The sequence below is a fragment of the Channa argus genome, chromosome 2 (genome assembly GCF_033026475.1).
Source record: "Channa argus isolate prfri chromosome 2, Channa argus male v1.0, whole genome shotgun sequence".
NCBI classification, from domain to species: Eukaryota; Metazoa; Chordata; class Actinopteri; order Anabantiformes; family Channidae; genus Channa; species Channa argus.
Genome location: NC_090198.1, coordinates 25,325,368 through 25,469,546, shown reverse-complemented (window position 1 = coordinate 25,469,546; position 144,179 = coordinate 25,325,368). Strand labels below are relative to the sequence as shown.

At 40.6% G+C, this 144,179-nt stretch overlaps 1 protein-coding gene across 3 annotated transcripts; it reads left to right on the top strand.

Moving 5' to 3' along the window:
• Positions 1-47,686: 47,686 nt before the first annotated feature.
• Positions 47,687-129,107, top strand: mafa (MAF bZIP transcription factor a). Of its 3 annotated transcripts, XM_067487154.1 has the most exons (4): positions 47,687-49,087; positions 56,022-56,127; positions 57,092-57,158; positions 119,205-129,107. In XM_067487154.1, exons 1-2 carry the CDS (start codon positions 48,117-48,119, stop codon positions 56,026-56,028), a joined length of 978 nt encoding a protein of 325 aa, XP_067343255.1. In that variant the 5' UTR covers positions 47,687-48,116; the 3' UTR covers positions 56,029-56,127; positions 57,092-57,158; positions 119,205-129,107. The 3 variants fall into 3 exon arrangements, with proteins under 3 accessions (XP_067343255.1, XP_067343238.1, XP_067343248.1); XM_067487137.1 differs by lacking the exon at positions 56,022-56,127; XM_067487147.1 differs by lacking the exons at positions 56,022-56,127; positions 119,205-129,107 and adding an exon at positions 59,138-59,446.
• The last annotated feature ends 15,072 nt before the right edge of the window (positions 129,108-144,179 follow it).

Below are 144,179 nucleotides of genomic sequence, written 5' to 3'. Positions count from 1 at the left end.
TCCATACAGAAAACAAGTAAGAAATACCAGTGCGACAGTCAGGGAACTATGGGTCTATGGTTCAGTGTTGACAGGAGCAATATCCATCAGGCAGAGCTGAAGCTGCCCTGCTGTCATTTTGTGATTGGATTAGAGCTGGTCTGGCATGGCTGCCAAGTGCAAGAGAACCCCAGGTGCTTCCTGTTGCCTGTCCCCAGAGGCTTTTCACAGTTTACTTGAGTTCAAAATTACCTCAAGCGATTGTTGAAGGAAAACCTATACACCTAAGAAAGTGGATGTGGTAAAATAAAAATAAAAAATTCCCCTGTGAAAATTTCCTGATGTGAACATGTTCACATGTGGATGACTCTAGAAAATAAATTGAAAAGAATATAAAACAAAATAATCTGTTAGGCACAAAGACATCAGGATTAAGTACTAAATAAACATGGTTAGGAGTTAAAATGTCATGCTTCTGCTTCAGTTCACATATCCATCATGTAACATACGTCACAGGATTCATGTCATGTGACTTCCTGCAAAAAGCAACAAACAGTTGTTTCAGACTGGATTTAATGTCTGGTCTCCTGTCCTCTGCGTTGACAAACTTTGTATGTGTACGTTTGCTACAGCTACAGCTTTCCCTGCTTGTACAAACAACCTACCTGGTGATATTTTACAGGAGGTTTTGGTGCTGGACAGTGTTGGTGAACAGTAAAGCCTTCAGGGCTTTGTTTAGAAGATTCTGGCCTTGGTGCTACCCATGGTTTTTCCCTGCTTGCAGCACCACACAGCCATAGCAGGCTAATATACATCCACACAGGAATATTGCCAGATTAATAACATTCCAATTATTATGTAAGTGATATTGATTGTCTACTCAAGAAATGAATGTTTTCCAGCTCAAGTGAATGTAAATTGGAGATGAGGTTGGCTACTCTTTTTTTTTTTTTTTCAATCTACTTCCTACCATGCAACGAATGGATGCAGACTAAAATGTTTTCATATTGTAATAACCATATTCACCAAAATCAATAGCTCAGGAGAGGAGGCAATAATGCAGGCTAACTGAAGGAAATGAAATCAGACACAACAAGAGAGGACAGAAGAAATAAATAAGGTGATTTGTATTGAAGATTAGGCTTTTCATTAAGCACGGGACCAGTGCATGTTGGCCTGCAACATTCAATTTTGGAGGAGTGTTTTTTTTTTTTATTTCTCCAACACTAAATTAAATATTTGGTATCAGCGCTATTTCATGATTTCTATTGTGCTCAACTAAATAAACGAGTCATTAAGTATTAACAGTAGCTGTGTGTTTTACATCTACCAAAAGCTTTACACTGTGTAGATTAAAGTGTGCATGCATTGACATGTTTTCTCTTCCACATAAAGCTTTTCCTCAAGTTTCACCCTTTACTTAAATTTCTATACTCTGTTCATCACCATTATTGCCCCCTTTTCAGATCTTAATTAAAGCACACTAACCCAACCCGCTTTCCACCCCAGTTCTGAGCCCCCTGTGCAGTAGGATTATGGGATTACACCAGTAGGGTCCATGCCTGTGAAAGCCCTCTGTAGCAACCAGTGCACAAGTAGGAGCCCCATAGCACAAAAGAATTCTAGGTGGAATTCTTCAGCAGGACTAACGGAGCCATGGCCTTTGTAAGCAGCACAGCAGGTCTCTACCGGCATCCGAAGGCATGTTTCCATACTGGCCCAATGGAGAGAACTACAGCAAGTGAGAATAAAAATGATTATGCATGTATTCAGTGAATTGGAATTCCATTATATCGGAATGCTGAAATTGCCCCTGAAGAGGTGTGGCTGTGGGAAGGTGGGGGTTGGAGTTGCCGCTTTACCCCCTTAAGTGTGGCAGAATTAATAAGACTATTACTTCAACAATTACTGCTCTGTGCAGCACCAAGGATACATTTCTGTGGAAATTCAATGCAACTAATTAAAACTGTTGCCATCGCTCTGGCGTGAGAGTGATTGTCTCAGAAGATACATTCCCCACCGAATTACAAAGGCAATTTTATGAGTTGGAAAACTGAGAGCAATTATTTTAACAACCATAAAGCATTTTCTATCGAGCAGCAGACCTGGCTGATCTAATATTAGTGCTCGTTCTATAAGCAGAAAAATGAAGAGTGAAGCTAACACAGAGAGAAAATGAGGCTCAGTCCTCTGAAGGCTGTAAAGCAGGGAGGTGTCGAACCCCTGCTGCTGCTCTCTGTGTGGTCACAGACTGTCTGGCCATGGCCAATGTGGCAACCATTTTTACAGGGTTCAGACACTCACCCAAAAAGACAGACAGAAACACAAGTACACAGTATATCATGTAAAGTATGTGGTTTTATTTAGACTGCATGATGAGTCTTTGCTTCAACAGAAACTAAAGATACATTTGTATATTTTGCATGAGAAACTTATTTTTGCAAAGATTATATTTTGACCAGCCTTCTTGGGAGCAGATGAACACTAGTGTCCTCAGACTTTATGACACGGGCCTCATCATATTCAAATGTGAACTCTGTGCATGAAATGTGAGACCGGGGGGGATTTGAATTTGACCTCAAAACCACATATCATACAAGCAAAAAAAAAAAAAAAAAAAAAAAAAGAGAGAGAGACAAAAGTTTTTAAGTTCAAGTTCTAATTTCCACCAGATTTCTTGTTTTGGGTTGGTTGTTCAGTAAGCCACCCTTAACCTTTCCACACACAGCTTCATGTTTCATGATGTGACAGTAACTTGCTTACTAAACTTAACTGTGAGTATAGCTTTTCATCAGAAAGACTGGTAAACATTGCGTGTTTAAACTGGTGGTATCTGACATGATCGACTTTGTGGAGGCAAAATATAATACTTACATGATTCATATCCAAAACACAAAACAATGTCAGATTTTATCTGAGTCTGTTTTCATTTTATGAAATCTAATAAGTCTATGTTGGATATGCAAAGGTTAAAGACACAGGCTTGATTTCTAAATGATTATATACCCTATGTATGTGTGTGCATTGAATCTGGGCTTGTGTGTGTGTTTTCATGTGTCTCTCTACATCTGTAATTGCCCAGGCATTAACAACCAACCTAATAAATCCCTGCTGCAATTAAATATGTTTTGACACGAGGAATCTCCCCAAACTTATCATTACTGATGTGCAAATTACGCATATACTTCTGACATGCGCCCCCAATTAGTCACGTTTGTACTCTTAATTAAGCAGCATTAATGTTGTGTGTACGTAGAGATGATCCACACACACACACACAGAAACTGGCAGCACCACAGGATGAAATTAAATGAAAGGGAGAAGACAGAGGGTGTACTGGAATGTGCACGTTGGGTCTGCTATATTGTACAGTAGGCCACGCTCCAATACACACACACACAAAGACATGATTAGAAATACACTACATAATATAGATGTATGTATGTTGTAATCTCTGTATATGGATGACATTCTGTGAGAATAAATATACAGTGCAAGTCGGGGTCCTTTTGGTGTCCCCTGAGCGTGATCAAGCTAAATGATTTCTTCTTGTATTTCATCTTAGCACCTGTCAGCTGAATAAATATAGTATATTCCTCTATGTTCACATGCTCTGATCCACAATCTGCTGTGACCCACAGCACTGTGTCTTGACCCGATCACTCCAACAAACAAAGTGTGACTTTTCACACATGGACTAAGCAGTGTACTGCTCCTCCTTTCCAAAACACATGAGCGATTCCTCTACAAATCCAGTCTACACACATTCATCAGGCCTCCCACCTAGTCCACCGGTGTCCCTTCATCCTCCATTATATTTCCAATTAGAGTGGATTTTCAGGACTTAACATCATATTTCCCGTTAAAAACCACTGTTTACACTGTCAGTGTCTCTATGGACATTGCTGGGTATTTTTAAAGCCTAGGAAACCTGGACCATTAGTGGCAAGGAAATGTACTGTCACATTTACAGTAATGGAGCATCTTAACAGTATTTCCTACAAAAGGTGGTGTGACAGTGTTAGTGAAAACCTGTTGAAATGACAAAAGGCACAATTTCGCTTCCAAAAGATGTTTAAACCAGTATATTATCTTGTCCTGTATATTTTTGGAGCAACTTTAAAATTTAAATCCCCCTTCAAATGCTGTACAAAATATAACTAGTTAAAAAAAGGCAGATATTATATTTTTTTTATGATGTCAATTTAAATATTAAGTGATGTAGCAGATCACCCTATGTATCAACATCAGATTGAGAGAGAAAATAATTTTCAATGATATCCATGTACCTTAGTGTTCATGGAAAAGATATATGTAACAAGCTGTTTATTCGACTCTGTCCTCAGTCTCCTGCACATCTGGCCCTTAAATTACAGCTGCTGAAAACGAGGAGAAATTTACATCTTGACAGGGTTTCAGACTGGGCACGGAGCCCAGTCCCCCAGCCTCACACAGCCTTGGAGCCCTGAACACACATGGGGGCCATTATTTGTAAAGTAGCTGCGGCGGCACCAGGGAATGATTTGAAGGGAGCGTGTGTGTGTGTGTTTGTGTGTGTATGTGTGTATTGGAACATGCAGTTCGAGTATGTTTACTCTCTGTTATCACATCCACACGTCTCCAGTAAGTGGTGGGGAGAGAGCGTGCCGTGTCGAGGAGGAGATATGGGGAGATTATTGTGTTGTTTAAACCCCGAACTCTCCCACCCACTTCTCTCTCCTTGAAAATGGATTATCTTTTTAAGTATTGTAAAGTGCTTGAGTTAAATGTTCTCATACACACACACACACACACTTATCTCACTTGTCATTTGGCAGTGAAACCCTACCACATGTGTTTATTATAGCGGCAGATAAAGCACAACTTAGCAAGTCTGCTTGTATAGTAGAGATCTGAAGGCTAATAAATGATAGAGAGCATTTAAAAATAGAACATTAAATAACACATTAACCTAAGGAATCACAATGGAAAACATGTGAAAACAAAGCCTCAAACTCATAAAACATGAAACAAAAAACTAAAACCCCTAAATATAGAAGAGCTAAAGAAAGGGAGAGCGGTGATAGAGTAATAAAGGAAAGGGGATAATATCTCTGGCGTGTAGCCCCACAGTAAAGCCACTGGTTGGTCATGGCTCTGGGCTGTAGACGGACCGTCTCCTCACAGTGCTGGGTGAATTAGGCTGTGGTTCTTCAGCGAACCTCAGCCAGCCTCAGCAATGTGCTAAACCCAGACGTGACTTATGGCTACCCACCAGAGATTTGGCCTCTGGACCAAGGACTTACACCACAGAGCGGAAAGGCAAAAGAAGTTTCATCACAAGCGCCGCAAAAAGTAAGTGGGACAACACGTATCATACATTATGCACTGCTATGGTGAGCTTCATATAATTGTGCTGCCCTCTCTATTCTCCAGACTGAACAAAGTTGAGCATTGCCAAAAGGTGCAGTTCTGACCAGTGGCTGCCCAGCTGTGTTCAGTACAAAGCCACAGGACAGAGATGTTCTCCTGAGGTCTCTGATGACCACAGCTCAGAGGGATACTCCCAAGTAGGACAGCTACAGTATGAGTGCCAGTGGCTGGAACTGGTTTGAGAACACGATCTTCTTTTAATATTATGCTTGCAGATCCAAACTTTCCCCCCCAAAAAGGATTCAGTTCCACCAAATCCTTGAAAGGGAAATGATGTGTATTTCTAGGAAGAGTGAAGAATGCTCCAAGGCCATCTCAGCAAACATGCTAGTGTGCCACAGTAAGAGAATGCGAGAGGTCTTTATATTGTATAATATACATTAGTACAGTACAGTGGAAAAAAAAAAGTTCCTGTCACAAAACCATAATAAAGTCATTGCATAATAAGTAAAACCACAATGTCAGTGCTGTCTTCAGCCTATGTTACACACACTCCAGAGTGTGACTTTATTGTTCTCTCCTTGTTAAAATGTGTTCTGATAGTTTAATACACACCTCTGACTGTAAGTTGATACAGCACTCTTACTATTTTCTCAGTGCCACTCATATCACAGAGGGTAATGCTGGGTTAATCAGAGTCTGTTTGAGCATCGTGCTTTCCTGCTTGCCATAGAATCTGGTTGCATGCTTCAGCTAGTAGACGCCATGCCCTGTTATCATGCTTTAGTTTTCCCCAAGACAGAAAGTGATGACTCATGTATTGGTCCAGGCCTACACGAGTGTTCAACATTAATGTGTACTATATTTTAGCAAATTAAAACAATTGTATGATTGGGAATTAAGCCATTCTTAATAAGTGTAATCTTAGGAGGTTCACTATATCTCCAGAGGCAATTTGTTAGACCTCGTGCTTGACATAAAAATTATTCACCATCTCTGACGAGATTTACAGTTTAATTTGCAGCACGCAGACATTTATTGATCTGGAAAAGCTTATTAGCAATCTCCTCCACATATTCTCAACAACATGTATCTGTCATCTCTCACATAAGCAGCAGGTTCCTTTGAGAAATCTATGGCTTTGTCAGTTACACTGCAGGAAGTTAAAGAATGCCCTGCTGCAACACACGACTGTTTATTCTGTAGAATACACATAATGACACTGATGCTCAGGGTGCTGCATTTTGTGGAAAGCATACTCTCTAGCTCATTTATTGTGGTTTTTGTTTCAAAAGTGAGATTCACCTGCCATGGATAAAAAAACAGCAACCACTAACGTCAGACTGAGCAAGTTGCAAGAACTCAATAAAAATAACCAAAACACTCACTTTTCATTCTGCTCATTCAGCTAATTGTTAAAACTGCCACTTGTCAAAATGCCATTAAGACCTGCAACCTCTTGTCATGTAAGTAAAACTATGTCATGCAAGTGGACTTGAAGACAGTGGCGATCCTACACTCTGGGGTGGCTTTTTAGTTTCTCGTAACCACAAAGGGGCATTTGTTTGATTACTCTGATGATTACATCTAAAGCTTTATGCACGAAAGATACAAGTAGCTAACGAACAGTACCCAGCTGTCATAAGTCCCTTTTCCAACACACAGAACCAGCTCAACTTGACTCCATTTTGCTTTTTTTGCTCTTCAGGCAAAACTTCTGCCTGATACTTTTTTGGTATGACCTTCTTCAAGGCTTCAAACAAGCTGTAGTGGAGCTAACAAGTGACATGCAAACAAACTACCACCATGTCCACCAATTAAATATTTCAAAAATTTCACTAAGTGACCTATTTTCCACCATTGTTGGATCTTGCTTTCTTTAGCCTTTTCAGAAAAAATAAAGTGTGATGAAACAGCCACATAACGAGAGTTAAGGTCACTATTGTTTTGATATTGTCCTTTTTCCAGCGTGTTGCATTGACAGTGACATTTGGCACTATGCTTACCGTGGAAAGTGAAGTAGGGTGACTAGAGTAGAGTTGGCCCCCAGTTGAGGGGACGGCAATGGCAGGACACTGTATAGTCCCTGTATGCCATATTTAACGGGGCATATTATTGTAATTATGAGGGACCCTCTTTTCCAGATTTTTTTTTGAGGGGGGGCGGTACATATTTGATTGAAGGAGCTGTTCAAAATGCTGCTAATTGATATGGATGACTGGTTTGTGTGACTGAATTTCTAGGGTTCTTGTCACTCCCTTAGTTAAAGGTATGAAAAGCACAAATGAGTAGAACAATGTGAGAAGAATGGGAAAAATGGGCATGCTACTGTAAAAACAAAGGTTTTAAATGTACCCAGTACAGTGCAGTAAATACATACACTGTATGAACCGAGACTAGACCTCATGAGTGCATCTGTGCAGAACCCATATACCTTCCAGTCCTTAAGTTGATTAAAGTCAGATTTTCATAAATCACACTTAGGGAATCCCACCTCTGACTAGGCTGATTCAGCATCCACAGCTTAACCCAATACCTGGAAAACGTGATACCATTGGCTCAAAGCTGTCACAGACTTATACTTCCTTCCTGTTTGGATTTCCAAACATCCATTTATCTCTGATCACATATACAGCTTGGCTCTAACACTTTTATTGGCTGTCATCAGTCTTGCTTAAAGCAACCATGCATTAGGGATGGGAATGCTGGGGGGAAATTGCCCTAGTTTGATAATGAGGCCTGCAAGAGGTAGGCTGATGGTAGTGGGTGGGCTTAGCAGAAGAGATGCAGTAATTAAACTGTACAGGTGATTCATTCAGTGAAAAGCCAGCGCACGAGAATGTGACAACATAGCAGTGGAAATGAAGCTTAATTACAAACCTTGGCTGCAGCTGAAATGGATTGTTCCTACTGGGGTGTCTGTCTTAGCAGGGGCCTTGCTGTGAGGATGAGTTTGTCTGCCTGAGTCTTTACTGCCTTTATTTGATGTGTGGATGCTTGTGTAAATACAAAATAGACTCAATAGCCACTTCATTAGGTACACTTTTACAAACTCATGCAATGCAATGCAGGTTCCAGTACAGATACAATGGTTTTAATGTTTGGTCACCCTCATTCTTTTTAAATGGATGACAACCAAAGAAATGTTGGAGCCAATCACGTGCACAAATATGATCCAAACACAGACTAAGAGCAGGTTTTACCATATATTACGGTGGTCCCAAAAAACATACTCCAGCTGTTGAAACAATAAACTGGCTGCATAGTTAACTGTGTTCACAACCTGTGAAGGAAAGAGCTGGTCACCGGAACTACAACTAACTGAAGCACAACTTTAATATCGCTACGCTGGTAAGGAACTCTCAAAGGACTCTCAAGTTTCAAAGATTGTGACTCCATTTCACTTGTGCAAATGCTGAAATTTCATATGCATCTCAGGTTGATCTTAAAGTGCATTTCTTGGATGATCTGCAGCCCTATGCTAAGTTATGAGTCCGTGGTAGCCAGCTCTATCTTCTATGCTGTGGTTTGCTAGTGCAGCAACATGAAGGTGGCAGACAGTAACAAACCAATAGGGAGGGCTGGTTCTGTTCTGGGGGAGAAGCTGTACCCTCTGCATGTTGTGGCTGAGAGGAGAATCCCTCCCACCCACTCCACCGTGTGCTGGCTGCACATTGGAGCACTTTCAGCCAGAGACTGATCACAGTAAAGTGCTCCACAGACAACTCAGGAGATCATTTCTCCCAGTGGCCAATAAACTGTTCAACCCATTCCCCTTCTGTAAGAAGCCGTCTTGGATTGCTAAAATTTGAAGCTTTTTCTTTCCAGCAGCTGTAACATGGCAACACAATTTCCCTATGGGATCAATATAACTGTGTGAATCTTGAGTCTTGAAACAAGCCCTGTACCTGCTGATCCTCATTTCTTACAGTGTAGTCACGTTTTGGAAGGAAAAATTCAGGGGCAGTGTGGAAAACCTTTAGCAACTTACTTCAATGTATAAACACCAATCAACTTTGTAATAAGACCACCTTGAAGAAATTTCAGAACTTTTCCTTTAATGTCGAAATGTTAGAAATTCTGCCCTAAAGAACCATCAGTGTGCTCCTGGACACTTTTGATGAATACCTGGATGCATGATCCGACAAACAGAAGAACTAAGTGGTCTCGTCTGTCAATTATCGTGTGAATAACGATGTCTTCCAGTGTGCAGCAATTTAAAAAACATATTTATACTCGTTCTCTGCCAAAAAAAGTGTAATATAGGAGGAAAGGGAGAAGAAGGAGAATACCAGCTCTAAAATGCAGGGGATAACTCAAACACAGAGTCTCATATGAAGTAACGGATTTACTGAGTTTAATCCCTTATCAAACAGACTATACAATGAAGCCAGGGCCTAATCTAAGGGAATTCAGAGTCCATTTCCCATGTTTGGGCAGTGGGGATCCACGGGGTGTCGTAGCCTATCACTGCTATAACCTTGAGTGGGAATCCAGCTATTCCTACCACAATAATTGCTCTTATTACCAAGAAATAAATCTGGTATATACTTATTTCATGCTCAGCTGAAGACTTCTCTCACATGAACTGGTTGAATTAGTTTGTTCTTTAGCCTGACATCAACTGAACACAAAATGTGCAGTTCTTTGAACAGCAGGCTGGAGAATAATATTGGATTTCAAACTTCTGTACCATGTAAGCTTTTCCAGATCTTCACGTCCATACAGCCATAACCAAAGCCCTCTGAAAGTGATACATTTCTTTACATTGGTTTGCTTTTGCAGGGTTTCAGCAGGAGCCCTACAGATTTTTAATCATTTATTACTAAGAGAGGGAAGCGTATGGAAGAAAAAAGAATCCTAAACATAAAATAACTTTATAGCCACAACATGGCACATTGAAAAGTGCTCAGATAAATTCTGGACAACAAGGTAAGGACGGGCAACTTGTTTCAGAGAGAACTCTCGTTTCCTTTTTATCTGTGAATAATTAATTCCACAGGGTGAAAAAATTTAGCTATTCATGACCTTGATAGTGGGCACATTAAAGAGGGGAACGTTTGCTAAACGTGAAATTATATGCGACTAGAAAGCCGTAGCTACATCACCGGAGTCACCCCAGAGTAAACAAATGAGTTCAGCAAGCAGAGGAGGGATTACCATATCTCCACTTAACTTATTTTATCCTGTGAGAATCATCAATATTAAAGGGTACGGAGAGGGAGAAAACTGCTGAGGTGGGCTTTTAGCAGCAGGGTGAACCACTGTGTTTAAGGAGAGAGATAAATGAGAGATCTCCCTGGAATCTACAAAGAGAGTAAACATAGTCTTTTTATCTTTTCTTTTCACCATATGGGTCTCCTGGTTGAAACGGTTTAACACATTTTAATGTCACAACCACTCTTCCTCCCATCCACTCTTGCTGTCGTGCTGCTTGTTACAGTTAACTTGTGTGGCCTCTTGCGGTTTACTGGGCAAAAATGGCCACGCAAATATTGACTAGACAGTTGTTGTTTATTTTTTTGTAAATTAATTTAATAATGACTGCATTCTGCAGCACATCGCAGTTTTGACACCTATTGAGAGTAATTCTAAGTGAGGAGTGACCTGTGTTTGTGTGCCTTTGGGCTAAAAGCCAGTGAATATGCTGTGTTTGCCTGTCATGTCAGTGTGGTGTATACCATATGGAGGTAGATAAAGCCTCGGGCTGTCAGAATCAGCATGGTGTCTTTGTCAGGTAAATGACCCTGCAGTGCAAGCAGCAGACTGCTGACCTATTGACTTTGTTTCCTTCACCTGTCAGTCAAAAACGTGACATTAGGTAGTCTCAAACAAACAACTTAAAAAGAACACAACAGTTTTTACACATTACATGATGCCATCCCACTGTCTTCTCCGTATGCCACTATACTAGAGTCCTGTACACGTGTATGCCCTCAGGCTCCTGGACACATGCCAGTCAGGGCGGATACAGCCCAGAAAGGGGCCTCCTGCTACTTGCCAAAAACCCAGCCCAGTCTCCAGCTGATATTAGTTATCGATATTTTAATGGTTGTCATTAAAACTTTAAGAGTCTGTGATTAGACCCAAAAACAAAGGAGATCCTTCATGAGGGTAGGTCACGTGGCATTATAAAAGATGCCTTTAAAAGGCTTTATTTAATGATATAAAGTTCACCCTGGTGTGTGAAACTGTGGGGTCGGAAATCTATAAGGAAGGAGCTTCTGTGCTGTGGTCTTCTGCCAGCTGTTATGGTCTCAAGCCACAAGAATTACAGTGTGGGTGAGCACCGTTTACTGCACAGTTGTAACCCAGAGAACTTCCATGGGGAGCTTAGTGTTTTATGCTGTGGACATGATTGTCAAATCCCACATTGATAATGACTAGATTCCTCTACATCTATGACTTTAAATTTCAACCTCATTTTTTCTGTATATAGTATAGTTTTTCTGATCTCACCATTAGGTAAGTTATGTATGATAGCATCATGGAGTGTGAATAGACTGCTGTAAAGTTGCCTGGAGCAGGGAGGGGCTGCTTTAGTAGCACTGTAAAATTATGCTGCAGCGCAAAGCAAACTACTATTTTCCCTTGCTAATTTAAATGTGACAAATAAAGTCCTTTTACAGTTTGTCTCTTGTACAAAAATGCCACTGTGTCGTGTGTCTGTGAATTTGCATACACGCATGTAGAGAGTGTGTGTGAAAGCACAGACACTGACGTCTAATCTCGCCAGAAGCTCCACTTCCTGTAGTTGCAGTCATTTAGTTGCCTCGGTGGTACTCTGTCCAAATGCAACATGTTTAACTAAAGCATGGATGGACTTTATGCATTTCCCCATAATTGCATCAGCTAAACTAAATGTGCATCTGCTGAAACACACACAATAACTACAGACTGTAAGAAAACAACCTATTTTTTTTCTCCCTTGGTCACCATGATATTGGGAAGAGGAAAGGAGATATGCTGTTATGGACAAGAGGAAAAAGCACTGACGTAACAGCAGCCACACACATCTTTAAGGTGCTCATAATTTATAAAAATTAATACAATGTTTATGCAAATTTGATTTTATATCATTCAGTCTTATACATGACATAGCTACGGTTAATTGTGATTCTGCTTATCGTTTTCCCGTTCCGATGCCAAAATGGTTAAAACAAATTGAAAATGGACTTATGATTAGATAAAAACATTCTATTCTTTTATTGTTGTCCCTGTTCTTCATTCTGGTGCATATCTGCTGCCCCTCGTTACCCTGACCATAGGGGGCAGTAGCGACCAAATCTGCACCAAAACAAGGAAAGAAGAAACTACATTTCAAAAACACATTTGGATCTGATAAGGCTTTCACGCTCAATACACTGCCAGTGGTTCAGGATAGATGCACGGTGGCAAGATAGTGACATAGAAAATAGTGACAAGAATGTATTTACCTTTTCTGTATTTAATTTTTTATTTTTTCTTCTCTTTGCCCCTCTGCATACCTCCTCCTTCTATTCTGTCCCTCTCCCTTTACTTTATACCTTATTATAGAGAGACTTGAACCCACATACACAACTTTCACGCTGTTGTGCAAAGTTGTCATGCAGACAGGTCCTGCAGGCACACAGCTGTGCGCATCCTTGCAGTTATGTAGCATTTGTTTGGAACCAATGGGCAGAACTAAAGTTCAGTTTTGGTTATGGGAACATAACCAAACTCGGGACAGGGCTTTTTTTATTCTGTACTAATTTGGAGCCGAGACATAGCTGGACATTTTTGTGCCACCACATGAAAATCTTAAGGCATTTCTCTGTGTCTATATATTTTACATTTGGCAACACTCCCAATTCTGACAAATTGTTTTTAATCATATCTCTGCTTGACAAAAAGATAAGTAATTCTATGTATATGTCTGTGACTGTGTGTGGTTGCCCATGGGGGCTTGTGTGTTGTATTGTTTCTCAGACTGTGTAGGGTGAGGTTGGTATGGACACATTAGAGAAGAAGGTCTTTTCTGGCATTATTTCTATGTCCTCTGACCATTGTCATGACAGAGAAGCCACAATGATGAGGAATTTTAGCATTGTGGTTACAGTAACAAGAGTTGGCCACAAACAACGGCCCTCGGTCTCCATTCCCCCTCATCTAACTCTCCTCATTGTTTTTCCTATTATGTGTTTTCTTACTCATTTAATATTTTCTCTTTCCACTGTCTCTTTTCTTTCAATGTCTCCTTCCTCTGAAACACCCACTGAAGCCCTTGAGGCTCTGGGTAGTCTGAATGTTATCATCAGACGCCATGTGAGGTTGAGGTGAAAGATGAGCTTTACACAAAACAACTATGACAAAGCTGTCTGTTATTATAGCTTAAAAACAATGGCCTCTCACAAGCCTCTGCAGTTACACTGACATTATATTCTACAGTAAATAGATGTAGAACTATATGTTTCTTCATTTCTTCTTTTATAAGCAGGTCAGCTCCCCCTAGATAACCTCAGAGTAAGTACTGATTCTATCACAGTGAAAGAAACATATTAGAAAGTAGGTTAAAATAAGGTTTGTGCTATAAATGTGTTTGTGTATTCACATATGTTTATGTGTCTTGGGACCAAAGCATCAACTTATTTATGTGGTGTGCACACACACGCACACACACACTAACACACACACATGCATCCTTTCATCGATGTGAGGACACTCGTTGACACATGCCTTCCCTAACACCTCACCCTAATTTTAACAACTACCCCCTACCCAAAACTACACACATACAGAGCAAACATATACAGTACATACAGCCTGCATTTGAGACTGAGGCACCATCCTGAGAAGCATGTGTGAAGAGATCATTCTTTGGTGGTTACTATGAATCACCTGTATATCTTTTGTTCTATTAGGGTAAAACGTTGTTCGAATCCTTCAGATCAGATGGAGATGGGGCAGGTTTGAGGGGGCACTTCTTTAATAACCTATGGCAGAGGCACTGAACAACTGTGTCGACGTTTTTTAAAGTCATAACAACTCTAACTCACCAAGAGAAATGCAGGGGAGCCTCAAAACGCAGGGCTCAATAACATAAATTCAACACAGTGTGTCATCAACTTCAGGTTCTCTAAAGTTGATATCAGTGAGTTGATAGAATAAATATTAAATAATACCACAAAATTATTTATATATGGTTAATATCAATACTGAAGATCGTTTACAACGTGTGATTATCTTGGTTCAGTTAATTAATATTAAATGTAATTTAATTCATATTTACTAAAATGTAATGTAATGGCTTTTTGCTGTGGAAGGTTTTGTCCTGGCCAGTCTACAATTTACACAAAGGGGTTTATTCCAACGTGTCATCATCATGCTGTAAATGAAGATGTAGGTATTAGAATCTTTATTCCTTTATGACTGGATGGAAAAATTAAGTCGTATTGTAATTAAAGGTTCTAATTTTTCATAAAATGTTAGTGCCCGAAATTTTGGTTAGTGCTTTTATGGCTTCTTGTCTCATGCCCAGTGGATCATGAAGTGAGACACTGATCTGGCTTTAGGAGAGCAACTTGCTCCATCCTTTAACTTTCCCCTTTACGTTCCCTGTAGTTATTAATGGCTTTGCAAGTCTTTCTGTGTCCTATTTCTTTATCTTCTACATTTCATACAACCCTCACTTCTATGCTTCCTTCGATTAACTGTACGGCTCCCTGTGTGCTGCTGCCATTCCTAAAAGAGGGAGGTTCTACCATGAATAGTCAGCCTTGGAGGTTGGCTCTTTGGCCCGGCACCACGTCCCATTTGGCCCAGCTATGGTGGAAAAGCCGAGTGGCGACCACATAATGACCAGTGTCTGAGGGCCTAGCTAATTTTTCATGTTCAAACAGGCATCTGACTCCAAGGCCCAGACAAGGGCTAATGTAAGGTTTGTCTGTGCCCTCCAAGGCTCATAAAGCATGGCAACCCAAATCTCTGACATTTTTACACAATCTAGACCAAGAACTACATGCCTTGCTTTAGTTGTGGCAGTTGCAGAATTACCGAATTGCATAAAAATGTCAGATTTTTTTTCCAAACAATTTCCCAATAGATACATGTAGTAAAAGGTTAAGAGCTCAAAAGTACATTCCAGTACATTCTCTTTACTTAGTGACAAATACTAGATGCAGATCATTTAAGAGGGCATGGTAAGCTCTGCCATCCCACTGCGCTTGTGTGGGTTCTCTCGGGGTGCCCCTGTTTTCACCCACAATCCAAAGACTGCAAATAAAATAATGGTTCAGTTCAAGTGAAGAGTTGACCTATGGCATCAATAAACAACCAATCTATGTATGATGTTATCTGCCTTTATCAACTGACACAATTAAATAGTCTGAACCTTTTAGTTCACAAATAGGCACCTGTTGCTCCTATAGTTCTGCTGGCCTGTCCTTTGAATTCTTCACTCTCCTTCTAGACTGCAAACTCCACCGTTGGATAAAAAAAAGACGCAAACTGCATGTAAATCATAATCTTAACAGGCAGAAAGATAAACATCCTAAATGTACACGCAGCCTCGTGAATGTATTATGGAAAGGACAGGGGAATATGACTTTGGAAAGCAGTGCAGATTGTTAAACACATAGCTGGCTACACTAGGTGTGAATGACTTCAGACTTTAAATAGGTTAACAGGAAGAGAGCAGCTAACACAACTGTGCTGCACTGTCTAGATACACTAATTATTTGTAGGTATAAAAAGAAAAAGGGCACACAGATGAGCTGGAGTAAGAAAAATAGACCACCTCTATGGTGCCCCACATAATCCATTATTTAGATGAAGATGATATTCTGTGTGTCTGTGTGTGTGCATGTGCATGTGCATGTGTGTATTGTGTGGCTTCTTCGGAAGTTCAACTGTCTACATTCATTTCCTGTGTGTATTTGTGTGAGACTGTCCCTTTACATCCAAATGCATGCAGTGTTGTGAAAATACCGAGAGGTGTAACATAAATCCACAATGAAGAATTTCCTCTATAATTAAACCATATTCAGTAATAAACCACGTATATCCTGTTTTTCTGTTATTTACTGGCATCTTAATAATTATGAGTTATCACTTTGCACTATTTATAATGTTGTCTTGTGCAGCCTGCAAACATACCTGATCACCTAAGTGAAGTTTAGAAAATATACTGCTGGTAAAATAAGGACACTCACAAAACAATGTGGACAGATTATATGAGAAATGCTCAGATTTTAGTTTTGCAAGAAATCAATCATTACTTGACAGAATTTGGTTTGCCAAAGAAATTGAACACAGATTTTCTGTTTATCTGTGACTGTTCTTGTATTTCCTGCTGTGCAGGTGTAAATTAGCTGATATGGTTGTGTTACAGTAAGGAAGGAGATGAATACACTTGACCTCATGCTGACATTGATAAAGTCTTTGCTGGCAATTCTGCTTTAGCGTACCCATGCTGTACTTTCCCCAACAAAACCAGTACAATATCTTTTCACGGTTCCCATCAGAAAGAAACAAAGGCATGGAGGAGTGGTTTGCAGATATAATGTACCTATAAGCCACAGGTGAAATTTCATCATATTAACACTTTTTACAAGCAATCGTGACTTTTTTTTAAAGCATATCGAGTACAAAAAGCAAAACACTGCATCAGGAGGATTGTTGAGTAATACAATAAAACACTCTTACTCGAAATGTGCCTTTCTGTGGCTTTCCTGTGTGAGGAACACAGATGATTTCTTAGCTGCTGAATAAACCCGGAGTTTTTCTTGAGGTGTTCTAATGAAAGCCTGCTGTTACTGCAATACAGGATGTAGAACTTTGACATCTTCACCAATAAGTTACATGTAACCTCAGTGAAAGTACCTTGTGGCCTTGTGGAATGTCTGTTGGTAAGTGAATGAATAGCAGAGTCGGTTTATAAAAAAATGCCTAAAACTTCTTAAGTTTTGTATTCCTCCTCATTAAAAAAGTTTGAAGTGACTTTTGAATAGTGTATGTCTCCTGAGACTCTGGAAACCATGTAAAAAAAGTTGTCATGTTAATGAATTTGTTGTTCTGTTAGGCAGCAATAAAGTGAAGGACTTTACAGTGGGAAAGAAACGGTAGTAAAAATTGACCAGTAGATCACTTACAACCCACTGGGAGGGGAGAGCAGTGCTGGCTATAGGGGCAGGTGTTTTATGATGTGTGTGTGTGTTTGTGCATGTGTGTGTGTGTGTGCGCGCACATGGAGAATTAAAAAAATGTATTACTGGTGTATTTATTGACAATATACTGGAAATTCAGATGACTATAATACATGTATCTGTACTAAAGAGTGTTTGGGTTTGTTATTGGCTTGCTGGGATGGAATAGCCCAGTGATGGACTTGTGTTACGCCAGTGGCTGGAAATCTAATGCAAATATGACGCAAAAGAGGGTAACCTAAAGAGCAGGATGGAAAAAGGCAGCATAGCTGTGCCACATCTGGGTTTGTGGCCACACTGTAACTGCCAAAGCTGAGACAAACCCAGTAATTCACCCAATTTTGAGTCTGTTAATTATGGTATCTATAACAGATAGCTGTAGCATACACAAGCAAACTAAAGAAATCCAAACACTGTTGCCCAGATGCACATGTGTATAACTTTTTAATGTTTTTTTTTTTTTTTGCACATTACAGGGCACTTAATGAGTATAAAAGGACAGATATGACAAAAGCAGGAAATAACCCTTAAGATAAAAATGATTAGGCCTGTGCCTCCTGATAGTCACCACCACTGTAACTTTTGTGCCTGAAAATAACATCGGAGCTACATTAAGCACTTCTCATTTCTTTGAGAAAAAAACAAAAATAACCACAAAATTAAACAAAAATATCTAGCTGAATTTTATTTTATTTTTTTCAAAAATCTCTACAAAATGTGTGGAAGGTGAAGCCGTATGTTTGGAACTCCTTCGTTTAGAAACTATTTTGTTAGAGAACTCACTAATGGAGGGTAACCTACATCCCTATGCATCTACATCTTTCACCTGGTAGCATCCCATTCTTTAGTGCCTCAAACTTGCAGAAGTTTAGTTCAGACTTCCGAGAAGCGCACACTAAAAAACCTCAAACATTAAAAGTCAGACATTGGTTTATTTTTGCGCGAGTGTGTATTTTTGAGTACGAGAGGAGGAAGAGCTGTCAGTGGCCTGTCTCATCTGTAGACGAGCCTTCCATTCGTCAGGGCCTAAGTAGTTTTCCAACAGTACATTGATCTTGAGTGGCTGGTATCGATTTCCTGTGGTATCGCACTGAGAGGGGTCGTTACCACATGGCCCCTGCCGTGGGGTGTGATCAGGAACAGATTCTTGAAATCCCGACGCGATGGTGATGGATTGCCAGCCTCTGAAGACCATCAATCCTCGACTACCGTAACCAGGGTGACACCTGCACTGAATTTATCATCATACAACCCACAACCCACGTGGCAAACACTGGGATGCAATGTTACATTGTGAAGCTGTTATTCATGTGTACTATATCTGACCTTAACTAAGAGCCTTAGCAGAGTGCATTATGCCCCTCAAGTCAATCCGGTTGCTATCTATGGGGAACATGTGATTAGAGCAAGGATAAAATTTAGATTGCCTATATGACAAGATGATTTATGAGCTGGGAAGAGTATGTCCAGTTATAGCTGCTGAGCTACATATAAAATGCATCTAGACTATAGATGCTTACATACAGATGGTGTCTTTGTCTGTGTGACATTGCGAGGAGAAGAAACTGGGGACAAACTGCGGAAGAGGAAACAAACATACCCTTACATGACCTGAACTAACTCTAACCTGGGTATTTACAGTGCTAGCATTTTTTGAGAAACTAGGAAAAAAATACTTCTTAATTTAACATGGCATCAGTGATAAAAAATATGAAAGAGCAAGTATTTCCTCAGCTTAAACAAGAGAAGTATCCTGTGCAATAATTATTTGTTTTCTTTCATGTGTAGTTTATTGTTTTTTGCTCTAGCCTCTCTCTTGGTTGCCCCTATTCTTGCTCCTCTTTTCACCACTTTGTTTTTAGCATCATATTTGTGTCACATTTTTTCAGTGTCCCTCATCTTCTCTCTGGGCCAAAAGCATGGCTATTACCAGTCCTGTCTCAGACAGAGCAATCTCTGGTGCCATCCAGACCACAGCCTGGAGCCTCAACTGCAGGCCCCATGTGGATGAAGAGTGGCTTACAAGCTTTACCCACCAGGAGAACACTCCCTGAGCACAATGCTCCTTTTCACTGAGTTTCTTAATAGGCGTCACACAAACTTACCATGAGACTGAGCCAGAGGTTTAAGGGCACACATACACACAAATAGAAAGCATGAGCATGGACACATACAAACACAGCTCACATCACGCATGTCCAAGATCTCACATATATATCTCCCCCTAATTTGACCAGAAGAGATAAACCCAGTCCGTCAACTGAAAGCAAAAAGCAATGCAAGAATCCAAAACTTGTCAATATGCAGATGCTTACATCCTTACACTAAGACCTGGATTAGGTTGCATCAAAGGATAAAGTCTGTAATCAATTCTTTTTCCACAAAAAGAAAAACTTTAAATTCCTCTTACCGTCTGAAAAAAAAAAAACAGAAATAAATGAAATCTTGTTTTACAAACATGTTATTTATCATGTGAATGGTTTGTAATATGAGCACATGCAGTAATTTCTAAAGTGAGTATGCACCACCCCATATTAAGCTCTTCATCAGTTCACCACAAACATTTGTCATCAGCTGTTGGTAAAATGCATGTTGCTGAGATAACTGTACAGACCAAATGTCTTTTCATATGTTAATTTCCACACAGGTCTTTAAAAAGACACTTTGAAATGTTCTGCTTTGATCCACTCTGGCCCCGTCTCCACAGTTTGAGTGAGAAGTGAAGACAATACTAATCTATCCACACACAGAGGATGGCCCGACCATGCTCCGCAGCACCACGCTTTGATAAAGAATGGCTTTGAATGATTCCTTAAACTATTGATTGGCTTGGAGATGACAACAGAAAAGAAAAAAAAAAGGGATTTTACTACTTAGAATGCTTTAAAGCAGAGGTTTAAGAGCATGATTATCTAAAAGGTTTGCCCCCTTGCTACCTCAAAGATAAATTGTCATTTGAATACAGCAGTGAGAGCGATGCTCAAAGAAAAATGTGAATTGTTTGTGAGTCCTAAAACTATAAAAACATGAATACATTTGAGAAAGCACAACACTAATGATAAAGGATAGTACTTCAAAATAGACCTACAGTATACTTGCATCAGTTTGCATATTTTCCTACATATTTGTGGTTTCAGCGTGGTACAGTAAATACATAAATAAAGGCACAGGGTTGAAGGGGTTGCAGCGGTTCTTCCTGTTTCCACTTGTGGTGTCCTTGTTCGTGGTCTGCTTCTGGCTGCACTGGCTGTTGTAGGAACAGCCTCTTCCTACCAGTTATTCACTCTGCGCTCCACATACAGTAATTCAGCCTGGGAGGTACGGATCACTCCCCAGTAAATTAGGGGAAAAACATTACTCATTTCCTCTAGTCTTCCACGGTTTGTCTTTCTCTCCTTCAGTTTTGATATAGAAGAGTTGGGGTCTAACATGTTAAATTTAAAATGTACAAACATACAGCTGGTCCTGATCCATTTTCTTATCAAAAAAAAAAAATTAAAAAAATCCCAATAATATCACCAAGACTGGCAATCTTCAGCACTCTATACCCCTTTGTTTGCATCTCTGTGCTTGGGCTCTCGCTTCCTCCGTCTTACTCACTCTCCTCTCAGTCTCTGACAACAGTGTAATTTGAAGTGCTTTTCCCAGGGGCCTAATCGTTTACTTCCTGCTCGCGGAATATGCGACTATGGATTAGTTATCAGATCCTAATTGGGGTGCCATCTCTCTCACCCTCCAATGTTCAAACCCATGATGGAAATGCCCTTGTAAATAGTTTTCGCAATTTGCCTCGCCGTGCATACCGACACTTTCCAACTTATGTTACTCTATTTTGAGAGCAGGAAGAACAAAGGTATAGTGAATAGATGAACACATTAACATCCTAATTGAAAGAGCAGAGGGGGATATTTGCTCTGGTGCACCATCTGTTTATTAGATCCATGTAAGTGCAGGATCTCCCAGTTTCTCTCTGTGCATTATGTGCATAAGGAATGACCTAGATGTCTTCAAGCCCCAGGAAGCCCGAACAGCTTTCTACACTTCTCTGCTTCCCTCAGCTCTCAGCTCGGCCTGGCCTCCCTGGAACACTGTGGGCAGCTCCGACCACAGCTCCCACTGTGCTGGAGCTCGGTGCCAGGCATGGCTGGAATGGGAATAGACAGTTAATGGGCACTTGGAGAATGGTGAAAACATTTTCTTCTGGAGATGCAGTGGTTTGAGTATTTCTCACTGGTATACATCTTAGCCAGCACCCTGTCATTCTCTGATTCGTTTTTGCCTACTATGCCTAGGTTACATTTTCAGCTCAATCACCCACTTTGTCTTCATTTCATTTTAATAGCCGATAGCTTGTCATGTCCCACGGTAAGTCGCATACTCATCACCTATTCCCACAATTGACTGCATGCAACTACTACTACTGTCACATTGTAGGTTGGCGTTTTTGGCAATATTCGGTTTCCTTAAACCCACCTGTGCCCTTATTAACTCCTCTAGTTTTCCCAGCTCTAGCTACTCCTTCCACTGGCCAGGCTAAGTTGCCACACACCAAAGCCATTTATGACTTATAGCTGTCTGAGTTCGGAGTGGAGCCTCAGCTCCATGACCAGCAGCAGTGTCTGGTGATGAGTGCTGGCTGGGTCCCAAGCCTCATGTCCAGTCCAGACATATGAGAATGCCGTTTGAGTCTGGTGTCACTTCAGGATAAGATGGAGTCAGCGGCAGATTTTCCAAAGCTTTCCCTCTGCTTTTATATCGCTCTGTCACTGCATTGCTATGTTTCCCCATTCAAAGAACACCTCATATAACTGTGGACACCAGCTTCTATTTACAGTAAATTTTATTGAGTTTATTTAATACATTAAAAAAAGTGTTTTCCTACTTTCTGTTGTGCTTTTTCTTGAAATAAATTGACATACTTGAGACAGATGGAGCAGACAAATTAAATTATCCCTTAAAGAATAGTGAAGTTTTATTAAAAATGTTAAGAATCTATACACATGACAAGAGAGCTATAATTTAGCTGTGTAAAATAATTAGTGGATACATTATAAAATATACTACATCATTGTGAGAAAGTAAAAATCCATGTCAAGTCACATACTTTATGTTTGATGCTTCAAAAGGACCCAGCATTTTAGCAGGATGCATATTTTCTGTTGAGTCTGGTTGGTGAGTATTGCAGCAAACCTTAAAGCCAAACCAAAATGAGAGGTTCAGTGTAAATGACAGCAAGAGCCCAGGTACACAAACACTACAACAGGGGATGCAGTAAAAAAAAATGCCAGGGGGCTTTAGCTTTTATCTTTATTTGTTTGCTCTTTGCGCTCTTCAGCTTTGGACAAATAAAAATGTTTAGATTGGACCTGCATACTTTTGTCAAAAACTGTCTGACTGCAGGAACAAATGAGTGATTCGACAAAACACATTTCTCTTTTCCCCTCATAGTTTTTGACATGTGTTACACAACAGGGAGGTCCACCTCTGTGGTCAAGAATGTAATCCCCCAGACTGTCAGTACATTTTGTCTAGAAGCAGCTTCCATATATTTAAAAGTGACAGATTTAGACAAGATTTATACTGAGAAAGAACACAATTTCAAATAGTGCCTTCATTGGGTCCAGATTCTGCTTTGAAAACTATGTTAGCCACAACTGCATATACATATCTGTCCTAATATAAGACATAAATGCACATTTTTACAGAGAACTACCTTTTATGAGATCAGTTTCCTTTAATGTCTTTTGATTTTTAAATTCACATTGTTTCTTTTCACTGCAGCCAGTACTACCTGGCTGGACAAGTGACACTGCGAGAGGGAGTAGTCACAGTAGTCAAACAGCGCTGGAAACTCTACTCATGCAACTTCCTGACAGCATTACCCAGCAACACAACCTTTATAATTATTTCCTTGAATTAACATATTTCCTTAGAAATATTTCATTTCTGTTTTTGGAAATGACAACGTGACACAAGACTAGAGCAGCTACTGACTCATATTATTTTAGATCAGCCGACCAAAGAACAACAACGGAACTCAAAGAGGATTTTTTCCCTTTCTTTCCTTTCTTTTTTTACTACAAAGATAACGCTAACAACTTAGCTCCAATATTAGGACATGTCTGTCTTCCCAAACGATTACACTTTTTCCTAGCACCCATATGCAAATTCACTTCCTTGTTTTACATTATATACCAACTGTACCCAAGCAAGCAAATATACAGGAACATAGTGTGTCAAAATGAGCTAATAACTCATGACTTCTCTGACCTTGTACGCTGGGTGTTTTCTGCCACAGTACACAATGTGCCACAGAGGACCGTTGAAGTGTACAGTAGGTGCCTATGCTCCGAGAGTGAAGGATATGTGTGCCTGTGGGATGGAAATCTGCAATGGGAGGCAGAAGTGTCCAAATGTGACCCCCTCAGCAGAACCATCCACCTCTAAAGGGTATATAATTGACTGGCTGGTGCTCCCCTGTCTTTCTCTATCCTCCCCCAGTCCCTGTGGATAGCTACCAGATGGATTGTGTGAACTTGCCCCTAATCAAGACCCATTCAACACTAATGAGAATACACTTAATGACCAAATAATGTGTGCGTGTGTGTCTGCATTCGTAGGTCAGTGTGTCAGTAAGGCAGGGAATGCATTAAGCTTGAGATGGTCAAGAAGACTGAAAAAATATTGCTTTCTCTCTTTCGGGTTCAGTTTGACAACAAAAACCTTTGAACAGTAATATACAAAGTCATTTTCCAAAATAACTGGGGCACTGTGTAAAAAGAATACTACTATCATTTGAAACTGTTGATAAATGTTGAAACTAAGAGGTTTGGTATCTGTTTGAAAAATATGGGGAACAGGGGCAAAAAAAATGGAAAAGTTATGTAATGCTAAGAAAAAACCTTGTGAAACATTTCGCAACCAGTGAAGCTTGTTGGCAACAGATCAGTATCATGTTTGGGTGTAAAAGGGGCATCCCAGAGAAGCTTAGTCAGAAGTGATGGGATAAGTTTCATCATCGAGAAACAGACTCAACAACAAATTAATGTAGAACTGAATCATTTAAAGATTTTATCTTATGTGGTTTATAATATGATTAAAAGATTCTGAGCAACCAAACAAACATCTGTAAACAAGCGATAAGGCTGTAAATGATTGTAATACAAAAAAAAAACATCCTGTTGCAGCAAAAATCAGGAGCAGGTATTAAAACCATTGAACAAAGTTTCTTGCCGCATCCAAAAATGTTAACTGAAAGTGTACTACTGTATGCAAAGAAACAACCATATATAAAAAAAGCCCACAGAACATTCCCAACTTCTTGCAGTAATCATGACGGAATATACTGTAACCATGTGCCTGCACAGTGAGGTGGGTTGCATATTTAGAGAGGTGGGGCCTTTTTTTCTGATGCTGTACAGGTTAAATCTGCATGCCCTAGAGCAGGGGTCAGCAACCTTTTTGAAACTGAGAGCTACTTCTTGGGTACCGATTAATGTGAAAGGCTACCAGTTTAATACGCACTTTTGAAATAACAAATTTGCTCAATTTACCGTTAATTATATGTTATTATTAATAGTTAATTAAATTAATGATATTCATCTATGTGAAGACACTGATCTTATTAATGATTTCTCACAATAACTATCAAATGTTATTTACAAAAGAATAGCAACAAAAAAATTAGATGCAGCTCATTGGTAAGTGGCGCTACGGTGAGCTATGCCCACGGGCACCATGTTGGTGACCCCTGCCCTAGAGACAGAGGAAATTAGGTCGTTAAAGCAGATTTCTGGCATATTTAGTGGGAACAATCGTTGGATGCCCAATTTGAAAAAACAAAACAGGTGTTTTGTTGTATTGAAGTTCTAGCTCAAAATAAGTATATATAATTTTAAATTCTAAAGATTTTTTTTGTTTCAACTTCAGAAATAATGTCTTTCTATTATCAAAAACAGTTTTATTTTTATTTTACACAGCATCTTAACATTTCTGGATATTTGGTTTGTATTTGCAATCAATAATTTGAGGAAATTAAACAAAGCTTACAAGCACTAAACTAATATGTTCTTGTCAAATCAATAATGGAGATGTTGGGACCAGGTGCTTCCAAAATGCAAGAGCTGATGAAGTAACCCTGACATTATGTTTTCTGGCCATAGTCCACCAGGCTTCACAGAAAAGCATATGTCAGAAAAATTCTGACATATTTTGACGTTTAAAAGACAAATAATGAAAACCAAACTGTGTGTGAGGCAGAGAGGGGACAGTGGGATACAGGATACCACTCTGTGATCTAAAGAGATCCTATGCGGATAAGATAAAGATTGTGGAGATCAGTTTAAAATTGGAAACATGGAAGTTGGTCTTTGACCAGAACTTAAATAGACCCCCAGGAATCTCTTTCTCCTACTCTTTCGTATGCTTGGTGTCCCCATGAGAGCAGAGAACCAGACACCATTAAAAAAGCCCTGGACGGCCATTTGTCAGTCTCTCATACACTTTTAAGAGCGCAGCATAGTGCCTTAAATGGGCTCTTTCCCACCTGATTGCATGTCATCTCTGCAGAAGATTAGACAGCAGGCAGCAGGATCTTTGGTGGAGCTCCTTTCCGCCACAAGAGAGACCCCTGAAAGGAATCATCCATCACTGCTTCTGTAAAGCCCTATCGCATAGGGATGGGTGGCTAATGACTGCTTTGTTAAGGCTGTGGATGGGGCACTGGGGTATGTCTAACCCTTCTTTTTGGGTACAGACTGAGATTTGAGGGCTGAGAGATTGGCGACAAACGTAAAGTATTTTGAAACAGAGAGGCCAAGAGGAATATTTTTGGATGAAGTGTGTGTGAACTAGTAAGATCCTTAAGTTTTAGCGGCTGTTACTTTCTTGTTCAGCAGCTCACTGCAGGGTTAAGCGAAGAGCTGCTTCGGCTGGATTATATTCTCTTCCTCCACACTGAGCGAGGCCAGGGAGGGGGAAGGGGAACAGGAGATTTATGTCCTTCTGTGACACACGCTGCTCTGGGTCTCATGTTAATGGAAAATGAGATGTTTAAGAGTCTGGCAGAGAAATACAGCTCTCTTTAAATCCTATGCTTGTCAGCCAGTGTAACAGCATTATAACTATAGTCCAGCATGATAATGCTATTAATGACAGTAATATGTCACATTTTCAGCAGACTTTCATGCTTCTTTTACTCTGCATCCCAGTGCAGTCTTCAGCTGCTTCCAATACAGCTTACATGACACTGCATGAATGGTAATGTCAGGCCAAAGGCTCCATTTACATGAAAGAATTCGATATGGCTGAAGAAGCCCAAGGAGTGAAAGAAAAAGTGTTTCTCTGACTGTGAAGTGATTACTATCCGGACAGCAAGTTCATTCACAATGGACACCCAGCTAATCAACATGTCTTCCCACTCTTCCCCTATACACTGAAAGGTCTGTCAGTGAAATGGGCTCACAATGCCTTTACCTAACGTCTGTGGGAAAATGACTTGGGTCATGGTCATGTAATCTTTTCCAAACAAGAGGGGACAAGTCCATACTTTCCAGCCATCACAGTTCGCCTTTGTCCGGCCAATCTGACATTCCCATAATGCCCACATGATTCAGATGCCTTCTTCTTCCTTGTTTCTTCAATTCTGTGTCTGTTTACTCTCTAAAGGGCTCTCTCTGCCCTCTGTTCTCAGCCCTGCTGCCCACGGTTCTGTAGGAGAGGAATGGACACTGTAGTAGCTGTTGGACTTCCCAGTGACACTGAGGCCTATGGTACAGTATATCCACAATGTCCATGTGTCCCTTCGTCAGTCGCTGGAGCTGAAAACCACAGTTGAGATTTGCCTCCACACCAGTAGCAACATTTATAAAAACACGAACACATTACTGAACCATAAAAGATGAGTTTTCTGAAACGGGCTCACATCAACACTACAAACTGACAATCTCCTGGCTAGAGATGGTTATCACCGCTGGACACACCCTGTTCAACACTTCAACCCCAACAACAATAGGGGAGAGATAAAAAAACGGTGCTGTGTAAACCGCAGCAGCTTCTCTTCCTCCTGAGCACAAAAGCCATGGCCACCGCTTCCTGTGTCAAGAGACTGAAGCAGGCTGTCATCCAGGAAAAGATGAGTATTCTTTTAGTTAATCCTAGTTCTGTGGTCTTGGTTGGATAAACGTGGACATGTAAAAGAGCACCATGGGACTGTCATGAAAAGAGCTGAAGCCGAGAGCAGTGGAAATGACAACATGAATTAATTTGGATTTATAGATTTACAGTTTCAACGTTTTGTATAGTATTGCTGATTTCATGCACAATTCTTTGAGCTTTTTTGAGTTACTTGATCCATGAAGTGGAATACTGCTCTTCAGATGCTACTAAGTGATTCTGCAACATTATAGTCTACAGATTATGCTGTTTGTACTTCACACACGGCCAACCTATTAAGTCTCATCAAACATAACAGGCCATATCATGTCTTCTCTGCCTGGCACTCCTTACAGATACACACTGCCTTGTCTCACTGGTCTGGACCGGGTCCAAAATCCTCCAGCAAAACCTACATTTGTGTAACACGATCTGAACCTTGAGACGCACGCCTGCCACAACAAATTGGCCTCATGTAGTGAGAGAGAAAAGAGGGGAAGTAGGGGAAGGGCTGCAAAGCTAGTGAAAATGTAAGCTAGCAGAGGGAGGTAATCTTAGAGGCTCCATGGCCTGAAGGGGCCATGCCTCCTACTGCTCGGCATTTGGCTCTGGCCCAAATCGGGAGGACAAACATCATGTCTTCTCCAATTAGACACACTTCTGAGTAGGCAGAAGATGGTTCTTCACAAGCAGGTTTTCTTTGCTAAACTTCGATTCTGAATTAGTTCTTACCCTAGTGCACCAATAGGGAAATGTATAGGGAAGTAGAGATTTGGAGACAAGCACACATACTACCTTAACAACTGCATCTGTGAATGTAACTATATGTAAGGTAATGTGGCATTATTAGAAGAGCAGCGTTTATGATTGTTAATGTTCCAAGCTTTGAACACAATTTCAAAAAGGAAAATATGTTCTGCTAAGTCATGAATTTTCAAACTGTCTGAAAATCAAGTGTCCTCTCACAGTTGCCTTTTTTGTGCAATATTTCTGTCCTCCCTCTTTTTCTCTCTTCCTGTTTCTGCCCTGCAGCGTGTAGGTGTGAGATGAATGCATCCCAGTGGTGTGTAGCACAGCTGGTTGCAAATTTAATGCATATCCTTGTAAATCAGAACTTCCTTGTCTAATGTCCATTTCACATTCACTGCCCCTGTATGATGTTTTTTTTTATTTTTTTTATTTGAACGTGTGAATTATAGCTGCATGTAGAACTATTTACCTTTGCCTCTATATTTTATGTTTACTTTCTTTAGACTTTTTATTGAACTTTTTATTGATTTTATTTTACAGGTATGTAGTGTTAAATAGGATGCATGAAGGAGAAACATTGTTTTGGTAGAAATTAATTTGGTCAAACTGCCTAAATATGTCAAATTAGGCAGTATCTCAATATATATATTGAGAAAAGTGAGCGCCCATTAATCTGATTATACATTTACCCATCTTTACTGAAAGGTAAAGCAATAAAACATTTTAGATGAGCAAATCATCGGAAAATATGCAACAGACAATGCACAGTTACAGCTCTGCAGCATGTGTCCAAATCAAATCTTTGCACTAACGCGGAATGTGTTCTTTACTAGCACTAGTAGGTTGGGAGGGTGTAGAAGACGACTTTCAGACAGTGATTCAACTAAGTAGTAGATAGAACATCATGAGGGTTGTTGTTTGAACTGTGAAAACAGGGGCCCCTGTTAGTGGGTGGAAAGAAAACTGTAACAAAAACCCCTATCCTCCGACCGACGTGCACTGTTGAGTGGAGCTATAGACAAAATAGTTTAAGATGAAAGACTGCATCTCCTTAGTTGCAAAACATATATACGATTGAACAGCATCAATCCAAGATTTTTGTTTTCCTAATTTTGAATTGTACTTTTAAGTTCAACACTTGACTTAGGGAGGACTGTGATGGAGTGACCTGAAAACTGTTGGTGGAACAGGAGTCACTGGACACCCCACCTTTGTGCCTACTTTCACAATGCATAGCCACAGAAAACCTGACCTACTTTCATGAGTGTTGTCAGTAATGGGCAGGTCCATTTGATGTACGTTTTTATTTTTATTTTTTACATTTATGTCAGTGAAAACACTCCCCCCCCCTCCTTTCTGGGTGCAATGCTAACTTCGTAGTAACTAACTGTTGTAGTTAATAACCAAGATCACGTTTCTATCATCTCCAGACAATCATATCACCTCTATTTCTTATATGCAATTAGCACAAAGCCCCTATTGTCTTCTACAGTTCCAGCTACCAGCTGCAGAAAGTAAGGAAACATCAGCTTGTGGATGCAGTAGTTACTATAAAATTAACCCTTCCATTTCCCACTGGAAATATCATTTTTATTACCCCTATTCACTGAAGCATTATTAGATGTATCTCAGCCCTTAGTGCCTCCAGAACACACAGGGTTAACACAGAGATTTCCTGTCTTGGCAGCAATCCCAGACAAGGACATGCCTCTGCACGTAGAGGTGCAGACTGCAAAACATCTGTGTAGGAGAGTTGTGACACACTATAAACACACACACACACACACACACACACACACACACACACACACACACTTGCAGTACTCAATTTGCAAAATCTTTCTGGCTTGCCTTTTCTCATATTTCAAGATGCTAAGATAACAGCTTTCATGTGACCAATTTATATCAAATCTGAAGCAAAAACACTCCTTTCATACTGCAAACTGTCAAGTCATGTGAAAATCAAAACTGGAGAAGCTACTCTATATGTTAAGAAATGAGAAAATAAGATGCTGTAACACTATCTTTATTAGATGGGGGAGTGAAGAGGCCAAGTAAAATACCTGTTTGGATTTCAGTTTCTTCAAATAATTATTTTATAAGTGCTTGTCTAAAAAAATCCACTGTTACAGAAGAACCTTGTTTTCTGTCTTTTTTTCAGGATCAAAAGTTAGCAGCAGGGGTGTCAAACTAGGATATTAAAATGTGTGAAAAATGTAAAAGCTTTTAATATTTATGGTTCACGAAAACATAAAAGATAAAACTTTCCTAATTACTTTAGTAAAAAGACTTTTAAAAAGACTTTTAAGCGTAAGAAAGTGTCTGAGAGGGTGTGAATAATGACATTTATAGTTGATGCTAAGTCAACTAGAAGGTAGAACATCACTGAGGTTTTTCTTTGCACAGTAAAGAACAGCGGCTTTTCAGCCCCTCTATTAAATTACCTTAATAGTTTTCATAAAAAGTATCTTGTAAAGAACTCCTAGTGTACCAATATGTGACCCAATATAAAATAACTCAAATATCATCTCTCCGGGGTTTAGCTCCAACATTTTGCCTATTGCTTTGCACCTTCCTGCTGCAAGGAGCATTTTTTTTAGCATTTTTGTTTATATGTCTATAATCAGAGTTTGACTCGGTTACTGTAACGTGCAAGTGGGTCGGAAAAGGGACGATATGTTTAAGGAGATTCAGTTTGTCCAGAATACAAAAAGGACATTAAGTTATATTTAAAATAACAAAGAATATACATATAGCGTAGTATTTACTTAGTATATAGGCTACCCATATTTTGCCACTCCCTCACTTTGTCTCTTCATTGTTTAACACTTGTAGAAATAGAAAAAACATGCATGTAGGGGGTTTCTGTTGTTCCAGTGCTCAAGCATGTCATACCCTATTCCACCAACCTAACGAACCAACTTAATCATCACTGTACCATGTGGTCTTTCCTCTACTGGATTTGTGTTTTTCACATCTTATTAGTATAAAAAACACATTTCTGTAACCCGTTGGCATTTTTCTGCCGCCCAACACTGTTCCCAGGAGTCTGTACTACTCTGTCTCTTAGCAATGCTTAGTTCAATTCTGAAGTGAGTTACGGTAATGACTTTGTTAAAAGTGGCATGATTCAACTCGAGCACTGGCAATTTGACTGGTAAACGCTTAAGGTTATATGGTTTATAAAAAAATAAATTAAAAAAAAAACAAAAACAATTGAATACTGAAGTTCCAGTAATCCACTAATTTAAACAGCAGATTGATTTCTATAACCCTCCTCTCTCTCTCCCTCTCTCGTCCACCTTCCAAATGTGAATGATGTGTTGCATGGTGTATAACAGGGACCTTTTGTGTATTTAAGGTCTGCTATGCCAGACGTGTGGTATGCCACACTGGAGGTGCGGTGCCCTGAAGCAGTCAAGCAAATGAAAATCGCTTAAAATCAACAGAGAGAAACAGCTGTTGTGCATACGCCTTGCTGGAGTAAAACTAAGAAAACTGCGAGTGGGTGATTGCCTGGATTGCACCACAGTAAATTTGAGAACATCAAGATGAACGACTTGTTTGAATTGCATACCTTTTTGGTGCACCCTATCTATAAATCTATTATATCTCCAAAGACCCCCTTCCCCTGCTAAAGGCTGTTGGATTCAATTAGTGCCCGCAAGCAAAACAGTGCAGGAGGAATTACTACCCTGACCATGCTACTCAACTTGCTCATCTCCTGCTACAGGTGTGTAGTCTGATCTGGTTGTCTGAGGGGAGTCACTTCTGTCTTTGTTCTCTTCCCCATTATTTTCTTCCTCTTCCAGGAAAGGTACGCCTTAACTTGCCAGTAAAAATGTCGCACCCGCATCCGTCGACCTAGCTCATGTCACTCACTAAAGTGAGGTTATAGGTTCTCTCAGATATACAGAAATTTTCCTGAAAGTCTTTATGTCAAATCAGCAACGCCAAAGCAGATAAGCACATAAGCGTAACCACATGAATGAGTTTTTTTTAAATTGTTATAAAAAAATTAATTAAACAAGGGCTGTTGCAGGTGTGTGAGATGGTTTAGGTTTCTTTGGAAATGCATCTTTTTATATTTGTTCTTTGCAACGCCCTGCAGCACTTCAAGCCGAGGTCCATTGTCTTGCTCATGGGCACTTGGGAAGAATGAAGCCTGCACTTGCACAGGCATCTATAGGTTTTTCTGTGACCTCTGTCCACAAATGGCTATTTTATATACTTCAGCACAGGAAACACTATAGTGTCATAACGCTTCATATAGGCGAAAGATAACAATGGGGTTCCCCGACATCACACAGGATGTTATATATTACATGCAGCGTCACATCCTGCCTTCCTCTCACCACTCTACCACATCACATTGAGGAAAACACATACTTATAGACACACACACACACACACACACACACACACACACACACGCTAAGCCATCAGCTATGCACACACTTGAGTGCATTCCCACACTCAGGGCTGTTGAGTAGCTTCCTGTGGTGTTTCAGTTTTGTCTCTGCTACTGTACTTCACCTACTTTCTAGGCATTTTTCTTTGCTCTGTGTTTGCAGCTTAACCTCTTTCTGATCTTCTACAATATAATGTGAATAAAACTACCCATGAGCTCCAGTCTTTATCTACAGAAGCATAAAAAGATGATTTCTGTTCAGCATTAAAACGATTCTTCAAAAGGACATTACACATTTTACTGAGAAACACTAATCCAGAGAGAGTGGGACAGATCGCCCTTGCTCTGTCTGTACATCTGACTCGACGCCCAGTGTACAAAAAAATGACAGAAGTAAAGCACACAGCAGTGATCAGTGGGATAAGCGCTCAGACCTTCTACACACCCCTCTTCACTCTAATTGATGAGTGTAATTTGATGGTACTCGTAACAGAGTTAGAAAGCTATTAGCGTCATGGCCCATCTGCACAAAGAGTGCAGGGAACCCACCTGTGGGTCACTTTTTAATTTGGTGAAGTGCTTAGTGTTTAGTGCAGGACTCTGCTTTTGATATACTCAGTAGATGGTAAATCCTGTTAGTGCTAACTCCACAAACTACCCCACCGACCAATATCAATCTAATCCGCTGGTTAGGAGCTCATCAGGCCGAACAACAAATTATTGAGGTGTCATCTGGCCTAGGATTAAAATCCAGACTCTTTCGCATAAAATGAGAGGAGAAAAAGTGTAGATAAAAGGGAGTGGAGGGAATGGGAGGGAAGAGGGATGAGGCAATGATGGGGGAGGGTGTTTAATTAAAGCGACTGATCCATGCTGTTTGTTGAAGGACTAATTGTCTTTCCCCCTGAGGAGGCTGTTTCCTCAAGGAGTCTCCAAATTGCACTCCAGACGGTAAATCCTTGTTGGTGGTGAAAACTACTGCACTAACTGGAAAGAAAAGAATAATTCAAGGAAATAAGTTTATTTCAAAACAGAATCAACAAACAAGGAGATTTTCTTTGTTCCTTTGGTTATTTGGAGATATTCGGCCTCCTGTGTCTGCGTTTGTTCTAATTAGGCCAGTGCTGTTGATCTTGTCAGATACTATGTTGTCCCTCTATTTCCATGGGGAGTGTGTTTAACATGTAGTCCCCAGGCCGGGTACTTGACCCAGGATGACCTTTGATCTCTCATTAATCCAGCCTGGACTTCCTTTAGTATAGTCATGCTTCATTGGAACAAAATTCTGAATTTACCACCAAGTTTAACGCTGCTCTTAAGCAAAACTCCCCACAACACAGAATGTACACTACATGTTGGTGTGTTGAAGCATTATTCACAAATTTCTCATTATATATTATTGATAACACTTTATTTGGATGATTTAAAAAGCCAATGCATCGTAATATTTTTTTCAGTATCAACTATATATTGTGTGTGTGTGTGTGTGTGTGTGTGTGTGTGTGCGTGTGTGCGTGTGTGCGTGTATCTCTCTCTCTCTCTCTCTCCTGGCCAAGAGTGGCTATGATGTTGTATGTCTATGGCTGTATGTCTAATACCTCAAAGGTCCAAAGCGTTCAGCTCTGACTAAGTGCTGCCTAATGATTATCTCATTGCATCTTGTCTCAGATAGTGGTGATTTTATTTAAATTCTAATTCTCACGTCTTTTTGGGTGTTTATTAATGGGTCGATATATGTTGAACCTGTGAAGACTTCAAGCCCCGACAATGAGGCTGGTGCCGCAGGATTCCCTTCAGCATGCGTAACTCCTCTCATAGCTAATTCTGATTGACACAGGGTGATTTAGCATCAGCCTTGAGTAATTTAACTCATCATCCACAGGCTTAGTAATGAAGACAAATTGTGGGAAATTAAAAGTAATTATGAGTAATGAGAAGGGAAAAGATTCCTTTGACTAAGGAAACTCAGCCATGTCAACAGCTTTTATCAGAAGCAAATATGTTTTATTTTAGGGTCTGCTGGCCAGGTGTACACTTTACATTCACACCATTATGTTTACATGTACAAATGAAGAACACTTATTTTTCCAAATCAAAACAAACAGACAATAAAAGAATCAGTATCACATTGTGTGAATGAACTTTGGTTGTTTGCCTAATTAGAGCCCCTCTCACACCTGCACTGGAATTCTGACATTGTCCTGACTTTTTTAGGAAGGCCCCCTTGTGCAATGTATGTCCCTGCTCTGTCCCGAATCGTTGGGAAGATTAAAGGTGAGCTAGTGGCCGTTTTGATGACGTTTCTATCACTCTGACTGCTGTTGTTGTCGAGTGATTCAACCTTTTTATATTAGATGCACTGCTCAGATGTGCTATAAATAAATATCAAATCGTGCCTTCTGTCCACACTGATCTTACACAGAAATCGAGCTGATTTACACATGTTAGGACTTCTCTTCTCACTCAGGCGATCTCCCACTGCAAGCTACATGTCTGAAAGGCCACTCCGGACAATGCCTGAGGCTGAATTCTTCTAACATTGTCCAGAGTTCATGTGTGAAAGGGGCTTATGTCTGTCCTGTCATTTTTTGACTTGTTTTGTAATATAAAAAAAAAAGCAATTCTTGAACAATTCACAGATAACTTCAAGATACATTAATGAAGAAATAGAAACAGTTTATACTGTATGGATGTTTTACCATAATCAGGGTTAAACTTTCTGTATGTCCAGTAGGTTCATGAAACGTAATGTGCTTAGACCACAGGCTATGACTGGTGCACAGCAAACTGTCACTAGGCAGTTTAAACCAATCAGATTTCCTCAAAACTCCACCTACTTAGACAAAGTTCAACCTCTGTCCCCCTGTTAACCAAACAAAAGAGGGGGGAACTGAAAAGAGCTGAGAGATCTCACAGCACAGGACAATGACACAGTACTGATTGGACATGTGTGAATGTGCGCTACTACAGAATGGACACGCCTGCATTAGTTCTGTGTCGATGATGTCTTAGTAACAACCAGGTTCTCAGGCCTAATTTCTAACAATTGTAAGATAGCAGCAAAACATTATGCTTCAATTATATAAGTGTGACCTGTTGAAAGTCCAAAGAATTTTTCAAATGTTTAATAATATAATATCTATTGAATAAAAACCTACTTCTTTAACTGCATAATGTTGGTGAAATCAACACTCCACCGAACACTAGTAATAGTCTCTAATGGATCTGTTTTCCTTACGTTTTGTAGCTGTGGTTTGTCTCTGAGTTTGTGTGGACATGTGAGTCTACCTGGCACCCTTGCAATATTTCCAGCCTGGACTAATGCCTTTAACAGCCAGCTGCAGCCTGAATGGGGTGCAACAGGAAACACATAGCTGTCATCAAAACACACTCTCCTGGAAAGGGGTCTTGCTCATAAAAAAGGGGGTTTAATTTATACAGTGATTATGTTTTCATGATCTCAGAAAAGGTTAGCAATTCACTGACACAGATTTATAGTTTTCATTTCATATTTTTTGTGTAACAGGGAGAAAGGTAAAAACACCCGGCGTTAAATATTCAACTTTGTAAGAAAGTGAGCAGTGCTGCGTCTTTGCTTTAACTCTGCATGGAGTGGGAGCAGCAGCCACAGATGGTGAACAAATGTTCTTTTGAGGGAGCGTTGCACAAGACTCGGTTCTTGCTCAGCCCAGCAGTGAGCTAGCTGAGCTGCAGATGGGTTGAAAAGCAGGCACCAAGAAACATGCTTATTGCAAACATGAATGTTTCCGTCAATCTGTGATGCAATGCAACTTGAAGAGTGGGAAATGTGTTTGCTTTATAGCATTTTTCACTTTGTTTGTGGATGAGCATTTGCCAAATCTTTTTGCTAATTGATCTGTATTGATCATAGTAGCTTACACAGGGCCTAGTTAATGGTGAAGTAATCACTCATTATTTCAACATCACAACCTTAACCTTAGATGTAGGAGCTACTGTTACATGAATAATAATGATAACAATATAAATAACTTGGAATTAATCTACACCTATGTAAATTAATACCGGTGTAAATAGTGGCTCTAAGAATCAGGAGTTAACAACACTTTATCTAGTCAACCTTCACTGTATCTACAGGGAACATCTCTTTAAACTTCAATAGGTCTAATGCCATTTCCATTACAGTACATCTGGGATATTTCAGCATTGGCTGAATTACAAAGCAGATTTTGCTCACAAAAGTGCTGTGCAGGCCATTAACACATAATTACATAGTGTGAATAATAGCCATGTGTCTGAAGTACAAGCATTCGGAGAGTACTGACTTTTTTAGCTTTATGCGTTTTGAAGAAACTGACTCAACGAATATGTCTGATATGCAAAAACGTATTGTTTTGAAAATCTGCTGGGTCTCCCATACATTACATCCCCTCATGCAGTTATATCAAGTACTTCCTAATGACAAATAGAACCTCTGACGAGTGATATTATGGCCAGACAGATGTGCCTCATTTACGTCAGGACTTACAAAACCAAAAGCAAACAAAACCAATCATTCAAAGTGATGAAACTATAGGCAACTGATCAATAAGAAACTCTGTAAACACAAAGAAATTTGAACTCCAATCAATTGCAATGGAGTCTTTCCACAGCAGACACACTGCCAGGACCTGGCCCTTTCATTAATATGAGAGTATGCAAAGCCTGACAATCCACTTAAGAACCTGAAGTTAACATTAATAAAACGATTGGACCGGGAGCAGAGGGGGAGAGTGGACAGAGGAATGAAGAGGGTCCAAAGACGGTGGCCCTTGTGTGCAAACACTGATGCCCATTGTGTCTCACAGTAGGTGTTTGGGTCTGGATTGGTGGGCTTGGTTCTATAATTGCTGTTTGGAATGTCAGCCTGGTTAGAGGATGTGCTTCGACTACTGGGTGTCATTGTCCGTGTGCACTCCAACGCCAGAACTTTGGAGTCACAAACCACAATTTAGATTATGAGCTTTTATTAGCTAATTTAGTCCCTATGGCTTCATGGGAAGTGCATCCAGCACAGAGAATCATTTCACTCACTGACTGATTTGAACCTCCAAGCATCATGTGATGTCTGTCTTGAGAATTAGACAGACTTGAGAATTCTTATGGATGCATAGTATACTTGTGTCCAAATATCAGCTCATTTACCCTTACGTGCACATGTATCTATGGGAAAGTTTGGGGCAAGGGTCATGATATGGATACATGCTTGATTTGTCTCATAGCCTCATAAATTTCCTTTTTACAGCTACAACAGAGTTACAGGCACAAAATGTCCGAGATTATGTGTATGTAAAATACACTGTGTGGAGAGTACGGCTGGTTAAATGTCTTTCAGCCTTCTAGAAAATATCACTGACTGGCCTCAGAGTTATATGAATGATTTGTTCATTCCTTTACTGAGCTAAATATATGAGTTGGCTAGTAATATATATAAAAATAAAATGCAAAGAAAAAAATGAATTGAACAGTATAGCTAATATTTCTGTGACAGTGTAAGTTTCCTTCGTTCATCAATGTTATTCTGCTCTCTTGTATTTGTAGTAAAAAAACAAACTCTGATATATTTCTTGAACCTTATATTTTACCTCCCAGAAACTGTCTCAGATACAAGGCCCAGAAACATTAGTGTGCAGCGTGGAGGAAATTAGAATGCAGCAGAGTCAGCAAAATAGCCCCCACAAATATAGAAGGCATAGACTACAATTAAGAACGCATTAGCCATTAATGTAAGTTATTAGCGTGAAGTGTGTGTGATTCAGCACCACAGGCCCCACTTTACATATGGATTGTTCGAGAGACCCTGGACAAACGGAGCGTTTCACCCTCACATGGTTCATCGTGCTGTGTTCGATGGAACCAACATTCCACTGGGATAAATGCAAGAACTTTCATGTGGCTGAAATCACATCCTCCTATTATGTTGGCATAGACCTTTAAATAAACCCTTTAATCTTTAACTACCTTTTCCTTTCTTCTTTGAGAAAAGTGTGCTTGTAACAAGGCAAAACAATTTCCCTCTGGGATTAATAAAGTTCTCTGAATCTTGAATAATATAACACATTTGCCTCATTTTATTTGAAACACAAGCAGACAGCACTTTCATAATTAGCATCAAACAAAAAGTTGTTGTAGGCTGGATTTGCACACACACACACACACACACACACACACACACACACACACACACACACACACACACACACACACACACAGTTTATTAAGTAGTGTCTCTATTTGCTTGAAAAATGTATGTTAGAATTGGCAGACATTAAAAAGTAGATCATTTCGAGTGCAGTGTTGTCTAGAGTGAGTTGGTGAGTGCTGTAGAGCTTGTGATTCCATGCAATCACCATCAGATTTATATAATGACAGGCTTTTTTCACTCTTTAGGACTTTGGCACCTTTACATGCAAGTCCCTCCAGGAACTTGCTAAAGACAGTTAACTTAAGCAATCAAGCAATCCACCCCTTGGTCTTCTGGAATTTAAAACATCATAAAAATCACAACATGCGTCACAATATTATGGAAAAACTGTTGTGAAACCAGGCACTTTGGGCCGCAACAATCACAAAAACATCCACCGAGTCCTGGAGAGACTGACATACACATTGTGTTTATGCACAGCTACGTTGTCTCCAGAGGTCCCGAGAGCCTGATCACCATGTGTTATAATGAAACTGTATCAGTGCAGATGCAGATGCACATGTTGTGCAGTGACAGTTTCGCTCTCTATCTGCTTCTGTCCCACTCGCTCACTCCCTCCCTCTTTGTCCCTGTCAGACAAGCTTGGAGACTCATTGTTCTGCAGGAAATACTCTCACCATACAGACTGCAGGCTTGTATACTTTAGATTTAACCTTATAATAGCGTCACCAGTGTTCAACCAGCTTCCGTTTGCTTTATGTTGAAGCCTGGTTACAAATACAAAATAGACGGACAACTAGTTAGGCTACCTCGGAAAGGTTCAACAGAGACACAAGCTGAGGAAGCAACAGAGCCTGTATGTTCATTTCGACAGCCTCGAGCCTCTCGAGCTTACGAGAAGCTAAAAGTTAAATTTGTTTGGCATCTACTGCCTTGAGGACTTCGGGCTTTCAGACACTGACAAGGCCGGAGGGAGAGCAGCTGCTGTTACCGCCACTTGTAAAGACAGACACAATTGTCTTTTTTATACACATGTGGAGGCACTCACAAACACATGCAAACATGCACACTTAGAAAGCGGGAGGAGACCAGGATTCCTTGCAATGGACGTTGCAGGTGTGAGGATGTTGCGATGTGGGAATTTCCAAAGGCCATGACAAATGCTGCCTGTAATGGCACGGCCAGTGATATAGCATCAGCTTAACAATATGTGCCAGGAAGGAAGCGGCTTTTAGTGGCCAAGCAGCACACCTGTCCTGTAAATATTGTCTCACCTCTGCCACGTTTATATGTGACTGTACCACGCTCAATCATCTGTAAACTAGCATCTCTGTTAAAACAGCTATTTAAATGTTTAAATTATTGAGGATTATTCTGTACTTTCAATTATTTTTATATGATAACCAACAACAATAGTTGGTGAGAATTATTAAAATGCTCTTTAGAAATAAACAAAATAATACTGAACTCTTTGATGATTATTCGACCTGCTATTTTTAAGATTTGTGTTTTATTTTATTTTTTATACTTTTAAGGACAATTTAGCAGTAATGGATTTATTTATCCAGTAAATGCTTCTCTGATCTTTTTTTATCTGTCCTGTGGGTTAAAAATGGGCCTGACTTTTAGGCTCTGTGCTCAGCATCTCCCCCGTCTCTCTCATTTCATTAGGAATCACTCAGCACTTGAGAGAAACATTAAATTACGCTCCAATGGTAATTAAATGTTCCTCAAATGAGTTCATTTAAATCATCTTCATTTGGGCTTCAGTCGGGTTTTTAATGCCGAGTGCTCAATGCAGGGCTCAAATGAACATTAAGCGCCTCACTTTCGCCGACTGTTTGAAGGGCCATGCTTACAATCTTGGGCAGATGACATTTTAACCAGCTTAGTCGTGTAACAATTGAGGAGATCTTGTTATTAGGAAAAGATCCAGACTGCAGGATTCAAACTCACAAAGGCCCCTAGTAATACTGGTAATTACATTGGTACTGTAGCACAGTGAAGCAGGTGATGCACATTTCCAGGATACGAGTGTGATTAAAATGACTCCATAACTGTGCAATTTGAATGCAGTGATTTGTCACTTTGCATTAGAGCAAATGTGACATTACCTGAGATTAGTTAGCTCACCGTGCTGGACTATGTCTGATTTGGCATGGGTTAATAAGAAGGATCTGAGAGGGGACAAAACTCATCTACTCACGTTTTATTGTCACAGAATTGTAAGACAATAAAAAAAACTTAAATGTCATTAAAAATCCAACAGTTATAAAAGTCAGAAATACAAAAGCAGAGTTTTACATTTCCAGGATATCATGGGAAAGTTTAAAATACATTGTGTTGCCTCCCTCTCATCAAATAGGGTCTTTCTTTTACTAATCAGACAGCGGACCATAAATGCTAAATGTTTAGTTTTATAGTGGCTAATGCACCACTTCAAAGGCCGTAAAAGGTTTTCTTGTGATGTTAACTTCTGAGTGAAACATAAGTAAAGTGTATTCACAGAAAATAAACTTTTAATTGCTGCTATTGTGTGTTAAAAGGTCCACCTACTACCACAATGGCCCAACCCTGTACAGTCCAACATAATAAATGTAATAATTATGTGTTGGTGAAATAACTGTAAATCATTTAATGACCCTACAAGGCGAGAGTTATTTTTAAAAGGGGATTCATCAATATTCTCCAGGGGTACATGAAGAAAGGTCAGAAAATCTCTCATTAGACTATGAGCATGCGCATGTGTATCCCTCTATGTGCATTTGAGTAAAAATGCATGCATTTGGGAATGGGTTTGTGTTATTGTGTCTGCTTGTTTGTATGTATTTATATGTGTGTGCGTCTGTGTGTGTAGGTGGGTGGGGGTATGTTTACTGTAATGGGCAGATATCCAAGATCAGAAGAGCATGAGAGGTATAGGACTCATGACAGATAGTGTTGGGTAACCCCTTGAAATTGGGTCTTATCAAACTGTGGTTTGGTGTATAGGCAGATGACCATTGATCCTGTTTGTCTTCACTAAGTCAATGGCCTGTATTGGCATATTTGACAAACACTGTGTTGAACACTATGTAAAGATGGTTTTGTTAGGTTCAGTGCAATGACAATGTAACGGATGATGAGTGAATGGGAAAAAAACAAAGATAAGGTGATGTGCACGAGTTAAAAAAAAACAACAAAAACACAACAACAGGCCAATGTACAGGTACAGAGGAGCAGCAATGTTTGTTTAGCCAGTGTCAGGGAGAACTGCTGGTTGCCATATTTAGTAGTATGTGTGCTGGATTCCATTACTGCAACACATATTTTGCTCCTTTCCATATATAAAAGACCAGGATCTTACTGCTACAACCTTAAATTCAAACTATGATGCAAGAGACTTTTCATGTTTTCTATTACAACAACTCGCAAGGACTATGTCACTTTCTCAGAATTGCCTAAATGTGTTGACATACCAAGTATCCTTAGTGTGGTACAGTTATTCAGTATTTATTTTAAGATTAAGTCTTATAAAAACACACACACACACACAGACAATATGCAAAGACTGGCACGTCCTGACACCAAGGTACATAGACAAACTAAAAAAAAGAAAGCTATTCAACAGTTAATATATGATTAAATTGATATACACATTAACCTTACACATGACAGTTAACCAATACATTATGTTCATGTGAATGTAATTATGGCTAATATACAAGCCACTCTGCCAACTCTTGCGCAATATTGACCAGTCTTCTTCGATTACTCTACATGTGGTGAACCGGCTAGCCTAGACTTATGAGCCACACAGTATTAATTAGCAACCATGTTATTTCACTTGACAAATATTCACTTGGAAGCGGAATAATATGACAGATTTTACCTCAGCTCTTCGTCACCCAGGGTCATGTGACACTGAGACAGTCTACAAAACATGTGCGACTCTGCTGTTCACAGCAGTGGAACACATGCACTGGTTTACTGCTGGCCCCGCGCCATCAAGCCACAAAACTGATATAAGCTTGGGGTCATACGCCAGAGCTCTCCAGTCACACACATCCAAGTAGCTGTAGGCTACCACATACTTTCCACCAGTGTCAGAGAGGCCATCCAAAATCCACCTCAGACTACACATCTGCTCTTCTCCTGACCTTGTTTTGTCTGCGCTCTCCTCTGCTGTACCCTCCTCAGCCTCACCCTCCTTCTGACTAATGGATTAAGGTAATTATGACATGGCTGTGCCCACATTCTGTTAGTGGGGTGAAAATTGATATTCCAGCTTTGTTGTTCTCACTAAACTGTTGATGGAATTGCACTGCCCCAGAGCAATAATAGCTCTTCGCGTTAGTAGAGATCCAGAGTACGGGTCGTGTTTCTGATTTCTTCACTCTAAAGTTAAAAGCTGTGCTCCCAACAAAGTGTTTTTGTCATATGAAGTGTTGCATGACCCCATTCTTTAATAATGTTACCTGTATGTTTGCAGGTGCTATCAGCTTTCAGGTGTTTACCAGTGCAGACATGGATACAAGAATAGGCTCAGGTTAAGGCCAGTTTACAGAAGTGCTGGAATGCAAAGAGGTTGGTTCGATGGCCTTATCCAAGCGCCATAACCACCACACACACACAGACAACAAACAACTCGCTGACCTCTGCTCTACTCACATCTGCCGCTCCCCAGAATCAGAGGAGTTCAGTCTGATACCAACACTATAATCTAAATGACACTATGTTATTGCTGAGCTTAGCTTTAATGATTGAAGTTGTTTTCAATGCATTTTCTCTAACGATTACTGCAAAGTATCAAGACAAACAGTGAGTACGTGGAATCATTTGTTAAAATTACATCCTAAACTGTAATTGCTGACCCCTGGATTAGTTGATTTAACCAGGATCGAGTGTAATAAAGCCGATTTAAAAGTTCAGTGATGATTGTTTTTCTAAAAGCTCTTTGGCTGTTTTGCTGTTCTTCCACAGTCCTTCTGTGATATCAGTGTCTAAGCACAGGATCATATGGGGGCTTTAAACTCTGTATGAGTAGCGGGACAATAATTAGTGAAACAACATTATCTGAACAAAGGGATTTCGGAGGAGAGTGAGGTTGATTGCAATATTTGTGCAAATCTAATGCCGCACACTACAGTATACGTTGTGAGGTTTTCCTTTCAAAGTCTGTAGAGTTGCTGAGTAATGCAAAGCGTGCATAAGAAAAAGTCAATCAGAAAGCAACGAAACACTTTCAGTTTCACAGTAAGACAGCACCGGACTCTCGCAAATGTTTAAACAGTGCACGAGTTTGTCAGGGACAACTCGGCCCAAATCACTTTAAATTCTTATACCTACAGACTGACCATACTTCATTCTAAAACAAAACCAAAAGTCATGTTTTGCATCACACAGCAGAAAAAATGTACACGGTGCATTCAATACTCCCTGAGGGGTTTGTGGCCAATTTTGAATAGGATTTTAATTACAATAAGATGTACCAAGGTAACTCTTGAGGATGCTATTAAAGATCCCAGGCAACAGTTGCTGTTTGTACAATCTCAGAAGGATAAACTTGCAACTCCCATAGATGGGTGATAGGTGTCTTGGTGGCCTCCCTCACTAGTCCCCTTCTTCCACGTTCACTCAGTTTTTGAGGATGGCTCTGCTTAAGGCAGATTTACACATGTGTCGCATTCCGTCTATTAGTTACCTCAACAAGATTTTCTTTTATCCGTCCCCAAACTTGTACTTTTCAATAATTCCTAGACTGAGTTGCACGGAGTGTTGTTTAGTGTCATGGTGTGGTTGTGGCCAGGATAGGATTTACCAGCAACTGGACATTTCCACAGAGGTATTTTTAAACTATAATTATTGGAACACATTCACTGCACTCAGGTGATTTCCATTTAACTAGCTTTGTGACCTTTGGAACCAACTCGCTGCACCAGTGGTGATTTAGATGAATTATGTAGGGGTCAATACTTATGCATTCACTTATTTTCAGTTTTACACTTTTAATTAATTTCCGTTTCCACGTTGTTAGAAAAAAGGCATTTTTGTATGTTTTTGAAAAGAAAATCAACCATAACTCAACGCTATACTAGAACAAAAGGTGAGAACTTCCACTGGGGTGATTACTTCTTATAGGCACTGTACCTGTATCACACTGTCAAACACTTGTGATGACTTTGTTTAGTAATTTTGAACTCTGAAACCTAATCCATACTTGATAGAGTGCTGTGACAAAGACACAGTTTTGTGCGTTTGTTACAGTTTCAAAATCATCCAGTTTCATCCATTACTAAAATTGATAAAAACAGGATTTACTCTTTTAATGATTTGTTAATGTTTCACATTACATTGCTCTTCCACCTCATCACACAGACGTCATCCATCCTCCCTTGGTTTGATAGGTTCTCTCCGCATTGGGCTGATCTCTCTACATGTAGATCTCCCTTTGCTCTGCATCATCAATAACTTCAAAGGCACAAAAGCAGCTAAATTAGGTCCGCCACTTTCTTCTGTCATGACTAATGAGCTCTCCCTTCATTTGTGTATTAGTCTCGCTCTGCTGTGGCTATACCCCAGGGAACAGGCCACTGCTGTGCCTTCCCATGAACAGGTAAGCCCAAATAGATGACAAGGCAACAGAATGGAAATAGAAACAATAGGGTTCTATTTGAGTTTGTTTGAGCCACACACACTGTGTTGTATTTATTTCAAAGCATTTACCTCTTTTCTAGAGCATTCAGGAACTGCCAGTGATACTTGTGTGTCGCATAAGCTTCAGAGCAGACTACTAACCATCTCCTCAAGTAACAGTAGCAGGAAAAATATTTAATATTATAATCTGTATTCCTCACAGTTATGGTATTATACACAGTTCGCTTACTATAGCAGCTGTGACTTCACACAGATGCACAAAACAGACAGGTAGAAAAGGGGAGTATTTCCACTAAGTTTAAAACAAAAAAAAACCCTAAAAACTAAAATCTGAGCTACAGTTTTGAACTCCTCGTGGTTCCGAAAATATCTGGTGGATTGTCAGGATCATCTTCTACAGCTTTTGGCAGCAGAGACATATCTGATTTGGCCTGTCATTAAATACTGTGCACCCAGGAATCTAAAAATACACATCGTTGCAATGATGAGATCATACAGTCAGAGAGAGGGAGACAGACTATGATTATAGGCTTTTGTCACAGGAAAGAAATGGTTATTTGTCAGCACCATGTCAAAAGAGGCCACAAAAGTAATCAACACGCTGACTGGCTACCAAGAGCAGGCCCTTGCACAGCTTACATCACTCTTTTTCCCAAACAAATTGCATTATCATTGAATAAGTAAACTGCCATGTGTCATCAGTTAACTGCGTGTAGCCATTACAATGAAGAACTCAAAACCGAGGGCATATATCTCAAACTAAGGTCATCCTTGTTGATGGATCTAGCTGAATGCATTACCATTAGTTATATATGAGGAACCGTATCGTAGGTGCACATAAACTATATATATGTGTCCATATCAGTTTGTGACAGCTGGGTACTACAGTAAGCGTCGGCTCTGGGAATGTATAAATAAATACAATTAAAAAGCATGAAGAGCGTTTAGCTTTATCCACTAGCTAAAAGAAAAAACACATACTTGACAAAACCCCCCTTTATGCACGAGTAAACCCATAATGACCACCTTAACCACAGGGCACATTGTTATATAAGCACGAATACCTAGTCAATTAAAAGAGGAAGACCTCTGAACTGAGATAAAGTGTTTTGTGTGAGAGTTTATATGACTCCACGCCAGCGCTTAGATAAAGTGGTTTTTATGGCTGTGGGACATAATAAGACTTTGGATGGAACACTGGGTTCACTGGCATTCACTTCCACTGACGAGACTTTTTTCCACAAAGCATGAGTTTGAATATGCATTCAAAGCTCCTTTGAAATTCTCAGAGAATTTTCTGTATTTTGCTGTCATAATATACAAAAATAAACTAGGTGTGTGTTTGTGTGACGTTCATGTTTGTAATAACTTTTATTCTTTGAGTGAACTATTACAGTGGCTCACAGGAGGGAATCCCATGCACTGGCATGTCCAAAAGGTGGCAGTGTTGAGTTTTATAAGGGTGCACAAAGGCATGACAGACCCATTCAGCCCGTGCTTATAATTTTGGTCAGTTGTCTCTGAAGTTACAACTCAACATCGTGTTTATATGACTGTCTTACGTGCCATGAAATAACAGAAATATCAGCGACCATGGTGCAGAGGTTGAGCTGTTTTTTCTAGGCGAATCAAAGAAACACATACATTAACAACTGCAAAGGACAAACATAAAATAAAGTTGCCTACAGGTGATAAGAAGCAAAGTTCAATGCTTTCAGTGAAATGTGAACAATAAGTTAGTTAGTATGCACTTTTTCCCCCCAAATACTCTGTTATAGAGATCCCGTTCAGGAGTTTCCACGCAGCCTCACCTCGTTCCTCTAAGATCTAAACGCATCAAAGTGGCGCTCAAAAAAGTGCGTCTGTGTATAAAAACTGAGATTACATTTTCGAAAATAGTGGCCAAAGAGTGAGGAGGCTGCGTCCCATCTGACAGTCAGCTGATGGCCCTTGACAGTTGAAAAAAGTTTCGTTTCAGTAGTCTACTCATATGTTAATTAGCTCTCGAAGTGTGCGACCCTATTGGCTCTTCGTCCGAGTCAATTTCCCATTTGCAGCCTGACGTCAGGGCGGCTACAATGCTCTTAAACTCATCTGCTGTGTGATCCCTCTAAAAAATCGTCCCACCAGTCAGCGGTTTGTAACGTGCGAGGCTGCATTCACTGCCTTTACTCTCGGCCTTTCTCCCCTCGCCGCTTGCGCAATGTGTCCATGAAGAAGCCGTGAAGTGTTAAATGTTTGAAATACAAAACCGCCGAATTTCACATGCTGAAAAAGGACTCCGCTACTCGTACGCGCGGCACTGCTGTGTCTGTGCAATAGACTCTGCAAAGACTGAACTCCTGTCACACGCCTGCAAGTCCGTGGCTGCAGAAAAGGACGCCGAAACCCTCATTTTTCACTTTCAAGACAAACGCTTAAAAAAAACAAACTGGCTCACGTTCTTCCCAACCAACCCAGTTTGACAGCTGCTCTTCACCCCGTTTGGAGGACTGTCAGCAGCAAGAGGATGGCATCAGAGCTGGCAATGAGCAACTCCGACCTGCCCACCAGTCCCCTGGCCATGGAATATGTTAATGACTTCGATCTGATGAAGTTTGAAGTGAAAAAGGAGCCGGTGGAGCCCGATCGCAACATCAGCCAGTGCAGTCGCCTTATCGCCGGGGGATCCTTGTCTTCCACCCCGATGAGCACGCCTTGCAGCTCGGTGCCCCCTTCCCCGAGCTTCTCGGCGCCCAGTCCGGGCTCGGGGAGCGAGCAGAAGACACACATAGAGGATTTCTACTGGATGTCCGGTTATCAACAGCAGTTGAATCCAGAGGCGCTGGGCTTCAGCCCCGAAGACGCGGTCGAGGCGCTGATCAACAGCAGTCACCAGCTGCAGCCGTTCGATGGCTACGCCAGGGGCCAGCAGTTTGCTGGCGCAGCCGGGGCAGGAGGCACCATGACCGGGGAGGAGATGGGGTCCGCCGCGGCGGTGGTGTCGGCAGTAATCGCTGCGGCAGCCGCTCAGAACGGAGGACCACACCACCACCACCATCATCACCACCACCACAGCAGCGGCCACCACCAGGCGCCGGGCGTCCAGTCCAACGGCACCTCTGGGACAAGTCACCCACACATGCGCTTGGAGGAGCGGTTTTCAGACGAGCAGCTGGTGACCATGTCAGTGCGAGAGCTCAACCGGCAGCTACGGGGGGTCAGCAAGGAAGAAGTGATCAGATTGAAACAGAAGAGGAGGACCCTAAAGAACAGAGGCTACGCTCAGTCCTGCCGATTCAAGCGGGTCCAGCAGCGGCACGTCCTGGAGGGAGAGAAGACGCAACTCATCCAGCAGGTCGAGCACCTAAAGCAGGAGATCTCCAGGCTGGTCCGGGAGAGGGACGCGTACAAAGAAAAGTATGAGAAGCTCATCAGCAACGGCTTCAGAGAAAATGGATCCAGCAGTGACAACAACCCTTCATCCCCGGAGTTTTTCATGTGAGTCTCGAAATTATCGTGAAAAAAGAATAGCAGATGAGTTACTCACCCCCGCTTAAAAAGTTTTCATTATGAAACTTTCTTTTTTTTTTATTTGGCACAAAGTCCACTAGACCAAGAACTAATTTGTCAACTTTTTTTTTGTATTTTATTTCATACATTTTTGAAAACAAACGTTTGTCTGCGAATTGGAAAGCTTTGTCATCAGTGCTTTTTTTTAATTTTGGAGAGGCATATTCAGGAAACTTCCAGCTACTTTTCGCTATCATACTAGTGTATTATGCATAGCCTGTCAAGATTTTTTCATCGTTGTTCATTAGATTTGCTGTGTTTCAGTAAAATATGTTCTTTTTTTAAAGTTGATCCAACTTTAAGCCACAGTATACGAAGTGTGCATGCAGACACTCGGTATACTCCTTTGAAGTTCATCAACTTGCCCTTTTTCATCATTTTGCTTTTAATTCAGTGTACAGATTACTATCAAAACTGCATCCATCGACAATATGTTTTTGGTCTTTTTTTTGTTTGTTTGTTTGTTTTTTACCTTCTTATTTTATTTTTATTTTTTTTGCTGCCAAATATGGAGGATTGCGAACCTGCCGGTCGACGCCACCTCATCTCATGCGTTTGCTTGTTATTGTGTTGAGCAACAGAGGACTGTACTCATTTAAAAACTGTTCATTGTTTGAAAAGAGATGTGTTATTGAACTGCCCTGCATGCTGGACATGTATGTTTTTTTTTTTCTTTTTTCTGTGCTTGAAGATATCCTTTTTGTCGGATGACTCCAGCATGGCATTCATACTTCATTTATGGCCTCCTCACTTTTTTGGGACAGAAACAAAAAAGTGACAGGACTTCCCACCCCTTTGTAATCTATACAAGTGCATTTCAGCTGTGTTGAAGTGCACCACCATCGGCTGTCATTAGGCTGCAGGCAATGCGTTATGCACTCCCGATGGAAGTTGATCCGCGGGGATCCTGGTGCGAGGGACAAAGAAAAGTCTTCACTATTAAGGAAATCACCAGTCCCTTTCCTGGAAGTTTAGTCTGTTGCTTAAAGCCTATATTGTTATTTAAAGATATTCCATTGTGCATTTGTCAACATTTGAATATTTTTAAAGCCTAATTTAAGTATAAAGTTTTTCTAATCCAAGTTGAAAGAGAGAACGTGCTGCATTGAGGGTGGTTAATAAGAGTACTGCTGCACAAAGGTATTTTCACTTTGGTTTTAGAGAAATTGGCTCGGATCCAGTTGACATTGAGCACTTTTGTGCAGTGCATAAACAGCGCTTTTGCAGCATGAGTCTCAAACTGAAGTATGAGAGCTCTATTGCTCACACACCTCCTCGTTGTATTTAAAAAAAATAAATAAATAAAAGTATTGTTAGAGAGGATCATTCGCATAGCCATAGCCAAAGTAAACTGCATTGCTTCTGGGAAATGTGTTTCTTCAACGAACTGATGTATTTTGGATTGAAATGCACTAAAGGAAATGTCGCTTGTAATCATGCAGAAGTTAAGGAAAAGTGAGTTTTCTGCACATCTGAAGGGGATGGGGTTTGGCACTCGGTTACGACTTAATCGTAACGTTTTCATTCTTCGCCAACAGTTCAGGAAAGATTGTTGTTTTGTTTTAAACAAACTCAATATTTGCAAAGCAATAACAATTATTATAATCAATAATGTCTGGACATTGTTAGATCGTCAGGGATTGACACCCTGCATGTACAAAACGAAGGAGTACCATTCGCCAATAAATCTTGAAAATGTTAATCTTTCATCTTATATATATATATAGTGTATATAAAAATATATATATTTTGCTGTGCAAAATTATTTCACTCACTAACCATATGTGATGTTCATATGTGCTCGTTTTTCATTTCATACAAATTAAATGATATGCAATAAATGTATGTAATTGTCTTCAATAAGTTTCTCACTTTTCTTTTGACTTGTCCTGAGAATTTTTGCATTTGTTCTTGAAAAATAATGAAACTAGAATCAAAACATGATGGAGATTACTGCACTAGCTTTTTAGTGTTCATATTTGCTGTAGCCATCCCTTTTTATGTGTTTTCTTCAAACAGTAGTTTCATAACAGGCCACTCTGCACAAATAAGTACCACAATTTTAACAACAGAGTAGTAAAGAGTCGTACATTTGCCCAAAAGGAGAAAGCAAGCGATGGAAAGCTTAAGACACTTTATCATATTTGATTTGTGAGTGCTGCATGCAAATATGTGGAGATACAAGTCCGGTGTTACAGATTAGTTGATGAAACCACAAAGATTAAGCCTTGCAGTGGCCTACATTTGGATGCTCTTTTGTTCAGACACACTATTGTCTGCTTTGGCTTTACTTTTTTTCTTCACAATATCAAAATTAACTGTTAAGTATTTTTTCACCATATGCGATCCCAAAACCTAGACTTGAAGTGAAATCTTGTTTTCCATTATTTCAACACCATTTCCATTTTTAATCATCTTTAAAAAAATGATGGTGTATAATGAAATATTATCTTTGCATATATTGGTCCATGAATTCCATCCTCATTTCTTATCATGAAACTATCCAATATGGTCTTGCATATTATTAGTAATATTATTACTACATCCTGTTAATTATACTATAAAAAGTGACTTGTGTTTAGTTATGTATGTGTGTGTGTGTGTGTGTGTGTGTGTGTGTGTGTGTGTGTCTGCTTGTGGTTGTGGGTGTGTGCATAAGTGTGAATAGCAAAGTGGGTTTTCTTTTTTTTGTTTTTCCCCCATCAGTGACAGTATGTGAGGTTGACAACTTCACACAATTTTCTTGTGGCTCTGCATGTTCTATCTGCACCCTTCATGTGTCCGTTTTCAAACTGCTGGCTTAGTGATCTGTGCATTGTTCCCAATGTCTGTGTTTTTTGGACACTGCATGCTCACTGTCATTAGCATGTCATCGTTTGGCTTTTCCAATTTCACCCCACTTTATCCTGTTTGTCAGTGGGCCTGGATGTTGGCCTGGAGCAGACATGCTCAACGAGAGAGGGTGCAGCGAGGGCATAGTCATGTCAGGCATGTGAGGGGGCGCTGGAGAAAGTGCCAATGTAAGTCAACAGCTGCGGTGAGCAGCAAGGGCTCAGCGCTGCTGTACTCAGTCTCGCATTTTAGCTGGTGTTTATCCTAATTGTGACTTTTTTTAACAGAACTTTTCCACGGCACTGCTACACTGACCGAAAAGGCCAATTTTCTTTAACATAGGAGGAAAGTTCCTTTCTAAGTTCTGGGACAAGGAATAGCCTGGTGGGCTTCTTGTTTCACTGTTCCAGAACAGTTTGTTTGTTGAAACAGGAAGAGCAATGTGCCAAAATACACTTTGAAGAAACAAGGTTTCTGAGGACAAATTTCAGTTTGTCAGATTTGACAGCTTTTTGCAACCTAACCACAATTTTGTGTGCACAGCTATGGACAGAGCACACGTTTAACAAAAATTGAACCGTACTCTCAGCTTGTTAACAAAGCATTGAGAAAGTAGCGTTTCCAGCTGGAAATTTCAAACTTGTTAAATTCACAAAAAAAAAAAAAAAAAAAAAAAAACACCCCCTGCACCATATGCCTGTGATGATGTGCTGCACAACCTGTCAAAGAAGCCACTTTTAACCCAACACTTGTATCCCACTCTAGTTTGTGCGATTTCCTCTGAGGTGTGTGCTACTGGGTGATTTGCCCAGAGTGAGAGAAGAGACTGAGACAATAGTCGGGCTTGGGTTGAATTAAATGATTTTGCTGATGATTAATAGTCGTGTGGGCCACTGGCTCCTGCGATGTAGAGATGATAAATCGTGAGTGCAGCTCCATGCAGCTGTGCCAGTGTTGGGTCTTAGCATGCACACACCATGCAATTTACAGCCAAGCTGCTCTCCTTCTTCCTCAATTTATCTAATTACATCTATTTGATCCAAACAGTAGCGGTGCTGTATGTTGATATTTTGCATTAACCATAGCATTGTATTAAATGCCTTCAGGGAGGATCACGTTTTGCCTTTTCTGCCTTTCAAGAACATCTTTCTGTGCTTGCCATCTCAAAGAGAAAAAACAATTGAGTGCTGGATTTTTTTGATGTGTTTTGAGTGGTATGTAAAAAATGGAAGTTTTGTTTCTTTTTAAGGCTGCTCTGTTGAACTCGTTAGCTTGTTTGTTTCAATTGCTTCTTTATTGCGAGAGATCAGTTAAACCCTTAATGCCCATGCACTAGAACTGAATGCACACCAGCCTCACGCACCAGCCCAAACCCACAAACCATACATGTCCCTGCCTAGATTTGCCTCATCTTTTTGTTTCACAGCATGTTTTCTGGCATTTATATGATTTAACTACTTCAGTCTCCAAGCTAAATGATATTTGTGTGAAGACAGATTTAATTTGCAAAACATGTTTCCCGTTATATCTGCAGCACAGGCGTGGAGTGGTTCAGTATGTGATAAACCTATCGATCGTTCAGTGATGCACTCATATGGAACGTTGGGGCTATACTGTGTGCTGAGAGCATAAGATTCAGCACAATATTCACGTAAGAAGCAGTATGCCAGTTGACGGACCTGAATGTAAGGGCTGGTTTAAAGTCTGGATTCTTACAGGTTTTAGACTGGGCCAGGAGAAGAGCTGGAGATGATCTGTTGTGTTGCTGCTTGTGTGTGATTCTGCATTTCTTAACTCACGCTGGCCTGTGTGAGAGGTCTATTAGTGCCTGTACAGATAAAATGCGCTTATAAGTGTAAATGTGTATGTGTGAGTGTGTGTGTGTGTGTGTCATGTCATGTTTTGAAGAAAAAGGATGAGCAGAGGTCAAAAGTTACAGCACACAAGGCCGCTCTCAAAGTCATTAGACTAATCCCTGCCCTGGGGAGCTCATGCTTATTTCCTCTGCCCAGAACCCACTGAACGAGACGTGCATGTGCATCCAACATGTTAAAGTACGCAGCAAATTCAAAACAACTCTCAATTTTTTTTAGCCATTTCCTGTATTTCAACACTGTCTTAGAGAGTTGCACTGTTGCGGCATACATCATTTGTCTTGCAAATCGAGGAGTTTAACAAAATTGAATTGACTTTTCCAACAGTGACTAAATTTTTTTTTCCAAGTATGTAAAAAATTATATTATATTGTGTTGCTTTGATTCCATTTAAAATACATGACTCATGAACGGTACGTTTGAATACACAAAAGGTGTTTATGTACTTACATGCTGTATGTATCACAACTCTTACGCTGGAGTGCGCTGAAAAGGGCAGACACGGCACTTGGTCAAAGCCTGGCAGGTTTAGTTTCATGCTGCCAATGATGATTTTTCTTTTTCCATCCCATGTAGCTTAAGGGAAGTCACTGTCAAGAGAAGAGAAGAATGATTAAAAATAAAGGAGTCTTGTACTGGTTTAACTAACCACAGCGGTATAATGACGATTATCTAGTAGTGTTTGTGACACACACAATGATTACGGAGAACAAATAATTTTATTCTCATGCCCACATCATGCACAAACTGCACTGTGGGTGTTGCTGACACACAACAAAACATCTAGTGGCGCTTAAGCAAAGTTCTTTGTTCTCATTAAATAGCCTCTGACTCAGACTAAGTGTGGTACTGAGATTTTACTTTACATTTTAAAGTTACATTTCCTTGCTATGGGGAAATAATTTGTATCATTTTCCAATGCAAAGAGGGAAGATAGTCAAACAAAGTTTGAAAAAAAAAAAAAAATATATATATATATATATATATATATATATATATATATATATATATATATATATATATGGCTTAAAGTGCAGATCCTAATTACTTTTACTTATAAGAGGGCAGTGTGCATTTCAAAAATTTATGAGAACCTGATTTATATAGCACCTTTCGTACAGATAAATGCAATTTAAAGTGCTTTACAGATGATTGAAAAGTCGCTGGAAAAATATATTGCATAAAGGTATAAAAGCTTAAAACTCTCAAAACAGTGATAATATTGGACACAAAAAAAAAAGATTAAAAAAGGTGTCGACAACACACCGCACAACGGCAATAAAAGGGAGGTGACAATAAGACAATCAGACTATTTCTACTTTTGCATAATGTTTAACCCATTTTTTTCCTATTTGTTATTTAATTCTCTTTATAGTTGCTACAGGGTCCTAACCCAAATAATGTGGCAGAGGATTTTCAGAGAGTTTACACTTACACTAGTCAAGTACCTAAGCGCAACCAGGGGCTGTGGATGGTCAGTCTATATTCATAACAGATAAAGAGCCGAAAAAGTCCTTTAACTTCGCAGGCCATGAGCAAGGCACAGTATACAAACACCCACTTCTTCCGAATTAAACAGTCATTAAAGATCAATTAAGATACCTATTTTATCAAAGTACGATGGGGTCTTCCTATACATTTCTTTCTGGAAGAAAGGCACCGTATGGTTCAAATAGACATTAAATGGATACGAGCGGTGTCATTAGAGAGTTGTCCTTGAAAGACTGGCTGCAGGTTATATTGGTAATGAGGTGGTCAGGACTTGCTGGGGTAATTTTATATGTCTGTAAATGGACCCAAACCATGAGCCAGTGACTTAAATAAATGCAACACCATCTCTCAACAATCCCATAGCTCAAATGGTGAAAGCGTTTTAGAAAATGCAGTGCAAGATTATAGTCTGGCAATAATGAGGGTATGATAGTAATGAAATAAAACAACACCACAAGCCTTAATTGACCAAAGTTTCGCACTTAGGGCTTGCTAGCATTATATGTAAAATATTTTTTCAGCAGTTGTTGGTGGTGTAGAGCTATAGCTGAGCCATGGATGTGGAAAACAGATGAAATGAGGGCGTAGTCACTTAAAGAAGATTAACAATGAATATCCAGCAATGATTTTTCACCTGGAGATTATTTTTTTCTTTCTTTCCTTAGCAACTAACTGCTCAACTGTAGAGCGGCGAACAGAGAATGACAGAGGAGAAACAAAGCACACCATAAAACAAAAAGTGGATGTTTCCTTACTGTACAGTTCTAACAGGTGATATGCTGGGCGTCAACTTGTCTGCTCTCCATGTGTTAGTGACACAGCCTTTTTCTTTTCTCAATGGCACCTCTCTCCTTTTCAGCATAGTTTTAAACTTTCTGATCACACTTGTGTGCTAGAAGCTTTTCTCTACCGCAGTACTAATATTGGCATGCTGCATCATGCACAGTCCTATACACTCAGTGGAACTAAATTAGGTGGCACTTGAAAACGGAATGATTTATAATTTCTCTCACTGCAGTCTATGGGCAAAATATTTCCACAACTGTCATTTCCCACAGCGCTGCTTGGCATCTGTGCACAGGAAGCTAAGAGCTAGGCTAATGTTTTCACTTGTGTAGCAACCTTTAAAGGGAATGTGGGCAACAATCTGGACCAGCCCAGAGCTATATGCTTACTGATGTGTGCGTTGGGGGGGGGGGGGGGCCTTATGAACGTATCTGTCATGAGGTAGGGAAGGCAGACATTACTATCCTCAAGTGTTTATTTATCTGCACGATAAATCCCCACCCTCTTAGAACCATTAATTATGTAATTTAATGGAACGAGCAGGAATAAAGGCCTTGACGTAAAACTATTTTGCCTTTTCTGCGGGATGGCACACTGTGTGCTTAGATATTTTAGTTTAGTCTCTTGTGGTTATAGTGTTTTGATGCATGAGTTCTGCCTGTAGAATCCATTTGCATGCAAATTTTTACATTTCCCTCCGCATCAAACGCTTACTATGATACATGTACTGTATTTCTGCAGACAGACAAGGTGAGAGTGAATCTCTCTCAGAATGGATCCCCTTGTTTCTTTGTGACTGTGTGTTTGTGCGTGTGTGTGTGTCTGTGTATCTGACAAGATGGCAGAGAGTGACGCACAGTGCAAGAAACACAAGAGGGAGATGTGCGTTTGCCTTGATGTTCATTTATCAATTTTGACAGGTTTTGTCCGATTTTATCTGCTCCTTCAGGTCATCAAGAAAATTCCTCCATCTGTGATTTTCAAGCACCATTCCTTCGTGCCCCTGTCTCCCTGAGGTAAGCATTTTTTGGTTGTTTTTCCATTCCTCTGTAATTCAACTTACATAACAGGGAGTGAAGTGAGATATATATTAAAATAATGTCTACAGCTGTACATATAATATAAAGCATAATTCATACACGGCATCATTACTGACCATGTTTATTTTTTTCCCTATTTACAAATGGACAATTATCCATATTATGTATTCATCAGACTCCTATATTAAACGCAAAGAGGATACATTAACCACAAATAGGACGCAGTGTCAAACAGCATACTGCACAGGACCGCAAGGCTTCCTTAAGAAAACAACAACTAATTTCTGAATTCCTATTCATATGCTGAAGAGCGCACACCTTCTTTGTGTTGCCAATATCTATTCCATCACATTTCTATCTCCCAAATGCCATAACCTAGTAGCTGAGTACTGTATACATTTCCCCACCTTATTTAAATAAACACGAGGAAAACACACACACACACAGATAGAAAAGATAAGGTTTTCAGTAGTCCCAGATCAACAGCACAATGAGCAGATTATAGCCACTCATTCAAATGTAAATTACATGTTTAGATTTTGTGAGAAAAAGGCAGAGGAGAAAGCAGAGAGAGTCTGGAAATCAATTCACACAGACAGAGAGGAACCCGGGGAAATGTGTTCCACAAACACACTTGTTCCTGTAATGGTTTCACTGATCACTGGTCATAATACATAAGGATGAGCGAAGGTTTCTGCTCGTATTCATGAATCCCCATCTTGATGGAGCAGAATGTATGTACCGTGGGTGCATGTCTCTCCGTATTTGTATCCAGTGTTATTTACTTGATTGTGTCTAAGTGGGGTGTGGGATCAGTAGCTGGCCTTTTTCCAGCTCCATTTAACTTCAGGACGGGACGCAGGACAAAAGCCATCAGAGAAGACAAGGACAAATCATCTTTAGATGAAGTGTTTTAAGTGCTATGATTCTCCTCCCACGTCATCGCTGTGAATTAGGTGCCCTTTGCTCGCTGCTAAGGGGCGTAGAATATAAACAATGCCAAGGGAACGGATGTTAAACGAATGAAAGTGGAAAACCATGAGGGTGTCTATCTTAGTCAGTCTCATAAATCTCAGTTCCCTCACCATGCGCTGCTCTATACCGATGTTGCACCCTGACAACCTGCCAGCTGAGCTTAGAGGGGCTGTGTGCGGTGTGGTCGATTCTGTTCTTAGCGGTTTCACCCATGGCAGACGTTGCAGGCAGATCCGTGTCTTTGTTTTATGCAAATCCATGCATATGTGGAGGGGGGAGGGTGATGAGCAATCTGGCCACGTAGCTTCAGGAGGACAGGCTGAGTGATGGAGACAGAGAGCCAGGTCTCCATGTCCTTGCCTGGGGAAAGAGTGTCCTGACTCCGGCCTGGACTGCCTAGACACCAGCAGGACACTGTGCAACTCTGCCTGTACCCCACCGATGCAAGCGCTGGGGTTTTTCCAGGCACAAATGTACATATTCTGTAAAATGTAGAGTTAGTGAGGAGATAAATAGAGGTTAACGTTGAGCGAGAGTGCCAGTGGTGTATGTGCTGTGAAGGCAGGCACACCTCAAGGATTCGCCGTGCAAACAGACACTGGAGTTCAGAGCCCAGCAGGGAGTTGAAGGACCCAGAATATGCTGACAAAGATAAAAGGCCAGGTGTATGTATATGCAGTGTAAGTGTGCAAAAGAGGCTGTGAGAAAGAGAAGTGAGAGCAAATATAGGTTGGGGAGGCAGGCTTCTGCAGTTGTTTGTGTGCATGTGTATATGGGCCTGTGATCACATGTAACAGGTAGGCAAGGCCACCAATCATACGACGGTTGTGTGCCTGGATGGTTTGGTTGAAACCTGCTAAAGTCACTCACACAACACAACTTGTCACAATGATCCAGTTCCAATGTTCCCAAGCATCTTACGGCTTGTCGGAGCTGCATGCTAACGGTTTCAGTTGGTCTGACATTCTTCTATCACACAGGGCTCTATTTCTGCGTGCCAGGATGTTGGTCTCAGTCATCGAGGGCAGATGAAATCGATCCAGATTGACCTGTCATCTGGAGGAGAGAAATGAACGAGATAGACAAGGGGTGAAAAGGCCAGAGAGAGACGGGGACCAAAGCAGAAGTACAAAAACAACCTCCTGCTTCATATGGGTCAAAAGTTGGGGGATGATTTATTCAAGATGGGCTGTTATGCCTCTTTCCCCACCCTCCTCCTCTCTGATCCACCTGCCTCTCGGAAAGGAGTGAGAAACTAGAGACTGCTCAGGAGGGGCCGACTGTATTTAGCCTTGGCGACCAAAGACACTGTGGTCTAATGTTAAAGTTAAAAATACAGATATTTATGTACAGTGAGTTAGGAACAGTTTGCGTCACTGCAAGACGTCAAGCACAGGAATAAGTGCAAAGCAGTTTCTAGCTTCCACTGTGTCACACAAATGGTACATACTTACTGTTGGCCAGATTCATTAATAATATCCTATCCAGCATTAACCCTTCAAATTATTACATTTAAATGTGTCAGCATAAACATACAACCTAAAAAAAAACTGGAATTTTACTCCTGATGGTGAGAATGCTATTTCTGTAGCAGGCAAGAAAGCAAGCAAGCAAGCAAGAAAGCAAGCACCAAAGCAACAAAGAAAGATTGATTTATTGCTGCATTTGTTTGTGAAGTGGTACTAGATTTAGCCCAGTGTGTTTGGGCAGAGCTCCACTTTGCTAATTATTTTCCTGTGGCAGAGTACTCAGCATGGTGCTCCTCTCTCGCTCTGACAAGAGAGGCTCAGCGGTAAGTGCTTAGTCAGCGCTGCTCTGGGTGTGAGATACGGCCGGGTCTCTGGTGGACTGTTCGGGAGGCGGAGCAGTATGGGATCAAGCCATCACAAGGGCGAAGGCTTTCGGGGAGAGGGCAGGCCCATCGTTACCCATCAGGGAAAGCAAGGGGGAGCGAGATCCTACTGCTCGGAACAGGAGCTTTGCATTTTATCTACCTCAGTCCTCATCGCTACGAAGCAATATTGCTGTTGGCTTAGAGAACCCAGTCATTGTGAACATACTGAAGTCATAAACCTCTAAAACAGCCTCAGTGGGTCCACCCATTAGCTATTAGCAAATGCACTTAAGTATCTATGTATTTACTATGCGCCTCAACTCTGCCAATCATTCAGTCGGCTTCTCTCCACACTTTCTATGCCAAACTTCTATTTCTCTCTCTCTCACGCCACTTTTTTGGAGTGACACAGCTCCTCCTCTGTCTGCCCTGCTATCCTCCAAATGACTCTCCTTTTTACCTCCTCACAAACAAACTTTGCTTCCTTCGCTTCGCCCTCTGTTCCCGACGTCCCTTTCCCTCCCTCCCTCCCTCCCTCCCTCCCTCCCTCCACCTTACACTGCACCTGCTTTCCCCCCCCCGCTCTTTGCTCCCCCTCCAAACGTCACTTTTCCCCTCCTCTCCTCCTTCGCTCCTATTCTCCTCCTCGTTAGCTTGATGAATGGCTTCACTGCAGGGAAAGTGCTGATTTTCATCCCTCTGTCTGATTTCTGCTGGCTGTTATTAATTTCAAACACTCAGAGAAAAGCAAGTGAGTCAATAAATAAGGAAATGAACACACTTCATCCTGCCATGCAGCAGCTCTCACATCCATTCACCCAGGGTGCAGGTCCTCTGTGGAGGCCGGGTCTGCATTTATACTGATAGAGTTCAAACCTACTCTTGAATCACAACATGTTTCAGTATTTTTTTAATGCAAGAACAAAAACCGGCCAGTAGCACTGCATCATATCAAATGTTTGTGGAGTATTTTAGGCATCTTGCTTCACTCAGACAAACAGGGCCAGAGGGAGAGAGAATGCTACAAAGCAAACAGCTCAGAAGAGACCTGCAGTGTCCTCTCTTATCTTTAACACACTGTTGTGCCACTTAAGAAATGTATACAGAGAGAAGATGCAGGGGGAGAGAGGTATTACTGCCGCACCTTAAACGATACCGTCCACACAGTGTGGCTGGTCCTCCTCTACTTGTCAAACACAAATAGCTTTGACACCAAGCGATTCTCTTAGTTTGCTGCAGCAAAAAGTTGTAATTCTACTTATTTTATGTATTTAATTAAAACACTTTGGGATATTTAATATGTCTACAGTACGATCACCCTAATGCATCCACAGACACATAAAGTAAAGCCACAGATATCATCACGCTGTTTACAAAGTGTTAAGACAAACAGTCTGGTGGAGTATCCTATTAATACATGTTTGAGACACACACACACACACACACACGCTGCAAGGCTTATGTTTCCATTGGCTCAAACAATTAGAACAATATTCAGTGTTATATTAATAAACATACAGGTTTTATTAGGGCCAATACTTGCTTAATTTACTCTGCACTAATATATTGATTCAGCTTCTTGGGACTGAATCACTGAAGAATACTACATATATATAATAATATAATGGGATTCTGTGAAACTGTTATGCTGAGAGAAATTTAATATGGCTGATGTGTGTATATAATAAAGGAAGTTGTTTGTTCCTCACAGCTGGTGTAGTACGAAAAGAAAAGCACTGTTATTTGACCTTTTGTTTTACATGTGTTAGGAATAACTGCACGGAAAGTAGCGTATAAGTCTTGGGTGGTGTGTTTAATTTGAATATTTTACCCAAATATGATTTACCCAATCATATTTTACACTGAAACAAAGTACAGTGCAGTACTGTACTTTGTTTCAGCGTCTCAAGTATTTTTATGCCAAGTGCTGTCGTTTGACAACTTTGCCAAAAGATGATTCCCAGAGGGTCTGTGGTGTCCTCCACAGTCTGAATATGCAGCATGCGAGAATAAACATTGACAACGGAGAAAGATTCAAAACAAAGATTCGTTACTTTTCCAGAAAGACAATGTTTCCAGCTGTGTCAAACACTAGTATGAATATGCACACAGCTGGAAATATCCTCCTGAGTCTCTGTCTAATTAAAAATGAGACATCCTGAAAGTTGAATGTTAAGGCATCCGGACTTTTCCTGTGTGGAGTGCATGACGGATAAGAAGAGGAGAGGAGCATGTATTAGTAATAGCTGCAGGGGTAGTGGAGCCTGTATGTCTGCTTCTTGGCTCTGTGAGCACAGACATAATTATTGTGTTTACAAGGCTGGGTTGCTCTTACTGTTAAATTATTGGGGTGGGGGCGCATTAAAGGAGGAGGAAAAGAGGGAAAGGGTGGGGGGAGTAAATATTTGTCTCTCCCTCTCATAGTTCTGGTTAACCAGGCCGAGGAATTCTCTTTGCATTTTATAATTACAGAGTTTGGGTAATGTCAGCCTTTGAGAAACATGGCCTCTGAGACCTGACAGAGAAGGCCTTTTTGTAGAGACAGTGTAGTGGCTGGGGCTGTAGGGTGGAGGCTGAGGAGCCGCACACTTCTGCATGTCACTACTGTAGTGAAGAGGCATGTTCAGTTAATAGCCCCGTGTCATGAGGTTAGTCTCTGAGGTGTAACACTCATGCTATACCAGAGCAAGCTGTGAACTCCGTTGGTCACTTCACTGTCATCGTTTTTTTTTTTTTTTTTTGGCTTGGAAGGGTGTGAAACCTCTGGGAAAGGGTGATGGGGCACAGACAATAACAAACTAACAAAGATTGTTTCGGTTGGTTCATTTTTTTCAGAACTAGAGAAAATATTTATCCCCCTGCACACACTTGTGCAGCCTATTTATCAGACATACACAACATATTCACTGCTCTGCAATTCCCTTTTTTCCTTTCTGCGACCTGGCCATTAAAGGAGAACGATGAGTTCACAGCTGATAGTCTCTGGTTGCAAGGAGCAAGGAGCACAGATAGGATGACATTATCGGAAGTGGCTGCATATAGATACTAAAAAAGAAAAAAATACACAAACAGAAAGAGAACACTATGGCGCACTTCTCTCAGTATAAACTTCTGTCTGCTTGAATTACACTAATGACCCCTGACAAACCATAATAAGACACATGCATCTCTATGGATACAAGCCATGACCAAAGGAATGGTTGTGTGATTTCCAATTTGACATTTAGAAGCATTAGACTCCTGTTAGCAAATACTAAAACATCATTAGTTCCCTTTTGTGTCCTTAAACCAATAGGTCATGGTTAAAAATCATAAAGCAAATGCATTTTCAATATACAACCTGGTATACCACAACTGCTATTAGTGCGAAGGATGTGAAAGGAGCATGATGGAGAGGGACAAAGCTTTTCCTCCGTCCCTGCGGCTGAATTGGAATAGTTGTGGTGACGGGTTGTGACAGCTGAGGGAGTGAGGGAGCAAGAGGGGAGTATCACTCCAAAATCCCCAGGAAACAGAGAGGAGGGAAGAGTAATTTCGGATGAACTGCCTGCTTGTACACACACTCTCAGGCGCCTCTTTTTGTTGTCGCTCTCACTTTTGGACATCGCACGAGAACAACTCTTTTTTTCTGTGACACACATTCATACTTTGGATAATAGATATTTACTGCAGGATTTTTTTTTTATTAACTCTCTAACCACTACATTATCATAATGTGACACCCAATAAGTATTAATACTGGCTCCTTGGCCGGATCCCTTGGGTCAGTATTAGACATATGTCACACTCATACAGTATACCTTACCCGAATTAGATGCACACAGCACCAACACACTGAGTTTCCTTCCTCTGTCTCTTGATAGTATCCCTAATAGACTTCTCTCCCAGTGGCACACTGCTGTTGCAACATTCACCTACTATTGCTTTAATGAGATGTCTGAGTTGTTGTGTGTGTGTCGGTATGACTGTCTGTGCACGTGTCTGTGTGTGCCTAAGAAAGATGTTAGCGATCCTTGTGGCCCTGTTTATCTCCACCCTTGTGTTTGAGTACAGGGAGGTCAGAGGCAGGGCTGCCTGTATCCATCTCCATTCCCACGGCTACTGTCTCACAGGCACAATGGTCACAGGAGGATGAAAAGACTATGGATTTTTCCTCCTCCTCCTCCCTACACGCAACAGAGCACCAACATTAGACATAGGATGAACACAGCCTGGCCCACAGAAAGCAGCTTAAAGCGCAACACTGGAGGCATCTGACCCAAGCTCTCTGGTTCATGTAGTACAAGTGCACACAAGACAAGATTTCTTGGATCACTTTTCTGGTTCAAAGCTTGGTCAGCGAGTGCCTGGATGTTAAAGACTGATCCCACAACCTCTGTATATTAACATGCTCCGAGCACATAGAGAGACACACACACACAGACACAAGACACAGACAAAAATAAGCACTCACACTCCCTGTTCAGCAGCCCCAGATGGAGGTTGACAGTTGCATGTGTATAAAAAGATATTTTGGGGGAAGACTTGATAGACAATGAGGTGAAGCGAGTCAGATAGGAAGAAGCAGCAAACCATATGGGGTGGGATAGTGAGAGACAAAGAAACTGTATGCAGGCAAAGGAAAACGGTGAGATAAAACTCGAAGCTCTGCTGCTCTCAATAGCAATTAAAAGAATTTCTGTATAATTAGAGAAAGGCCTGAGCTGTCTTATCAGTTAATAGACAAGTCTCCGCCTCTTCCTCAACCAGAAAACAAGAGAGGCCTTAATGACTGACTGAAAACTGACAAGGTGTACACTGATAGCTGCTACCATATGGCCGCCTACTCTCCACTCAATTCTGATCACTTGCAGCTCTTCCTCCTGCACGTACAGATGCGTGCACTCGTGTACACACTTGCGCACGTAAACGCAAAAGTTGACTGACAGGCAGCACCAAGATTCTGAAAGGGAAGAAGACACATCTAAAAGTGAGCACTGGCTAAACTGTTGGCTTGTCATATTTCTTGTGCATTTTTGGAAAATGCATGCACACAGTGTAGTTCTTTTGGTTTTCAGGTGTCTTGCCTTTCTCTCTGTCGCTCCATTTCTCATCTCATCTAGAGAAATATTTCGTTAAGCATTTCACTTCCTAATTGAAACTAGGTATGGAAATTTTGATTAAAATAAGCTAAGGTGATAAAGTCGGAGAAGAGATTGAGCACACTAGAGAAAGTGTGGGCGAGCAACAAAGTAGATAGCTAAAGAAGGAGTGAAACCTAATCTTATGTGTATTTGTGGCGATGACTTGCTAAACACAAAAAGGCTGCAGAGAAAAATAGAACTCAGCAGTCAGGTAGGGGACATGAATGCACTTGTAATCACTGTTTAAAAAGTAAATGGTGAGACTGCTGCGATAGGTCAGATCGTGCACGGATTTAAGCATGTGCAAAACAGTCAGGACATGAAGTCTCTGCCGCATAGCTTGAGAACAGCGGGGGTGGACCTTCTCGAACTTCTCAAATGAACTGTCAAATATGTTACCTGTATTAAACCTGACTTAAGTCAGTCTTGTTTGTAAATGTATGCCCCCCCCTTACCTACCTGGTGTAGGTCATTGGGAAGCGAGCAGCTAAGGATTTTTAGATGACTGAAGGATTTTTAGTGATGCTTTAACACAGCCAGATGAACTAAGTATCTGTCTTGATCTAGGTACAGGAATCCTGCTTGAGTGAACTGCGTGGCTCTTTGTGTGCAGACTAGTGGAATTGTTGTGGTCAAACTGTTGAAACGGTTCTTGGTAGTTGATGTGATGTAACAACTGATTACAGCTTTCGCAGCTGTGGCAGGAACTGGTCAGTGTGTTGAGGAATGAGTGTGTCAGGTAGCCCGATTACCGGCATTGGGTGTTAACTGCTGTTCACACGTGGCTCCAAACTGCCACAATCAGCGTGTGCTGTATGCGCCTGTGAAAGAGATGGAAAAAGTATTAAAAAAAAAAAAAAAAACAGAACTAGGTCCTATCCACTTATGGTTTGTGTGCATCGCTAAAAACAAATAGGGTGTGCCCAAATGGTAAAAAACTCTGAAGTCAAATTTATGGGAAAAACTGCCGTCTGTTCACTGGGGCGTAGAGTATCTGTTTACCCGTGTTTGCACATACTAGACATTATCAGGCATGCCCAGAACAAGGGGGCAAGGTGGCAGCGTGTCTGCATCAACTGAGAGGTTCACTGCTCGTCACGGACACACAGAGGGCGACGTTCCAGTGAACAGGAGGTGGACGCAATGACATAAGCAGGGCACAGTGCCCTTCCCGTACGCAATGCTCTCACATCTACCTATGGAGGGGTCAAGGGCATGCACACACACTGCTCCAAACACACACATTGTGTAATGATGAGCAAGACATTCCACAAACGAATAATAACCAGTTACGTCTTCACGATTTCTCCCAGTATTCCTCATCTCGTTTACTGAGTGTTCTTTAAAATGAATTCCCCTTTATTTCAGTCTGAAAGTAGATACAGTACAACACAGACTGTGTCTTGTTCCATACACTTGGCAGCATCCTGCGCACACACTGTGAGCGCTGTAAATAGCCAGAGTGTGTCGTGCATCTCTGCTGCGTTTGGACCTATTTTAGAGCTGACACAGGAAACAGGGCCATTCTGACAGCCACCCTGCCAGCCGGTACTGCACACAGCAGCCCCGGAACCTTCTGTCTCTCTCTTACACGCACACACAGACTAGATTTTTCCATGTTAACAACTTACTAGAGCTTCACTCACTCATAGACTTCCACGAATCATTGAATTTCCTTTTTAAGTAAACACTTGTTTCCTCATCCCTTTGTTCAATTCCAGCTTTCCACCAACTCTGACTGGAAAGACCTTTAACAAAAGACCCCCACTGTGTCACACGGCAGACCCCCTGTCCCCCACACATCCCTCATTTTGTCTTTTGGTGTTGTACAACTCAAAACTTGCAGTGAAGGCGCGATATTACTTCTGAGCTATCTCGAGAGACTCTAGCTGCTTTGCTGTTTTACATATCCCTACATAATAAGAATAATGATAACCCTGGCAGAGGGGAGCTCAATTACCCAAGACACAGGTTTCTGCTTTCAGCTACTTGAGACAGCTGGAGACCCGGCACAGTATTATAGAGTTAATTTAGAGTTAATTCATGTTGTTTGTTGCTTTTCTGCTTCATTGTTTCTACGCTGTTTTTTATTTATTTAATTTATTCACCAGTGTAATTTATTCATTTGCTAAACATTTTGAGGGAGTCAGAGATACTGAAGCCCCCACTCAGTGAGTGTAAGCCTAAATGAAGCTGCATCTCAGTGACAATGCTAGCTCATTTAAAGACCGTTAGCATTCAGACATAAATGCCTCTTCAAAGGCTGTAGCAGAGACACACTCACCAGCCTCTCATATTTGGGTTGGAAGATAAATTCTGCAGCCTGCTCCTGCCTTCCCATGTAATTATGTGTATGGTGATGTGCTTTTACAGCCTGCCTAACAGTCGGAAATTATCTCCTGGAAATGAAGTCCAATTAATTGTGGCACTTTGCAGGCGTACATGTGAGCAGAAATACTGTAATGACACTTAACGGGAAATTGGCTCCTGCTGAAATATTTAATAAATAAGTTGCGAGGTGAAACAAGTTTGTACGATACTGACAAGAGCAGCTTGCTCCTATGTTTCTTCCATTCAGACACAGCTTCCCTTTCATTCCAGCGAATGGCTAAGCTATAATAAAAAAAGTGAGTAGGGACACAGTAGCCACAAGATTAGGATCCATGGCCTGTAACCAGGATGTCACTGGTTTGATTCCAGCTGTGGATCATAATGCCATGCCCATCTTTCTCCACTATATATTCTCTCTGGGAGTGAAAAGGCTAAAATGATAGAAAATGTAATTTTTGACAGGGTGTAAAAGTGGTTTTTAAAAATAGATAAAATCACCTATGGGTGCACACTATCGATCCGACCTAAAATGAGAAAAGTACATAAAAGGAAACAGCAGTTTTTTGGGGGTCAGTGACATACTGTGTCATGCCACAGTAGCTCTCTATTGTCGGACACACAGTGATGAGTCAGCACTTTGACAGAATAGCACCTTTTGTTTGTGTCCCTGGGAGTTTGGATGTTGTGCCCAGAACTACTGTCCAGACACAATGCACTCATGAGTATAATTTTTCTTTGAAAAATGTTTTACTCATCAAACCACTTCTGTGATTTTACTCTTTTTCTCATTAAGCTTGTAAATTATGAGATAACACAACGATCATCGCTTTAGGAAAATTACATTCCATAATCAGATTTTGATTGAAAATTGCTGGGTGATTTTCTTATGGACAAGGAGCGATGTCTTTTAAGGGGTGGATAAGCCATTCACTTTTCAGGACAAATGAGATGAATTTTGTATCACAGGCCTAATTGTCAAATGATTATGATGCTTCTGCTTTCCCTAAAATTACAAGAGTTGTTTTAATATTTGTAAAATGTCAACAGTGCCATCTTGCATCTCTCTCTTCTTATGGATGGATATAGATATAATAGTTATCAATGTATCTATATCTATATAGATATAGAAATAGATAAATGCGGTTCCCGAAGCTAGAAACCACCTTCAAAATGTGGAGTTAAGTTTGAAATGTGAAAAACATCTGAAAAACCATATAACATTTTTCCTCCAATATAGGATGTATGTGTGTGTGTGTGTGTGTGTGTGTGTGTGTGTGTGTGTGTGTGTGTGTGTGTGTGTGTGTGTGTTTACATACACGACCACATTATGGCTTCATGTTTGTAACGCTCACATTTGCTTGTTCATTACCTTAGGTCATTCTGTTCTGCTTGGTTACACATAACGCTGGTCAGAGTGTGTATGTGTACATGTGTGAGTGTGTGTGTCTCTGCCTGACTTACTGTGTTATGGCCAACTATGGGCCCATTCGGCTCGACAGTATGGCACATAAATGGCAGCGGAGTGGTGTGAGTGTCACCGACACCGGAGCGTCGGCCGGAACGTGTGCTTGGCAGGCACCGGCTATGCTATTAGCAAGCGCTAACAGTTTTATTATTAGAAAATAAACGGTGCGCTGCAAAACTCTGAATGTTATTAGCACCTCGCCATCTGGGTCTGACAGCTGTGTTCAGCCACCATCATGGCTGAACTGCTAACGGCTATGTCTGAAATCCCCCTCTCTTTATCTTCTCTACTTTGACACTCTCTGCCTGTGTCTCGTCCTCTCATTTTCTCTTTCCATCTTTCGCTTTCCTCCCTTTGCTAAGTTTCTTACAGGCATGAAGACAAGTGAGTGGATGATAAGTAGGCGCAAACATTAATTTCACACAGAGGATTCAAACGAGCGGGCAGGAAAACTTATTTTTGTTGTTTGTAAAAAGAGAATTTTGTCTTGTATGGCCGCCTTGTTTGTGAGGGTAATCTCATGTTCATTACCACAATTTAGCTGTTTGAGTAAACAACAACAACGACATGCAGGAGCAAAACCACAAAACGAATCTGGTGTTTCCCACTGCAGCCTCTGTTTGCTCTCACACAAACTCAGCCCTTCACTATGGTTCAACTCTCGATAAAGCTTGTTTTACACAAAAACACAACAAAACATTACTAAATAGCGGGTACAATAAAGCAGAATGACTATTTCCTTAATTATGGCCTATCCCACATGCATGAGAGATTCCTCTGAAACCCTTTCTTTCCCCTGTGTGTGTTTTCCCTCCCTGATCACACAGCTTTGCAGGGCATTATTGAAACAGATAACCTGCTACCAGAGGCCTCAAGCATCCCCCAAACCCCCCAACTCCTCTTCTTGCCTCCCAGTCTTTCACAACAAACCCCACTGTAAGGAGACACCTCCAGAAATTAACACAGTTATTGCAGACACTGCAGAAAAAGCCTGCCCTGCAGTGCTTCTCGTTCTCCAACAGAAAATACTTTTCTCAACTAAAACAGGCCAACTCCTTCTAGGGGTGCGTCTCTTTAGGTGTGCGACCTAATCTACATGCATACTTACCTTCCTTATATTTAGGGACGTTGCTACCAAGCAGCGTGAAGGACTCTGGATGTCTTAGGAATCTATTTCACATATAGATGCACAGGGCTGGCAAGCAGGAATAGGATATAGAGCAAGGAAATAGTGTTTTCAATTTCACTGACCCTCTTTTGTATTTTGCCGTGGTTATCTGCTGTCTAATTCTATTTATTTGTGTGTTTCTTCACTGTCTGGTAGGTTTGGGTACCAGTGGCAAAGCAGCTTTTCTTTTTTTCAAAAGCTTGAAGATGGAAATAATCGCAGTCGATGCTGCATGAAAGCAGCACGAGTTAAAAATCCTAAAGCTGCTTTTTTATTTTATCCATAACTGGATAAAAAAGTGACATGGCCAGTCATTGTTTTAAATGTGCAATTTTTTTAAGCACGACGTGAAAGGATAAACATTGTACAGTGTGACACAAAAACATTGTTGCAGAGAGATTCATTTTAAAATGCAACAGTGGTTATAGGAGCTGTGAATCATTTGATTTTTTTCTACAGAACTTTACTCTAATTTGGAATAATTATGAGATTGGGCATCTGGATGCAAGAAAGGGGGCAATTTACAGATTTGTCTGTGAGTCAATACTGAGCAAATGAGTCACTCTGGCAGATGAAAAAAAACTGTTTGGCTCTGGACTTGTTGAAATACACAGCACAGACGGCACGCTGGTATTTTCTTCAGCAGTACACGAATACAGTCTAAACAAACAGTTTCTGAAATGCTATCAAACACTCTGCAAGCAAGCACATTCATTTCACTCCACCTGAGGTTTGCAAAGGGACTGTTTCTTTTTCACGGTGTGTGTGTTTGTGTGTGTTTACACACTAAATGTACACATCTGTGTGTTACGTGGTTAATGCACTTGACTTGAGCCTGACCACAAATCAAAATGATGTCTGCTGAGTACCACATAAGAGAACAGAAATGAAGCAGATAAGTGTTAAGATCAAACAGACCTTCCCCAGTCGAAAGCTCCCCTGGAGGGGTAAGAGGGCTGCAAAGCACCAACGAGTGTGTGTCTCACTTAGTGGAGGCAGCACCGCAGCCGCTAATGAGGTGATAACATGGGCAGTTACTAGGGAAAAAAAACACTTATGTCACATTTCTCAGTTACCGCTGTGTGGTATTTAGTGGCATCTTTCAGAGCAAATGTGTGCAATATATGAATGCAGAATATGGTTTCAGTATAGTGTCTGTATTTTACATTTGTCTGAACTGAGATCAGAGTGAAAGTGGTCCAAACACAACAGACAATGGGACTCTGAGGACAGATGAGGAATGGCATTGATGAGAGGTTTCTGTCACTGGGCTGGCTGGGAGCCAGAGCCTAATGTGGACTGTGGAGTGTTAAGAGATTGACAAGACTGAACACTGTTTGTCTGACAGCCAGCTCACTGTCTGTATCTGAGGCCGGATCATCTCCAGAACCCTTCAGCTTCCGTGGTTTTTGCTCGTCTTTTTTTTTCTTTTTCTTTTTCTTCTTGTAAGTCTTCTGCTTATATTCTCTACTCTCTACCAGACATGACTTCTACGTTTCCATATTTTCACAGAGCTGTCCTTCATTTCTCGCTTTTCACTTTAAGAACACAACAGCCACAAACATTATTACAATTTGGTCTGATCTTCAGTCCAGTTATGACTGACTGCACCAACCCTGAGAAAATATGAAAATCCAAACATTGGCAACTTTGGGATTACCATGTCTTTTAGAATTCAGATATACAGTCCTACCACATCAGCTGTGTTTTTGTTCTGTGAAATGTTTCGGAACAACCACCTGAACCCATCCCACATGCGGAAGAGAAAAAAGGAGTCAGAACATCAATACAAAAGACTTGAGAGTTGATGCCATAACCTACAATGCACTGTATTCAGTCTAACATCTCACTTTTTTGGGGGCCTCCACGTTCTCAGTCCATCTTCGTAATTCATCTCTGGTAGTGACCGTCTGTCCAGGAGCTGTGTTTTAGCTGACTCTATTAATGGCAGGGTGGCAGAATCAAAGACAGCTTTATAACAGTAATTTCTCCCGCCCGACAGCCAAATTGTTCTGAGGGAGAAATACTGACTTATCTTGTCCATTGTCCGTGTGGTACAAATTCAACCACAGAGCAATGAATACAATAGCACATTTTTACACTTGAAATAAAGCACGTATTCAGCTTCCTCTCCTTTTGTGTTTTCTCTGTGTAATACTCCTAACTTATTTAGGTTTTTTTAAGAGGATAGATTTGATAAGTTGTCTTTACTGGAGAAAATGTGTGAAAGTGTGTATGTGGATAGGAAGAAGGCGCATACCGTGAGGACTGCATTGAGAAAGTGTTATTACATAAATGGACTATGAAAGACAAAGACTCTGATATTATCATGATTAAAAGTGAGCAGCGCCATATGGCGAGGGAGGAGAAGCACATAAACAATCAAACTGAAAGCCTCTCAGCGAACAGAAATACATGAAATGCTCATTTTTCAGCCGGAAGAACTGACAAAGTCTAAACATACACTTTCCATAACCTTCTTCTCTCCTCCCTTCTCCTCGTCCTGTATGCGAGTGGATGCCTGGTCAGTGCCCTGGACCTGCAAGGGGTCTACAGTATGCTCCAGGAATAGTCTAGTCACGTGGCCCCTCTGTGGGATCTGTTCCCCTGGCAGGAAGCTGTTATATGGTTACAGTTATTTTTGTTGTCTGTCTGGGGATAGTTTTTACTGTGCTCCAGAGGATCAATATTTGTCATAAAAAGCCTGCGTCACCCGGTGCCCTCTTTGAGCAGGACAGTGAGGTTTGTAGGTTAGGAGGTGTGTGTATGTGAATGTGTACGTACATGTGGGGGAAAAAAAAAACACGTTGTTGGCTATATTTAGACACGTGAGGGTTTCAAATTTTTGTGAATATTTGGGCTGTGTGTCAAGTGAGTTGTTGCATGTTATTGCAGTAGGGGCACAGGCAGTACCATTTTATAAATCAAACATAAGATGAGATGTGCTTTAACAAGACGTGTTGGTGGTTTACTTTAAATACAATACGGAAATTGTGAGATGTTTGTTAGGTGAAAGGAAATGAGTTGCAGACAGTGTGGTATGTTGGGTTGTGGTGTTTTTAGATGGGTTCAAAGATTTGATATGAGAAGAGGGTGACATGGGTCAGTCACGGTGTGATATGGATATTAACAGGCTACTCCCCCCTGCGTTGTTTTCATTTATGTTGTAACTGTAGCTCTGCTTCTTTATACATCGCCCTTTACATTTTTGACCTGCTTCAGCTGTCTGCTCTCCTGTTTGTCCCTTCCTGTCTGGAAGGCCACACCACTTCTCTGTCTGTTACACGTCTGCCGAGTATCTTTGACTCTCCTATAGTTTCTACTGTATACAGTATATGTGCCACCATGGCCCTGAAGCTGCAGTCAGCCCTGGGGACTCAAAAAGGAGGTCCTATAACGGCGCAGGCAACGGAAGCTGGCTCCCAGCTAATTGGTTCCTGCGTTAGCGGCACACAGAGATGGTGTCAGAGTCAGCACTTTCCCTCCCTCTTCCCACATTCCCTCTTTTTTTCCCTTTTTCCATCGCTCCTTGCCTCCCAGCCACAGATGCTGCAGGTCTGACATACCTTCAGGACACATGCCTGAGCTAATATGTACACTGCGGGATGTTTGTATGCTGACAGAAAATTTGAGCATATTGTTGCCACTGCCCAACAAAATCCAAACAACTGCAAAATAATAATAAAAAAATAATAATAATTTAAAAAAGCTAATCAGGTTTATTAAATGAACCTTTAGTGTATTTCTCAGTATGATGCTTGCTTCCACTTCCTGCTACAACTCCAGTCTTTGCAAATATTGCATCTCCATCATTGTTTCCATCTGTCCTTTGTATCTGTCTCAACCCAGAGCCACAGCCCTCTCCATGGGCACAATATATGAAGGTCACTATGTAGCAGTGTTTACGCCACCCCTCCCCCAAATACACCTACCCTCATTTAGCTGATGGCCCCAATGAGAGAAATGGTAGATTCTAGCCCAGGTTATCACAGCTTGTAGGCGTGTGCACACTAAAATGTTCCTTTGAGAGTGCGTGTGGCTTTTCCTGCTGTGAGAGATGACCGTGAAGTGCATCCCACCGAGTTGGAGTGGACCTAAAGTAAGCAGGCCTTTTCCTGCTCTGATCATAGACTAGGTGTCAGGCCAGCCTTCTGTGTGTCCTCTCACAAACAGGCGGAAAATTTGGACTCGCACAGCTTTCTCCCTACAATCTTGTGTTCATACCAGAATTTAAATATTGTATATCTGTACAAGTTATTATTGTGCTTTAGGATGATTGAAAGAAATGTAATAACTTTTAGCTAGTTGTGAAACATCATTACAGAGGTCACTGTGTTACATTACTGGGGTTCTTCATACAAACTAACATTGATTATATTACCAACACTGGATTTTAAAACCACGTTTTAGTGTCATGATAAAATCATGTTAAAATGTTTAATTAGGTTATGGCAACAAAAATATTATTCACAGTGTTGTTTAAAGCATTTGGGACTTAAGCTTATTCACTTCCTTTTCAGGAGGAAGTGAATAAGATCAAGTCTGTCCACTAAAGATAATGTGAGAGCCACAAGCCAGCTACTTTACCTCAGCACCAGTTACAGTACTAAGGCTCACTTCAAAGGTACAGATGACTTGAGTTGCCTAGACATAATCATCTGTGTTGTAATTTGTCATAAGGAGATATTATAAATTAAGGAAAACAAATTAAATATAGTTTCAGTGAAGAGTTTGACATATTGTATGATTTCTTGTTATGCCACACGTAATAAAATGCAATTACAGCTGAAATTAGTAACAAATTAATTTAATTTTGGTATACAGTGCAGCTCTGCCAAGACAAAGCCACGCAAAAGGCTGTGACCTCTGAGATGAAGGCTTTCCTCCTTGACGCCTTGTGACAGACCCCTGTCTCCTGTCCCAGTGCTTTAAAACTGCTATAGGCCCCCACTCCTGCCTGTCGACTCCAGAGCTGACCTCCACTATGATGGTGGCAGTCCGGGCTCTGCCCCACTGCATTAAACATTGATGAAGCTGGAGCCTGTCTCCTACTGTGGTCTGGCCCTCGCCTATAGCAAGTCACTTCTCTGGCTGCAACCAGGCTCCTTTAAATTTCTTTCCCTCCTTTTGCGATTTATATCTTTGCTACTGCTGTGGTTATTTAAATGTGGTTGAATAAAGTCGTCTGCAGCAAGTGCTGCTCAGTATAAGGAGACATCAAATCTCAAGAAATGAGTGATAAGTGTCTTCTTCTGCCTGTGGCCAGTTGCACAGCAGTGAGACGTGACTTCCTGGAAATGACTGTGTGTATTTGATTCCTGTATTTGCATCAGTGTCTATGTGTGGTTCATTTATGTTATGCATTATGACTTTTACCACAGAGCACAGCTATATGAAAGGAAGTGGTAGGAGACAAAAGACGGCAATACTTTCCTTCCTTTATCAGTGTACTTGTGTGTACGTGTTCCAGTAGCTACTGCTGCAGTACACCAGAGCATGATCTTAACACCTTGCTATGTCTTTATTTCCTTAAGCATAAAGACATTTTGTCCTAAACATATTACACCGCTTCATATAAACTGGCGGGTTAACAACAGATTCAATTTAATGTACATGCAGGGATTATTAATAATTATGTTCACAGTGGGTGGCCTAAAAATAAAGAGACAGCTCATGACAGCTCCTCTTAAATCTGACACTAACAGATCCAATAAGGATTTAGATGCCTCCACCCTGCTTTACTTTACCTTACAGAATCTCGCCCTGGAAGATCTGCCTACCATCCAACAAGTGGTGCGGTTCAGCAGCATACCAGACCTGATACTGAGTCCTCTTAAGACTGTCAATGTATTTATAGAGTGCAATGTAAGCCGAGTACGGGAAAGACTCAGAGAAGGAGAAGTTGTAATCCAGCATGTGTGAGAATCAATGTCTGGCGTTGGTGTATATAAATGCATGGGGCCTAGGACCAAGTGTATACTTGTTTCGTGTGTATGTGTGCTCATCTGTGTAGGGACAAATAACTCAGGAAGAGTAATAGTTTGCTCATACTTATCACTCAGTAAAAATAGCAATGTTAAGTATTTCTCAGGATTAGGAGTAATAAGTTACTATACCACTTGTGTTACTGGCCCTGGGAGAATTGACATGCACTATATCAGCTACATGAAGTGTATGTCGTAGTAACTATGACTTTGCCAAGCAGCTTCCTTTATTTTTGAATATCTTCTATTTCAACCTGAGGTCCAACATCAGAGGCAGCAAATCAGACAAAAGTTTGAGCCCCCCAAATTAAAAAGAGGAAAAAAATAATAATTTAAAAAGAGGCCCCTTATGCATAACTTATATTGGCACCTTTGGCAATAGCAGCTGTAAACACATTCCTCCCTTTCTGTTTGACAGCTACAGTAGTTGCTGTTCTTTGGACAGGACCTGCAACTTTATGTGTAACCATTGGCACAGTTAGATAAGCCAACCTTTCCGGTCACCAGAAATAAGAGAAAGAAATGGGGTGGGGGTGTTGGGAGCATCCAGGACACCAGAGTCTGATGTCACCAGTTGTTTGTCTGTCACTCTTTAACGTAATGTGTCAACCTTGTTGCGCTTTAAAGTTTCACTGTTGATCTAAAAAGCTTTTGGTGTTAGGTGTCCAGTTGTCTGCAAATTACATTTTTACTAAACACAAATGTACCAGCAAATAAGTTTTTGTAACAAGCCTAGTGTTTATTCCGACCCAATTATTTTGCTAATATGTGGTTAAGTATCTGACAAGTGCCAAATATTTGTGAACAATAATGTGAAGAATCCATGTTCTTAGACAACTTATTTTCAGCTAAAATATTCAATCCCGCTTTGCCTTCAAATTATGTTCCCTCACTGTTTAGTCTTTCTCTAGGTAGCAAGCAAACATTTCTATGTGACAGCTTATCATCCCTTTTCTCTTCATAGGTATTCCTGATATTTCATATTTCCTATAAATTTCCAGCTGTATGCTAGATGCTAGCATCTTGAGCTAGCAGACCAGTGTGCCAAGGTTCTGGGGACATCTACTAACAAATCAGAAATGGCCGCTCTGCCAGTATTCTACCATAGAGCCCTGAGGCAAACACAACTGAGAACAGTAAGGGTATTCTCTGTTCTTAATTACATAAAGCAGATATGATGCATCCTGCAAAGCGCTGTATAACACACGAGCAAATCCTAGACACACACACAGACACACACACAAACGAAAAAAGAAAAAAAAAATCAATGGTTTACTGCAACAGAGACAAAAAAGCTTCTGGTTGTAATAAAATGCTTACTTCAATTGATGCAATACATTTGTGATTTTTCTATCTAGAACAATCACTTGTGATAAAAATCATCTAAACTGACAATACTAAGCTTAGGGATTTTCACTCCTTTGAGCTCAGACCAGTTGTCTGCATCAAGAGGAGAGAATCACGAGAATAATCGTAAGTGAAATAATCGCAGCTCTGAGCAACAGCAAATTGGGATGAATAAATAAGGCTGACTAAATAAATGATCAGTGATTGTTTGGCTCTAAGTGCTGTTGCTGTAGCTCAGCATCCTGATTTAGTCGAAGCCTTCAGCCATCCCTCAGCGGAGCTATGGTCCTAGCGGAAGAGAAACGGCTAAAAAGCCCAATTCTTCTTCATACCTTCAATATTCAATGAGAGCGCTAATTGCACCGTGCTGAAGGAAAGAAAAAAAGAGAGGGAGGAGGAGTGGGGAGGTATCTACTGGCTAATGGTCCGTAGGGGGAAAATAAAGGAGAGGAAAAAAGGGGGATTTAAAAAGTTAGACATATCCTCAGGAGGTTCCTTCCTCTATGTTTTACCTGTGTGTCTCTTAGCTTTAATGCTAATGCTCATTAGTCAGTCTGTGTGATATCTGCAGAATCACCGCCACAGTTAGCGACCGTCACCGGGAGCTCTCCGGCGAACTGAGTGCATCCAGTGGTTACGCACACGCTCCTCTGTTGTCAGCCGGAATCCAACTTCTGCTTTTCTTTCCCTTTTTTGTTTTACCTCAAAAGTTAGTTGGAAAGATATCTTGGAATATATTCGCTCAAGGTGCACCCATTTGTGAAGAAGAATTGGGGGATGCATATGCATTAAAAGTCTTTGTGTGTATAAAATGCCAGCGCAGCACTTTAGCCTTCCCTCATCCTTCCACCCCCATTTCTCCCTTTAATCTTTGCCAGAGTTATAATACAATAAGTCTCTATAATCATTGGATCTCTTTCTCTCGACTTACCTAGGATAAATGAATAGATTTAAACAGTAAGGTAGAGGAAAAGGGGAGAAACAAAATGATGCAAACTTTGAATTATACATTATAAAATACACAATAGGAAAATATCATTATGTTTAATGAGTTTTGAATTGAATATGCTACTTATCACCACAAGAGGCAGTACGTAGAGGACGTCTGCCAGGTACCAGGCTGCAGTGTCTCCTTCTTCTCTCCCCTACAGTCAGCCCTTTCACTGTCCCCTGGTATACGGCAACTGAAATACTGCTGATGGGAAGTTTTTCTCATAAATCATGCCATCCACCAAACAAAGCAATAAAGATGTTTGTTTGCATTATTGAAGGAAAAGTATTGCCTTAGGTCAGCTTTAAGCAGTGGTGTGTGAGTGCATGCATGCATTCTTAAAAATACATGTTCACTTGGGTGTGTGCATGCCAAGAATTTTTTTTTTATTTTTTATTTTTGCTTGAAAACAAATTTGCTTAAGAAAAGCAGATTTTGTTGAGTTAACTTTCTCATGCAGAAGTCAGTAATAGTATTTTTGATTGCTCAGCCAATCAGAAATCAGTTGTGTGTGTGTGTGTGTGCCTCTGTGTGTGAGAAAGAAAAAGAGAGAGAGCGAGAGAGAGCGTGATGCCAAGTTGGGGGTACACACTGGAAATATATGTTTGGCTGCATGTCTGTACTTGTGTATTGGTGTCTGTGCTCTTATGTTCCAGTTTTGTCTTTAGGGTTCATTTACAACTCATGACAATTTTATAACAGCCCATTTGGTGCTATTTATATTGATCACACAGGCTGCCAAGCACACACTCAGAATGCAGGCTTTCCCTCCACTACACTCTGTCTAAGCCTTCAACTTGTCCTTCTCTTTGTCTTCTTCTCTTACCACAGACTGACTTTCACCATTTTTTAAATTATTGCAGAATTTCTTTGGAAATCTTTTTTTATTAATGCATATGCTCCATTTATTACACTGGAAAAAGAACACCGGATCTGTGTAAGCTCATTTCCGTCTAGGTGCTAATTAGAGAGCAACCCAACCCAGGTGGCTATCAATAGGATCCTTCGTTGAGTTGGACAGTCAACAACATTCCAGCTTACGCCTGAGCCTGGTACACTGATTAAATAAAACCCAAGTATCTAGTTTGCGGTTGTAAGGCTTGCGTGTGATTCGTAACTCCATATGTTTTTGCGTGTGTGTGTGTGTGTGTGTGTGTGTGTGTGATGAAAATATATAGCCCCGCCTTCAGTTGTGCTGTAACTTAACCTGTTTCATGGAAGTCTGTTCTGGGGTCCTGACTCTACACTCATGACTTCAAGCATTCAGCACTTCATCTCTGTTTTGAGTGCTTTGCATGGCAAACATGCTCCTTTCTAACTGGAACAGTTCCCTATAAGGACCAAGGTTTCTCCTGTTTCCCCCCTGAGGAAGTTAAAACACAAATAGCAAAGCTACACGTCACCAATACAGGGTAGAAAGGAATGGGAGTCACTAGGAGTGAAAGATTGGCACAGCAGGATTCACATCTAAGAAACTGAAGCCCAGTGTAGTGTGGCTTCTTCTAAAACTTTTTTATTATCCTGTTTACTCTGCCTCCTCATCCTTTTCACTCCTACCTCTCTGTCACAGAAATGACTGATAGCAAATGGCTTCCTACAGGGGTGCTGCAGAAAGAGAGGGTAAGAAACTACCTGCTTTTGTTATCTTAACAAGCAGCAGCATGCAAGAGACAACTATCAAACATCCAGCTCCTCACTTGCCTCGAGCAGACTCTATTGATGTGAAGGGAGCTAGGAGTGACATAGTTGGTGTGGTAGGAGTGCGCTGCACCCTGGCCTGGTAGCTTTATGAGCCCAGGGGGACCATAAAGACACCGGCATCGAGGCCCGCAGCTGCTCCATGGGTTAAGGTTAGAAAAGCATGTGGGAAAGGACAGGGTGTCTGTTAGGGGGGAGTTCATTCTTATCTGATTAAGGTCTTCTCAGTACCAAGAGTGAAAGTGGGCTATTAGTGTAACTCACTAAGGTTTGAAATTAATAGATGCTATGATTATGGTGTTCATGAAATTAAAGATATTACAACAAACTGAAAACTCTCACACAGTCTACTGTACATGCCAACAGTCACATGCTGTATATAGGCAACTGCACTTCCTAGAAAAAGTGCTCATACACAGGCCCAAACTCACAAACATCATACTGGGAAAAAAAACTATTTCCTGCTTTCCACATACCTTATATCGCTGACAGATGTCAGTGACTGGTCAGTATTTGTTTTAGCAGCCAGGTCTTTGGATGACAAAAGGAAGCTCTGGTAGAGCTGTATCAGTGTTTAGACAGATACTACTGGGTCTGAAAGACGCACGCTATCCTTAGGCCTTCAGGGGACTGCTCATAAAGCAAGGCAAAAGGCGCGCACACACACACACACACACACACACACACACACACACACACAATGTTATGCAACATTCCAAAGTAATCCATATATGTTCTGCTGGCAATTTGAGAATATTCACCTAGCTTCATGTACTATGCTATAATCATTTTATGTACTGTAGGTAGCTGAATTTACTTTTAAGTAATCCTGTTATTTCCAGAGCTCTTTGAGGTGTATTGAAAGGACTGGTGGTAAACCCGGCTCATTTTGTCACTGGCAAATATCATTAGCCAGTGGACTGTTTTAATGTGGCCAATGACTTTTTTTACTGTGTGCGTTTGTCCTTGTTTTCGGAGCTTTCATTGTGACTGGAGGTGGCCCACTTGGCAGGCAGGAAGTTTAACAGTGTTTTATAGAGTAATCCTGATTGTCCCAACCTCCTCAACCTGGTCCCATTAACTCCTTAATGGGACCAGGTTGAGGAAGAGACAGAGACAAGGCGAGGAGCAGATTTAGACACAATGGGAACACACACACAGTCCTGCATGGGCATCTGTTTCTACTGAGATCCCACTGATGGAGAGCAGAGACTTCACCATCTGCAGCTAGAAAGCACGGAGATACACACAGTCACAGGTGCACTCAGACACACACACACACTTAGGCACAGTCACATATTTCAAATACATATTAACGCAAACAGTGAAGGTAGGAAAGACTTATTTTAGGGATATGTTACAGCAATGTTAATCTAAAAAAAAACCCTCCCACACACTTTTTATAACTAAATGCAACTGGCCGAGCGACGCAGTGGAGGAGATGTGAGTCAATGCCAGCCGCGATGCCGCAATTGCACAGGGTTTTTCTCGCCGTGTGAGTGAGTGTTCCCTTAACAACCTCTGACAGTAAAGTGTGAATCATCCGTTGTTTCATCATCATCACACTGTGCCTCCCTCAGGAACACAGTATGGGGGTTGTGACCGCTCCAACCTCGTTTTCTAGTAATGTGTGAGCCAAACAAGACACACACTCTAGCCTCCTTGGCCTCGCTTTTTCAAGCTACCCCTCCTTCTTAGTCTCCCGCATGCTCCTCGTGCTCTCTGCTCAGCAAAGTTGAAAAAAAGTAATGCAGTTTAATCTTAATGTGCATGTAAAAGTCAATTTGTTCTACATTTTCTACAGTATTAAGTTTGCATTGTTTTTGTTTTTCTAGTTAAGTAGAAATTTCTGGCAGAGTAGAAGGTGCAGCATTGGACTATAATCAGCTCTCTTCTTTAAAACACATCAGTGCGGCATTTAAGAAGGGGTCCACTTAAACAGCATATGTACAGAAAATGTTAATGAAACTACAGCGGTGGTGAGGGGTTTGCAGCAATCGTCTCTATATTACACTTAACGACAGCAGCCAAGAATTCTCTATCTGCCCTCAACAGCTTCAAAGGCTTCAAAGGTGAGGGGTGGGGGGAGGCGCAGGCGTTCCAAAGAGAAGCTGTGGTGAAGGTGGTCGCACTGAGGTTCACAGTAGGTGTGTGTGTGTATATATGTGAGAGCTGGATTTTGTGTGTGCGCGTGCGCAGATGTACCTAGTAGTGCGAACCTACATCCGTGGGGGGCCAAGTGAAGGAAGAGCGAGAAAGAGAGAGAGATAGAGAGAGAAAGATGTAGGTAGTGAAGTTTCTGTTGCCACTGATACTGTATCATTTCTCACCACCTCAAAAGTCACCGGAATGAGAGGCTGCAGCTACTACCGCTGCTGTGCAAACAAAAACAGTAACAGGCACCGAACATCTAAAATGCCCGCTGACATGTTCCGCTGAGCGAGCTTACCTAATGAATGTTGGTTTTCAGCAAACTGTCTTGACAACAAATTAACTGGATTTATTGCGATGGTACATAGTGACCCAAGCTTTCTGCCGTTAGAAACAAAACACTAATAGATTCAGTTATGTAGGTGTGTAGTCTGTGTGTAGTCATGTGTGTTGGTGGGAGGGTTTTTTATTTATGGTAACAGTTTTTGACATTTCTAGAAATGTATTATTTGTGAAACGTGTGCATTCAATTGCACTAGAGATTGCACTGTTTACAGGCTCATAGGAATTAGAATGGAGTTTCGTATCTGTGAATATCACAGGCAGTTTAGCACAATCTACAAAGCAACAACTGAAAACAAATGAAAATAACACATCCAAGAACCGAGTGCAATTAGGTCATCCTCTGTGGGAAGGTGTGCATAGGTGTGTATGAGCGCGGGGGGTGGGTGCGCAAAAGCGTGTTGAAATAAAACAAGAAATAGTAAGAAAGCAATTGTTAGTTAAGACTAGGGGTTGCATTTAAAAACAACTATTACTCAGAAAAAAAAACTAAATAAAGTATGAACACAGGGTTTGCTCCATTGTGTGTCTTCAATCTTCAGATTGCATCAGATAGTCAGTACTGACCGAGTCTGCTGCTTGATTCGATCTGTCTTTTTGTGCAGACAAAAAGGAATCTGTGATCACTTTTAACAGAAGGACATGTATATCCTGGCTTTATTTAAAGAACTATTAGGATTACTTCCTTACTGTGAGTAAAAGGTCTAACGGCTACGTTTTCCTCTGCAAGGCAATTGTCCGAAACGAACTGCACTTTCCCAGCATTGCGGAAAGAATGGTATCTATTTCTGCTCCTTCCTGCCATGGCTTAGAGAAGGCATCCATATCTTACTATAAACCCATCATATTTCGCTCTACCCCCATATCTTTATCAGCCTCATAGAGTAATATGCTGCTTCCTGTTTGGTTTGTCCAACCACTGCCGTCTCTCTCTTACTGGCTGCTCTCTGGCTGTTCCTATGTCAACTTTGACCTTGCTTAACTGAAACCACTGCTTTCAGCCTGGTTCGCCCCACTCACAGGAAATCATGCTCTGAACTCAGGGCCTCGGCAATGATTACGAAAGCAGGTAAAAGACTGAAATGCTTAAAATACACACACACACACACACACACACACACACACAGCAAGAAAATGTTGCGCATATACTTTAACTACTTTTAATTGAGGAGGACTGCAATCTCTCAAGTGTGTAGTGTTTAGTTAAGAAGAAACGCCGTCAGTGACAATGCAAACGTCATGAGAAGACCTCAGAAACAGAAAGAGAAAAACAAAAGGAGAGTTTAAAGTAAAAATAAAAACAGAACATAAAGAGCACTGTAATAAGACGACAAATTGACTGGTTTCTCTAGGCTATATATAATTTATGTTGCACTACGGGTGTGTATGTATTGTATTGTCCTCCTCTTCCCATTTAGATTAAACAAGCAGCTTAAGGTTTCGATTGCTTCTGGAGTCTATCTGCGGTATAACCATCATCATTCATTCACCCTTTCAGAGATGTTTTCTATTTGACTGTCTCCTCCATCCTCCTCCACTTCTGGTGTACTCTAAACCGCTACACTCCCACACGGAGCGCTGTAGCCCAGGAGCTGAAGGATGAGATGACAAGTAAAAAAATTTAAAAAGACAGGCCTCCCTTGGCTTAGTTACAGGAGCAGTCACACACAGCTAGTAGGCGCTAAGTCTCACGCTGAGTCTGAGGACAGAAGACATGAGCCCTAGCAAAGCTCCGTCTCCGGAGTTGTGGTGGTGCATGTCTTTTTTTCTATTTAAGATCTAAAGCTGAACCAACTGACAAAGTATCTATTGCGAGTCTTTGAAGAGTGAGTAATGTTAAAGAAATGAGTGGCGAGAACTTACATGTGTGCATCTCTGTGGGAGTGCATAAGGGAGGGAAGTTAAGATATGAAATAAAAGATGAAACGACAGAAGATATGAAGGAGGGACAGACAGCCCAGCAAACCACTGAGTGTCTAGCAAAGTGAGAGTTGCGCCGTCTCCATCAGCCTTAATAGAAACACGCACCAGCCCATTATGGAGAGGTGTTTGAGAATAAATCATCTAACAGGCCCCTTTTCAAAGCATTACCCTGTCAAACCTAATCTAACCTACCTCTGTCTGCTCTCCCCTCCCATTCCACACCGCACCCTGCCTCCTCCGTCCCTTAGTGAGCAAAGCCGTTTGCCGCCTCAGGCAAGGGCTGGAAACATAAGAGCAAAGTCACAGCAGAGCCGTAGATTCCAGTCACCACCACAGTGTCTCCTCACAGACTGCATGCTCTGCTTCAGACAGGCACACACTGTGAACTCAACACTCTGAGTTAACTCAATCAATATGTGTTTGGTCACCCATTTAAAATATTTAGTCCTCAGAAATGACACCATTTTGTTCCGCCAATGTATAATTTGTAAATGAATTTGTTTGCAGATTTGTGGAGATTTTCAAAATAAGAATGCTAGAGCCACAGGAGAACAAAGGAAAACAATTTAATAAGTCTTTGATGTGACCACTGCTGCAGCAATCATGGATGAGAACTGCCTTCCTCATGTCTCCTCTGTGTCTCTCACAGAGTGTGGTTTTCACCACAAGACACATCCCCTATCCTTCTGGGAACCATAAGGCCAACCTCTATAACAGCACGGGAAAGCAACAAATAAACTAGTGCAGAGACTGACCGCGAGAAAGGAGTTTTAGAGAAACATGCGTACTAATTGTATCTCTACTGGGGCTTAGAGAAGGACGGCTTGTTTCTACGTGTACAGCAACTCATCCGTTTAAATCATATTTGTGACATTTATGAAGCACAGCCTTAGTGTCGCGTGACTTTTTTCAATTCAGTTTAGTTTTAGAAGTATACATTTGTATTTATTTTTTTTTTTTTACAGCATATTCAGAATTAACATTGTAATGACTTGGCAAGGCTTCTGATACATGAGAACTGTTTTGCACAGGTTTGCACTTCCGTTCTCACTTAAGGACAAGCCTCATTGATCGGTTGGATATGGGGCAATAAGCCTCGTGTGTTTTTCCATGGCTCCCCCTCCAGTATTGAAGCCGGCTGATGGTCTGTGCTGCTATGTGTGAGACGGTTCAGCCCGCTGACTGACAGCCCTGGACAAGGGATAGTGTGTCTGACCTCAGTGCCAGCGCAGCTAGAAGTGATAAACACCGGCAACCTGATCCAGAGACAAGAGACGCCTCTGCTTCCAACAGAGTTCAAACTTAATGCACTTCTATTCTTCTTAGCCAAGTCCACATTTGCTTGCCTCAACCAGGTTGAGCCTGACATGGTCTGGCTAGGTGGAGGTCACTGGAGCCCTTTCCATCAGTTTTTCACAACTTCTGATTGGCTCTTCTCTTTTTCACTCCGTCTCATCCTTAGATTGACAGACTGTCCCAATTTCAATCTGTCGACTGCCTTTGCTTTAAGGACGGGCTGTTCAGTCTCCATTATTCCAAATGTTATCCTATTGAATATGTCTATTGCACCAGCAGGACCTGAGCATTCTCTCTGGTCTGGAATATTTATGGAAAGTTTATTTTATCTGTTTTTTTTTATTGCTACTCTTGTGTAAATAGGGCCCCACAGAGTGCCTGGTCCCTGCCCTTGCAGTAATAGCAATGTAAACATGGGAAAGTAATTTGAATTCTAACAAAGTGGAGATTAGCTAGTGACAGTTTGTGGCATGGGTGATTATTTCTAAAATAATCCTGTTTTGATATGCATCTGTGTCCCGGCAGGAATTTTCAATTTGTTTTCCCATTGCCACATGTAAACAAGCTCTAGTGTCTCCTTATCATGGCGTCGCATGGACCAGGGAAGAGCGTATGCCTCCCTGCCACCCCCTCCCCTCCACCATCAGCACCCCGTCTCCCCTCCCTGCCTTATTCCATCTCACCACACAACCTGTCTACTCCATCCTGCATCTGGTTGAGCAGCCGTGCTCGTCTGGGTTTCAACAAGTCTCTTTATCAAGAGCAGGTAGGGGGTTTTATGTGTGTACCTGCAAGTCATTTGCAAACATGAAGTCCTCAAAACGCACCTCCTGAATATGTTCTGCTTGAGGGGTTCTGTCCATTCCCCGTCTGAATAGGTGAATATGCAGCATGGCAAAATGGCCTCCTGTCTGCCAAAAGAGCCACCCTACCCACAGGCCTGGGGCATGTGATAAATGTTTACACATTTGATTGTCAACTAGGAGTTATGGAAAGAATTGACTATTTATTTGAATTACTAGCAAAAAATGCTTTTAATTTAAAGTTACAAACTTAATCCAAAATATTACTGAAAAATGCAGAGTTGTAAAGATTTATTATCATGAATGTGATTTGGCTCTGTTGTTGACATTAACTAGTGAAGGGGTTTTCATTCCCTTCCCATGGAGCCTGTAGATGCTGCAAAGCAATGGAAAGTCCTGAGCAGCGAGATATTAGCCGTTTACTTCCTGTTCTTTCATGTGGGTAGAAAGACAGGGGGCCATTTATCACTCTCTGATTGATTGCTCCTGCCTGAAGCTAATCAGCATGTAGCTCGTCGTGTCTTAATGTTTATGGGGATTATAGGAGGATAAACATGATAATCCCCAATGTTGTGCTGGACTTCCAATTATCACACTGCTTCACCAAAAATAAGGTCACCATAGATTTAACCTATTAATGCCATATAAGCCAGCCAACATCCCTCTGCTGTTAATTTCACCAGAGTTGAACCTGACTTTAGACCCAGACCGGAACCCACAAGTACCTGTCTAGAAGTCACAGTCAGCTCATTTCCGATACGCTGGGTTGTGACTGGAGCTGACCAGTTAGGTTACGCTGTGGTCACTGCTGTGACTGACACAGGCTTCCTTACAGATAGAGATAACAGACAGAGGTGAATGTCTAGTCCATGCTGACAGTCTGGATCGATTAGGGATGGATCACTTACACGCAGGGATCGTTATAACCCCACCCGAGCGCTCAGGTGGGGCCATGCAGGGATTCACAGCAGCACAGAGAGGTGATGGACCTGACTGAATTGTGTCCTTGTCGGCACAGCAAACGAAAACATTTTCTATTAAACACAGGGAATCTCTCAATCTCAAATCTCTGAAACACCCAACTTAATTTTTTAAGTTAAGAAGTTGTAGTATTTTCCACGAAAAACACTTGTAGTATTTGCTTCCCTATATTTATTTGACAGCTATAGTAAATTTTATATGCAGACTCTCATACGGAATATAATGTAGCTAATAAATTATGATTCATGATTTTATAGATTTATTGTAATTTTTAATTAAACACCTGTCAGTATATAAAGTAGTTTGAAGCAGCATATCATAAATATTATTAAGAAATGAAATTAACCTACAATAAGTTAGAGAGTGTTTTACTTTTAGCAACTTCCTTTCTCTGCAGTTGATGGCAATACTATTTTTCTAAACTGTGGTAATTGTAGTCTTTGTTCCACGGCTACTGAGGTTTGGACAATTAAAATTTTAGTCAAAGAAAAAAAAATGCTACAAAAACAGAACCAAACAAATAGGCAAACCGAAACTAATAATTTTTATTATTTATTGTAAACTTGATGCTGATGCAGCATGATTTTCACATTGCTGCTGTTTTATCAATAATCTCTTCACTGCTTTTATGAAGTCCAAAATACTTCCAGAGCAGGTTCACATAAAGCTAGTTTTTAACGTGTCGCTAGAACTTGGTTTGTGATTGGATGCCAGGAGAAGGAGATACATCTCTCTGTCTCTCCTCACACACACACTGACACACAAACAGGACACAGAGGCAGACCAGTGCACTAAACGCAGTTACAAGAAACTTGCAAAAGATTGTTTTGTTTTTTTGACAGCTTCATCAATTTTAGACTGATTTGCTAAATAATTTGGTTTGAATCTGTAGTTTTCAATCAATGCAGCCTTATCTGTGACTCTCATGGATTTCCAATCAGTATTGATTAATCTCTACAGCCCTAATTACACACGGTTCTGTTGCCAAATTGGCACCTGGGTGATTTTACATCAATGAATTTTGTACAAAACTTTTAGCAAAAGTACTGTATACTTGAACCACTGATTGACAGAGGCCACTTTTCACGCCATTAAGGATGTGTGAGAAGAGCGGATGCAGAGTGGCCATGCTCTCACTGCTAGCCACCTCCACATCCTCCATCATTAATCTACTCTAATACATTCACTACAAAGAGCTGCTTTCCCAGGGAAGCGCAAGCAGGCCTTAAATTACAATACAGAGGAGTGGAATCATTACAACCTTTAATGTTCCCAATCTAATTGAGGCATTAATTTAAGCAGAGTCTCCAGCGAGAATTATTCATAACTGCTTTTTAATTTAGAAGGGTGATCAGCAGAAATATTCCCCAGATCATAGGCAAAGTCGCTCCTCTGGTTTCCCCTTTCAGTGCTGTCCCTTGGCATTCGCGGGGTGAAGCAGGAGGATAAACACAGCAAAGGAACAGTCCCTGATGTTCTAACACTAAGCACAAATAAAACAGTGGAGCTCTTTCTGGGAGTTTCATTTTTATGTAACACTGAATGTGTGTGCTACACATCCAGCTGAATTAAACTCTAGGACGACAAGAGAGAGAAATCTATTATGCCCTAGGAAATTATGTTGTACCCAGAGCCCCAGAATCAAGAAGTAGTTTATGCTGAACTATATTCTGCTAACTGTACCTTTCATTGCTAGATTTAACACACACAAGACCCCTTTGCAGAACAAGGCCTCAAATACTTAATAATGCAGGACCCTGTAAGGACCAGTATAATTTTAATTGATTTAGTGGGTTAAATGGCGCATCTTCCCAAGTTAATATGCATTAGCCAAATGTTCTTGTACAGAAACACTTCGAATGACAAAATGACCATTTATTGCAAGTGGTTAAACTTTTTTCGAATGAGCAGCAGTGAAGATTTTCACTGGGATAAGTAACCTAACTGCACACATGGACCTTAAATTATAACAGAACAGTAGCAAAACCTTCATTACGGAGCAAACTGGGATGGAAGAGAAAACTGCACCTACCAGTGGTGTCAGCATGGACAGCATGACAAATAAATGACTTAAGGCCACGAGTCTATGTTTCTGGGCCCCTTAGCATCTCAGGACTCAGGGAAGTTAGTAACCTAGCATATCCCTCTATCTATCTACAGTATAAATGTACTACAGCTGTAGTTGTAGACAGAGTGGGTGTTTAAAAGCGTAATACTGTGATTACGTGTGATAACTAGTTTAGTTAAGCTTCTTTTGATGTAGAGTTTAATTTATCTGCGTTGACATAAGCCAATTGTTTTTGGTTTGCAACATTTCCACATGCAGCGATACTAATGAAAACTAATTTCTTCAGTCATTAATGCTATTTGCAAAAGTTCCCGTTCTGGTTATTTCTGTGTTAGACTAGTGTGAGAGAACCTGCAGCAAAGGAAAATATTCTTTAAATTCCCTACCATTGAGGATACTTCCAGCAGTACGCTTTCACAGGCTTTGTTTCCCCTCTGAAATCACTTACTTTAACAGCAAGGCCCAGTGGGGAGGATTATTAGTGAAGGAACTCCATATTGAACCACAGCAGCCAAATTTGGCCAAAGGGGAGAAATCAGCAGGCCATGGGACACAGGCTTCCAATTGTTGGGACTCTCTAAAACATACAACCAAACAAGAGCACTTAAGGGACAAGCACACGGTCATATACGCATATCGAAACAAACGTGTGCACTCCCATGCACATACACCATGCCCCAAGGGACTTGAGTCACACTGATACTATCGCAGTCCCCCTGTGGCACTAGAACCAGGCATGGTATGCCATCTGGAGTTGGGGGGAGGGTTTGTTAAAACGGGTGTTGAAACGGAGCAGTACATGCTTCGACCGTGCGGCTGACCATCTGGCTTGGCATACTGTGTATCAGTAACTTTGAGCAGCCCTGAAAGTGAGAGGCGGAGGGGAGATGCATGGATGGAGACAGGGGGGGAGATAGCTGTAGGGTTAAAACCAACCAGAGTTCCAATTTGATAGATGTATACTGTACAATCTCTCTCTCTCTGTCTCTCTCTATCCCCCTCGAAAGTAAACTAGTCAATTCGGAACTGACACACTCTGTACAATCCTTTACTCTCCTTTACACTGACGATTTGCATTGGCAAATTAAATTAAACTGTGTGGGTGCCGTACACTAGGACTGTGTACTGACAAGACTTATGATACATGGATTACGATTTGACATATTGTATATTGCGATACTGTGACCCAGACAATATATTGCAATTTATTTTATGTGTCAATTTTTAGGGAAACTGTTATAGTATAAAGGGCACATTAACATGCAATAAAATCTAAGTGAAAAAAAAAATTACTTTTCATGCAACATTTTATTTTAGTCTGTCTTTAAATGTTGCATGTAATTGCAATTATACGCAAATTAAATGCAATTACATTTTCAAATCAATTGTTTTTGGAAAACCAATAGTCACAAAACATAGTATTAACATAATACTGTGATACTAAAGTGTATCAATATTTATTTCACACCCTGACACAACACCAGAGATACAATTAATGAGTATTTAAAAAAACCATTACAAAAATCCAATAAAGAATCACAAATGATTGAATGATCTCTGATGATTTCATCTCTATAAAGTATTATCATTAATTGTATAGCAAGAGCAATGTAGATTAAATAAATAAATGATAAACATTTTCTTTATTTAGATTGAGGCAAAGGAAGCAGCTTATCTTAGAAAACAATTGTAAAATTACTCAATTTAGTGCTAATAATAATACATTATTATTAAACATTTATTTCATATAGTGTACTTAATTAAAAAGAGAACAAATGTTAACTCAGTGATGGTAAAATAAAGTATTAGATGAAGGAGTGTGTTTGCTTGTTGAACTGGCTGAGGACTGTGACTTCCTGTCTATGGCCAAAAGCTAAAAGCAGGAGTTCAAGTCACCAAGTAACCTTTTTACTGCACAAACCAGCGGATCCATTTGTTGGCAAACTAGTTATGCTGAATTGTGTTCTGACACACACCATTTCCCAGACTGTGATTTCCATTCAAACAATGTGGGATTTATTCTTAAAATCTAGAGATATTTTTTTTCATTTGTTCCATTATTCCAGTTGTTACAGCATGGCATCTAAAATGTCAGCTTGAGTTATTACAACATGCACATAAATACCCCTAACCCTATTTGAAACAAAAAAGTAGTTAATGTGACAGCTGACTAAATTAGACGCCTTCAGACACAAGAAATGGGATCTAAAGATCGTGTTTGCAGGTCTACTAAGTTGATAGACTGACCAAAAGACTGCACACTGTTCTGTGCTCTCATTTTGGGTGTTGAAAACATCATATCTACACTTACTTGTACTCATTTGATGTCAGCAGATGTCAGACTGATGTTATGTCAAAACAAAATAAGCAAACTTTCAGTTTTCTTTTTGTCAAGTGCTCTGATCATGTTCATGCTTTAAAGTTAATAACAGTTCAATATTCTGCTGCATTTGTTTTTTTAAGATATAAAAGTATTTACAACATAAAATACTCATATCTATTGTGTTTTGGTCAGTTTGTATTAGCCGATGGCAAAGAACTAAGAATAAACAAGGGTGAGAGTTATTTGCGCTGACAAAATAAATTTAAAAAAGCAGAGAAATAGCTTGGTGAAAGCTCGCTACAGGAGCGATTGGCAAATTCACAAACAGATGCTGCATCTGTTTCACATTGCTACACTGTTGAAACAGCGGACTGGCTGATTCTCTGCACCTTCAATTGTGGTAGTTGGGATGAAAGTTTTTTTTTCGGTTTGTAATTCGCGGACCTGTCATTTGTTTGTGTGTGTGGGTTTTACATTAAGCAAGTATTATAATAAAGCTTGTACCTTTAGCTATGCTCTACACACAAGTTGCTACCATCATGCAGATTCCACATGTGTTATCTTATATAAAACCTCTGCTGTGGGAAGAGCCAACAGTAAATACAGCTACAGGATAAATGCAAATGGCTTAGACATTGTTTTAATTGTTAGACTTGTCCAACACATTTAGTCTGATCCGTTGTACATTCTGCATTATTTGTTGTTTTTATTTGTTGTCTAGGCATTGTTTGAAAAGCACACAGGAGGGAAAGCATAATTACAATTTGTGTTCTCCAATTTATAATTTAGTTAACTTTGTGTTTACTTAAACTGTTAATTAAATTCCTAATTTACCTCAAAATCGACCTAATACACCTAGTTTGTGGCACACATAGATCATGTCAGACAGTTTTATTTAAGAGCAATGCATTTCATCAATTTTTACCAATTAACCGATTCCTGATTGTTAATGTGGCTGACTATCCTTTCAGCAAATTGCCTAAAATGTGCATGACTATTGAAAATATTTATGAATTAACATAAATGACTAACACAGGCTTATTATATTAATAGAAAACATAATGCGGTCCCTACAAAAAGTATTTACAGTTGCAGTTTAGGGGTTGGCAGGGTTGCACACTGAGATAGAGACTCAGAGAGAGAGAGAGAGAGAGAGAGAGAGAAAGTGTAAGCAAGACACAGATAAGGAGAGAAAAAGAGGATTTATCTTATGAGCCAATGTGTGGCATGACTCATGTCCGCATTAAGCCAAGTGAGGGATCCACTTCCCTTTAATATTTTATGGTTTCCTTCAAAGAGGTCCTGCCGACCGTACTAAAATCTCTGTATGGGTTCAGAGGAAGAACTCTGACTTCCTACCTGGTATCCTGGACTTGCATTGAGTTACCACCCTCTCCTTTACTGATCTACTTCCTCATGCACTGTACTTCCCAGCACAGTGACTGCCAGTTCACCTAAACTCATGCACGAAAATCCTCCAAAACATGGTCAGTGGATGTGTGAGCAGTCATGTTTATAGCTGAAGAAAGATGAGGAAAAGCCTCGGTCAACACAGTAAAAAGTTCAAAGGGTCAATTTTGCATTAGGTGTGTAGAGACAACTAGATTTGTTCCATTTCTTTGCTCGTTCGATTAATCAAAGAATTCTGGCATTAGTACAAGAAGGCCTACTTTTTCTGAACACATTTGGGAAAAAAAACAAAACAAGAAGTGATGGAGGAAAAAAAAACACATTGACTGTATGTGTTTATATTGGTGCAGAGTTACTGAACAGATAAAGGGACTGAGGGTTGTTGAGAAATGGAGGAAATCTGGTAATGCTTTAACTTCAAACACCAGGATAGGGTATAGAGTTCCTAAACACATCATGAATATTGCAAAATTGTAAAGTCATCCTTCTGATATAAGAGAGAAACTTTTGAAGAGCTTCACCCTGCTTCCTACAGCCCCCGCCAACTTACAGTAGCTGAGCGGATGGGCAGTCCATTAACTATTTAAATGCACACAGAGATGTGAGAAGTAGTGGCCAGCATGTTAATGAAAAACAGAGCGAGAACTGGCTCCTGACGGGACCTCTCTGTTTCTGATTACCATTACCACATCTCAGAGTTACATTTATAGGTCTGGATGTGATTAAAGTTACACTGATATTTTCTTTTCTGCTTTTTTAAGTCTGTGTATGTACTGTATGCTCTTTTCTCCTTAGCCACATGTGTGGTGCACAGCGTTCACGGCAGCTCCATTTTTATATCTGCAAGTCAAGACAGTGACAAAGTGCTACCATATCCAAATAGGTCTGAGTCACAGCCAAAGTGTCATCTAGGCTTCCTATATCTCCTGAGGGGGTTCTAACCTATCCAGCCTTCACCGACCTATCTTAAGCTCTGTGCTAATAAGGAGCACCCTGTATTTAAGATGGGTGAGACCTTGTCAAAGATTCTGGTTCAAGGCTACGAGTGTCCACAAGAAGACACTGCCAGTTTGGGACCAGAATAAATCACTCTTTCAGTCAATAACTGTTGCCACTATAATTAGGCAGGGGAGTGTGTGGCTACATTAGTCTATATTGCTAAATATGTCACAGCTTCATACAGCACATGTTGAATCTCATCCCCGTCTCCCACAAAACACCGTTTACACGTTACACTACTTTTACCAAATGTTTTTGGGTTTTTTTTTGCGGTAAACAATTTGCATTCCTTGAGAAACAAACTGCTGGTGGCAAATTTATTTGTGAGGTTCCATCAAACCATGCCAGGAGTGAAAACATTTTTGCCATATTATGATTTTTTTTTTTCCATTGCTTCCACCCAGGTTTTACTAAAGGTTTTTCAATTTAATAACACGCTTAAAAAAGGTTCATGGATACACAACCAGGGAAAGTTTTCAATTTGTCATACTGATAAACACAACACTCACAGAGTTGTATATGTCTTGAATTCCAATGTTATCTTTGGTATATAAAAACCCTAAAAAGGATGTATAGAGCAGAAACTTTTCTTTTCCTTTTCTTCTGAGAACAGAATCTCAGCAAATCCTCGAATTTATGTGGCGAGAACGGCACTACTTCAAAAAATATATATTATATATATGCATCGTCTCCAAGATCCAATGATAAAGATGCATCTACAACACTGTGCTTTATTTTCAAAGTGACTGGTTTTATGTATTTTTACCGCTGGGACACTGTAACAACAGCCAACAGAGTTCCCTTGGGCAGTGTGCTAAGTGGCTAAGAGGACTGGGAGAAGCATGTATAGAAGACTAAAGACATGTCTCTATAGACACACACATCTTTGTACTGCTCTCACTTCACACACAAGCTTTTTTCCCCAGCAGAGTCAATACAATGTTTGTTTTAAGTATGTCTCTCTTTCATTCATTCTACGTATCCGTTGCTTAGCTCTCTGTACTCCTGATATGAAACACTTTTCGGTCTCTCTCTTTCCTTTTTTTTTTCCTGGAGCAGTGCTCAATCTTGTGCCGCAGCGCAACAGGAAGCCGTTTAGTGCACAGTCCCCACCATTGTTCGAGTCTGTTTCTCTCAAAAAGCTTTTATCACTTCTACTAAGTGTTCTGGCAGGGGAGAAACAAAGATTTGTTGATAGTTTAGTGTTGCTACTAAAATTGCACCCTGGAGGTTTGCACACTTAACATGTGAAATATGAAATAAATTAAGAACAACAAAGCAACAAACATGGATGATGGAGGATGTTCCAGTGAATTATGACAGCAGGGTCGTGTCCCGTGGCAGGGACACTGCAGCTTCCTATGTTATCTCAGAGCCCTCACTCAAGCTTTCCTGTTGCTCTCAAACGTCTTCCTTCTCTACTCTTATCTTTCTTGGAAAGAACTGTGCCTTCGCTTTAGGGATGCTGGGGGAGCCACAGATGCAGCATTGGGGTGGGTTGCATTATGCACACTCCATTTTTTAGCATAATGTTGAACAAAATATCTAAATTTTGTTGCCACTGGTTTAAAAACCTCTGTTCACTCTTGACATTAGTTTTTCAACAGTTAACGAACAGGCCATAACAGATGATGACTGTCAGAAATGACAAGTCCTCCAACACACGCAGTCCTCAGTCTTTACACAGTGGACAACAAAATAACAAATCACAGCTATCACTAAAAACAGTTCGAACCATGACTTGTGCCATTTTGTAAAACTTTACACACTTATGTATAATGAGCAGAAAAGACAAGTAAACACATCACAGCACGATTTGTATTATTTTCTCTCCAGGTGATTTTAGTAGAGATGACACACTCTGCTGGCTTTTGCATCTGCACTTTTTTAATGGCCATTTTAAATACAAATAATAGAGAGTTCTCTTTATTCTTTATTTATTTTACTGTATTCTTGTGTGCAGGTGCTTAAAAACTATTGTTGACATGTAAGACCTAATGCAGGTATCCATCTAGAAAAATCCGGACATTTAATATGTATTATTTCTTTTAATGAAAAAAAAATACATACATTTCAACCAAAAACATATCAACTCAAACAAATTTAAACTACATTTTACTGCTTTATATTTCTTTTTTCTATACTGTTTAAAATCGGAAAAGCTGAATACTGACAATACTGCTGTAAAAATAAAGAAAATGACATGCACAACAAGCATTATGAAAAACGGGGAAGTAAAACCATGAAGAAACTCTAATAAGCTTCATAAACAAATGGTATAAATTTGTAGATCACCAATATATCTATAATATGTTTTTGTTTTTTTTTACATGTCAAACATGTGACTGGTTTAGTCAGAGAAAAGTGCTGCATATATTTTAATAGGTTTTAATTACTGACACACTCTTGCTAATCATCACCGGAAACTACATTTTTAGACAGTAATTTTATTTGTTGTCAAATAGTGCAAAGCTGATCCATAATGTGCATTTATGTGTGGAGTTACTTGGAGTATTATAGGTACACAATACTACTCATAGAGGAGTGAGACTGCCCTTTGACCTTGTCTTTTCCTATCTTGTTCAATTCAATTCTAAGTCTGTTCCTTGACCCTTGCTAGGATAAGCTGCTTTTGGATAATCAATAGACATAAGTTAAAGTTAATTGCTGTGTGACATTGGCACAGACACCACAGACTTAACATTAAGAACCACGTGTGGCAGTTAGAGGAGGATTAATGAGACCAGATGTCTGTGTGTTTAGTTAGACTGGCCAGGACAATGTCCAGGAACAAGAAAAGGAGAGAATTTGTGCTCCCAAAAGCTGTGCATCTTGTTCTCTTACATGGTGTTCGCAGGTGCTGACAGTTACAGTAATAAAAACTATATCACAACAGTGACAGTATGTTGTACAGAATGTGTTATATCATAGAGGGTTAGAAAAATCACCCCAAAAGTTCAAGACAGAGCTGCACTAAGACACAAGCTAGTTTTTGCATAACATTACACTATAACCTTTATGTAAATAATTTAAAGTGCTACTTGAATTATTCATTAAAATTGTCTACAAAGCAAAGCGAGCTCTCAATATCGCTGTATTCCATTTTTTAATGCTCTTTAGTGGCTAAATGCATTTATGAGAAAAGATAGAACTGTACTAGTTTGGTGACGCCTGGATAAATGCGTAATGTTAATGCATACAGTCTTCTGCAAGCACTGTTGCCACTATGTCTACATGCTATGGCTGCAAAGTGTACAGAAGTGTGCAGCTGCTGACATATGACATAAAAAGATGCCATAAAAATCTTAACTTGTGCAGTCATGGGTAGTGGAGGATGTTTATGCGCAGATGAATAACCTGCTCAGGTTTATGCATCTGTCTTGCGGAGAAGAGCAACTAAGATTGATCTGTACCTGGTCACAGAGCAGCACGTTGGCCTGTGGCTGTCATCCTGGAGATGCGGAGAGACAGAGAGGTTTTAAATGTATGCAGTAGTTAACAGGCCACACAGGGTATTACAGATGTGCTCCCTATTTAAACCCCCAAACCCCTAACCACATTTTAACATCCGTCATGCAGCCTTTCTGCCCTCTCCATGTGATGGGGGAATGTGGCTGAGGACAGACCTGTGCCAGATACCACAAAGGATCTGGCACTGGAGATACCTCTCTGGGCCTATACCTGTGGCTGGAGGCATCCAACTGTAGCAAGCTTTTGTCACTCTGTCACCATCTCTTTTCTCTGTGACTTATGTCCCCTCAGGCATCTTTGGGACTCCATTACCTCTGTGTGTATTGTGAGAATGTCAGGACCTCCCTGTGTGGAGAGCGTGCGTCTCAGATTGATGGGCAGAGGTCTAGCCGCGACCTGGCTGACTTTCACTCTTACCACATAGACAGATTTATAAGGCAGTGGCATGGGGCGTTGTACTCCTCCTCTAATGCACAAAGTCCCTGGATACATGTTGTAAATGGGAAGGTTTAGATGACTGATTTATAGTACAAGAGCAAGGTCCCTGAAACTTGAATGAGCAGGGGGTCTTAAAATGTACATATGGGCTCAAATGAGGTGACTCGACTAAAAACTATGACTTATGAAAACAAGAGTGGTTGTAGTTATGTTAGGGTATGTGGTCGAAAAAAAAAAAGGACCAAATAATTGTGGACATGATTGTGTTTCCTGTCTCACATTGGTTAGATCAAATGCTATTCATTTTATTTTAAATGTCTTAACCTCAATCCACTAGTTTCCCCCACCTGGTGTAAATGTACAGTAGCTAGTACACAAACAGAAAATTTGTAATATGTTTTAATAGAGCTTACATCAGCAACATACTCATCAGATGCAGCCAGATAGGAGGTTGTGTGTTTTGCGCATAATGCCTCGGAAAAGCGTGTAAACCTACCTTTTCTGGTAAAGAAATTCTTTTCACTTCCCAACTACACTGTCTGTACACTAACCGTTGTAAGTTCACTGGGTTGAGGAGGGTAGTGTGTTTCTCTTTTTTTCTCCAGAGAATCAGTACACGGCCCAGAGCAGTGAGCTAAGGTTTTGTAATCACTGTCTCTGCCTCTGCATTTCTCTGTCCGTGTTTTGTGTTAGTATTGGAGCTGACAGCCTCTCAGTGGAGGAAAGGCTTTGAACCTGAGGGCTACTCTCTCTACCAGAGGCTAATCGCTACTTCAGAACAGGGGACTGCCCCTAAACAAACATTTAGTGCTGTAAAGACAGGGTCAGGCCTTAACGATGTAGGTCAGCAGGGCTTTTTTACAGCAAGGCCTTTATGGAGACGGCTGCCAGAGATGGACAAACAGCAGGACATGAGCTGTCAGCGGCAGCGGCAGCGGCAGCAGCAGCAGCAAGAGACAGATCTGGCCGCACTTTAATAGCTGTTTGTTGGTGGAGAGGAAGAGGCTCATAAAAGAGGAGACTCCTATCTTCTTATTGCCCTGTGTGTTTGTGTCACAGCCAACAGTGACCACAATGAAACATAACTAGACTAGTCAAGACTGCAGTCATTCTGATTATTGCAGGGCATCCTCTCATCCACATGGGCCACAGGGCTAAATTATAATACTACACTGCCACAGGCATGGAGTAGCCTTTACAGCGGACATTACAGTACATGATTTGTCAAAACATCTTTGCAGGAGAGTGTAATGCAAAGCTATGATTTTTCTGACAGAGTTATCAGTTCATCCAACAAGGTTTTATTTGGTGACAGCGTTGAGGGTCTTTCTCTGCCTGAGGAGCTACGCTCTCCCCCTCCACATGCTCACACCTTTAATGACTTCTTAAATGTCACAGAATGTCAGGCGGACGGATAAAAGCAGAGGACCTCCTCCTGCTTGCCAGTGATCCTGTGCAGTTTTTACTATGCTACAGTGCTGCCGGGCGGGACATATGCACTCAGGTGTGGCCCAGATTTCACCCGACTGGCTGGTGACATGATTTAATGCAGTTGCTACTAAGGAGCCAAGTGAGAAGAGCACCATGTCACTGGAAGAACACTGATTGAGCACAGCATGCCCTTACAAATGTATCCTTTGTGGATGCTACTTAGAAGAAAATCATCCATCACGTGCAGTTTCATGTAACACGGATTACAAAGCATTCTCTCTAGTAGGCCGACCAGCCCGCTTACAAACACCAAAATATTTTTTTTTTCTTCGTTTCAGAAAGATTTAAAGTCAGTGTAAGTTGACTGTGGATTCCCTGGGGAACAGACTACTGCTGTGATGAAATAAGCATCAACTCTGCTCAATTTTCCATTGAACTAACCAGGCAGTTCATCTCCATTAGTGTTAGTCTAACCAGCTCTGGATCTCTTTAGCTGTGATCTTGCCAGAAGCCAGCTGGGTGTGTGTGTGTGTGTGTGTGTGTGTGTGTGTGTGTGTGTGTGTGTGTGTGTGTGTGTGTGTGTGTGTGTGTGTGTGTGTGGTGGGGGGGGCTGCACATGCATGTGTGATTTTGTGAGAGCACAGTACTCTGAGCCCTACAGCTGTGAGAGATCTGAGTGTAAGGCCATGATGGGGCTCTGTTAAGCTCAACAGCATGAGCCTGTATCAATTACGCTGCAACAGCGATATGGACACAGCGTGCGGTCTTCAAAGACAAAGACTTTTGACCGCCCAGTGTATCCTCAGTTCCTCTGGCCCCAGAGTCAGGTGGATAACCTTCAGACAGCACACACTAACTACCGAGAAAAACTGACATGTGTAGGACAATTTTATGTTTTTCTGATTCTGGGCAACTTGCTTTCACATTTGAAGAGCAAACTGATGACATGTTCAGAGCTGCTAAATAGGGGGCCTGGTGGCTCATCAGGTAGAGCATTGGGTTGGGAAGCAGAAGGCAGTGGAATTGAATGCAACCCCACCAGGTGTGGCCACCTAGGTGCCGGTTCTGAGCCTGGAAATAAATGGCAGGGGTGCGGCAGGAAGGCCATCCGCCGTAAAAGTACATGTCAAATCAACGTGTAGAACACGTTCTGCTGCGCGACCCCTGAAGGGGACAAGCCGCAAGCAGTTGATCTTTGTTCAGAGCTGCCAAATACTACACGTGAGCATTATGTGACATTGTGATACGCACTAATGTCATTTATATTTAGTTTTGCTGTGTGTTATATACAACTGTGTACAAAACATTTTGTACCCGATTCATCAGCAATTGCACTTAAGTCATTTTCAAATCAGACCGAAATTCAATGTGAGAGAAGAGACATGATTATACCCTGCAAATGGCCTCAACTCTGGGTAGAAAATCTGCGGGCCAGTGCTCTTTTGAACATCATATGGATCTATTCCCAGGTCAGAGACTAGTGGTAAAGATGTATGGAGGAGCTATAATCCATGTAAGTCTACTGTGTCTCGACGGTCAACCTCCTTTCCAATACCTTTGTACCTCTATACTCAATACCACTGCAGAAGGATGCCAATGCCTTTCAGGATTCCACTCAAGTTTGATAGAATCTGAAAGTAAAAACCATCATGCATGCTACATGGTATTTTCCTAGACTCCTGGTTAAAGAGATGACTGCCATATCAACCAGTCAGCTGTGGACAGTAAGGAGTCTGTGTGTGCGCGCGCGTGTGGGTGTTCATTCCATAATGAATAAAGGTAAATGGCAGGGTATGAAGCACTTCCTATCGTAATTTCACACCTGTCAGCTCTTGTGAAGAAACTTCACCTTTACACAAGGATAGCAGAACAGATCAGGCCATCGAAAACAGAGAGGATGTGTTTTCTTGTTGTGGGATAAATTCTTTATGCAAAGAATTTCCCTTGCAAATATCCTTTTTCTCTATTATAGTAGAAGAGTGAAGAATTACGGTAAGATATTTATAGAACATCTTAAACATTTAAAATTAGTTTTAATTGATACAGAATATGGAATGCGAAGACAATTAATGATTTAAAAAATAAAAAAATAAATAAATAAAAAATGATTCTAGTGTGTCTAGGAGTACAAAGTTACCTGCAAATTATGTTGTGAGTTGTGTGTAACGGAACCTGGTTGGAGGAGCTGGTATGAGGGCGTAACTGCCTTAATACATAGAGAAAGGTAAATGCTAATAATGGTATTCAAATGTAGCATGTATACAAGTTTACTTAAACTCTGGTGGTATATAATTAAATAAATACAAACACAAGAAATTCACTAGAAATTAACAGACCTTATATAGGTATACACACACATAAGAACACACCTGTTGAGTTTATATAATAAACCCTACTTAACCGTTTATTTTCAACATAAATCATCCGTTGCAGTCTATGTAAAACCTCATATTTGAATTTCTTAGTTTTACAATTACAAAGCCCATATTCAAAGCCTAACAACAAGTATGGTGCTACAATAGCTGCTTTGAGGATGCACATTAGTCTTTGTTGATGCATCTGTATTTATGTTTCTTATTGAAGCAAACAAGGCACCAAATATGAACCAGCTTGGAAGAACATGATCAACAGAATCATTTGCACATGTCACGTTGGATCTACTTAATATGCAATGTAAGTTAGGGACCATGAAAGTGGCACCGCAAAGTGTGTTTGTGCATGTGAGCCTGAGACAGACCGAGCAGGGAGAAGAAAGGGGTGAGTAAAGGGATGATATGAGAGCCTTCTCCAGGGACTTTAAACAAACTGACTAAAGTGGTCCTGTTTTCTGATCAGGCACAGAGAGGAGAACACTTAGCACTGCTGGAGACACTTTAAACAGCCACTGAGGAATTAGCCTGTTATTGGGAAACTTCACTGCTCCTGCACTGGGCCATGTCCCCGACAAAGTAATACAGAAAATAGAACAGGCAATAAATGGCAACAAACAAATGCACAGTCCCATCAATCGTCAACCTATGTTCTCTCTCTCTCTCTCTCACACACACACACACACCACAGGTGCATAAGGACATGCTGTATGTATCCCAATAAGCGTGGTGCTCGTGATAGGCATCTCATACCAACACAGATAAACACGTAAACACGTATAGCACAGGGTACCATATGCGCCATGGCCTCTCTGAGGAGAAGCCTTACATAATGAATGGGCCCCTCACACACACACACACACCACAGAAGTGTCGAAAGCGACTTGAGACAAGGAAAAATGTTTACACTGAGGAAAAGCGATGACCTTATTCCTTCTCTGTGTTGTGTACAGTATACTTTTGCCAGCATCACAAGGTTCGGCCGAACAAAGATGAGCTTAAATTTAGGCTACATGATGTCAACACAAACACAAAATAGAAAGTTCATCTTTAATTAGGTGTCCCCCCCCCCCTTTTTCTAAAGTTCATTTCAATTAGTCCCACCTCGGCCCCACTTTCAGGTCTCAGTGATTTGTCAATGCCTCAACTTTTATGTTGTGCAGTGTGGTCACAATGCAGCATGTGTATGTGTGTGCTGGTGTGCGTTTTTGCATGCGTGCTACTGTTTATGTTTTGTGTGTGACCCCGACAAGAAAAAGGGACTCCCGTGCCCTTGACATTTCTTGCTTGTTTTCATGATGAATTGCAGGGGTTATTTACTAGTTCATAGGAGGGATTCAGAGATCCCTGTGTTTTTCCCAAACACTCAAAGAATGCAGAGAGGCATCCATAAAAATAACTGCTCACAAACTTTCATTGTTACTCCTAATTGGAAAAGTAGTGTTTTTCTGTGTTCCTTTAATACATCGGCCGCAAGGACAGTTTGACAAAAATTTACGCTGAATAAACTACAGTGTCTAATATAAAGTAGTCTAGTAGTTTATAATAATCCCTTCACTCTTAATGAACAATAATTATTTCTAAAGCTGGTGGATGATTTATTTTTAAGTAGAGTCTGTTAGTTGGGTTACTGAGCACTGTTTTAATTTCTCTTTGATAAATGCTTTGACTGGGTTCTGCAATTTTTCGCAGCATTTATGAATATCTATCGACTCAGCACACCAGACACACATTTCTGTTGCCTTGTGATGAACAGTTAGGATTTTCGGATTCTGACTGCTTCAAACTAAATGTCCGTAACAGCAAATCATCATCATATCATGCAGATGCACTGTATAGCACCAGCTTGCCTATATGGTCTATACGTCCGGTGTGGGATCCTGAAGGTGTACTATGTCTGCTCTGTCCACTCTGTGACACCCTCACATAAGCCGATCAATCAGCTGTAATGAAACCCATCAGGTCACCTTTGAAATTTATCATTTTTTTTTGTGTGCGTAAAATGAAACGCCCCATGATGGTATGGAAGCTAAATTTAGATTACCTATATGCTAACATCGCTCTACCCCTCCTCGCCTCAAATACTGGGAAAAAGATGCATGAATTATGCTGAGTCCATGTGCTGGTATGCTTGTGACAGGTAATATTAAAAGCCTGATGTTGGCCTTTTTTTTTTTCCTTCCCTCAGTCAGTGTTTGTAGCCATGCAGGGAAAATTATGAACATTTTCTCAAAAGTATAAAAGCACATACTTTCAATTTTAAAGGTAAATATATATACACAGAAATTGTGTGGGGCTTTTTTTTTTTTTCTTTGCTCATCAGCGGAAAAAAATTGAGCAATCACCTGACTGTTTGACTTGTCTAGCTCAACCTATGGTGTGTTCCTCTCTGTGTTTCTGTCGCTCGCAGAGTTTTGATGTGCTTAGTATCTCTTGTTTGCACACAATCCGCCTGTGATTATTGCCCGCTTCAGGCTCCATGCACAGTGATGCGTCTTTTCACAAAGCACCTTCATTTGCATAGATTTTGCCAAGAACCTCTCAAATCATAAGAAGTGTGCTTGAAGACGAGTTAAAGATGAGCAATCATGAGGACAGATCACCTTGTTTGTGTTAAAGGCTGGCAATATCAGCACCAGCTGAGTCGCAAGCAGTAAATTAGCTCTTCAAGTCAGAGGAGGCACACAAAAACGTATGAATCTGTTTTGATGCAGGTCGGAGCATTTCTGACACATTCGAGGATTTTCCCCAACACTGGGGCCTTTTTTTGAACTGTCAGGCCAAGCCTGTCTAACCGCAATCAAGGTCCAACTATACACTTAATTTTCTGCAGATGGCACACAAAAACTCCTTATTCGAGCTTTCGCAAAGAAATGAGCTTTTCTTGAGTGTTTGTTGATTTGTTTACTTATTTCTTTATTTTGCTGTTGTCATTTTTTTCTGCTGAACACAGCTGCTTGGGCCTCACCATGCAGAAAGGCCCAATATGGCTCTGTCTGTAAATCGGAGTCCGGGGGCCACGAGACAGAAAACAGAGGAGAACCACCCGGCGAAATTTAGCGCACGATGGCTCCCTGCGGGCATCATTTGGGGACCACAAAGATTTTTTTCCTTACTTTCCTCTTTCCTGCATGGTGAGCAGGTTGGAAAGCTCAACCCTAACACTGCTGCTGACACAACCACTCAGGGACGGCTGTAACAGCTCTCTTAGCATGGCACCTGTTATTGAGCCGTCAGAGAGAGAGGGAGAGAGGGAGAGAGAGAGAGAGAGAGAGAGAGAGAGAGAGAGAGAGAGAGAGAGAGAGAGAGAGAGAGTGAAAGAGAAAAGGGGGGTGAATGAGAGAGAGACTGTTGTAGAAAGAGGCAGAAAAAAAGAACGAAGAAGGAGGTAGGTGTGAACACAGGAAAGAGTGAAACTCAATTGTAATTTCAGGGCTGTCACAGTTCTGAGAGCCCATAATTCTGTTGCCGTATCGGTGAGCAGACGCACTCGAATGCCTCTCCTTGCTGAGACTGATCTCTTCCCTCACTGTCCAGCCTGCCGAAAATGTACAAACTGATATAATAAAATAAATAGATTCACAGGAGGCTTTTTGTAAACCCAGAGCAGAATGTGTGGCTACACAACGGTCGCACTCCTGGTCCTTCTAGTTTGTTATTGTTCCTCTTCTTTGGTTTAACACATTTTCCACACACTGTTCCTTTTCCATTTTAATGCCACTAAAATTACTTGGACAATCCAATGTGCCTGTGTGTAACTCTTTTTCATTTGTCTTCTTCCACTGAATATACATCTGGCTTTTTAATGATTCATAATGCTTTCATCAAAAAAATAATGACTACACTCTGATACTTAGACTCCATATGTCACGATTCTTACCAAGACAAATGACCTACAGTACAGTAAAAATGTGGCGGTAATAGCATAGTATTGTTTTCAGTATTGTGCCTTTTTTAATATGTAATACATGTGATAAAGAGAATGTAGACATTTCCAGCAGGTCACTATCTATATGTGGTAGAAACAAATACAGGGTGGGGGGGAAATAAAAGCAAGAAAGAAAAAGACATTGCTTTATTTTCTCTCTAAGCCAATCAGGGACACAGCAAGTAGGTGTCCATTCATGCAAGGCAGCGGCATTCCTCTGCAGAGCAATCAAAATGGATTAAACCAACCACGCTCCAGCTGCCTCCACGCAAATCAGATATGCTTGTGATGATGATAATCAATCCATAATAAAATAACACAACATAAATCTGATAGTGTTGTTCCAACAATTTTAATAACATAGATTTAAATATTGCCATGTGCACTGGAGTGATTTATTGACGAAAAAGTGCTATCAAGCTTATACACACCACGTTTCTGGTGGCCCGCCAATAATACCATTAACTGCATTGTTCAAACTCATTATGTGATGAGAAACACAATAATAATCGCAGGACTACAAACGCACAATTTCTCCCATTGAGCTAATCACTTTTGCTAGCATTATTAGTCTCTCTTCCTCTCACTCTCTCGCTCCTGATCTCCTGCTCACTTAGTCATAAATCCTGTGAGAGGCTGGTGTATAAATCCCTAGTGCTGAATTAGTATTGTAATTTTGGGTATCCATGCATTATTGCCAGTGTAGACTTAGAAGTTATTAATCTGGGGGGACAGGTGCCATAGAAACAATATGCTGAGCGGTTGGCCTGCATACTGGGCTGACCCCACCCGTGCCAAAGCCCTCACTGCATTCAATTAGAATTACAAGGTATGGACTGGAGCCCGGTTTTAGTGAACATAAAAAATTTGAAAGCCGAAGGGATTTTATGTGTGTTTTATCATTACGAGTTAACTTTATATTTAGTTTTTCAAAAGCTTTGCCTGCATCGTATTACTTTGAAAAGAAATCATAGAGATTAAAATATACGTTGAAAAATGGCCGCATTGCCTCTTTTGACATCTCAGAGTGTCTGGGTTGAGTTGTTCTCAAGTCCCATACCGTGTGATATCGTGTGGTTTACCACCTCTCTGATAGAAAAGCTGTTACGGCGCACATATGGCCCACTGACAAACATGACAGATGAAACACTTTGTTTGCTTTTGTTTAAGCACCAGCTCCTCTCCTAATACAAGCCTTTTAAGTGATCAAAAAGGCCTGGCGATATTTGATGTTGTCTGCGGAGTGAGGGGGGGAGGCAGAGAAAGTGTCACCCAGTGATATACAGCTCCGGTCCTCTGTCACACAGCGCAGTGTCTGCTGGGAAATAATCTGACATCTTGTGCTCGACACATCCAAGCGATGAGCGCAGGAAGGGTGGGGGTGGGGGCGACTAGAAGATGAGCTAGAAGGCAGAAGAGTGATGGGACAAAGACGGGGGAAAGAGAGCTGCAGGTAGAAGAGGAAGTGCGAGTGGGACAGTGAAAGGAGAGAGAGGACACAATCAATTCAGCAGTCCAGTCTCTATCATGTCATCGCCTGTCAGCACAGATTTAAGAATAAAGCTTCTGAGAGACCTTCCAGAGCTACAGTCTGATCGATGCCTCGGCAACGTTGGCCCAGATGTCAGTGACATGCATCAACATAGCCGCTCCCAACATAACTGACCCCTTTGTGACCACATTACCGGGGACCAACAGAAAGTCCCAACTTAAGTTTGCAGTTGCACATTTTTCTAAATGAGTTTTTTTTTTTTTTTACTTTTATTTTTTTCGTACCATACACCGAACCTAGGATTTTAGCTTTATTATTAAACACAACCCCATAGCTCCACACATGCCAATGGGAGGACAAGATTGGACGTACATATGGACAAGGACATTAGAAAAAACACAGAGGCAAAAATGAAGAGATAGTGACGGGGTGAATAAATCGAGTCATTAAGCATTTGTTTGTGGGAGCCTGGCGCCCATATGACTGCGAAGGGTGGCAGGATGCTTCTGCTGCCATTCCCCATAAACAGACAAACAGATTGGCTCGTTTGCCTCTCTCCTCTGGGCAGCTTTTGCCTCGGGCTTTCTGGGGAACACTTAAGGAGTTTTCTCCCCTGAGACTCTGATGAGACTTCAGCTATATTTTAGTTTCTAACACGACTTATTTTAATTCATCAAATTGTCCAATGTCAGAATTTATGTTTCTTCTTAAGTAACTTCCTTGAAAGAGGCAAGCTAGGAAGCACTTTGAAGCACTCTACCCTGTGTGAAAATTATGCACAGCCACTATCCGTAAGTTATTGCTGGTAATATGCTATTCTCATATAAATACTGTAAATTAGCATGTGGTTTCATTTTCTCAAATAAAAAATTTGTCAAGGTGCAGAGGCTTTATTAATAAACCTTCAGGTTTTCACAATTCTAACTTCATTTGAAGAAAGTAACTACAGTACATTGAAACAAACATCAGGTCATTTATATCTTCAAACTGGCTCAAATGTAAATGAAACTCTAGGCTCAAATGTACATTTGTGGCTTCCTGCTGACCCAGCTGTCTGGGACATGCCGTCAAGTTCGACCGGGAACCTTTTACTTCCACAAGCCCTCCGACTTAGACTTAGGTTGTCTGCCCTTTCCTTCTGACACAACACAGAGAGGCCTCCACTATAGCAGTAGGGACACCAAACTTTCATCAATATTTTAAAATCTGAGCTCATCTAACAATATACCCGTCAGTGTCTTCTGTCAACTAGAAGATGGAAAAGAACTCTACAAATGTAGTTTATTGTCAATCAGGAAGTAAACAATAGGGGTTGGCTGTGGCTCGGTTAAGGGAGCAGTTGATCACAATTAAAAGGGTTAGTGGTTCGTGGTTCGTGGTTCGACTCCCAGCCTGGTTACACGTCAAAGTGTCCCTAGGCAAGACACTGAACCCCAAAGTTGTCCCTAGTGTCCGCTACTTTTCAGTTGTTTTGGATAAAAGTGTCTGAAAATTGACTAATAGTAATTGATTATTAAGCATACTACTTTTTTTCAGTTTAAAGTGGCCATTTTAAAAATAGATAATACTTCTTCAAACAAATTTTAGATGGTTTAGGTTTTCCAAAAATTCATTCAAAATATTGTAATGAGTTGACCTTATAGTAATACTCCGGGACAAAAATGAAGTGTATCTGCTGACAGAGTGGAACACATTCATCTCTGGCCAATGGAAAGAACCAAACCACAATGATTCCATCTCTGCAGCACAGAGGGGAAAATCTACCTCTGATCTCCAAACCTTATGAAATGATGAACAAAAAACAACAACAAAAAAAAAAAAACACAACAACAACAATACAGTTTCACAGATGAACTTAAGATAAACACTTTCTTTACAGACACGGAAGCGTAATGTTTACTGAACCGCCTTTACTTTCGCTTCTCAGATTCTCTCACTCACTCGTCCTCTGATTTTAGTGCAGTGGGCAATTGTTACGTGAGTGATGGTACCCATCAGTGTAGTGCATATGTTGTAAAACTGTCAGCCCCTGACAGATTGACTGACATGGTCAAACCTTTCGATCACCACTACAGAGAGGGCAGGGTTAGAGGCAAAAATATACACAGCGAAATAAATGCATGTGGAGAGACAGAGTGAGAGAAGGGAGGGGAAACAGGTGCATTCAGAAAGACATGTCTTATTTTGTTGTGTTGTGTGAGCACTGGTCAAATCTGGCAATAAACTAAAACCATAAGACAAACATGGTGGGTTTTCAAAGAAGTGCAAAGACAGAAAGAAAAAAAAAAGATATATTGAGAAGGAGAGTTCCCGTGTAATTTCCAACAGCTGTTGATTCAAAGGGAAAAACTTTATTTGGTCCAGATGGTCTCAGTCAGTGGCAGAATGAGAGAGCTGACTTCACTGGCTCCAGCCATGTGTTTTTCCTCCTGACAGAAATTAAAATGGTCGTTCGTTTGTCACCGCTCACTACACAGCTTAAAATGTAGCAATGAAACGTTTCTTGGCGATAATGCACCATAATTACTCAAACGCCTGTTCTTTATCTGCCGCAGAGGGAGGATAGAAGGAACATTTTCCTCAGATGAGTTTTTTTTCAAAACCTAGAGACAAAGCACACAGTTAAAAACCATTGTTCTTTTTGAGCTAAAGAAAGCCATAAGCTTGTCAACTGTATCACAACACAATCTATACGTTATGTGACCCTTTTTACAACAGAAACGGAAGAGGAGACGTTATTGGTAGCTTCTCTAGCTGGTCGGTGAGAGTGACTATCTCCGCCTCCAATCAGATGTTTCATGCTGTAGTGCAGCGTAGCAAAAGTATCAGGGTATGATAAATGTATTTATTTTAGAAGTCTGATGGGTATTGATCTCCTCAGCGGCTCCTCCACAGGCTAACACTATGGGACCCTGAAAAGGAAGAGAGTGGGCGGGACTCATGCTCTCTCTCTCTCACACACACACACACACACACACAGACATTTCACACCTCACAAATGAGGTGAAAAACATACTGTTGCAGAGGTGTGGAAAGGTTAACAGTGGCCTCTGACTGCCAGTTTAAAATAAAATCAGTCATTTATCGGAAGTAAAAGTAAGAATATCTCAGCAGTCACCTTTACGCAGATGAAAGACCAAAGCACAACAGAAATTGAGTCATGGCGACATGAAACTGACACAGAGCAGAAATATATCCGCATGCTGGTTGCCAAGGCCTCCAAAGGCAAACATGAGCAGGGTAGATTGTACGTGCATGTATAACTGATGCATAGACAAGACCTGATGTTTGACTCAAACATCCACTGCAACACACTCCAGCCTGTGGCAGCACATTAACCGTGTGTGCAGCTCAGTGAATCACGAGCGGAGATACTCAGGATGTCTAAACTGGGCCGTAGGCTGAGGCCAGTCAGAACGCTTTGTGAGAAATATCACAGACACTCACTTTTCAGCTTGGTTTCACTTCTGTATTTGTCTTTTGATCCCCCGACTTTGTCAACCTCTCAACCTTTCTGTGTTTAAACGTTGACATATGATTCATTAAGCATTTTTGATGCCTGCTCAAGACGTCATCGGCTGAGGACAGTTATACTTGTCTTTTCTTTTAAATAGCAACCCTTTTTTTAAAAACTCAAAGCATATAGTCATATTAGAAACAACATTTCCACAATTACTGGATAATTTTCCCCGTGATACAATTTAACAAAGACATATTATAACACCTACATTTTAATGAAAATAGCATATACCAATACAATCTTCAGAGATTAAGAATGTCTGCTATACGTTTTAACTACAAAACATACAAATCACTCCTTATTTTGGCAGAACTCATACTGACTCATACAATAAAACAAAGATATGTGCAAATGTTCTCTAATTTGAGAATAAATTGTTTTCTGTGTTTTAGATCCAACTTGAGTGTTTTAACAGAAGATTCATCTACATTATCATGGAGAATACATTTACAAGTGAACTTAAAGGAATAGGGAAAGTAAAATAAAAGCTGTTTTTCTGACATACTGCATTTTACCATAACTTGAAAACGAATGTATGGGTGTGAAATTTAATTAAACATTGCTTTTATGTTAGTATACAAAAAACACTGTGTAGAATTAAATTAACTTATGGGAATTGCGGCTCAGTCTGCACTGAGTTTTTTTTTTTTTTTTTTTTTTTTTTTAAAACAACCCGTAAAGATAGAAAAACATTAGTCTTATTCAAGCTCCAACAATTAGACGCTCATTTCACAGCATGTTTGGCTGTGCAGATGCTTCCACACAGCCACAGATTGTGAAACACTAAATGAGTGCGGTACAGCTCTCATTGTGGCTTAGTCTATAAACACAGGATCTGATTGGGTAATCGGTGTCTCCACTATGGTCTCTTTAACCGTAAATCTACCCCAGAGAACTGCAGAGAGCTCATCCAAATAACTCTTAAAATATCCACAGAGATAAGAGCTGAGTACTCCTTAAGCCGCTACTAATGTAATAATAGGAAGTTTCCACAGAAGCTGTATGGTGGACTTCTATCTATCATAGTTGGTATTAATTACCCCTAACTATGCCCATCTGCCCCCAAAATAAAGACACACACAGTGCACATAGTCAGAGATGGGAAGCAACTTACAGCTACTTAGTTACTACACTGTGAAACTTCAGTTATACGTATACTTTAGTTGAGTATTCATTTTTCGGACAACGTTTTACTTTTTCCTCCCTACATTTCAGTGCAAATATCTGGGGCCCTTTACAGTAACAGGCTTGTTACATAAGCCTATGTATGTGTTTGCATGTGTGTGTGTGTGTTTGTTTAGATACACAGCTAAGGGATTTTCTAAGTGGCCAGGGGGGTTGTTAAGGGATTGTTAAAGTCTGGCCCCTATAAACAACATATTTATATTTTGGGTTGGTCATTTTGCTGCAGCAGTCCTTGACAACATTTAAACATTTAAATGACCCAATATATTTTTAAAATAATGCATTTAATCTTTTAAAATAATATATGCAATTTTCTAAAAGTTGGTATAAAACAGAATACTTTTTTTAAATGCATATTGAAAGCTCATACAAATTACACTAGAAAAAGGAAAAATCTGAGCCTTCCCAGGTTGCCAACTGTTATGCATATTGGAGTGAAGGGATGGCTCTATATGATCAGTATATTGTTTAGTATTATTTGAAGTAAGATGCTTTAATAATCTTTATATTATATTAACATGGTGTGAGGCGCTGATTGCAATGTATGTTTTACTTTATTTGTGACACTTCATTTACTTTATTTGTACTTGTACGCATAATGTGTGTACTTTTGCCACATCGGCCTATGTTGATGGTTGTGTGTACAGTCGTGTGTGAGAAAGAGGAAAAAAATAGTTAACGGCAGCAAACGCAGTGACAGAAGAACCACAAGCATTTGCATGTCAGAAACTGTGCCAGCCATACGGGACAGTCCCAAGGCTGACAGAATTTGTGCTTTTATGAATACCACTTATGGTATTGGACATATTGTTCAGAAATAGTGGCATTATTGTAGCACCTCTCAGGCACAGAGGGGAAAGATTTAACATTCCAAGAAGCTTCCAGTATTTTGCACGAAAAACATAGGCCCAATCTTGTCTCAAAGGTATATATTTTTTAATTTTTATTTTCCATTATGGTAGTCAGTATTATGTTATCTGTTTTCCTCTTCCAGTAATATTGCATTAGATTTCCAATATTCATGGTGTGTTTTTCCATCTTTCACAGATCAAGACTTCATGGGCTTTTTAGATGAAAAATTATCAATACAAGATGAAGCATCAGCAAAAAAGCTGTGACACATTGCCAACATGCTCTTGTTCCCGGTGCCAGCATCAATAATTCAGCCACTAGCTCATAACTTTATTTTCAATGCATAATTGAGGCCAACCGATGTTTTCTTTAGCCATTTATATGTCGAGCAGTTTTTAAACAATAAGAGGGGCAGTCCATTAAGCTTTTAACATCTTCTCTTTTTCATACTTCAGTAGACACTGGAAAATATAGAGAGTGGGGGCCGAGTCACTCCCATTGTGCCTTGTGTTTAGGAGTGTGAGTGTGTGGAGGTCAGGTGTATCCTCACTGCAGCAGTAGCTACTGTAAGCATGAAAGCCTTGTGATGATAATTGTGGTGAGCAAATTAAAGTGTAGATTGTTTTAAATGTGGTTTGGAGAGGATGAGGGTCCCTGGGGGTGGTGAGGTTTCAGTACCAGTGTAAATGCTGTTATGCAAAGATGGGAGATCTATTGCAGCATGCTTACACCTTTTAAATTTTACTATTATTAAAGATTCACAACACCTGATGTACAGCCGGGATCAGCAGATGTCACTTCACATGACAGGTTTGAGAAAATGTGGCAGTATTAAAAATAAAAGTAACATTACTAACCCCCACACTTCTCATATCTTCATAACAAATCAACAATGTAGTCAACTCCAGACTACCCAAATAATCATGTGTCCTCCTCACAAAGCCTTAAACTAAACCAAAACTACCTCATCCTAAGCAGTTAGCTCAGTTGAGGTTACAGTATAACACGGTGAATTACTGCATTGTTATGAAAAGCAATATTTACTACGTATTGCACAATGTGAGTCGTTTGATCAGCATCACTTCTAGTGAAAACTAAAAACAAATGTAGCTTTAATGGCTTAAACTCTTCACAGTAAAAAAAAAAAATTATAGGTCACTTTTGTTTACAACTTGATGTTGCTATGTGCTATAATTGGTTTCTATAGTGTCAGTTCTACACTTGCAGAACTTACATAAAAAACATCTCGTACAATTGTGAATAATTTGTTAGCTACTGTTGAATTTTTATAAGCTATGATTCTGATATCAGAGAAATTAGCAAGATTCTTTTTAACATTACCTCTACAGGCATGCGCATTGTTGAAAAGTGTTGTTGGACGTTGTTGTGGTTGGTGTAACTGATTTTAAAGCTGCAGACATTGCATACTGCCATAACAATGTTACGGTTCCAATTTTATTAGTTTTCATCCAGCCCCCTTCTGTGAGAGCCGCTGGCTGCTCTGGCCTGTTCTGGTCCTCTGCGCATCCTTGTCGGTTGCCAGGTTTGCAGGCGTTACTCCATAATCACCCAATCATGTCTCAAAAACAAAAGTCAAGTACCATGTCATGAAAACCAAATCACATTGAGAAAAGTCACAAGTCCTCTAAGTCATGTCCCCCACCTGTCCTGTTATGCGTCTGCTGTCCATGCATCTGTGTGTGCGTGCTAGTGACTTACAGCAAGTCTAATAGACTTTAATTGAAGAAATCTTGGAAGTTGCTTCTTTGTTTCCACATTTTTGTTTTCTAAATTTTTATTTCAAAAGGCTGCTATAAATGATCAACCTCCATCCAGCGACAAATTATGTGACCTGGCTTCATTTCTTATTTGTTTCATACTACTGCTTAATAAATATTGATTTACTATTTTAATTACATGTTAATCTCAAAACACATAGGTGCCACCGTTATGACTCTCTCAAGTCACACTGCAAATTTCCTGTTTGCAAATATTTATTGAGGATGTAATCCAGAGAGGGCTATAAAAGAGAATAGCAATCATTAAACAGAGAGTAGCTGTCCACATTATCTGCAAGTGTCAATATCAGCGATGCAGGTTGACCCAGTTACTAATCAATTACTTGTACTCTTTGTTTTAAAGGCTAATTATTAGGACAGAAGCAAACGAAAAATATAAAAATGGGTTTTTCTTAAGTTCGAGGCAATAATGCACAGGAAGTGAGTGTCCTTTAAAGCCACTTTCAAGTCATGTGAACATAGCAATTCAAATCATTGTTTTTAATTTTGTAAAATCATTTGCCTTTGCAGATGTTTAGATCTAATTATCCAACTAAAAGAAATCTAGGGTTGCTTTGACCCTTTCAGAACCTCAGTCAATGTGTAAGAGGTGATTGGAAATACTGACCTGTAAACCTAGCGTTTTATTTATTTTTTTTTGGTGGCAAAATTCAGGACAAATGTTCTAGTGGCTATATGAATCTTGAACCTTCTCACTTAGGATGCTTACAGTACATATACAGTGCCTTTACATGGACTTAAGTAACCGGCTTACAGTTGCCTCTGTCAAAAAAGCCGATTTCTTAACTGCCATGCAAATAGGAAAGCCGTTGTCCGAAGCTGGGGTGGGGGACTAGGAAAACCTGGTTTCCAAAAATAGATTTCTGTAAGAGAAGGCCGATTACTCTAAGCTGCGCACAGCTGAGTAAGGGAATAAAAGAAAGAAAAGATTGTTACCGTGTTAACAAGTTATGCAGCCTCTTTTTAATAACAAAGTTTAATTAACACAAAGTGTCTTACAGAAGTCAAAATAAGTCAAATGAACCTGTGGATATTTGAAATTCAGACTGTTGTGGATCAGCTGCATGTGTCTTTGCTGTGACATGAACACATACACGTACACAGAGAGAGAGAGAGCGAGAGCGAGAGCGAGAGAGGAAGCAGCACTTTCCATCACTATACAGTTAAAATCTGTGCGCCAGGGTTCTAAAATAAGCCCGAGATGGAGGAGAAATCAGGATACTTTTCTGCTGCATGTATACGCAGATTTCCCGTAACTAGGTGTATGTATACATCGTTCCCCAATTACCCTGAGTACTCAGAACTCATTAAGTCCATGTAAACACAGTCATTTTTTTTAAAAAGTTGGGGCCAAATGATATATATATATATATATATGTATACAGCTCTTGTGAACTCTTGAACTTGCTATTGCAGGGCATTATATCTATGCAAGAGGAAATGTTAAGACTTGAACTTGATCCTAAGAGTGTTAAAATCATGGCAAATGATAAAGTGTTGTCTCCCATTGGCACGAGAATAGCAATTCTGCAGAAACATGTTACGAATTTCCGCCGGTAGTGTAATTTAAAAATCTAATATCAATATATACTGTATAACGCACCACAGTTAAATGAAATCACATTTGTGATTCTTTGTTTAACCCTGCAGACTCACGTACTTTCCAAAAATGGTGTCTGCTATACAATTATAGGGCAGAGAATCCATAGAGTTTAGTTTGAGTAGTTTAATATGCCCCCTTTTCAATCCTTCTCCTCGCCTTTCTTTTGGCTTTTCCCTGTGATTTCAAACTGTCTCTCACAAAAATACATTTAATCTGAAAATACATGAGGATGTCTAGGAAACCTAAAAAACATTATAAGGAAAACTGGGCTGTTTTTTTCCTGGGAAAAAAATATAAATGAGGAGCACAAGGCTGGTAAACAAGCAAATTGTAATCTCATCTGGCCTAAACAAAATGGGCAGTGTAGAAATTATTTACTTTAGATAACAATTTGAAGGGGTGTGTGTTTGAGAATAATCCATGCAGTTATGTGCTGTTTGCATGGTTTGTTCCTGAGATCAAGGTTGCTGGTTTAATTGAGCCTGTACTGGACCCAGGGCTAAGGGAGCAGGCAGAGGAGCATTGATAAACTATGAAATGGTTCCAATATGGCCGATCGATGAGGCTTTGTGAGCAGCTCCCTTGGGCCTTTGATTTTCCTCTCAACAATCCTGGATCTCTGCTCTTCAAAGGCAAACTCCATCTTTGCTGTTATTGTTGTTGTTGCTTCCCCCATGTTTGAGTGATGTCACTGAGGTCGATTTTACCCATGTCCATAAAGGCTCTCCCACACTTGAATCACCCGGGAGACGGGTCTTGTTGGTCTGTGCAGTGGTAACAACAACAACCAATAAAGGTCAATCTCCCATGGTAATGGCCAATTGGGTTTGTTCCCGTTATTGGCCCTCTGAGCCATGGTCAAACAGATGGAGAGCTGGCAACACCAACACTCTTTAAGGAGGCTCAGCTCTGTTTCCAAGAGCTGTTGTCTCTCTCCCACAATGTGTTTTGGCCTCCACGACATCACTCCACCACGTGCAGCTCCTGAATAAGGAGATCCATCGCAGGAACGTCACAGGAGCGCTGCTAGTGAGGGCTAACTGTCTAACCGTTTCAGCTAATTGCCTCATTAATGATTCACCGGTGTTAGGCTGCTCTAGCACTTCGCTGTGGGGAGCAAATTGTTCTGATTGGTTTGCCTCTGTCAATTATTGATGAAGCAGTGAGCTGAAGTGCTAACACCTGGCTTAGGAGGTCCAAATGGCCCTGCATCCCCATCACATACTCTGTTATCACACACCCTGGGAGCACATTCGGTCTTTAAGGGCTGGTGTCTCGACCATTGCTGTTCTTTGAGAGTGGATGTAGCTTGGCCCAGGGCAATGGCTGTGGTCTTACTGTAGTTGCGAGGATATAAGCTTTTAAAACATGTTTCATTGCTGCACAAATGATGGACAAAATGTCTCTGCAGCTTGTCTTGATTTGTGCGGAAGGTGATGAAAAGCAAGATACGTTACAAAGAGGGGTTACTCACATGGCTTGATTTTGTGTGTGTGAGAAACCACAAATTAAAACTTGTATATAAGGGCCGACTGTGGCACAGGAGGTAGAGTGGTCGTCCACTAATCCTATAGTTGTTGGTTCGATCCCTGGCTCCCCTGGTCACATGTCTAAGTGTCGCTGAAACCCAACTTAGTTGTTCCCGGTGAGCGTTTGGGAGCAGCTGGTGTGCGAGTGAGTGAGAAGCTGTGTAAATAAATAGCTACAAGTGCCGGCTTAATGGTTACAATGTTTAGGTTGTGCAAATAAAATTCACATTTCATTTCATTGTGTCTTGCATTAAAAATAAAAAAACAAAACCCACTTTACATAATCGATTGTTAAAGTACATCCAGTTTAAATCATTCATTCATTTAAAACAGATTGAAAAGACAGCAAGCTTATGTCAACAGAAATCAGATAAAAGGTTAGACACAAGCGTAATAAGTAAAGAAATTAATAAAACATCTATAAACAACAGTGGATGTGTTTAACTTAGACAATGTGTGAGTGAAGCTGTAATGAATGCAATGCAGTATCAACTCTTGCTTTGTTTATGGTGATTTATAATGGGTGCAAGCTAGGCACCTTTACAGTAGGGTCATGTAATTGGATCTCCAGTAGATAGTAGCTGGATTTCACTATAGTTTCTGTGTCTAATGGCCCACCCACAAAGAGCTCCTTCTGGCTCCATGAATCATTGTTACTCAGTGAAAACACAAAACATGGGTCTTTATTCGGTTTTTGTGTCTTGGAATCCACAAAGTTTGGTGAGGCTGCTCAGCCGCTAAGTAAATCATGAAGAGACTGATTATTATAAAAGGATGGAGACGTGAAGGAGACTCACCCACATTGTTAAGAAATTTACGTCTCTCCTTGGCCTTAATTGAAGCTGATTAAAGAGTCACCCCCCATGCTGACTCCACTGTCACTCTGAATCTCAGCCAAGTGGACTTGTCATGTACACTCAGAGGGTGGTCACTCTGTCTTTGTTTTTACACTGGCTCCAGTAAATGCAGAGGCCACCCCACCCCATGAATGCGGTGACTCACTGTGTGTCACTATAAACCCTAGACTAGGGGGACAAGGATAGTTCACAATGTGGCTTTCACTCACTGTTGAACTTGCATATTATGCATGTTTGTGTGCACGCATACATGAAAACTCAGGTCCTAGTCAGAGTTTGATTACTTTTTTATCCAACACCTTCTCTTTTCTCTTCCCTCTGTCTCTCTCTTAACAGATAACCTAACGTCTGTCCAGTGATGACATCAGAGCAACTGGCCAATCACACGAAGAGGCGTACAAAGCACAACATTCAAAAATGACTTCACTGAAGAACAAAAGACAAGATCCACTGAAATCCCTCAAGATCCCTCACAGTGAAATTCTCAAAAGCCTCTTACTACTCCTGTTTCCCTCCCTGATATTTTACTTCCAGCTTTTTTTCTAAAAAAACCCCCTTAAAAATAAAGAAAAAAAAAAAACAGAGACTGATTCATGAGACGGTTGACAACATCAGATAAATACATCAGAAGGACTATTTTCTCTTTGGTGGGGAATTAACTGATGCATGCTTCTGTAAATACACCATAATAAAACCCTATTCTTATTCCTAATACAGGAAGCATAACAAGCCCCTCTTACCAACCATTACATAAAGCTTCATGACTGTGGATAGAGTACTCATGGCTCCATATTTTCCATATAAAGCCTTCTTACCTCCTCAGAGACTATGTAATTATCATTTCCAGTACCGTTTCTCTACTCTTTGGAGTTATTTGGACTGTAAAAATTGTAACTCTCCTTATTTAACAACCTAGTCTTCCTCTCTGATATCCACGCTAGTACCTGTAAATAGAGATGAATGAAGCCAACAGCATGGTAAAGACAATAGTGTATATTTACCACTCCCCTAGTAGATCACAAATTTCAATATGTGGATATATCAGAGAAACATTTTTAAAAATTTAAAATACTTGAATTTGTTTTCCGTTAGTTCGACATATCTGGACATGTTTCCTATGTATGTGAGTAGATGCATAAAGGCAGTAGCTATAAGTATTATCGGGCTTCCTTAAAAGATCAAAACACAGCAATTCCTTTGATATCACTGATCAGTTCCACCAGGAAATAAACAGTCAAATCGAAGAACAAAAGCAGGCAATTCAGCCGAGCCATCTACATTGGTACTTTTAAATATTACTTTAAACATATTTTATTTCTGTTATTATTTACACTTGTCTCCCAATATCTGCCTTCTTATCCTTTTCCATTGCAATAATAGCCCTCATCTACCCATGTGTGGGTTGTGACTGTTGGGGCAAAACTGCTGTCTGCCTGAGTGGGCCACTTCCTGAGCCAAATGGGAAAAGATATCACCGATTGCAATGCGGACATGAGGATTTTGAATTTCTGTCTTCTATTGACTATGGAGATAACCAAATGGACTGACATAACTTGCCAAGCCAATGAACACACATCCTCAAAGGTTATCCCCCTCCGTTGTGAAGACAGAAAACCTTTGCATGGACAAAAAGGAAAATAGTAGCTTGTTGAAGACCTCATCTCCAACTTCATGCTTCCTCTACCTCTCAGTTTGTACTGTGGAATGAAGAAAAAAATGACTTTTCAGTGACCCCTCTACTGTTCCCACTGTCAACTTCTTCACTGTTGTCTACAGAGCCTCACGAGGAGTGTCACACAGCTCTGAATGCTACTGATGGACACAGATGGCAATTTGGAAGAAAAAAAACAAAACACCACACTCTGACCCCAACCTTATCATCCACATGAGCGCATGCATACACAATCATACACAGCGCCACTCAAATATGTTGCTGTATACATGTACAGTATATGTATAGCCGCAGATGCTGTGCTTTGCATGTCGACTTGTAGATGGAACATGACCATTACACATAGAAGAGGTTGTGCAGGTAGGCCTAGTCACTGGATTGCCACTCTAAAACAATGACAGCTCTTTGTCAGTTTCGTGTCTTCTTAAATTGATTTGAGACAATGTAGAGCAATGTGACAGAAATAGTTTTACTCCTTATCGTATTGTGAAAGGTCCTTCTCACCCAAACAGCAGTGCTGATAAGTTCTCAACTCTTTGAAGGGATACATAACCTTGCCTTTGATGTCAAAACCTGGCCACAGTGAGCGTGGGTAGGAAAAGAGAAGCTCGAAAGGCAAACTGGGACGCTCCAATTAAGTGGCAACACACAAAGTGGTATGGGGCATCCTGCCAGCAACTGTCTATTCATCCTATGTCAAAAGGATTTGCACATCTCAATGAGCCTATGCGCTGCCAGAGACATCCAGGAGCAGAGCAGAGGAGAGCAGAGAAGAGGAGAGCAGAGAAAGGAAGTGGAGCTCAGGAGAAAGGTTAGGAAAGAAAAACACCCCACTTTGGCCAAAATGTGAGCTTATGCTCAAGTGCTTCTCTGGCCTGTTTACTTATAGAATATTTTTTTTATTCTTCCCCAGCACCCACCTTGGAGAGTTCAATAGCCCCTTTACTTCAAACTGTAACACATCATATAGCTCTCTGGGCTGTCATGACCTCACATCCTGTCTGAGGTTAACCTTGCGTTAATGAGCAAGGCCCTCCGCTCAACCAGATGTTCAACCTTGTGGTTAAATACCTGTTACCCAATGATTCTTTAATGTCTGCCCCCTTCAGCCGTACTCCTACTGGACACAGCCACACTGACTTCACCAAGTGAAAGATACATAACAGGTGTATCTCCTTTTTGATGCATATTAATCAGAATCAAGTCAAAAGATTAAAATTGAATCAGCTCACATTTTATACGTGAGAGAATAATTATTTTACAGGTGGTTACCTACTTTGTTTGCCCCCTTGTGCAACCAATTCCTATAGAGAAATCTTCTTAAATCGCATGCTGTCACAGCACACTGAATCACCTGAGCATGTTTACAGTCAACGAGTAAACAAATTCAAAATTAAGACTCATAACTTAGCGGTGATTAGTTAAAGAAGATTTTAAATACAGGAAGGATGAATATGTCACTCAAATGTGAGATGTTGTACGTTGTAAGTGCTGATCTTCTCAGCGTATTGAGGCTACCCACCTTCTCCGAAGTGCAGCTGCAGGGAATATGTGACAAGTTGATTTGTTTTTATATGTCTTTGAATGTAAATACTGTGTTGTTCTGCCCTGATAGTCAAGCAGCGCATTTATCTGGCAATGACCCTGACCAGGATATGTACGCACACAGGTATAAATATACAGGTACATGTGTGTACACCAATACATAAAGGCACATCCCTGCTCTTTTTTGCCTCACACTCTCATCCACACGTGCCCCATGCTAATCTAAGCAGCTAGGATGTATGTAAACAGATCGTCAACATAATGGGATTGTTCAGTGTGCAAACAATAAGCTCTTAGTGTAATCACAGGTCAAAGATATATTACCCAGAGAGCCCCGCTGTAGGTATATTAACATGATGGATATGTGGGGGTGTACCCCCTACTGGGCCCCATCCGCTGCCTCTCTCTTCTCTGCCGCCCTCCTACGGGCCCAACTTAATCAGCTCTTCGCCTTCTCCTGCTCACCCACCCCCTTCACCAAGTCTTTGACTTGCTCCTTTCGTTTTCTACAGTCACTCCCTCCATCTTTGACCCATTCGCTTTGTTCTAGGCGCAGTAGATATAATCTGTTTTAACAGAATTTGGTGATCTGTGTTGTTGAGAATAATGCAGCTCAACAATTTTCTTTTATGAGTTAAGCAAAGAGGGATTTGACTGAGATTGTGCCACAGATAGTTCAGACATGGATGAATTATTCAGACCCCAATTTTTGCACTCTGTTGTAAATAAAAACAATTTTAAATGGAAATAAATTCATTTTCCAATCAGTCTACACGCTCGAAAAGATAAAGTGAAAACATCTTTTAATGTCCAAATTAAATAAAAATCAAAACCTGAAATCTTCTGAAGTATTCAGACCCTTTAATGTGGCAGTCCAACTTTTTGTTAGGTGCATTATGTTTGTTTAAATTTTTCTTTAGATAAGTCTAATACCGGATGGAAATGTAACTGTTTGGCCATAGTTAAGAAACTAAAGGCCTGTTTATATAAGGTCCGACAATTCACACTGCACGCCAGGACAAAACAGAGCCATTAAGCATTAATTAAGGAACTCCCTGTAGTCCTCCACAATAACATTTTGTGGTGAGGCACAGATCAGGACAAGTGTATGAAACCATTTCTAAAGCTCTGAGTGTTCTCAGGAGCACAGTGGCCTCAATGCCTGTAAAATGAATGAAGTCTGAACCCACCAGGGTGGGTTCAACTGTGTGACCGGACATTGCTCAGTGAGAGTCACTTAACCACATTTTCAGAAATGTTCTGCAGAAAAAGGAGAACATAAATGCAGGACATTATCTCAGTAAAGTTTCATCAGTAAGACTTTTATAGTAAAGAGGTTAAATGGAAGCCACAGCTTGTTTGAAGTTTGCCAATCTGTATTTAATGCACTCAGAACATGAGGAGGATAAACAGTGTGTACTGATGACTCAAAATTAAACTCTGGAGGCAGAAATCTAAGCTTTATGTCTGTTAGTAACTAGGCACTGCACACAACCTGGCTAATACCAAACCTTTGGTAAAGCAAGGTGATGGCAGCATCACCCTGAGAGGGTGTTTCTCGGCAGCGGAAACAGGGAAATTGATCATAGTAGAGAGAAAGACGATTTCAACCAAATACAGAGAAATCTGCTCCAGAGTGAATGTCATAAGACTCGCGTAATGGTACATTTCATTATGACCATGTTCTCAAAACATTAATACAAGACAACACTGATGCAGCTTTAGAACGCATATCTGACAGTCCTGGAGTTGTCCAACCAAAGCCCAGACGTAAACATGGCAGTTAAAAATGGCAGTCCACAGACGTTTCCCACTCAATCTGAAAAAGCCGGAGTGGACCTTTTGGGACAAATTGGGTGGTTGTAGCTCAGTTGGTTGAGCAGTCATCCACAAACCACAGGGTCAGTATTTCAACTCCCGGTTTCTTCTGGCTACATGTTTCAGCACAGCTGGGCAAAACACTGAAGCCGTAGTTAGCACTACTTACTTGTAAGTCACTTTGGATAAAAGTGTCTTCTAAATTTCTAAAAGTAATTTCAATTGTGCATTGCATGGCCTAAATCCAGGTGTGGGAAGTCTGTGGACTAAGGGTCTAATACTTATGTTGATGACAGGTTTCAGTTTTTTATTTTTAGTAAAATTGCAACCAAAAAAATGCTTTGTCATTATCGCTTGAAGTGTGAAGACTGATTCCCCCAATTTTTAAATGAATGTATAGTCCATTGTAAAAAAAGTAAAAGGATCTGAACACAGAATCTGATCTGGCACGACTGTATGTTATGAACAATTTGATTACTAGAACAGAAATTAATCTACACTCCACTAAGAGATGTTGAAAGTATCATGCTCATATATAAAAGTAATGTTTCAATTATAGGACACTTCCTGTGTGCAGCTGACTTTATTGCAAAAAAGCTTATTAACTTATCTCCACTTTATTCAATTACCATCTAGCCCATCCCCTGAACTAGTTAATAAGTCTATGTCCTCCTGACTAAACACTCCATTAGTGTCATCACCGACTAGCTTGAGTGTGTACTACATCTATGGACCACTGAAGCAGATACACATTTGTGCGAAGTGACAAGAGTAAACACAGAGGCAGAACATAGTGGAGAAGAAAACAACCTGTGGGACAGACAATAGGCTTTAAAAAAAAAAAAAAAGGGGGGGGGGGGGGGGGGGTCAGAGGTTGACGAAATCGCCAAGGCCCTCTTTCTCACAGATGTTTTGCTTAAGATTTTTGATTCAACAGAGTTTGTAATACACTGAGAGCTAGTATGACAACTGTGTTAAATTGTGTTGTCAAAAAACTTAAATTCACTCACTTGTCATTGCGTAATACAGTTGTGAAGAGGAAGGAACTTTCAGATGCCTTCACTAAACCCCTACACAATAACCAGAGACTTCTAGAATTGTCTGTTTAATAGTGTGGAAGATATTGTTTGCAAAAAAATGTACACAAAAGGAAGAACACTAAAGGGACGGATACAATCTTCGAACACCCATCTACTCCTTTTCTTTTCCCCCTCTTTTTGTCTCTCTCACACACACACACAGACACGTGCGTGCACAAAATTTCTTTGCATGTGTGTCTGGTGGGGCATCATGATTAACAGTGACCTTAAACCAGACATGGTTGGGCTAGTGGGAGGGGGTTCAAAGGTCAAAGAATTACAGCGAGCCAACCAATGTCAAATGCTCTGCTCTGCTCTAATCCTGACCTCAAGGCCAACTTGAGAATGGAAAAATGATTCACATGGATTAGCTCATCATACTTTTTCTAAATCCCCACATTACTCACAGAAACACTTGACTGTTTGTGTATTTGATCTAAAAGCCTGGTTGAAACTTGTAGCAAGTGAAGCAGCGTGGATTTTGCTATAAAGATATCCTGGGTGAAGATTGTTCCTAAAAGCCAGGCAGCCAACCAAGGCAAAGCAGACTTCCTTATGATGCACAGCTAATGACAGGGCTGAATAGTAGAGCCTTGAAAGCCCCAAGTCCCTCCTCACTCTGGCCTGCACATAAGCTTGAGCTCTAGCCCAACACTTAGCCATCAAGCCCCTCACTGAGATTAGATGAGCTCCCAAGATGATTTGTGGAGCCCGGGTGGAGAGAATTGGATTAACCAAAATGCCTTGGAAAAAAGAAAAAAATGCTCTTGGCTGACCACTGAGAAAATGCTGTAAACCAAATCTGTATCATCTAATTAGGTAATGGAGGAAATCGCATCAATTTAGCAACAATTAGCTGTGGTCAAATAACCTAAACAGTGTAAGGTTTGTATGTGAAGGTTTCAAAAGACATGCCAGCTTAAGTTTGTTATAAGCAATGGGGACTTTTACAAATACCCAAGGTGCCACTATACAAATAAATAAATGGGGAAAATAATAAATCGCCAGAAGCTGTGGACAGGTGGCATTTCAGCTTGCACCGTTTAGCTGTGCAGTCTGGTTCCTGACAGCTTGATTTAGTCTCCTGCACCTGAGCCAGAAACAAGACAGAAAATTAACGGCAGGAAAACAACTTAACTAGATTCAAATTTTCCTGCTTTAAAACACAATTGATGATGCTCATAGACTTTTTGGTAGCCGTTTTTTGATCTTGCAAAGACTGTGCACGCTCATTCAGGTTCAGGTGCACAGGACGGTCATTAAAGTAACAGTTCTGATGTGATGTAGCCTTACGCTGCCATCTGAGCCTGGTTCTGTTCACGAGAGGTATACGGGTTTGTCTTTGGGGTGTAAAAAGGAGACGCTAGAACAACATGCTGTTCTCCCTGCTGTGATCAGGGTGTAATCCTTCAGTTTTGGAGAAGTGAAAAGTTTGTAGAGTCCAGAAAAGTTTCTCATACGTCCCTTCTGGGCCCCCTACAGAGGAGAGTGTGTGAGGCAGCAGGGGGTAACCATATGCTATCAAAGTGTTCTTCAAAGCCCCCCCATCTTTAATCCACTAAATTATACTGTCTCATCACATATACCTGACAAAAACAGAAAAAACATAATGATGCATCCCAATGTACTAGCATTGAAAAACAATGCATTTCTCATAAGGAGATGTATTGTTTTTGAGTTATTTTTAAGTGACTTTGTTTAAAGTGTGGCTGTGGGCCTACAGAGTGGGTCAGCTCATAATTTTGTATTTACATGCTTTTAAAATACTGCTGCTGGTGGACAATTAAAAATTTATGATTCCTATCACAATGAGCTTCTTCTCTGTTACCAGAGGTTAATTTGTGCTCAGCCCTCATTTCAATTGTACTGTAGTAAATGTCCACATTATTTCCCACATGGGCCTGGATGAGAGGGTTTGATTATCCAAAGGTAGCCCTTGGTTGGCTCGGTTATTGTCTGAGGAGTCGTAAGCTGCAGTAACGGCTACTGGGGTCTTATTGCTATGGCAATCAGCCCCTTGCCACTTGGCCTCCATGACCCTAGTCAGAGATAAGCTTTATGGGAAAGCACATTAACATGCTCTGGCAGTCACCTCCCTCCTTTATCAAAAGCAGTTCTGTCAAATCAAGTGTTTATGGACCCCCAGTGAGGGTGTAGTACTGCTGATTGCCTATATTAGAGCCTGAGTGTAAATGAGTTAGAGATGGACAAAGGACCTTTAGTAGTGGGGAGAACTGAGGATGTAATATTGATGTTATACTCACAAAATGAGCAATATCTTCAATGACTGCAGCACCCACGAGCAGGTTACTAGTCCCTGATTATAAATACACACTGCAGTCTAAATACAGCATATCCGTGTCTTCCATTTATTCTACAAAACTGACAATACCATGAGCAACGTAAAATTTGTTTGGAAGCTTTTTGTTCCTCTAGCACTACTGTACAGTATTCCGTAAGTGACAAACTCTTCCTTTCAAGCCTTGTCTTTTGTGTTACGCTTATTCTAATAACCAAATTGTCAAATAGATGTCCTTTTCATTTCCTCCCATGTGTTACGTTGATATGAGATGTTTTTTTTCTGCAGTTATGAACACATGGCTAGAAAAAGGTGTCAGTAGTGTGTCCCTGCTTACAGCCTGATCGTGGTGAAATATCCTTTCAGTATGTCTGCTGTGATGGATGATGATAGCCCCGTGTCTTTGTACACATCAGGGGGCCCCTACTGTTGTCACTGGACAGATAGAGGGAGAAAGAAAGAGAAAGATGTAGCAGCAGCTTAATGTCCTTCTCTGGTGCTGTGCATGCTCTTTCCTATTTGCTTTTCCCTTCACGGCACAGTTAACATCGTAAATTAACCTTTCCAAGCCCCCTGTGCTCAGAGACTGGTGCGCAATACAGACAAAAGGAGAAAAAAAAAGTAGATCTGTGTTATGCAATGCAGTAGTACTGGTCAGGGACGTAGCCTGTTACAGAATCGAGCCTTTCCTTTCTCAGTGATAGGGAATAAAACAACACACTTTGTTCGGTCAAGCAAACATTCTTTTTTATGTGCATGTCCTGTGTACTCTTCAAATCGGTATGAGGCTGCTTTTTGTTCTCCATTCTAGAACTGTAAATTAAACACATGGAAGAAAAACATTATTGTAGATCCCTCTCTTCTTAGTTCAAGTCTGTAAATAGGATGTAAATACCAACCAGCTATGCATGCTAATATACAAGCAATTTGTTCAGGTACTTTTGTAATCCAGACTTCTCATATGGCATGAAACTAAGAAAAAAAAAGCAATCATGAAAAAACATAATAAATTGTGAACACGGATATGGTTTGTAAACAACTTCAAAACTGGAAAATATATGTCTTTGCTGTTAATGTTTTCTTACTGATAACTAAATGCATTGGCCTGCCATTTACTACAGTGCTCTGCTCATGTTACATCTTATCTTTTTTTATGTTTCATAAGGTAGGGCTGAGGCAAAATGGACCATAAATCCCAGGTGTGTGGAAGAGCTGGGTTGGGGAGTAAGAAAATGAGGATGGCAGTCTGACCATACTCTGTAGTTTTTCCATTTCCACTGCAAGTTCACATGCATATTGAATAATTAACAACATATCCTTAGTGTCTAACACAGCCAATAAAATGTCATGGCAAAACGGTTTAGCTTAAAAGCAGTAGAAACTGGGCTGCCATTTGATTTCTTACCAAAAAGACATATCACCAGCTTTTAAGTGTGCTGTTATTTTAAATAGCATACACTTTTTTCTGATAAATGAATGCAAAAGCATTAAGCAAACTATGAAGCTGGTACAACAAGCTATTTTGACTCATTCCAAATTGACCAAGATTTTGCAAAGATTTTCCCCTCATTTCTAATCCTATTTTCTGAAATAACACTGAGCATCTATATGCCAAATTTGCCTCTGCCCTAGCAACGCTAATGTGACATTTTATGAAGATAGCGATGGAGAAAGTAAGGACAGAAGTACGTTTTTAAGAGTGTTTATTTTCAACCAAGTTAGAACCATGTTAAATCCCAAGGCGCTCACAGTAGATGGAAGTGTCTAATTTTTAACCTGTGCTAAAGATATTTTAAATTTAATAAATAATTATTATAACAAGACAACCTGTGTCATGTTCTGCTCTATCACCTGCACATTTCCCATGATATGATATTGTATAGACCTGAAGAATAAAACTATTGAAGACAAAGACCCAAAGAAACTGAAGACAATAAATGTTTGGTTAAAAAGGACCCTCGGGGGTGTTTGTGTCCTGCAAAACCTCTCTTCTATTTAAGTGCTGGGTCTTTTCACTCATTACATCCATAATGAAATACAAAGACACCACAGTCACAAACACAATGACCTTTGACCTCTGGCTCCCAGCTGTATAACATGGAGCAGAAAGCTTGAAGTTTCAAAATCTGCCATTGGACTTTATATCTCACCTTTGCCTCATTTTATATTTTCTTTCTATATGTATCTCGCATGTAATTATGAAGTGGCTACTTGTTCACTAAAGGTCATCAGACTCTGTCCAAAAATTAATTAAAAGCCACTCACTCACACAGACCAGAGCAAGACGTGGCTGTTTGTGTATGTTTCAACATACCGTTTACAAGAGGACACATTCAATTGGTTATTTCATTATCGCCCTAGGTGTAATCAATTGAAAACGTCAATAACAAGGCCACACATCAATTTGTGATGCAACTCCAGCACATTTTTCTAAATGATTGAAGGTTACTTCTGTTTTAGGCTTCCGTGTGTCCTTGTTTGCTCTAGCATTCAGCAGAAACACATAGATTATGCTATATTATCATGTATACCATGAGAATCCTTTCAGATTTACCACTGTTTTTTTTGAGTCTGTGGCCAGACGTTCCACATGTAGTTTTTTTTCCCTTTGCTCCTCCCTTTCCCCTTGAGTGATATATGGCAAAAAAGGAAAGAAGCACTTGCTTTCTCTCTGTCATTCCCTTCTCTTCCCTCCTGTAGCGTAGATAAACAATCGAGTGACAGCCACTCATCACTCAAGAGGCTGAATCTCTGGCCCTGACCCGATAACATCAAGAGTGTGTGTCACCTGTCAAGTGGCTTCTGTCACACTTCAGTGGGAACTCAAAAACAAGACTGTGTGTATGTGTGTGTAAAGTCAACTGGGGGATGGTGTTGTGGGTTTAAGAGTGCCTGTTGGCATGCAAGCGCAGGCCTCTCTAGGCATGAGTGGAGTTGAGAGTGGTGACTGGGGGATGGTGCTTGTGAAGGTATGCCAGGAAACCGAGAAAAGAAGGAGGGGGAGGCGTAACGACCCAAATGAGAAGGACTTGTGCAGACACTGTGAAACTATCTCATTTTGTAGGCTCCGCTAGTCTGATTCTCATGTTCAGAATGGGCAGAGTGATCTGGGAACGCAATTATTTTCACCTATAAAAGGCAACATATGCCAAGATCATAAAAGTTCTTATTGGACAGTAATTTATTAAAGCAAGTCATAGAAATGGAGAGAGGTAGGGCACAAGCTATAATATGAAGGTGTCGTTCTGCTTCTCATTAAGGGCCTTGGTGTCAGTGAAATCCAATACTCCAGGTGCCTGACAGAAGAGGGATAGATGAGCTAAACACAAGATGTTCTCTCTTTATAAGATCCTGGGGAAATAGGAACATTTACTGCGGTCACATCATGTCCAAGTTCCACTGGCAATTCATTTTCTGTTTCACTGTAAACCTCTATGTGTATAATTAAGCTTCCTTGTATTTTGTATTTTATCACAAACATGCCTACTCGTTCACAGTGTATCAGGGATCTGTGGTTTTGTTAAATTTTACAAAACCTATTCTTTGTGCATCATACAGCTTTTCGAAGGTGCCGTAACCGTTGTAGCTCATTGAGACCAACAATGATCAACATCCACCAAGCAACACACAGCTGTTACTGAACAGAGCTGGCATCCTCTTAAATGGATGAGTGATCTGAGAAAGTGTGTTTGTTCCCATATTGTTAAAGTTTAAATCATTGTTGAGCTCTGAATGAGCAGTAATAAACCATCACTGTGATTCTCACAATACTGAATGATGTGGATTAGCCAATGGGGGAACTTATCAGCATCTTCTCATTATCTAATACACCAAGTGCAGAGGGAGATGATTATGTCTGTGGCACATTTTACGCAGAACAATTGAAGCGTGTTCACCTCTGTTCATTTGTTGCACAAAATGAACAAGGCAGATATTTGCTATTGTCTGAGGTTATTGTAATGGTAAAATACAGTTTTTGTTAATGTAAATGATTGTAAATGACTCCTTTTTCCAAAAAAGAGCGAGGTTTTTGTATCCTCTACCGAGATAAATACCATCACAAATGAGACTGGGCAAAACAAAAGCTAACACAGAGAAACCAGCAATTGTGATGGAGGGAGGGAGGGCTTTGTGGATGTCTATTGTGTAATGTCTGGCAACGTGTTTGCATGTTTGTTGTTGTGGACCCTTACGCTGACAACCACGGTCTGCCAACAGAAACACATTCTACTATATATATATATATATATATATATATATATATATATATATATATATATATATATATATATATATATATATATATATATATATATATATATATATATATATATATATATATATATATATATATATATATATATATACACACACACACATATATACAAACACACAAATTCTTTAGCAATTTATCAACATCCCTTTCTCTCTCCCATCATTTCCTTCTGTCAAGAACTTCAAAATGTTTAAGAATTAGTGAAAAACATAAAAACATTCCTGACATAACCAAAGAAATGCTGCTCTAACTATAATGCAGCTTATTTGTTGATCTTCAAACGTTTAGTAGCCCGAACACATCCCACTTGCTTATGTCTGTGTCAAAAACAAGTTGGTAAAAACAACTAATTTCAGCTAAAATCATGTGTAGATTTCAGAAATTTTGTACATTAAAAATGTTATCTTGTAGCATTAAAAATCTTGTCTGTTTTACTGACATGATGTTAAAAGACGTATTTTTTGAACTATATTTTCCCATAACCTGTGTGTTCTGTTCAATGGAGTATTGATGTAAACATGGTCAAGGTTACACAGGCCAGCTGGTCAGACAGATCATGTCTGCTGAACTGTCCAGAAAACACAGGAAGCTCTAATCCCTTGTTTCCATTGAAATCAATGTAATATTGATCACAGTCTAATTATAAAATTATACTTGTATTAATATCAAATGAAATGGATTTCTAAATGCCCACTTGTTAACTAAAAGTAGAGCAATGCTATCATTCCAAAGTAAACACAGAAAGTCTTTCATCTCGTCTCTGTCCTCCTGGCTGAGGTACAGGTAATACATAAATATTTCGAAAAGACCAAATGAAGGAGGCAATTAGGAATCCAGCAATGACCTCCATTAATCAAATCCATGCACACTTGAATATACAGATGTGCATGCATTACAAGCACATTGAGTCGCATTCATATTTAGACATGTGATTGCACATACTCACACATACATACAGACCCATGGATATGTCTCATTAAATTCAGGTGAGCAGATTAATTAAACTGATATTTAAATCCTCTCTGGACTGTAATTTGCACAAGTGGCATGTATGTCTCTCACACACACACACAGTAAACACTGTATTGAAATGCATGGAGGAGGCACAATGTGTTATGTGCAGGTAATGTCCCTGTGACCTCTAAGTGTTAGCAAGGGAATCTTACCAGCACATCTCCACAGTTTTGTCCACAATATCAGCAACAGTTAGAAAATCACAAATAAACTGAATTCACACACTTTTCAGTATAAATCATTGTAGTGACACTGAACTTAAAATTCTTAGGTGTATAGAGCTTTGCAGAGCAATGTATTTCATGTTTAGCTGATATGACCTTGCATGCCTCTCCTCAAACCACTCAGCCTGCTCATCCACAGCACTGACCTTATGTGCAGCTGTAGACCAGAGGTACGCTTTGTTAGCCCTCTGTAAATTCTGTAATAACATCACTGATAGCCTGTCGTATTTTGAATGACTCTGCTATGTTACACTGAAGATAAATCAGAAAGGGAAGGGGGCTGGGGCTAAAAGGAGAAAAGGCTCATGGTATCATTACTATAAATGACTAAATAAAATGCAACTTGCAGTATTGCAAGTACTAAACAGATCCAGTAGATTTTATACTAAGACTAAGACAAATGCATGTAATATTAACAGTCATGTGACCTTCGAAATTTAGCGCATTTCGATTAAAACCACTCAAGCAAACATCATACTGTACACGGTGCCCTCACAGTAGGTATGTCAGCTACTGGGATTTACAGTGGAAAACGGCTCAGTAATGTCTGTAGTCTACGTCTCATTAGATGTTTATGTGTACAATATTAAGACAATCTCACCCCATAGAGAAAATAAAAAAAATACAGATAGTGTTTTGGTGCACATGCTCGCACACATTCCCACCAATCAAATCAAGATAAGAAGGAAACCAAACTTGAGCTGCTTTGGTACGAGTATTATCAAAAGGGAAATGATGACAGGAAGTGTGAGGTACAAACTTTAAATCAATTTCCTTCTTTAGCATATTTGGATTAAAAGCACTTAAGCAAACATCATACGTGGTGCCCAGAAAGGTCAGTCAGTGATATACAGTAGCTGACAGCTTAGTTTTGTCTGTGTCCTAATTCCCATGGGATGCATGGGATATGTGTGCAGTATCAAGAGAATGTCACCACACACCAAACAAAGAGAAAATACAGATCGTGTTATATAGGAGCTGTGTTGCACATGCTCACCTACTTTCCCACCAATCAAATCAAGATAAGAAGGAAACTGAAACTTGAGAATCGCTTTGGTACGCGTCTATTATCAAAAGGGAAATGATGACAGGAAGTGTCAGGTACGTACTTGAAATCATTTCCTTCTTCATCAAGTTAGTTTATTTCTGTCACTTGATGTGCAACCACACTGTATATTGCAAATCAACTCGGAATATCACGTACAATACGAATTCCTTCATTCACAGGTCAGATTGAGCAGTGCAGTGGACAGAAAGGTAACATGAGAAATTTTCAAAGAAAGAATTTAAAAAAATAAATAAAATAGAGCAATGAATTGCCATGCTGGGGGCCCTCTCCTGACCTTCACCTGCTAGAGAGGAAAACTGCATTAGAGGATGGCATGTCATTCATCTGGGGTGTACTTGGAGAATCATTTAGCTAATTTAATGATTAATACGTTTAACACCTCCTAATAATTTCATTTAGCCTTGTGATTGAAATCCTGGTGAGCTGGGCTGAGCGCAGCGGGAGGCAGATGAGGATGTGTGGGACTGAGCCAGTCTGTCTGGGTTTGAGCAGAAAGAAGGAGAGAGGTGGAGAGAGAAAGGGAAGAGGGAGACAGTGCATTTCCCTGAGGACTACAGATCAGTCTATTACCACCATGACCTTTTCCTTCCACCCGTTGTGCCATTAGAGAGGAAATCTGAAAGTAAAGCCTTGATTAACACAGTTATCCAACATGTTGAAAGAAAAATGGAAAAGAAAAAATATGTTCCTTCATTAGGAAAATGTTCTGCATTATTAATGTTGGAGAAGCTGGGCTAAGTGGACCTTGGAGCTTTACGAATTCTTGGTTTAACCAGGGGTGATCACTGTACAGACTCAAAGTCTATCCTGTACAACATGATTCTCGAACAGGGTGACAGAAGGATTTCCTGGAAACCTTTAGACTATTTAATCTATAGTGATTAAAAACGTGAGCGGTGGTGAAAAAACAAAATCGAACCGGCATTTCGTCAGCCTCTGCTGAATTATGACCTTTTTAACATTTTCCTGATCACGCTGAACAACATCAAAAAGCTGAGAGTCTTTGTTTTCATTGGTTGCAAATTAAATTATGAGCAAAGAACTTTCCATTGTATTGGTGTATATGTTCATTTTTCTACCACATTCATTTCCATCTTTGACACACAGAGGAAGTGCCTTGTAACACCACTGGCATGTCAGTTCTCACAATCTAGCAGCTCTTACAAGGAGGATTGGTACTTTTCTCTCAGATAGATAGTAGTGCTCCCCACTGAAACTCATGACAGTGTTCGGGGGATGAATGTGAGCACTGTGAGCCCAACTTGTGGTAAGATCACAGTCAGACCTGATCACAGCACACTGACAGATACCTCGTAGGTGGGATGAGTTCAGCTCTGAACTTAACTTGTACACGCCCTCCTGCAAACACGCAATCGAGCTCAAGTGACAGACGTCTTTTCTTCTGTCGCAGTTTCACATCAAAAAGTCACATTTCCACATTTCTCAGTTCTCACAAATCATGCTGACAACTAAACGATGGTCTAAAGCTAAAACCAAAAAATATCACCGGTGCCTGCACGACTTCACATTAGTAGCCTTTAGTAGTGTTTGTCAGATTGCAGAAATCCTGCATCCTGATGCAGTGGCTATTAAAGAGCCAACTTGCAGCACTCAATTGTTTACAGATCAGATAATAAAAATAAGAATCATAGAAGACTTCAATGTGCAACACGGGAAAGAGTCATGTTCACCATAGCATTAAATCCACAATGAATTTATGTGGCACTTTGTCATTACTCACCTTGTTGTCCACATCACCTGATAAGCCCATTTGCTGTGCTCCATGTCAACTAACTGAATAGCCTAGTCTATTGAAACACACAGTGACCTTGTAAAAGCTTTACCCTCATCCCCATCTTACGCCTCACGACCTATGCCACACAAGGTCAGGGCACTCCCTTTTCCATCTCCTCAATGAGGAGAAAGCTCTGCGGTGTTAGTGAGAGCATTGAGCTGAATGCAAGAAGACCTCCAGACAACCTTGGAGAGCCTGTTCCAATCTACACAGCCAGCAGGTGATGCTTATCTATAGCGTGGCAACAGCGAGTCCTCTCTAATTGTGTGAAGCCACATATTGTCACGGTGGACAAAGATGGGCCATTAAGATCATGATATAAGGTCTAGGTGAGTCAAACCAAAGACTGTGATATGTAAAAATTAAGCCAAATCAGTGTGTGCCACTAAAAGTGTTTTCAATTTTCTCCACCTATACCACAATTGTTCTCTTGTATGACTAAGGAGGAAGCATGAAGTAAACTCACCATCTTAAAAGACTCAAACTAAACTCTACAAAGCAATAACATTGTGAAACTTGTACCAACTCTTTTTCTCTTTCGTTTTTGTAAAAACCTCTCTTTCCTACTGTACATGCCACAAAAATTCTGGCCTGCAAAGTCAGCTGTGTCTTCAAACACTCCTGTGTGTCAAAAACCCGCAGGGGTTTGTGGAGGGGAGTCGAGAGGAAACTGCTATGATCTCTGTGATGATTTGGGTTGGAGTCCGACACATATCACGTGTATGCTCAAAAAGCAACGGTGAAACTCTAACCTGTTCAAAAACTTCTTAGGAAAATAAGCGCAGCTCCCACTCCAAATAAATGTCTGTTTGAGAAGGATTGTTGGTCCAGTATATTTTGGGCTTGGTTATTATTGAGAGAAAGAAAGAACTACATTTTCTAATGGACTTTTCGCAGAAGTGGGAACTCGGGGGATTCTCATTTTGAGGGTGGCGTGGATCAAAGGTTATACACTGCCTGTTTGTTAGGGCAGAATACCAAAACCCACATAACTCTAGCAACAGCAGCCTTTCTCAACAGGGTGCACCTGGAGAACACTGAGGCCAGTGTTTTGGCTAGAGAAGCCTGCAGCTTGGCTTTCAACACCTTCTCTGCCTGTTTTCTGAGAGTGAAGCAACGGCTGAAAAACATTTGAGCTAAGGCACCCAACTGCTCATTCACGCACAACACAGACATTAACATACAGCATGCATATACACGCACAGATGGACACAGCATACTAATGTGTGGACACACAAGGGCAAGACAGAAAGCTACACAAACTCTACACATGCTGATTTGTGTTAATTGCCATTTAGTTGGGGTAATTATTGCTTCTTTTCAACGGAGTCTTGCTGAAGTCAGGCCAAGGGGTTAATAAGTACTTCATTTAGCAATTATTATTCTATCAGCGGCATTCCCTCTTCTGATTGGTGTTTATTGGCGATGTACTTAAGTTGATGTGGCTGCCATGTGTGTTTTTTAGTTTTCATTTCTGTTTTAATTGCCTGCTTCCACCTGTAGAGAGAGGAGTGCAGAGGTTTTCCCCTCTCGCTGACGAACACGGTAAGCTTTGAGATGTCAGCCGCTCTTTTTAACAGGCCATTGACAGTTTCTTCCTGTCCCAACTCTGACTTCCTGTACAAACATAACCTCATTAAAACTGCCACCCTCGTCTGTGGGCGGGCCTCCTGGTCCTCCCCTCCAATTAAGAGCAGTAAGGGCTGTCGCACTGACAACTCCCACTTTGAGTTAAAATCCAGGCACTCTAGGGGCTAACGCCATGTGTCAAAACATAATTATGATCTCACCCATGTTTTTGCCCAAAAGTAGTAGCACAGAGGAAGAGTAAGAAAGAGTGAATGAGAATGGGAGGTGGAGAGAGAGAGACAGAGCAGTCCTGGGCTTGGTGAATGGAGGTAGTGCAGGGAATAATAAACGAAGAGGCATAATGAGAGTATTTGACCATAGTACATTTTCACCCCTCTCTCGTGTGCCAGTGTCTTAAAAATAAAATGTTATGGATGGGGCAAGGGCATGTTCATTATGTGTGTGCCAACTCTTCCCAGCAGCGGGGGTTAAGTTCAACGGTTGAGAAGTCACAGCCTGCCACTGTTAAGGATTTCTGGAGATGACAGTGTGTGATACCATTTACTCACCCTGTTCTCCACTTACACTCAATTCAACACACTCACACACACCAACAGACATGCATCCGCGTGGATGCTCTGCAATCAGTCCGCTGCATCTGAACCGTTATCCCAGCACGAAATGTGAGACATGTTTTACATGCCACTTTCTAGGAGCTAGTCTTGTTTAACCCGAGAGGCCGAGGGGCAGAGACGAAGAGGAGGTGATGCAACAGACAGGTCACAATGCTGACAATAAGGGCCTCCCTCTGCCTGCAGCCCACAGCGTCACAGCGAGGCCTCAGTGACCCGGTGACAGAACACTGCAGGAGCCAACATACTGCAAGCTGTGCCCGCTGTCACAGCTGCCAGTCAGCCATGTTTGATAATTGAAGAATTATGATATTTATGTACCCCGATATGTGAACCACACACTCATAAAGACTCTTTAATTAAACTTCCCTTTCAGCAAGTCAACCCTACAATTATTGTGAGCTGTAACCTGCTCTGCTGAGATCCTTTGGCTGCACAAGAGGATTTCTCCTGTTTTACTGCATTTTTAAGCAAACCCTCCCCCAGCTTTGTCCTCTCTCATTCGTCCTGTATGGTGGGGGCTATGTGGGGAAAGAGACAGAAACAGACAGGTGTTTAGGTGTGTGGTGTTTGACATGCTCACACAGCATGCGTTCATCACAGGAAAGAGACGTTTCTGACAGCAGCGACTCCCTGACTATGATTACATTATCTCTCTACTGCTGAAGGTCAGGGGAGAGCCCCAGCAAGTGAGCAAAACCAAATCCGTGTGGCAGAGACTGTGGCAAGAGCAAATTAAAATCATTAAACACTAAAACAATAACTTGTGTCTACTTATCTGTTTATCTGTCTGCAACCAATATCAGGCTTTGCAGTGATATTGAAGTTGCTTTTTTTGGATCTAGTTTGACTACTATATGTAACTTTACTGTTAGACCGCTATATTAAAATATCTGTCTTTTTCTAGCTGCAAAACTCCTCCAGATAACATCACTTGGAGGAACCTTTAGTTCAGATTGCGTCATCTTGTTGCTCACACTATGCAGTTTGCAATCATGGTCAACCTGCTTTTCCAGAGCTCCTGTAGAGGACATCATTTGAATTCCAAATGATGAAAAACTATGGAAGTCAGAGGGAAATTAAAAGCGTCAGCATCAAGGATTTAAACCCTAAAATAAAGACATAGAAAGCAAGTTGAAAGGGAATGGAATTGCCCTTTAACCTATTTGCCTGCGCTGTAGACCTCCACTCCTCTCCAAAAATAAAATTTTAAATCAGTCGGGCACATTGCTCCACTGGGTGACATTTTACTACTTTTCAAAACACATGGTTGACAACTTTTTAACAAATGTAGTCCCAAATGCTGTGAATACCCATAAATATGCACAGTGGTCAGAATTAAAGCGGTCAACTGCACCTGAGTAAACTCTCTGGCAGAATTTGAGCGATTCAGAGGATTTGGGGCATTACTTTTCTTTGATTTGTTTTTTAATTTCTCCACCGAGCATTTGACAACAGAGGTCTATGGCACAGATGATTAAGTTAATACTGGCTACAGTCGGACAGTACTGTTGGTTTAAGTATCTATGTGGGGGTTGCTGAAAACACAATCTGCCCATTCTAAATTAAGATGTTCTTTGAAAGTGGACAGGGTTCATTTACAATAATTCTATCTGTGGCAGTCAAGTTTAGCATTTTTAATTTATTTTACTATTTTACTAGATTATTTTGTGTGTCGACTTCTTGTCGGTTACTGAGCACTGTCACTTACAAATGAGAAGTATTGAAACCTACTTTTTGCAGCCACTCCACTTCAGGGGATCCTTGACCTCTTGGATCCCTGGGCCTGTGTCTGGTCTTCTAATGCATTCCAGTGTGTTTGGACAGACGTTAAATAATGCAGTATTATCACATTTGCTAAATTAAAACTTTATTTTTCTGACTAACCTAGTATTTTGTGTAAAAACAGAAACACAAAATGAGGGTTGGCCTGGGTTGTTTTTTTATTAGGACATCTGTATTCTGAATTAGAACCTAAGAATGAAGGATAAACTCACATTACCTGTCTTAGAAGATGAAAGTCACCTTGGGATGAGCCTGACAGGTGGAAGATCCTGCTCACAGCACGGGCTAAGCAAGCGAAGGCTGCTCAGATCAGGAAAACGATGCTTAAATATTAACAAATTAGCACATGAATGAAATCCTACGAGTTCCCCATATGAGACTGTAGTTCAGATGTGGACTGAGAAAAATGTCCAGGATGAACAATGAGAGACGAGAAGAAACATAACATTTAAGGTCAGTGTCAGAGATAAATGATAACCCAAATGTCCAAACTCAAAAAAGATGCAAAAACATGCCAGTCAGAAGTAACTTGCATAACACAGTAAGTTCTTCATCTGCTGGGTATTCGCACAGTCAAAATTTGCTGGAAACAGGAGACTACTCTGATTAAATATGAAATATTTGTCGGGTAGCCATTAATTATACAAACCTTGGCACAATGATACAATTATTTACTCATTTTGGGTTTTTTTTTCTCTCTGTTCATTTTTTTTTTTTTTTTTTGTTGACGATCAACAAACCAAGCAGAGCAAAACAATAAACATTAGCTGAATAGAGATGTCAGTTACAGTGGCTACAGAGCCATTATGTGGCATTCCCCTGGGGTGGCAGTGTGACTGGAGAGGGGGGACAGTGGGATAAATGGGCCCAGTGTTTGTAATGGAGAGGAGTGTGGCTGCAAGCCAGGGATCTGAGTTAGCAGGCCTTGTCCTGGAGAGGAACACTTCACACTCTGCCAACTGGGGCTGCCCGTGCAGGGAATGGCATTGGGAGAGCTCTCTTTTCTCTCATCTCCTTATTCCTGAGCGTGTGTGCATGATCATCACTAAGCAAAATTGCGTGAACATGGACGCGCATGTTTAAGGGAGAGTGATTAAAGAGAGTCCTCTGGAGCACGCTACTGAGTCCTCCTCCCTTATGTAGGCTGACAAAGAAAGCGATGCTCTGGCCTGTTCACAGCATTTCCAGCTTGATCTGCGGGGTAGCCATGGTGAACTCGTGTTGAAATGCCAAGTAGTGGGGGCTGCTTCATCTCTGTTGAGAAGGTCTTCACTGGACAACGAACAATCGATTTTAACCTTCTTTTTTTTTTTTTTTAAAACCAAAAACCCGGCACACAGGTTGTATTTTATCTTTACACACACATACACACACACTAATTGCTGTAAGTGAGTGAGCGTTTGGAGTGGGTGGACAGGTCTGGCTGAGTGGATGGTTTCATGCGTTTATGCACTGCTGCTCCAGCAGCATAATGAGGTGTGACGCATCAGACTAAGTAGCTAATGGGGTGTGAAGTCATTAGAACACTGCCTGTATCCCTCCAGCCCTCCCTGTCTCTAACTTGATCTCTCTATGAAACTCTCTCTCATTTATTTTTGCTTTTACCACCCATCCTTCCAAAAAAAAGTATTGTTTTATTTTTCTTTTTCTATTTTAGCATGGTCTTGTGCTTTTTTGCTGCACCCGAACAATATATGTCTCATGTTTGTTAAGTCACGAAGACTGATGGAGTGCTCTTATTGTGTTAAGCGACACATGGGATTCAGTGTTAGAGCTGTTCAAAGGTTTGTAATGAAGTGGTCAAATCTTCATTGTTAGAAGTGCCAAACATTGAGTTTTGAAAAACAAAAAAGTTTTGTATTTTGGTGAGTAAACACGTAGTGTTATAAAATAAATATATCTTGACAAATAAGCAAAATGACTAAAAGACTGCAATGACTCACACATCCTCTTTATGTGTGTCCGCACACACACAAATGCAAGTCTGACAGAGTGAGGAGAGAGAAGTCTTAGAAAGCAGTGAAACATCATATTCCCTTGACAAAGGCAGACACTGTCCCCAGGCACTGATCCAGGTTAACTTTCACATTCTATCATATAACAGTGAGGTCAGGGGATGTGATAGGAGAATCTGATTCCCCACCAGCCCATGGTGATAGCCCTTCCCATGGAGCTTGTCTCCTCCCACCAGGGACAAAGAGAGAACACTGACAGACTGGGAACTCTCATAGGCAGGAGGAATCAACAGTTTAATGATCTAGACTTCTCAGAATCCCATAAGACCTACAATAATAATAATAATAATAAAAATATAGTGGGTCGTGCCAATCTATCTATTTGGTTAATCGCTGATTAACCAAAGTTATCAAATTATTATCGACTTATTAGAAAAGATCGATATGCCTGTGAAATAAGTCTTCCTGTGGATTCAACTACAGAAAAGACCATCGACAAGGTAAATATTATCCAGGCAAAAAATAGATTTGAAACCCTAACTGCCTGTGTAGATGAGAGGCACTCCCACATATGACTGGGGGAGCAGTACCAAAATTACAAAGCCTGTCCAACAACAACGAGCATCTACATATGTATCTGTTATGCATGCATTTTTTTTCTGCCATGATCACAATAGTAATCAATAGTAATCAAAATAGTGTTGCCATGGTCGCTCTCCAGGTTGAGTAAAAAATGCTGTTGTCAGTCAGGAAGGAGCAGATCCTACTATGCCCCCTCATGGCTAACCTTTTAAATCATCCAGACAAACACAAAGTACGTAACAAAGTGTTTGACAATGACACAGCCGATGCTGGAGCTGTCTCCTAACACTGGTAAACAGCAAGTATACACGGGCTCTTAGTCGCACTTGCATGCAATTTTACCACTAGGATAATTACAAGTGGTTTTTCAAAACGCTGCTCTAATTTACTAGATCTATAGATGTGTACTGGCCTTATTGCCAGAGCAAACATAGTTGTTTAAAAAGATTTTAAGCTTTGCCTCTATGCATTATTCTTGCTCAGCGATTATATCAACCAACTATTTTTCAGCACAACAGCTGTGGTATTCCTGAGAGCCAGCCAAGTTGGGGTACATATTTGTCTAAAAATGATTCACTTACATAAGCACAAAACTGCATTTACTAAAAAAAAAATAAACACCACCAATTACATTTCCAGTCCATTGCACCTAGGGCACAAAACATGCATCTTTTAGCCATGCACACAGTTTCAAAGACAATCCCCTATTGTATGCTGGTAAGTCCTTGGACAATTGAATCCAGGTTTGCATACATACAGATATGAACAAATGTCACATAAAGTCAGAACAATTAGGCCCCTTGGAGAAACTTAATATATCAGTCCAATGTCACAACAGCAATCACGTTAGGTCAGACCTAGAAAAATTTCTGTAAAACAGCAAACCTGAATTGTGTAGTGTTGGACTAATGTAAAGGTAAGACATTAAATCTGCATTGTTTGTCGCACCTTTTAGATCACTGTAACATATCTATACAGTCAATTTTCATATGTGATGTACAGAGACAATATAATATATTGTTTGAAAAGTCAACACTGATACACATTAATGTTTTTTCATGTGCAACCAGGGGCATTACAACTCAACATCCTATCATTTACACCCTAAAACAAGCAGCAGAACCCTCTCTCTAAGATGGTTAAATGATGCACAAACGTTTCCACGGATTCCCTGCGAGATCACCTGTTCTCAATTAAGCCAAAAGAAACATCAAAGACACCTTTTACTGAATGGCAACATGACATCGTCCTAACAGGTCGATGAGGCCAGTAATGGCGTGAATTACGAACAACAGACCAATCATCAGACTGACAAAACACTGCCAACTAGCATCACCATTACCATTACTGCAGTAAAATTACAAATGTTATTGGGACAGATCTTATGAAAGTCTTGTGCATGCTGCTACAGACCTACAGCATATAGAGTAAAACATATAAAGTGATACATTGAATTGATCAGCTCTTATTGTGATGATCCCATTTTCTTTTCCCTCCGAAAAGAAGATGATGGGTAAAGGAACTAAAATCTGGAAAAACTTGTATCGCGCAATATGGGTTCATGTAGTTATGCAAGCTACACAAACATATATTGTGCATATAAAGAATTCTCAATCTATTCATAAATAAATATATGTTTTGTATTATTATAGTAGGTAGATCATTTTGACGTGGTCATTTTATAAGTATCTCACAAGCCAAAAATGTGTGGGCACCCCTGATATAGAGGACGTAAAGATTAGCCTCATTCGATTAATACGGCTATCAGAAGCATCAGTTATTATTAGTGAAGAATTATACTCACAATGACTGATTCTGACTCAGAATTATTATTACTATTAAGTATTACTATATCTTTCACTTATTAACACTGGCTGTGTGCTGCATGTGAAACACATTTAATTTTCTGAGCTCTCCCAAACAATCTATGAAAAATTAAATCAATATTCACATTTGACTATTTAGCTTTTAATATGGAAAGATTAGAGGTGCCTCCA

What these genes read in the sequence shown, in the direction of transcription:
- mafa (XM_067487137.1), top strand. Translation starts at nt 48,117, where the DNA reads ATGGCATCAGAGCTGGCAATGAGCAACTCCGACCTGCCCACCAGTCCC. An exon ending in TCATCCCCGGAGTTTTTCAT is followed by an intron (nt 49,088 to 57,091) that starts GTGAGTCTCGAA and finishes CTGCTCCTTCAG; the next exon opens with GTCATCAAGAAAATTCCTCC.